At 43.8% G+C, this 144,179-nt stretch overlaps 2 protein-coding genes across 2 annotated transcripts; one reads left to right on the top strand and one right to left on the bottom strand.

Annotated features, from left to right (window-relative positions):
* Positions 1–1,762: 1,762 nt before the first annotated feature.
* SPZ1 (spermatogenic leucine zipper 1) lies at positions 1,763–10,542 on the bottom strand. Its single transcript, XM_037032399.1, is given in 2 exon segments — positions 1,763–2,821; positions 10,417–10,542. Coding segments are annotated over 2 exon segments (1,185 nt in total).
* A 20,629-nt stretch (positions 10,543–31,171) lies between these two features.
* Positions 31,172–117,862, top strand: SERINC5 (serine incorporator 5). Its single transcript, XM_037032422.1, has 12 exons — positions 31,172–31,353; positions 72,500–72,667; positions 88,101–88,279; positions 88,759–88,841; positions 90,275–90,368; positions 95,460–95,671; positions 97,524–97,619; positions 100,762–100,888; positions 108,090–108,156; positions 110,694–110,733; positions 111,413–111,557; positions 113,405–117,862. The coding sequence occupies exons 1-12, from the start codon at positions 31,327–31,329 to the stop codon at positions 113,550–113,552; spliced, it is 1,386 nt and encodes a 461-aa protein (XP_036888317.1). The 5' UTR covers positions 31,172–31,326; the 3' UTR covers positions 113,553–117,862.
* The last annotated feature ends 26,317 nt before the right edge of the window (positions 117,863–144,179 follow it).

Genomic DNA, 144,179 nt, shown 5'->3' with positions numbered 1-144,179 from the left:
GACTCTCCTCTGACATCACCGTTCTATTAACGCACACATCCAGTGAGTTTGTTTTACTTTTTTCCCATTCCACAATTTCCATTTGTTTCTTCTTCATATTTTCTGTATCTTTACAGCAACCTTCTCTCTTTTCATTTGTATCCAGTGTGTTTGTAATTGCTCAATAAAGTGTTTTTATGGCTTGGAAACCCTTGTCGGTAACTCCATCCGTGTCATGCCATTGCTGACACCTGTTATCTTTTCCCCATTCAAGTCAAGGTTTTCTTGGTATAGTGGGTAATTTTTTTTACGTATTCTGGTCATTTCGGCATTATGTTATGACACCCTGCATCTTAATTTAAATCCTCTGTTTTCCCAGGCTCCCTCTGATGCTGTGCCTGTGGGGGACGGGTACAGAAATCTAGGTCAGCCAGGTGGCCTTCATTGACATTCCACCCCACTGGGGTCAGGGGGTCAGGGGGTGTCTTGTTACAGTCAGGTGGTGGCAGAACTTCAGGACGCTGTTCTGCCTCCTCTGCACCTCCCCAGAAGAAAGAGGGTGGTGCCTCGTTACCTCCAGGCAATGGTCAAGTCCAGGCTCTCCACTAACTATTTGAAGATGGGGGTGAGGATGGAAGCATGGTGTTTTTCATGCAGTTTAGGTAGAGCAGGGCAGCTTTTGTTCAAAGGTTTGTCTCGCCCTGCTGTCCCTTTTCCTCATCTTTCAGCAAGAGAAAGCAAGTCTGTGGGGGTGGCATATTGTGTTTAAATGCATTGGCATTTCTGGGTGGTGGGCCCCTCCAGCACTCCGTTCAGGGTCTAAAAGAGACAAAAAGAGAACTCAGGGAACTCAACACCATACTGTTCCTTAAATACAGGGTTCCCGGTGAGCCCTCCTTCTCTTCATCTTTCGGAGTCTTGTGAATCATTTTATACACATGTTCAGGGTTTTTAGCTTGCTTAATGGGAGGAATCGGGAGAAATGTATCTGCTCCATCTTTTCTGGAGTCCAGAAGTCCAGCTTCCTTAACAGAAGATATTGCTTGCTGCCTTGGGTAATTCTATTGTCTCCACCTGGCGGAAGGGGACGACTTTCTCCAGCGCTGAACAACACCTAGACACACGTCTACTGTAAACAAGCCCCGGCGTCCTTCTCCAAGGGCTTCTGCTGCCTGGTGTGACCACCACTCACTAGCTGAGGGGCAAGAAAGTGATATTAAGGAAAAGGAGATTTAGGGGATGGAGAAGTTTCTAAGGGAAAAGCTGTGTAATGGTGATTTATCTGCTATTTACTTTTTACTCCAGCACTCCCACACTTCAGTGAATAACAAGTAAAAGGGAAATACACTTAGAAAGTGAGCTTCAGAGATTCATTATTAAGGTGCTACATTCTTTTTTCCGCAGAATCCCATACCCCTACTCCAGGTTATGATTTAGAAAAAACAAAGAAACAAAACTTTCTTTTGTTTGTTCTTGTTTTTATTTAAATCTTTATTGGACTTGTAAATAATTTTAGTTCAAGTGTCATAGGATCTCTACCTAATAACTACAAAAACAAGCAGCTTGTAAGTATGACAAGTTATGTACTGATGTTGACACTAATGATCATAAAAGACCAGACTTAGGTAACTACTGAGGTGGTAGATATGCTAATTTCCTTGCTCTGTAGCTCTTTCTTGGTCGGGTCAAAAGATCTACCCTAGATTTGGTGATTGATGATGCCTGGAGTTGGACGTTTAGAGTTTTTTGAAGAATTTCCTTTTTTTTGTACTTTTGGTATTTTCTATATTGGACTGCTGGCCACTTTTTTTCGCAGAAGCGCTCTTGCAAGACGAGTATTGAATCTGTTATTACGAGCTTTCTTATTACGACAAGAATCCAGGCTTCTATGGAACTTGACTCTGTTCTGAAATGTACCGTCCAGGTCTTGCGTTTTCTGCTTATACCTTTCTACCTTCTCTGCTTCTAATAGCTTCTGCTCTTTCCTGTCCTGTACACAGGTTACGCGCATTGGCTTCTCTTGCAGGGTTGCATCTTCCTGACGATAGAGTTCCTTGAGAAGCTCTACTCTCTGCTGTAAGATTTGGCATTCATTCTCCAGCAAAGCTGCAATCAAATGTAATGAATACGCGCCATGGTTCAGTTTCCTCACCTGTTCCTCCAGTTCATGATTAACTGACACCCTGTTATTCAGCTGAGTTTGGAAATGAACTCCTTTGCGTTCAAGGGCTGCTCTTATGTCATTCTGAGATTTCTGGTACAACTTTATTAGTTCACTAAGCTCAGCATGTTGCACACTCCAGTGTTCTGCTTCCTGTAGTAACTGCTCCATGTTGTTCCAAAATTTGATATTTTCTTCTTGAATGTGATGGAAACTGTACTCTGCTTTTCCCCTACTTAATTGAGTTTCATTAACAGCTCCTTTTACTTCTGAATGATTTACCAAATCTCTTGCCAGAGCTTGTACCGCGTCCTTTGAGTTCTGGTTTTCCGACACCATCTCCTGTTTCTTCTCATTCTGGTCTTTATCCGGGTCTGAACAGCCAAGCAGGCTTTTCAATAGTATTTCATTTATTTTATCAATATTTTCTTCAAGTTCTGATGCAGTCTTGGAGATATGTGTTTCCTCAGAAGATTCTCTTATTTCTGCAAACTTCTTTTCATAATTTGTCATATTTTTAAGAGTATCTTTCATTTATTTTAAGAGATTTTCAAACTTCTTTGCAGTCTGCTGTTGGATTTCTTGATGGCAGCTATTATTTGAGGAAGGGAGAAAACTCCAGGAGACAAAGAGAAGTGATCCACTTTCAGACAAAGCAGTGACAGTCTTGGGGTCCAAAGACTTGACTGAGATCAGGAGTAGGTTTAAGAGTTTCAGAGGGTGGGCACTTCCATCTCAGCTGAGTTAGTGGGGCCGGTAACCAGGTCACAAAGAAATCAGGAAACCTTAGAGATGCCAGGAAGGCGATGGTCCTCCGTGCAAATGGGTGAAAAATGTGGAACTAAGCAGAAGCTAGAAGCCAGAGTTAAAGTCTGATACCAGGCAGATGATATTTAGGTGGAAAGTGACATTTCAGACAACCTACTGGGGAAGGAAGGTGGGAAAGGGGACCAGGAGCTAAGGCCCCACCTGTCCTCCAGGCTCCTGGTATTTACTTCCTGACCCCGGCAACCAGGTCTTTATTCTGTCACTGATCCCTGTGGCCCCTCCAGCTTCTGTTTCCTTTGTGTCACAACGGAAACCCCTGCCCAGTGACTCATGCACCAGAATCAGCTCTGAGCTACTCCCACTCCTCACCCCAGAAGGATCTCCGGGTTTTTGTTAAGCTCATTCTAACTGTATGTAGTGACCTTCCCACCACCCACAACCACAACCTTAACTGCTGTACGTTTTTCTACCACCCAGGTGCAGGGCCGAGAGAAGTCCTGCCTGGTGAGTTTCCCTGACCTTTCATAATGGCTGGAGACCTTACAGCTTCCATTGGAGGAGAGATGCTACTGTAACAGGAAGTTATCCTTACAAAATAGAACCCCAAAAGGGCTGCATAATTTTTTGATTTTAGGAAATAATGTCAGATCGTTCCATTCAAAAATATTCTAAAGAAGAGAGTATTTGAATGGTTCTTAACAACACAATTACAAATGGAATTTTTCTTGACTTCAAATGCAGGCATCCTTCAAGACAGGCTTAGTGAGGTTGCTCCTGAGTCATTTACATTGGGTAATATAAAACTTTTTAATCATTGCTTTTCACAAGAACTCGTTAAAATGGCATAATTTGCCTAAAGCTTTTCAAACAGCTAAAACCCCGAAGTGGATTATTGAAAAGTAACTGAAGTTCCCTTGAGAGCCTTAAGTTCAAAGAACACATCCCTTATGTGAGACTTTTTCTTGGCCTTCAAAATCTTGCTAGTAAGCACTTTAGTAACTAGACATTTGCTTTCAATCTTAGGGGAAAATTTATACTCTACTAGTTTTGTTTTTCTTTTATTTCCTTGGGGAAACAAGCTTTTTTTTTTTTTTTTTCAGTTACCAACTCACTTTTGCTTAAGTGTCCCTGAGCTTCCTGCTCATCTTCCAGCCAGCTGGGCTCAGGGCCATCACCCGGTGACCATCCACGGACAAGCAGTGCTGGTCTGCTGTTTACGTAAAGAGGAAGTACCTCTTCTGCTGGACGTAATGACACCACAGACGCTAGCCATTGTTCTTACACTTTAATTCCATCTCAGAAGGTTTGATTCTGACTCAAGCCATCACTTAAGATATTTTTTAATCTCTAGGATGAGGAAACTTTTTAATTTTTCTGTTTTGGTAATTAATTTCTTGCTTTATTGCATTGTAATCAGAAAACATAATATTTCTACCCTCTGAAATTGATATTTTCTCTTTGGCCTAATAAATATAAACGTTCATATGCATTTCATAGATACTTGAAAAGAAAGTGTATTCTCTATTTTCTTCTTCTGCTTGAAGGTCTTTGATGCTTTTTGGACGCACATCTCATATTATCCTTGGCTTTAATTGGTATGAGACTGGTTTGAAGGTAGCTTAGTCAAGACAGCAAAAAAATTACTCTCCCTTCGTCAAAAGGGGATTTGAATATTTTCTTCCTCCTTATAAACATAATGAATTTTAAATTTCAATTTCAGTTCATTTGACTGAAATGAGAGTTGATTGTAGATGGTAAAAGACAATCAGAGAGGTCCTCTTTTCCTTATTGGCCTATATTCCTGGTGAATGACTGTGAAAGTTAAATACATTTGGATTATCTTACATTTGTTACCTATAATATGAAGTTTCACGGAGCTTAATGACTTTTAAAGAAAAAATGCAAAAAAAGAGAGGAAAAGTTGTTTCTAAAATCATTACAGAGAAAAGGAATCTCTGTTTGAGATTTTGTTAAGGCAAAACAGTTTGCCTTAACAAAAAGTATGTCCTATTAAAAAGTACATATTGTCAATTTATGTACTTTTTAATATACAATTTGTGTCTTATTTATGTACAATTTTATGTGCAATTTATTTCTTATTTATAGTGATATTAATTAGTGATACTAATATAGTGATATACTATCTTTCCTGTTGTACAGGAAAAGATATCTTTCCTTTATCTTTTGTGTTGTACAGGAAAGATAGTATAAAGTTATTATCTTTTCCTTTGTAATTAACAAACATGGGGGAGATAATGAATCTCTGAAATTATCTTGCTTCTCCTCAAAATTTTACCTACACCATCTAATTTTAGTATACAGAGACAGAACTTGCCTGTAACAATTGTTACAATGGTGATCTAATGGTGACTTTTAAAATTTCTCTCATTTTAAGAAAAAGATTTTATTTATTTTTAGAGAGAGGGTTAGAAAGGGAGAAAGAGAGGGAGAGAAATATCCTTGTGTGGTTGCCTCTCACACGCCCCCTACTGGGGACCTGGCCCACAACCCAGGCATGTGCCCTGACTGGGAATTGAAGCAGTGACCCTTCACTTCACAGTCCGGTGCTCGATCCACCGAGCCATGCCAGCCAGGACTAATTTCTATCATTTTTAAAATAATTATTTGTTGGAACTGTTTTGTAAAGAAGAGCTGTCTTTTTTCTTGTGTTTAGTTACTGATTCATTTATTTAACTATGTGTTTCCGTAGATATAGACTCACAGATATTTATTGTATTTTCGGAGTTATAATTGAACACTATCCTTTATTTTCTTGCCCAAATGTGTATGAATAATGCATAATTTTAATATAATAAAAATCTTTGGTACAGTGAGGTGTATTTTTATTTTATGTAATTGTTTTAATTGTCAAATATGACTTTCTGTTTTTACCAAAGCGTAATAGCTGATTAATGATGACTAATCAAGGGTTAGAGTTTTTATGTACGCAAGGGATTCCATGAAGGGTGGGTGTGATTTTAAACATAATGGTTGCTGTATGGTTGCTTTTATATATAGTATTGTACTTGTGTGTAGCCACTTTAGGGAGAAATGTGAAATTTTCTTGAAAATATGAATTTTTATTCAAATAAGCAAAATACAGGCGTAGCTGAACAGTCTATGAACGTTTTTTTTCCGAGCATGTCCTTTTCTCTTTGACCACCAGGTGGTGCTGTGGGCTTTAAAATTACTATACAAACTTTTTTCTTAAAAAAATACTAAACTCTAGAATGAGTGGAACCATGGAGATAGCTTTTTTTTTTTAGATTTTATTTATTTACTTTTAGACAGAGATGAAGGGTGGGAGAAAGAGAGGAAGAGAATCATCAGTATGTGGTTGCCTCTCACATGGCTCCCACTGGGGACCTGGCCTGCGACCCAGGCATGTGCCCTGACTGGGAATCAGACCAGCAACCATTTGGTTTGCAGGGTGGTGCTCAGTCCACTGAGCCACCCCAGCCAGGGCAGAACTGTGGGGATAGTCTCATCCACAGTCTTATTTTCTTCAGCATTTGAGAGTGCAGCTTCTAAGTGACTTGCCCAAAGTTATAGCTAGTTATGATGAGAACTGGGATTAGAGTCTAAGCCTCCTGCCTTAACTTGCTAAACGTGCAGGGCAAAGCAGGATCTGCAGATCAGGAGGCTGTGGAAGAAGTTTTAAGTATCTGCTAAGTATTGTACAGGAAAAAGGTTATGTGAAAGAGCGGGTTTTCAAAGGTGTGGAGCCCAGCTTGTTTACAAGGATGCTAGCAAACAAATCTATGTACACAAATGGCATTTTAACTGGCAAATCTGTGACCAGAGGTTCACAAAAATTTAACTTTGTATTTCCCTTAGACGCCATATTTCTGTCTTCCCTAATTCAATGTTGGCAGCAACTTTATAACGTAAGCACTGCAGATAACCAAAATCAGCTGTATGTAGGAAAAATTTAACCCAAAAATGCACTCTGCAAACTACAAAGTACTATAGAAAGAAATTAAAGATCTCAAAAATGGAAAAACATCTCACATTGATGTATTTGAAGACTTGATATTGTTAAGAGAGCAAAATTGCCCAAATTGATCAACAGATTCAGCACAATCTCTATCCAAACCCCAGCTACTGCTTTTGCAGAAATTGATAAAAAGATGTTAAAATTCTTATGCACACAAGGGATTCAAAGGATTCAAAATAGCCAGAACAATCTTAAAAAAGAAAAAAGGTAGGAAGAGTCACATGATATTGTTTCCAGTCTTAATTTAAAGATACAGCGATCAAGACTGCGGTGCCCTGACCGGTATGGCTCAGTTGTTTGGCAGTTGTTCTTCAAAGTGAAAATTTTGATTCCCGATTGGTGTTTCTCTCTCACATTGATGTTTCTCTCTTTCTTTCTTCCTCCTTAACCCTCTCTCTTAAAATAAATAGGCAGACTTCTGGCTAAGATGGAGGCATAGGTAGATATACTTTGCCTCCTCATACAACCAAAAGAAGGACAACACCAAATTAAAAAAAAAAACAACAAAAAACAGAGCTGCCAGAAAATCAAACTGTATAGAAGTTCAACAACCAAGGAGTTAAAGAAGAAATATTCATCCGGACTCGTAGGAGGGGCAAACATTGGCAGCTGGTGAGAAAAGGACTCGTGGCAAGGGGGTAGCTGGAGGAACAGAGCAGGTAGGGCAGTGGCTGGCTGACCAGATGGTCCCACATTTGCATGTGGATAAACCAGGAGGCATAACTGCAGAGGAAGACAGACCACACAACCCAGGGTTCTAATGCAGGGAAATAAAGCCTCAAAACTGACTGTAAACACCTGTGGCAGTTGAGGCAACAGGAGAAAATCCCCGTCTCACAGGAGAGTACACTGGAGAGACCCATAGGGTCCTAGAACGCACACAAAACCACCTGCCCTGGAATCAGCACAAAAAGGGCCTAATTGGGGAAGTAACTGAAAGCCAGCCAAGAGCTAAGCAAGCAGCATTGCTCCCTCTCAGACCCCTCCCCCACAGACAGTGCCATAACAACATGGGTTGCCCTGTCCTGGCAAATACCTAAGACTCTGCCCCTTACTACTAACAGGCTAGCTGAGACAAAAAATATGGCCCCAATGAAAGAACAGATCAAAGCTCCAGAAAAAAAGCTAAGCGACAAGGAGATAGCCAACCTGTTTGATGAAGAGTTTAAAACACTAGTAATCAGGATGCTCACAGAACTGATTGAACTTGGTCACAAAATGAGGATACAAATGGAGGCTACCCAAAGTGAAATAAAGCAAAATATTCAGGCAACCAACAGTGAAGGGAAGGAAAGTAGGACTCATATCAATAATTTGCAACAAAATGAAGAAATAAACATCCAATCAGAACAGAATGAAGAAATAAAAATTCAAAAAAATGAGAGGCTTAGGAACCTCTGGGACAACTTTAAATGCTCTAACATCAGACTCCCAGGGGTGCCAGAAGAGGAAGAACAAGAGCAAGAAATTGAAAACTTATTTGAAAAAATAAGGAAAACTTCCCTAGTTTGGTGAAAGAAATAGATTTCCAGGAAGTCCAGGAAGCCCAGATAATCCCAAAGAAATTGGACCCAAAAAGGAACACACCAAGGCACATCATCATTAAGTTACCCAAGATGAAAGATAAAGAGAGACTCTTAAAAGCAGCAAGAGAAAAGGAGACAGTTACCTACAAAGGAGTTCCCATAAGGCTATCAGCTGATTCCTCAAAAGAAAACTTACAGGCACGAAGGGGCTAGAAAGATGTATTTGAAGTCATGAAAGGCAAGGACCTACATCCAAGATGACTCTACTCAGCAAAGCTGTCATTTAGAATGGAAGGGCAGATAAAGTACTTCCCAGATAAGATCAAGTTCAAGGAGTTCATCATTACCAAGCCCTTATTATATGGAATGTTAACGGGACTTGTCTAAGAAAAAGAAGATAAAAATATGAACAGTAAATGACAATAAACACAACTATCAGCAGCTGAAACTAAAACAAAAACAAATACAAGTTAATCAAACAAAAGAACAGGAACAGAATCACAGAAATGGAGATCACATTGAGGGTTTCCAGTGGGGAGGGGGAGAGAGGAGAATGGGAAAAAAGCTATCGAGTGTAAGAAGCATAAATGGTAGGTATAAAATAGACAGGGGGAGGTTAAGAGTAGTATAGGAAATGTAGAAGCCAAAGAACTTATATGTATGACCATGGACATGAACTAAGGTGGGGGAATGCTGGTGGGGGAGGGGGTACAGAATAGAGGAGAGTAAAAGGGAGAGAAAAAATTGGACAATTGTAATAGCATAATCAATAAAATATGTTAAAAACAAATACATAAAATGTTTTTTAAAATTGTGGCATTGTTCAAAGGGTAGACACATAGATCAGTGGAACAAAATGGAGAGCTGGACAACAAACCCACGCAAATAAAGTCAACTGATTTTTATCAAAGATACAAAGGCAAGTCAACAAATGGGGCTGGATAAACTGGACATCCATGTGCAAAAAACAATAAGCCTGACACATACCTCACACCTTCCAAAAAAGATTTAACTCCAAATAGATCACATACTTAAAAGTAAAATTTCTAGAGGAAAACATGGAAAATCCGTGTGACCCTGGGCTTGGTGATGGACTTTTTGATACAATACTAGAAACCTATTAAAGAAAAATGTGATAAATTGGAATTTTGCAAATTAAAACCTTGCATTCGATAAAAGACTCTGTGAGGTGGATGAAATGACAAGCCACATATCATCACTCACATACTGGTCGTTTTGAGTGTGTGAGGAGTGTCCCTGCAGTCCACCCTCTCAGCATGTTCTCAGCGTTCAGTACAGTGTTATTAAGTATGGCCATCATGCGTGCATGTGGCATCTGAACTTATTCATCCTGGTTTCCAGTTGGAATTCACTGCTGGTCCACGCAGACCAAGCAGTGAGTTTCTGGCTCCTGCATACAGTGTCGGAGGGTCCCTAGGATGCTCTGAAGACACATCATCAAAATGACATGCTATAAACCAGACATCCTCATGCTTTTATGGCAATTAATAAGACTAATGATTATGTGAGTACATGAAAAGAATTGCAGAGGACTTCAGTGTTGTAAGTCATCAATCTTCCTTCACTATGAAGTTTCTTGGTCATTAATTCCGCCTTGTTTCTTAATTCTAACGACGAGTTTGTATCTCTAAAGCAAACCAGGCAAAGGAGGAAATCCATGCGAGAATGAGGTTAAGAAGACCCCAAGTAGCTTGTCTGTAGGTGTCAGATTTCAGTTCTCTTGCCTGTCAAAATTAGCATCACCTCCTTTTTCTTTCCTTCTTTATCTCCTCTGGGCCCAGAATGCCAGGCTTTTCCCCTTCTGAAAGACCAAGATTTTTACTGGCTACATCACAGTACCTACCCATGTTGAAATCTCAGGAATAAAAAAGAACCCCGCACCCTCACCCATCCTCCAGCTAAGGTCCCTCCTCTCTCTCTTAGCAAAGGGCCGCACAACACTGTTTCCATGTCTGCACTCCTACCCTCTCCTCAAACCACCAGAATCGGCCTTCTTGCCCCGACACTTCCAGAACTTCCTCAGACACCTCCTTGCTGAGAAATCCATCGGACAGCTTTGCATCTTCACTGCCCAGTCGCCTCAGCTGCATTTTACACTCTTGGCCATTGCACACATCCAGACCCAGAACAAACTTTGAAGTCAGGCAGCCTGAGTTCCAACTCCGACGGGACCACTTACTGGCCCTGCCACCTTGGCCAGTAGTTGCCTAATCTCACAGAGCCTAAATTGTGAGATTTTGTAAACTGTTTCCTAAACTGTTACATGAGGATCGTGCTTATGTTTATCCCTAACACAGGATACTGTAAGCACCAAGCAAAACATTGGACACTCACTAACCGTTCAACGAAGTGACTTACTTTTCCTCCCATAGCCCCAGCTTCCCTAATTCTGTGGCTCACTCATCACTCACTCAGTCCTTTCTGTATGCATGTTCTTAGGTTCCCTGGGAACATGGCTTAGCTTTTCAAAGACCCCTTTGAATACCTCTTTCCCCAGTTATTCCATTTTAGTGTTTTGGTTAGTCTTCCTTAGCCCCACTGGGTAGCCGCCTCAGGCAGCTGCAATGTTGAACGATTGCTCGTAGTTTTTGATAAATGTCTTGGTGACAGGGCTGTTCTCATGCGGTGAGCTCATCATAGTCTGATTAAATAGAGACCAGACTTGAGAACAGAGCTTTTCAGGGAGCTTCCAGGTAGGTCAGATAGTGGCAGTTCCCTCAGCTGGGGCTTTTGAAGAGCTCCAAACCCCTTCTACTCCCATGGTGGCTGCGAGGTTGCTGGTTTCCACAGCTTCTGGAACCGTGAGACTCGCAGAACTGGGGAAGGGAGCGGGAGAGTAGGGCGAGTGAAAACACCACAAAGCTCCATCATTTTCCAGAGATTAGTCATTTTTCTTCAGTAAATGATCTTTGGATTTTTGCAAGCCTTTGGTTAATTTCTAGAGTTCAGTAAAAGTTGGTTTTGACTTTTCCCCCCCGCAGTGATCTTACTGCTCATGTGGAGGAGCAGATTTTCAGAGGTCCTTATTCCATTATCCTTAACCCCAAACCACTCACCATCTTCCCCCTAAGCCCCAAACTGCCATCCTTACTTAGTTTCTTACCTTCTTAAATGGTACCTGCAGAGTTCAATTAAGCAGAGATCTGGCAATCATCTTTGACTTCTCTCTCTCTTTTCCTCTCTCATTCCTTCCCTGCTCCCTTGGGTCCAGTCAAACACCAAATCCCAACCATTCCACCTCCTAAGCCTCTCTCAAGCTCATCTCTTTCTTCTCAACCCCCCTCTCATTACCAGAGTCCCATCACCAGCATCTCTCCTGCTAACTCCTCCCACAAGTAGGTTCCCTTCCTTCCCCTCTATGTCCTTCATCACACTGAAGTCAGAAAGATCATCCAAAATTGCACAGTAGTGGAGGGTAAGAGTTCAGGCTTGGGACTCAAGTTGACGTGGAAGATCCTATGCCAACTTTGCTAATTACTTGCTCCGAGTCCTTGGACTCATCCCCTCTGTGACTCAGTTTCCTCTCCTATAAAACTGAAACAACATTGGTTCTGAGTTCATAGGAATATTTATGAAGATCAAAGGAGGAAACCCTAGTGAAGGATTTACGACAATGCTAACATGTGGTAAGGATTCAACATATGATAGGAATATACTATTGGACTAAAATTCCAACTCTGACCTGACTTGTAATGCACAATACCATTTGGCAGGGGGTTACCTTTCCAACGTCTTCTCTCATCACTTCCCCACCTGCCCTATCTTGGAGCCATTAGAAATTTCATTTCTCTGTATATGTGAGAACATAAGAGGTTATTTCTCAGTTCTCGCCTCTCAGCTCTCAGCTTCCAAACATGTTCTTCTCTCTGCCTGAAACACCTGCTGTTTCTCCAACACACCAAACTGCTTCTGGCTCAGGACCTTTGCACCGGCTGTTCCTTCTGCCTGGCAGGGCCTTTCCCAGACCTTCATGTAGCTCACCTCCCCCCACTCATATCTCTGCACAAGTGTTGCCCCTTAGAGCAGCCTCCCCTGACCACCGCACGTAAGGCGCACTCCTGGGACCCCTGTTACTCTGCTTAGTTGTCCTTTACAGCCCTTACCCCTGCCTGGCATTGCCAATTTTTATTACTCACCTGTTTTCTCTGTCAGAATGTAAACTCTACCAATTTAAGAATTTTGTCTTGTTCCTTGTCATATCTCTAACATTTATGAAATTCTTGACTCATGAAAGACTCTTAATAAATTGTTGTGGAATAAATGTGAAATCCTGATGAGTTTTCCTGTAAGATTCACCATATAAAACTATACCAGGATGCAGATAAAGAATAGGTATTATTTTAGACCATATATAGACCATATATAGACCATATATAGGACCATTGATGGACACAGGTTCCCTTTGACAGATCTATTCCATGAAGACAGAAGTAAGATACTCCAGGTGGAGACAATATCAGTAACAGTTATAGCCCTGGCTGGGTGCTCAGTTGGTTAGAGTATCGTTGACCAGATATGTCAATGTTTCAGGTTCAGGTTCGATCCTAGACAGGGCACATACAAGAATCAACCAATGAATGAATAAATAATTGGAACAATAAATCAGTATCTCTCTCTCAAATCAATAAATATTTTTTAAAAATATGAAAAATAACAATTGTAGGCTTTCACTAGTTTCAAAGGGTAGACCAAAATAGGGACCTTGGATTAATAAATCCCTCTGAAAGGTTTCTGTTGTTATGGTCTTCCTGGGGTTGGTTGGACATCCCTGGCTTTTGAGAAGGTATTATCCTTTGATACACACATATTAATATCTGTCTTGGGCTAGTGCTGGCACCTTCTCCCTAGAGCTCATCTGCAGTGCATGTGATCAGCCGGCTGTCATACCATGAAGAGAAACCTGGGTTCATAAGATCTTCACCTCCTGTACTTCTTCCTCCTCTTCTTGGATTTTCTGCTTAAGGAATATTACCTACTCTATCACTGATGTTTCTGCTCTCTGCTCCCAGTCTTACTCTTCCTGAAACAGCTTCTTTGGAAGAATGCTGCCTTTCTGCCTAAGAGTTCATTAAAGATATCGACTTTCTGATGCGAAGTTTTGTATTCGTTTTCCAGTAGAGCTCTGACTTAAAGCAGTGAGCCAGAGAATGCTCTGGCCTGTCTGTCCCTGCTGGGCTAGCAGCTCAGCGCTCGGTTCGATTGGAAATGACCTCTGTCTTTTTCAACTATCGTTAACAAAGGCTCCTTTTGTGAGCCATCCATCATCTGTTTTTTAACTTCTCAGTCTGGTCACCTGCCAGATATTTCAGCTGCACAATGCCATTGCTCAAAACTTGAACTTCATTTTTTTTAAGCAAAAGCACGAGCTGTCTCTTTGGGAAATTTCTGACAATGTTTGATCAGATCACTGAGCTCATTTCAGTTTTCTGCTTCCAGTTTTAAGCGTCCGACTCTCTTAAGTCCAGTGTATTCTTTTTTAACCCTTTGCAGTTCAGATTTTGTGTTTACTTAGATGAATTTCATTAAAGGCTCTTTTCACCTCTGAAGGACCAAAGTCCTTGTAAACGCCAGTAATATTTCCACTGAGGTTTTCATTTCAAGCCTTTTGATTGCATTTCTACTTCCTCAAAGAGATTTTTAGTCTTGTTTGTATCTTGGATTCCTCAAAAGATTTCTTTGTAGCTTCAATGATCTGTTGATAACCTGACAACTCTGTAAGAATTTCTTCCCCCACCACCCTAAAGAGGTATTTTTTTAAGTTCTCGCCCAAGGATATGCTTGAGAGAGAGAGGTAGGGAGAAAGAGAGAAACATCCATTTGAGAAACATTAATCAGTTGTCTCACTGCCACAAGGGATTGAACCCCCAACCTCGGTAAGTGCTGTGACCAGGAATCGAGCCCATAACCCAGCCAGGGCCCCCGAGAGGTTTTTAAATTTCTGCACCACGTGTTGTCAGTCACCTCATATCTTTTTCTCTTTACAGGCAGAAACATTCTCCCTGAAGAAATTGTCAAAGTAATTACTTCCCAGTAAGACAGTTGTGCTTATAGACTCCCAAGGCACTTAATGAAAATCAGGCTGTGGAGACTGCAGTGGGGAATGCTGATGTGGCAGAGAGCAGAGGGCTGAGGCAAGCAGGCACCAGAGATAGGAACTTAGGCCAGGAACAGACAGTGGGTGCTCCAGTGGAAGCTGACTCTTGGCCGAACCCTGTGAGAAGAGAAGTCCAGGAGAGAAGGAAGGGCTGGAAGTCAGGATCCACTGGTCCCCCGGGAATTCCTGCTGTACAGTGCCTGACCCTGGCACCCGGATTTTAATTCCGGAATCGAGCAGGGCTGCTCCACCCCAGATCTTATTCAAGCCCTGCTGTAGTCAGACCCTTTCCTCCTCAGTACAGGTAGCCGATGTACTTACCCAGTGGCTACCCAGTGGCCACCCATACTGGGTTAGAAACGGACACTCCTTCCAGCTTCCAGGATGTTTTCCTGCCATTTACTCCAAGATGGTTATAATAAATGCACTAATTTATAATGACTATGGTGTGACTGGCACCCTGTAAAGTCGTGCCATCCACAACCTGCATAATCAGACACAGTGGCCTGCCCTTCCTGGCTTCTGCAGCATGACCTTCCCCAGACCCCCTTGGGCTTCTCCAACTCAGTACCCTAGAATGATCCTAAAAATACGCATTACCTTTCTTCTGGGAAGGTCTCCCGTTCATTTAATCCCATCTGCCCTCTCCCTTTCTCCAGCCCCTCCAACTATTTAAAGGTAGAAAGTGAGTCCCTAAGATCATCAGTATCCATAGGAGCCCAAAATATTTAAAAGGAGATGATTAAGTTTAATCAAACTTCATAAGAAATTGAGAAGAATATTTTTGCACAGGAAAGGACTGGACACCACAAGGTCTGGGTCCTAGTTCCTGGCGTGCAAACCGCTGAGCTGGGTGATCTCTGTCATTTTATCATGGTCTTAGAGACGTCACTGTAAAGGAAGTGGACTGAGCTGGCTGATCGTGAGTGCTGCTTCTCCATTTGGCATTCCATGGCTGTCCGGTGGCCAGGGGTTAATGACAAGACTGAAGGAACAGCGAGAAACCTGGAAATGGGTTCACTTCTCTTTGGGAATGACATGACTTGGGAGAAATTGCTTACCTGGGAGGAACGAATGATGTCATACTCCCTAGACCTGGACAAGCATCCTGACACTTCACTGCTGTTTCTTTCCAATCAAAGTCAGGGTCACCTCTAGCTTCTACTTAGGCCGATTTTGACCACAGTATGAATGAGTGTTGAAGGTCTTAAGTGGAGTCCATTTATCAGTAAGGGAAATTTTCACCTATTTCTAGTCTGTCATGAAGGAGCATTTACTTTTATCAAATGTATTTTGTGCATCAATTAAAAGGATCATGTGGCTTTCTCTTTAAATCTGTTACACCTGACGAATTACATTGTTAGTTTCCTAAGAATAAACCACCCCTGGATTACTCTGGAAGCTTGTTCTTTTTACACTGCTGAAATGGATTTGTGTGTCTTTTATTTAGGACTTTTCCACCTATGTTTATAAACAGCGTTTTTAGCACAAAAGAGAGCTTATTAGTTTATTTAACTGAAACTTCTGGAGGTAATTCCAACTATGTTTATAAGTGAGAGAGATTTTAAATTTTTCTTTTGGGGTTGACATTGTATGGTTTGGGTGTCAAGGTTAAACAAGTCTTTTAAAATGAATTTTGTAACTTTCCTTTTTTTCTTCTCTCTGAAATAGTTTGTGTAAAATGAAGATTAGCTGTCCCTTGAAGTTTCATTAAACAAACCTCTAAAAATATCAGAGTGAACTTCTATTTGGGCAGGATGAAATGTGGATACCTTGGATGAACTTCCCAGTAAAGCAGCTACGCATGCTGGAGTAAATATTTTTTTAATCATGTAACTGTACTGCTGAGCTGGCAAAAAAAAAAATTGAGGAGAAAGGAAGGAAAGTAGGAATTCAGGGGAAGTAAGAAACCAGATTCTTCCCTCAGGGCATCTCCAAATCCTCTTAAACTTGAATTTCAGTTTTGAAGGTTGAATCTAATACAGGAGGAGAGGGGACAAAACTCATCTCTGAGTCCAACAGAAGACTTCTCTAAAGAGCTGGATTTGCAAAATCGTAAGCCTTTGTATCGGGTAAACTAGAAATAAACGCATATTACAGAAGAAGACAATAAGGAAAGTTGCTTATCTTGACACTGCTGCTGAGTGGAGGGAATGGGAAATGAGTTTCTTGAGAAGTTAAAACCAGTTTTTATCTGGGCACAGGGTGCCTGGAGTATAGATTATCTTTCTATGCAACTAGATGTGGTAATGTGACTGTACGTTCTTGTCAATGGACTATCAGTGGGAGTGATGTTTGTGTTTCACTCAGGACATTTCCACGTATGCTTGTAAGTGAGAGTGATTTTTAATGTTTTTTTTCTTGTGCTTAGGCAGATTGGTTTGAGAAGTCTTAGAAACTAGAGGGAAAAGTATTGGGTAAATCCAAGAAAGTGAAAAATCAGGAGGTGAATGAAACAGAGAAAGGGTTGTCACTGAAACAGATATTCTCATGAGCAAGAGGGATCCTTATTCTCTATTTAAAATGTTTTAATTTGATCGATTCCAGAGAGAGGGCAAGGGAGGGTGAGGAACATCAGTGGCTTGCCTCTTGCACACACCCTGACCGGGAATCGAACCTTTCCGTTTTCTGGATGATACCCAACCAACTGAGGCACATCAGCCAGGGCGAGGGATCTTATTCTTTAAAAATCCCAGCCTTAGGATCTTCCAAGTTTCAGCCATGAAAGCTGCCTTGAGAAGTGATAGCTGTAGTAATTAGTGATGGAATGTGAAGGGAGATGAAGTGAATTATTTTTGTCTTCATTCCAAAGCAATCTGGAGCATTTTGTGGGCTAGCAGTGGGGGGAGTTCGGGGTTGAGTTATTCAGAAAGGAGAAAAAAATGTGTGTTTGTGTATGTGTGTGTCTGAGAGAGGTCCAGTACAATTTGAATATTTCTTGCATGATCTCTTTTCCTGAATGTGCTTGTCAGGGCTCTTATTTCAAGGAGGCCAGAACTCAGCCTAAATCCAGTCTTCTGCATTCCTCAGTTACTCTTCTCCTCTGTCCTAAGCTGCCTTTCTGTGCCCCTCAAAGGAGTCATATAGAACCTGCAAATCAGTACCTCCCCTTTGACCGAGCTTCTCCCCTATTCGCATGTGTACAGCATTGGACTCAAGGCCACACACAGCGTGCCAATCCGAGTCAGAGTCAGAGTGGGTGGAGGAGTTCCATTATTTGGGAGGTAACTGCTGCCTTAGCACCATGCCCCTCCCAACAAAAAGTAAAGGATAGAATACTCCAAAACCCTTCCAATCCCATGAGCTCCACAGCTCCAGATACACGCCCCTTGTTCCTATCAATAGGTCGAATCTTCTGAACAATCTTCATGCTTGTCAAAGTTCTAGGTTAGCAATCTTCAAACCTTTTTGCTAGTATATGCCACATAAAAGTTTTTCAAAGTGTGTACTCCCTCATGCATTTCTATTTTGACAACTAGAATTTCTCATCAAATTTTACTTAGGTACATAGGATATAATTTCTGCATATTGAAAAAATTTTTAAAGATTTTATTTATTTATTTTTAGAGAGGGAGAGAGAAGGAGAGGGAGAGAAACATCAACGTGCGGTTGCCTCTCTCGCACTCCCTTCTGGGGCCTGACCTGCAATCCATGCATGTGCCCTGCCTGGGAATTGAACTGGCAACCTTTGATTCACCAGCCAGTGTTCAATCCACGGAGCCACACCAGCCAGGGCTGCATATTGAAATTGTGACATAAATTTAACTGTCATCATCATTCTTTCAAATGTATCCATTAATTCCAAATACTTTAGTGGCTTTCATAAGGACCACCATCCATATACAAAAATACACAATCTCCTCTTCAACAATGGGACATTTTATCATTTCTTTTTCTGCTTAAATTCGTATTTCCAATCCACTCCCCTCTCCCCCAGATTTTTATCCTAATGTAACACATAATTTATGTTTGAAAATAATAATTCTCTTAATTCTTTGCAAGAGAAAGTTAACTTTTGTTTAATTCCCTGTGAAGCATTATAATTATTAGTAATGTAACACTGAAATGTTATACTTATTAAAAACCTTTCAAAATTATTGACCTTGATTTATGTTTAACCTATAAAATAAATATTTTTAAACAGTCTGTCTTCAGTCTGGGAGGCTCATACCCATCACTCTTCCACTCAGAGTCAATGTCCTTTGTTTCCCTTACAATGTGTCTCGGGGCATCAGGAATATCGCTGAAGCAGCATTTCTTTAAAAAAAAAAAAACGGCTCCGCTCTGGTCTCAGGGGGTTTCTTCAGGTCACGGCATTTGTTCTTCATCATGAGGCTGGCACTTCTTTGTTTTTACCAGGAGGTGTCAGACAGAGACAACTATCACCTATCAGCTGTCGCCTGGTTGAAACAGATGGGAACCTGCATCGGATTTCAGAAATGCGAACATGCCAACGTGCCGGGAAAGGGGTGAGGAGAAGAGCACCTAAGGCTCCATGAGGCACAGAGGTCTGAACCTTATGAAGCCAGCACAGGGCACAAATGGATGTTAGGAATCTGGAAATAGACAAACAATCTGCATCTTTTGTACACCTTGGATAGAGCGCCCAGTTGGAAGATCATGCCCTTTTTAGGACAATTCCCACATTCAGGAGGACCCTTTGGTACCCTTTGGACTGTGGAAGACACCGAATGACATTTGTTTATGTGGGTTATATCTATTTACTCTCAAGAACTAAAACAGATCGTGATTTCATGGCCTTTGATGTATACCCAGAACTGGAATTGCTAGATCACATGGTAGTTCTATTTTAAAATTTTTGAGGAACCTACCTCCATGCTGTTTTTCATAGTGGCGGCACCAATCTACGTTCCCACCAGCAGTGCCCAGGGTTCCTTAGGAACAACCATCCGAATGTCAGAGTGCTTCCATTTTTAGTTCTTTAAATGGTACCTTCTTATCCCAAACCAATATCCCTATGTAGACATTCACTGATTTATTCAATGGGCTTTCCTTATTGATTTAAAGGAGAGAGAGAAAATATATATATATCTCTTTGCTGTTCCACTTGCCTATGCATTCCTTGGTTGACTTGTGTGTGCTCTGACAGGGGACTGAACCCACAATCTCGGCGTGTGGGAGCGATACTCTAACCAACTGAACTACCTGGCCAGGGCAATTTATTAGATGTTTTACATCATCCTTTTACTCCTGCTTTGGTACATAATCTCCCTAGCTCTCTGCCTCTTCTACCTCTTTCCTCCCAATAATCACTATTTTTATTTTATTTTCAAAGGGAATGTCTTTGGGCTATATTTTATCCACAGCTGTCTTTATTTGGCCTACACCATTTTTTAACATTGGATGGAATGCCTTCGGATGAGACAGGAGCGTGCGCTCGCTGGTTGGTTTGCAAAGGGCCCCGCCCCCGCTGTCCTACACCCTGCCCTCCTCACTCATCCCTGTCATACGCTTTCTACAGGCATTTACTTATGTAACTTTAGCTAATATATCTACACTTTTCTCCTTTGTTTCTTCAACTATAGAGAATATCTCTTGACAGATTACCAAGTTACAAATTTACTGCCTTAACACAAATGTATTATCCTGCATTTTGGGAGGTCGGAGTCTGGAATTGGTCTCACAGGGCTTAAACCAAGGTGTTGGCAGGGCTGTGTTTCTGGAGGCCCTAGAGGAGAATCCGTTTCCTTGCCCGTTGTAGGTTCTAGAGAATTCCTGTATTCCTTGACCATCTTCCTCAATCTTCAGTGTCAGCAACACTCTGCTGAGTTCTTCTCGGGCTGCCATCTTGCTGGTTCTCCCTCCCCTGGCCCTCTCTGCCAAGTACAAGGGGGCTTATGACCACACTGGGTTTACTTGAGTCCTATCCGGGGTAAACTCCCCATCTCAAAGTCAGCCGATTAGTAACCTTAATTCCATCTGCAACTTCACTCCCCTTTGTATGTAACCTAACATCTTGGAGGTTCCTGGGACTAGGATATGGGCCTCTTTGAAAGCCCTTTGTTCTGCCTACCACAGCTACTGATTTTTTAAGACCAAGGATATTAATGGCTCTACACTTTCTTTAATTGTCCTACTTCAAACCTCTCAGTCCCCCGACTCCTCTCATCTACATTATTTTGATTGATCGATTGATTTTAGAGAGAGAGAGGGGTGTGGAGAGAGAAACATCAATGTGTTGTTCCACTTATTTACGTATTCATTGTGTGATTGCTGTATGTGCCCTGAACGGGACTTGAACACACAACCTTGGCATATTGAGATGACACTCCAACCAACTGAGTACCTGGACAGTTCCATTTTGACATTGCCAAACTTTCTGTCATTTGTATACCATAATTAAATTGTGCTGTGTTTATGGATTCATTCTAAAAGCTGAAACGTCAGTAAATATGGTTTGCTTCATTGTGTTATATAATTCTAGGTCAAGAATTATTTCCCTTCAGATCTTTGAAGTTGTTGCTTCATTGTTTACTAACATCCAGTGTTGCAAAGTAAGGTGTGTGATGCCAGTCTGGTTTCATTTGGGGGAGTAGAGCCAGGAGGAACACTGTTCCCAAGTGTAGGGTAAAGACAGTGGTAGTGGGTTAAGGATAGTGGTGGGGGGGAATCTTACTGCTCTTTTTGGAATTTCTGTGTTACCAAACAGAAAGAGTTAATCTACCTGGTGCTGGGAGAGCCAAACACTGAACCCTGAGAACTGCGGTGGAAAAAAACCTGGCTAATTTCTTATGAATGGTGCCACCCAGGAGAGGGGCAGCTAATGCACAAGTACTGACTTACCTGCCTCCTTCTCCCTCCCATGACTACTCCCATTAGCATTAAGACCTCAGGACAGTGAGGTTCTGTTCAGCACCAGATATTCTGTTTACCACAGAGAGTTTTGGTCAAACCACAGGTAACAGTTGTGTTTTAGCTCCAGGTCCAGAAAAGCAGCAAAACTAGACAGAGACTCCATGGCTGGCATCTGGACCAGAGGCAACGACCAACAGCCTTCTACCCTAGTGTTAACCAATCAGTAGAGACCATGTCCCTCACCCTGTATGTTCATTTTGATGAATCAGCATATTAAAGGAAACATCTGGAAAACTGATCAATATTCTATGGAGATCCTTCCCTGAGACCTCCTCTAAAATTCCTGCCTTTAGAAAACAGATAAAAAGCATTTAGATGAAGGACCCATTGCTTTGCCAAAGTTCTAAGAGTCCCCTCAAGACTTGCAACCAGGAGAGCAGCAGGCAGGAACAGCTCGTCCCAGGCTATACCCCCTGACCCTGTCTCCAAGGACCCTTCTTTTGCCTCTGCAACTTGTTTCCCGAGTCCATATAGCCCAACTGGTTTGCTTCTTCTGTTTCTGGGACTTTCTTTCTAAAAGTAAAGACAGGTCTCTGGCATCCTGCTTGTTTCTTCTCTTTGAGTATACTTTTACTTTGTATGCTAAATAAACTTCCTCTTTAAAAAATTGTTTTTATTTATTGATTAGAGAGAGAGAGACTGGTTTGTCGATTTGTTGTTCTATCTATTTATGCATTCATTGCTTGCTTCTTGTATGTGCCCTGACTGGGGGTTGAACTAACCAACTGAGCTGCCCAGCCAGGGCTAAATAAACATCCTCTCGCTCTAGAATTCTTGGCTTTGAATTCTTTCTTTGTCAAACTCAAAAATCAAAAGCCAACATCGCCAGTAACAGCTTTAATTCTGCATGTACCACTAATTCATCCCAAGTCCCAGTAAAAACTTTTGGTGCCTGGTCCCTGCCTCAGTTTTCTGTGGCTCAAGTCACACACTCCGATCTTGGATTTTGTATTTTGAGGGGCTGGTGAGAAGCAATGTCCCCGAAGCTGTTTGTTTCCTCAGGAAATGTAGTCCAGTTATGGAAGAGAAGTCCCCCACTTTTAAACAACACAATAGAAGAAGAGTGTTTTATCTTGCTTTCAACTTGTAGAATCGTCATGGAAAAAAACACAAAAAGAAAATATGAGAAATTATTGATTACATGATGTCAGTCCAATAAAAGCATCCTTTTTTTTTTTAAAGCAGCTGTTTCTAACCATTTCATTTGGGTTTCAGTCATTAACTTTCTTCATTGGGTATATTCCTCTCCCTTTTGCATTTAAGAGGGAAACAAAAGTAGAATGGCCATTGAACATTTTCTTTTCATCTTTTCTCAGGCATTTAAAATTCCACTGTTGAATCTAAAACACTCTTCTATAACCAAAATCCTATTGTGAATGAATAAACTGGACTGTCTTCCTGAGAAACCTCAGGAAGCCCTTCCGCCTTTCGACTCCTCACAGAACAACGTAAACATCTCTCAAGTGAAACCCTCGGTGAAAGCTCTTGATTGATTTTCATGAATCCATGTGGTTTCACAGCTAACTGGCAGTGGTTCTTTTAAAACCAATCACCTTTAAAGAGAGCCTACTTCAAAGGATGCTCAAATAAAATGAATTTAAAAGAAACATACAGGGTCAACCCTGGTCAGGGCACATATCCACCAATGAAAGCATGAATAAGGGGAACAACAAATTGGTTTCCCTCTCTCCCTCCACCCTCTCCCTTTTTCTCTCTGCATAAAATCAATAAGTCAATCAATCAATCAATCAATCAGTAAAATAAATAAGAAATAAAAAACCCTACAGGGGTAGCCTCTTTACACACATATTAAAAATATAAGACAACACAAAGTGCTCTTATTTGAAGAAATGAGCTCACATCTTGTATTTCCCCTCAGGAAGTTCATTAAAATGGATTAACCAGGAAAACTGAAAAGGGTACCTGTTCTCTTTTGTATTTCTTTCCCCCTCTCTCAACCTCAAGCCTTTTCGAACATGTTTACTTGAAATCAGGATATGAAAAGGGTTTTTGGATCATATTTTAACACTGAAGTCAGAATAATTTTTCTTGGTATGTACAAGTACAGACATGAGCTGTTTTCAGAAATGTTTTTTAAAGTTTATAATAAAATTGAATAATAGATACTGTAATGGTTATTTGCTTGATTTACTCAAATATTTATTTCTAAGAGAAGAAAATAAAGACTTTCAACTATCTCCTCAAAGAATATTGAATATTTTAATTAAGTTTGAGAGGCAAAACCTTTCTAAACATTTCCACTAAGTTTTCTTAACAGAAAGATTAACTCAAAATATGAGTGGACATGATACAACTCAGGATGGAGGTGGAGGGGGGAAATATATATTTTAGTATCAACTTTATATATTCTTATGGAATATATATGTACATATATATGTATATAGATGATAGATAAATGTGTGTATATATATATGTACATATATATTTGCATTGATTCTAAGACTAGGCCTTTAATCCAAGAGGACTTAAAAATTAATTTGTTCCCAGAAGGGTTGACTATTGAAAAACCTGTTGAACAATCCTCTAGTCTCTTCATTAATTTGGAATTTGTGTTCCCTGGGGTGTTTTAAAGGAGTATTTTCCTTTGTATTGTAGGAGCTAAAAAAATGTTAATACTTTTCCTTCTCCCTTCTAAGTTTTTCTAGGCTGGACTAATAACCAAATTAATAGAAACGGATTAACAGGAGAAAAATCAAAGTTCAATACTGCCCATGGGGAATTCACATAGGTGTGATGAATTCCAGAAAAATTCCAAGGTCAGTGAGGCAACTTTGGATATATAAGAAAGGCAGAGAACAAGGTATTTAGATTTCACAAGTGAGAATGGGTTAGTTACAGGTAGTTGAATGTTGAATCTGTATGTTGAATGTTAGTTACAGGTAGTTGAATCTGGTACCTTCAGCATCGTCTGTATTCAAAGGACTTGACAAGCAAATTAACACTGTGAAATGAATTAAAGGGGGAATCTTTAAAATACAGAGGCCATATGCCTAAAGCACCATGTGAATGCTGAAGAATCATTAGCTTTTTATGCTTACAAAAGAACTGGTGATCATTACAAAACATTTCTCCAGTTTTCTAAAGAATATTTCCTAAAAAAATCTTAATTAGGTAATACATTATTAGCTCATTTGCAGTCATTATGGGACTTTGGAAAAATAAGAGTACATTTCTTTAAAAATCCCCCTCAATAGGAATTAGTAGAATAACATTTAAATTATTTTTTTGCCTTTGGATAAAGAGATAAAAAGAAAATCATTTTATGGAGGAGTTATTATTCCAGTCCAAAGTAAGAGGAGCAGGAGGGTGGGGGCAGCAGCTCCCCCACTGGCAGATAATAGGGGACCTGGAGGGACACCGGCCAACCAGAGAGGGTTCTGGAGAGTGAAGCACCAATATTTGTTTTCTAAGAAGTTTTAAGGTAAAGAAGGGGGGTGGGGGAAGGGTGATAGCTTAGTCAGAGAGATTTTCATTTGTTGCCTAATTTAGGAGAAATTTGACCATGTTTGTAGCTTGAGAATGATTTAATAGAAAGTGAGGGACCCTGGCCAGGTAGTTCAGTTGGTTAGAGTGTAGTCCCAATACCCCAAGGTTTTGGGTTCAATCCCCGGTCAGGGCACATACAAGAATCAACCAATGAATGCATAAATAAGTGCAATAACAAATCAGTTTCTCTCTCTCTCTCTCTTCCTTTCTCTTTCTCTTCTGTTCTCTCTCCCTCTAATAATAATAATAAAAAAAGAATTATATTGGAAAGTGAGGGGGAGCCAAGTTTTCCACCCCAAAACATGTTTCTTAAAAATATTATTTTAAGCTGGTTATTAAGAAACAAGAGACTCAAGAAACCTTTTACCCGCCCCCTGACCTGTTGAAAGGAATATAGAAAAGAAAACAGAACTGCTCCAGGAAGGCAGTGGTCACTCTAGCACAGTATGAACTAAGTGTGGCGGACAGGGTGAAACCAAACACGTTTGTTTTGTTAGACTTGACTCCATGTCCCATTGTTTCTGGGTGGCCCAGCAAGACTTTGTTCACCAAATGTTTATTCCTTTTCAGGTATCTATGAAATGAACCACTTCCCTCCGGCCCCCTCTTTTTTTTTTTTTTTAAGATTTTATTTATTTATTTAGTGAGAAGGGAAGGGAGAAAGGGAGAGAAACATCAATCAATTGGCTCTCACTTGCCCCCAACCAGGGACCTGGACTGCAACCCAGGCATGTGCCCTGACCAGGAATCAAACTGGGGACCCTTCAGTTCCCAGGCCAGTGCTCAGTCCACAGGGCCACACTGGCCAGTGGTACTTTCCCTCTAAGGGAAAACCACCACCACCCTTTCTTCTTAGCTGCAAGTGGCANGGCCCCCTTTTTTTTTTTTTTTTTAAGATTTTATTTATTTATTTAGTGAGAAGGGAAGGGAGAAAGGGAGAGAAACATCAATCAATTGGCTCTCACTTGCCCCCAACCAGGGACCTGGCCTGCAACCCAGGCATGTGCCCTGACCAGGAATCAAACTGGGGACCCTTCAGTTCGCAGGCCAGTGCTCAGTCCACAGGGCCACACTGGCCAGTGGTACTTTCCCTCTAAGGGAAAACCACCACCACCCTTTCTTCTTAGCTGCAAGTGGCATATAAGCCTCAACTGCCTCATTTGCCTTTGGGTCCCATATTCTTATGGAACCCCTATGTGTACACAATAAATTCCCCTGTTAATCTGTCTCATGTCGATTTGACTACTAGATCTGCCAGAAGAACTAAGAGGGGAAAATTTCCTCTCCCATTTAAAAGCAGAGATTGAAAATGTTTGGGAGACAGAAAACCAAGGCGACAGCAGGTGAGTAGAATTAGAACTAGGATGAGGCACAATGGAAGGATTTGTGTTAAATAGGAAGATGAGTAATTTGTAAGTTGGCATCTCAAGGAAGGTCACTACGGGGCTAAAAGCAGGGGTCCTAGAGTCTGGAAGCTGCTGCTGTGCTCACCAAAAGTAGGGAGTAAAGAGAGAAAGAGGACTCCAGAAATCCAGATGTCCAACAGAAGAGAGCAGCAAGGGGGTCTGCCAGGATGGCAGCAGTGCTGTGCTGTCTGCTGGGATCCAGGCTGGAGCCATCTGGAGGGCTTTGGCAGACAGGAAGGCCTCTTCGGAAACTGGAATCGATAGATTATGTGACCAGGCTGATTATGCAGGAAAAAGAATCAGGACAGGCAGAAAGGCAAATGGAGAAAATTCAAGATTAGGTACGCAGCTAACCATGCTATAAATACAATATAACACCCAAGACTTAACACATGTTAGGTGCTGTTCTAAGTGCTTTCAAATGTGTATAATTTATTAATCCCCCTCATTTTATAAAAGAGGAAATTGAAGGGCAGAGAGATGAAGTCAACATCCTCAAAATCACAGAGCTAGTAAGTGGCAAAGCAAGGATCTGATCCCAGGGTCTGATTCCAGAGACCTTACCACTAACCACTTGAATATACTGCCTCTCTAGGAAAGAGGGATGAGATTGAAAAATCAAAAGTTGTTAAGAAAGCAATGCTATCATTATGATGGGAAAACTCAAGTGTTGGGAAATTTTAGTTTTAAATTATGGTTAAGAAGCTTGGTGATGAATGCATGTAAAAAGCTATTGCTTCAGGAACTGACAGTATGAACCATCCTGACTCCAGGAGACCACAAACAATTCCACCTTTGTGCCCCAGGAGGACTGCAAGCAATCAAGATGGTATCTGAGCGCCCTGGCTGGTGTAGCCCAGTGGATTGAGCATGGGCCTGTAAACCAGACGATCGCGGTTCGATTCCCAGTCAGGGCATATGCTTGGGTTGCAGGCCAGTTTCCGGCAGGGGCCAGTTCTCTGCAGGGGATGCAGGACAAGCAACCATACATTGATGTTTCCTTCCTCTCTCCTTCCCTTCCCTTCTAAAGATAAATAAATAAAATATTTTTTAAAAAGATGGTATCTGAGCCACTGTGGCCCAGGGTGAAACACCATAGGACACAGGACACAGATAAAGAGAGTTGCTTAGGACACAGACAAAGAATCACTGGCTAAGAGTGAAAGGACACTAGGGAAATTGCTGGACTGTAGCTCTTATCTGATTAACATTTTTCCTGCATTCCAAACTCCTTCCCTTCACACTTTTTCCTCTTCTATAAAAAAGGCTGGCTTGAAAGAAAAGCTAAGACGGCTTTTAGGGCACATAACCCTCCATCTTCTCAGCTTGCCAGCATCTGAATAAAACATCCAGGAAGGTTCAATCCCTGTCTCTGCTTATTGGGCCGGTGGCGGCAAGCAGCACCAATGCCAACTTCTCTGGTTTTAATTACACGCTGTGTGGTTATGCAACAGATGAGTTTTACTAGCCATAATTACAAAAATGCTGACTGTTAATTTTATGAAAACTGTGATATAGATTGGCAAGATGGCAGATGGGAGAGCTCAGTGGGACAAGCTTTCAGCCCACATGGATTATAACATAAAAGATAATACACAGTAAATAGAGTCAACCGACCAGGAAAGAACCGTGTAAGAATACAATTTGAAAATATAAAAGAAAAACTGCAAAAATAATTGATAATGTTGCCTCTGGGGAGGGGACTGTAAGGTAGGTTGTGGAGAAGGGATATTTTTCATTTTACATTTTGTAAAGTTTTTTATATTAAAAACATTGTGTATATATTAATTAATAGAAATAAAGGAGAATTCAGTAACCAGCAGGAGTAAAGTAGGGACGCTATCAGGCTCTGATTTTTTTTTTGCCTGGGGCCCAAATTTATAGCTATTAGTTTCTAAATGAATACTTTGTTGTTTACTTGTAATTGAAATTAATTAAACTTCCACTACTAGATTGAGGTCTCTAGAGACTTATAAGTAAGCATTAGAGAAATTTCTTTTCTTATATTTAAAACTAACAGAACATATCACTAGGCTTTTTTCAAAGTTGAGATTTCAGGAAAGTAGTATAATTAATTCTATTTGCTCTTAAGCCATTCTTGAACTGGAAATTAAATTTGTAATGAAGTTTTCTAAATTCATTAAAGGTAAAAATAAAGTGGGTATCTATGGTTATGTTTTTTTCTTTAACAACATATGTATACCCCTGTTGTTTTTTGTTCAGGGTGTGGTGTTTTTAAATTCAACATTGAACTCTCCTTCCTGAAAAGGAAAAACCAAAAAACATCTTCAAATTCAGAAGGGGAAATAGCAAATTATAAGATAGTTATTTCTAATATATCATATATGCATATATAATTAAAAGGAACTAACTCAGTTAATTTAGGAAAACTTTTATGGGGGAAATATTTCACATGGTCTGCCAAAAGCTGTAGTCTTATTAAAATAGGTCTATTACTGCTTGTTCCTGAAAAATCCACATCAAAAGAGATGGACCAAGAAACTACCTACATGTTAAGAACACTATGTACAATAGTCTTACTTGAAAAAGTCTGTAGAATACTGGCCCCCAAAGCTCAGCTTCCATCACAATTTTCTTTTTTTAAAGATTTTATTTATTTACTTATTTTTAGAGAAAGGGAGGGAGAAAGAGGAGAGAAACATCAATGTGTAAAAACCTCTTGTGCACCCCCCACACTGGGGACCTGACCTGGCCTGCAACCTAGGAATATGCCCTGAATAGAAATCAAACCACGGATCCTTTGGTTCACAGGCCGGCGCTGTTCAATCCACTGAACCACATCAGCCAGGGCCCATTATTGCTTTTCTTATAACTTGGGGCACAGTCTACAAATCCCCAGGTTATTAAGACTTGTGTTCTCTTTCTCTACAAGGCTGACATTGATATACTCTCCCACATTTGACCTTGATTTGGCCAACCCACGATTCAGGATCAGCAGGCCTGAATCCTACTACCAGCTCTACCTCTAGCTCAGTGTTCCCTGCTGAGGTTCGCGGCACCTTCCTGAACCTCAGTTTCTGTCAAAGGCTAAGAGGCTTTAGAGTCCCAGCCTGCTCAAACACATTCGGATTCCATACCTTCCCTTCCTAGGAAGCTGCCTGGCTCTTCTCATGGGGTGGAAACTCTAGGTGCCCCGTTAGTCTCCTCAGCTGAGAAGTTAGGCCAAAGTGACTGCTGCAGCCAACAGTGGAGCTCACTGAAGTCCTGGGAAGATCTTTGGCTTTTCATGAGTCACAGGCTGCCATCATGCAGGTGGCTACACTGGCCTGATACTGTTTACGCCGTTTAAAAATTGTTATTGAATAAAAATTTTAGAGCCAACTCTCTTCACTACTCTCTATGGCTCCAACTAGAGCCTGCTCCATTATTTCTCTTCCTCTAATTAATTGTCTTTCCTTAGTCTCCACCTCCTAAACTGCCCAACCAGTTGCACCCTTGCCAAAAGCTTTGTGTGAAAGCTACTCAAGGTCAAGCCTTGAGCCAAGTGCCAGCAGGTCAAACAGGTGGATTCCACTCCCAGTTTTGCTCCTTCAGCTTTGCTGTGAAGCAATGGGCAAGTTATTCGACCTGACTGGGCTTCAGTTGCCTTATTTCTAAAATGGGTACAGTAATGCTGATTTTAAAAGTGTTGGAGAGAATAAGGATCCCATGGTCTGAGTGGTTCATTACTGAATGCTATTCTTGTTAAACGTTAAAATATAGCACAGTATTTTTGCAAAAGCAGCTGTAACAGGATGAGCTAGACAGGAACTCAACCCCGTAAGTGTAACCAACTGCAAAGGAGAAATCAACATGCAATTAACTAAATAGTGCATATAAGCAATGGCTGAGCCTCCCTTTGGGGAGACAAGAGCAGAGCTTTGGATTTTAATTCCCTGTCTCCTCTCCTTGCTGCAAATAAATAAAACTAGCTAAGCACAACCATGACTAGTTCTTGAAAAGAACACTCCAAGCAGAAAACTCAAGGGGTCCGGTAACAAAAGGGATTGGGGCAAAGTTCCTCTAATCGGAAACTCCTCTTCTTGGGGAAGTGGCTCTAAGATCATGTTTGTGTAGGGAGAAAAACTGCGGGCACCCTCTGTGCTTTCTGAGTGTGACGAGGAATTATTAGGGGCCCTATTTGTAGTGAGTTCGGGTGATAGAAAGCAGGGATGCAAACTGAGTCCCTGCGCTAGGACGCTCTCTCAGGTGGATAGGGCAGGAGAGGCTGGAAAATAGATTAACGTCGAGGGACAGGAGCAAAGAGCTCACCGGATCCCCCAAAGTGCCCTGGAAATCAGGGCAGGACAGGACAGGACAGCCCGGTGCCTGGGGATCCGAGGAAGCTTGGGCAGAGGGGACTTTCCCAAAAGTTGGTAAGTTTTCTTGGCAGCTGTGGAAGGAAAAGAGATGTGACAGGGATCCCGTGGATATCCCTGTAGGCACGAGGCAGAGCGCAGACCAGCATCTGGCGGTCCCCTCCGCGCCGGCTGAATAGAGGACACTGGAGAATCGATCCGCTCCAGGCTCTAAGATTTATTGGAGTCGACAACCAGCATTTTCGCCGGGGCTAGGAAAGGGGGCGCACAGCCAAGCCTGTGCGGGAACCTGGGAGAGTCGGGCGAGCCTCTCACTGCGGGGCCTTCGAAGCCCAGTGCCGCACCGGGAAGTGATCGCCGCTTGCAGTCGCCTGACGCCAGCGGAAGTACTCGCCTTGGGGAGCCTGCTCCGCCGCCCGGCGCGGGTGGAAGGGGCGAGCGTGGGGTGGGGCTGAGGGCGGGCGCGGCTGGTGGGGGCGGGGCCCGCGGCGGTGGGGCGGGCTTTGGACAGGGTTGTTTTTGCCCGGGCGGTAGTACCTGGCGCTCAGCTGGGGCTGCCTGTCTTGGAGATTTGAACTGGTGCAGGGAGGGGCGCTGGAGGCCTTGGGGAGCGAGGCGAGTCGGAGGGGAGCTGGGAGCAAGAGAGCGCGCCCGTAGTCCTCCGCCACCGCGATGTCAGCGCAGTGCTGTGCGGGCCAGGTGAGCGAGGCTGGGTGCCACGCGGGGAGCGACGGATAGGGCGACGGGTTCGGGAGCCCAGGCACCACTGGGGCTCCCCTGGGTGTGCTCCCCAGCTCCACGGTGGAAAGCGGTGCGGGTGGTGGGTCTTTCGGGGCAGATCCCGCGCGGTCTGCATTACTGCCTCGGGCCCTAGCGCGGGGCTGGGCAATTGGGGAAATCCAGTGCCGCAGGCGGACGGGAAGACCTCGGGGTAGCCCTTCGGGCGTCCCCGTGTCTGTTCCCGTCCGACCTTAAGGATTTCGCTGGGGCAGGGTGGGCAGGACTTGGGCGGAAGATCCTTAGAGCTTGTCATCTCCTCCCAGGGCACGAATTTTTTCCCTAGGGGTAGTGCAGAGCTCCGTAGCCCACCCGGCTCTGCATACCGAATGAACCGAGGAAGAGACGAGGGTTTAGGCTTTACCTACTTGAACAAAATTCGGATCTTGTGGCCCAAGCAGGTTGCGCTTGGTATCTCACAAGGCTAGAGCATTGGCTCTGTCTCTTCGGGAACGTGTCGAAGCGTTTCCAAATTACAGTGCTCAGGTCTGGGCGCAGGGAAGACAGCCCTACTTCCTGCGTTTCCCGTCCCGGCTCTGGCGCGGCAGAAACTCGACTGTCTGGGTAGTACGCGAGCCTCCGTACCCCAGGTTTAAACTGAACTTGCCCTAACCTGTTTTGCAACTCTCGCCTGTTAAAACTTGTGGTATCTTAAAACATACATGTACATCAGGAATAGGCGTCTCCTACCGGTGAGTAGTGCATCAAGACAGAATTAGCTTTTAACCCTTTAATGCTATTTTCTCAGGGTTAGAAAAAAAGCGAAATACTGTAGGTAAAGCCTTCCAGGCGTCCACCTTCCTCCCTGTTGTCCTAATTATCAGCATGGTGTGTTCTGACAAATTAATTTAACTCCGGGGGCATTCAGGATCAGAGATGTTCTTGCTTCCTAATACAGTCAACCTTTGACAACCGAGACCAGCTCCTAAATGATGTAGAGGGTAAATTGTTAGGGGGTTCTGAAACTTTGCGATTGTACTGGCCGGTAATCGGCAGATTATCCGACCTCCTTGGAGTGGCCACTTGGAGTTACCGCCTCGTGTTTGAGGTCTCATTCTGTACTTGGCAGGCGTTCAATCTGGCCTTTTCAGAGATGAGGAAATTGAGGTTTTCAACTTGAGATGTAATAACTCGCCCCGAGTCAGGCAAGAAGAGAGGATGCTCCCCACCTTTCCAGGGCTTGGAAGACCAGTAGGGACCTGGAAAAGTTATTTTCTGAATGTTCTGAATCTCAAGAAAGTTTTGCAAATATTTTATTGTTGTTTTGAGATACTTTTTAATTCGATGGAGCACTTTTCATTAATAGTAATTACAATACAGGTATTTTGGGTCATCTCCAATTCTTTGAAAATCCCTTGAGGTTTTCTGTCACTCCAAGAAACTAATTTAGGACTCTGAAAATTATCACCAGTACTCAAGTGGGTCTTGTAAAAGAATTATTGGTACAGCTGATATTTTGCTAGGATTTAATGACTTGTTTCTATCCCCCCCCCCCCCGACTTTGGAAAGAACCCAATCCTGGCTATTCATCACAGAAAATTTAACTTCTGCTTTTTGGAACTGCTTGAGACATCGTTGTGGCGGGTCTCAAGGCAATGAGTGGGTGATGACACTGACTTGATATGGAAGGGCCCATAAGCTTGCATTAAAAAAAGTCAAGAGACTAGCAGAAGCTATCTGAGTCTTTCTTGTTTGCTATGAGCACCTACAAACTGTTCTTTACTCACAGCACTTCTGATATCACATATATGAGCTACCAGCCCCGCACCCCAACCAACCAATTACCCAACTCTGGACACCAACTGGATGTCCAGTAATTCATTTCAGTTTTGACACCAACCACCTGGAGTTAGGAATAGTATTCCTCAGTTTAAGGACTAGTCCCACAGGACTGGACTCTTCCACTCCCTTGCTCCCATTTCAGCTGCCATTCACAAGTCCTGTTCCCCCCATATGGGGGATGAAGATCGGATATAATTTCTTTTTATATCACAATAGGACAGCACCAACTACGTGCCAGGAGCTGGATATATGGCAGTGAGCCAGATAAGCATTTCTCCCCTCAGCGGTCATTCCAGTTGCAGGGTGTGGGAATGAAATTCTGTTTTTGGCCTGAGCTACTGGATAGGTGATGGTGCCATTTATGGAGGTGATGTAGGAGACTGGTGGGGAAGAGGACATTTGGCAAGGAAAACCCTTAGTTTTCTTTTGGCTCTGCTACATTTGAGATGATGATTAAAAATTAAATATCCAAGTCACTAGTTGGATATTTAAATTGGGAGAAGTTTGAGTTTGGAGATAGAAATTTGGGGGACTTTGCGGACCATCGAGAACAGTGTGTAATTCAGAAGAGAGCCTGGACTTGGGACCCACAGACGTGGTTTGATGTGGGAAATCTGGACAAGGGTTGGTGTAACTGCACATGTTACTCTCTGTTAACCTCAGTTTTTCTCAGCTGTAGAACGGGTGTGATAACACTTTCTATGGTTATGAAGATTGCACGTGATAACAGACAATCTCTAGTACAGGGTTTGGCACAGAGTAAGGAACTCTCCAGATCTTAGTGGCCACTATCCATCTGTACCTGGATAGTCTTCAGGTCATCTTACTTAATTTATTTTTTCGTCTTATTTTATTTTTGCACTGACTGATACACACGTAGGTTTTGATCAGGCTTTTGGCTGATGGATGCTAATGGAAGCAAAACTGAAAGGAGAGAGGTCAGTCAACACCTTCTGGGTACCCAGCACCATGGGAGGGCTCGGGGAACTGGGTGTTGAACAAAGACCTTCCTTGCTCTTTTGGAACCTCAGGAGCAATTGGGGCATGGAAGTGTGGGGAAAGCTAGCAACAAAAAATGACAGTACATACTTTCAGAGGGGAAATTAGAGGTATGATGAAATCTAGACAGTCCTTCTGAGGCAATTCAAAAGTATGGCTTGGCAGGTTTTGCTCCAGGCAAGTGTAAGCAGTAACAATAATAAGAATAATGGCTTAAGCTTATTTCATGCCTGCATGTGCTGTTTTTATCTCCATTGTATCATTCATTCTTCACTACAACCCTGTGGGGTGGGTAATGTTCTTTTTCTTAAAATTGATTTTTAGAGAGGAAGGGAGAAAGAGAAATATCCAATTTGTTGTTCCACTTAGGTATGCATTCGTTGTTGACTCTTGTATGCGACTCGACTGGGGATCAAAACTGCAACCTTGGCAGATCAGAATGGTGCTCTAACCAACTCAGCCAGGACTCTGGGGTGTGTAGTGTTCAAACTGGCTTCCTTTTGCAGGTGAGGCCACTGAAGTACAGGCAGATAAATGAACTGATTTTTGGTGGGAGAGCTAAGCCTTGAACACTGGTCCACTGGCTCTTGACTACCACCCTGATTATTCTTTTTACAGTATGAGTAAATGATAATAACACTTGCCCGCTATTGTTGCTTATAATGGATCTAAGTCATTTTTTAAAATGTTTTTTGAACCCTCACCTGAGAATATGCTTACTGGTTTTAGAGCAAGGGGGGGAGGAGAGAGAGAGAGAGAAACATCAATGTGAAAAACATTGATCTATTGCCTCCCTAACATGCCTTCTTGACCAGAGATCAAACCCGTGACCTAGGTATGTGCTGTGACTGGAGATTGAACTGTCAACCTTTTGGTATACAGGACAGTGATCCAACCAGCTGAGTTGCCTGGCCAGGGCTGGACCTAAGTCAGTTTTGAATACACATTATTATACTGTTTTGTTAGATATTGGTGGTTGTCAGTAGTTATGGATGGGTAAAGTTTAGCTTCTTCCTCATCACCTGCTCCAGGTTATAAAGAAAGCAAGTCTCAGACCAAATTCTGCCACACATGCAGACATACTTGGCAGGCAGCAGTTTGATCTGAGACTTCATTAAGTTCCAGCTCTTTGCCCCTCTTGGTGCGCAGACACACAACTTGCAAGTTTACCTGATGCAGATGGATCAACATTCTATTAGTTGGTAGAACTTGACTGAGACTGCCAGACCAGCGGGGCCACATAGATGGATTGAGTCAATAGTGAAGAGTGAAGACTTGCTCTGCCCTTATAGCCAGCTCATGTAAGGGTAGGAATGTCCAGGCCAAGGTGTTTTGTGCTGGTTCATATTACTGGATCACTGAGATTTTCCCCAATGAAAGTCTACTTCTAATGTCTGTTATGTTAATTACCAAAGCTACGAATGCCACTTGGGACTATCCACTGTCAAAGTTAAATAAAGCCAGGCATTAGTTGAAGCACTGAAGACAGATTTTGCTCAGTAGCCACTGACAGTAGGGGGAAAAGCCTAGCTCCATTTCTGATTGCATGATGGTGACTGAGAGTTTTAAAGAGAGAAGGAGGTAGTAGAGAATGAGGGAGGGCAAGCCAGTGGGGGCCCAAGTAGCATTTGGAAGTGCGAAATTACAAAGCGTAGTTCAGTGTGCATGTTGCTAGGTCAGCTGTGTCTGCTGGCTGGCAAGTTAGGATTCTCCCCTTCCACAGATTGGGAGACAGGTCCTATCCTCTTGATTACATTTCAAAGGAATGGCTTTTGGGTCCTTGAGAAAGACACTCCTGCATTGTAGGAAATAGATTTAGTGTCTGTCAAAGAGACGGGGACAGACTCACAATTGCAAGCCCCTTTGGATAAATGCTCAGAGAAATGGAGGCCCACCTCATGCGTTGACTAGAACAAACAGTAAATTTCTTGTGACAGCCCTGAACTTTTCCAGACAGGAACCCGAAAGGCAAAAGATGGCTGGGTTATCATCCCAAGGATGCAGCTTTGGGCTGCTGGAGGCTGTGTCAAAGCCTGGTCAAGTCTCTTTTTGCAGGGGTTTAGGCAGAGTTGCTATGTGCCAAGAGTTCTTGCAGTTCTCATGGTTAGCAAAACCTAGGGTCATCCAAGTTAGAGGTACCTGAAGCCCACGCAGGAGATGACTTTGAGGGCAGCCTCTGAGTTAATGTTAAATGTTAGCTGGAAAGGGTTTTCCTCATCAAGGTAACTGACCACCTCTGGACTGTAGTGTAAAATAGACACATATGCATGTGCATGCGCACGCACACAGTCCACGAAGTCTTAGATTAAAAATGACACGCCCCTGTAAGAATGATATCCCTGAGATGGCTTTCCTCCTCAATAAAACCCAAATCTCTAGGTCATCCTCAAGAAGCATTTCTTCAGTATTGGTCTTGCCTTTGCTTTGAAAGTGCTCTTGGAACTTGCACTCGGCCCTATCCACACCGCCCAGCACTTGTCACCTGAAGCACTGGCATTGTTTCCTGGTCACTGCATTTGTGTGTTTCCTCTCTCTCAGACGGAGTATGAGGTATGGCCTAGTGGAAGCCCCTGTCCAGTGCTCTTAGTTACAAAGCACTTTTCCCCTACAGATCTTTGTTTCTAGTGATTGGTAATAATGGGTCCTCAGCATATACATGTCGCTTCCATTCTTGGAAGGAGTCCAGGGTGGGCACCACAAGTTCACTCTTTTCACGACTGATGCTTTTTTGAACAATTTAGGGAATTTCTGAAGTACATAGGAAAAAAAATCGCACCTCACCCAGAGAACCATATTTTGATATTTTATAATACAGTCATATATTTTTTAAATCTTTTTTCTCAGAGACGAATATTTGTTTTATTGATTGATTGATCTAGAGAGACACAGCGAGAAAGACATCATGTTCCACTTCTTTATGCATTCATTGGTGGCTTCTTGTATGGGCCCTGGTCGGGGAACAAGCCCTGCAGCCTTGGCCTATAGGGACTGTGTTGTAACTAACAGCTACCTGGCTGGGGCAATCATATTTGATATATAAGATCACACTTTCCAAAGTTGGGATTATGTTGTAGATGCTATCTTCGATCCTACTCTTTTTGCTGAATTTTTATGGGGTGATCAAGGAAGTTTTTAACATGCACTAGCCTGTCCTTTGCACCCATTAGTGTTTTCCGGGCTTGCGTTCAGGGAGTCCCTCTGTCTTCGACCATGACCCGTTTCTCCAGAGGTGTTAAATAAACTGGAATGTGTGAAAGTCAGTTTATAGGTTTATGTGTTAATAGGTTTGTCTGTTTTGTTTCCCAAAAGGCTAAAAGTAATGAAGAAAATTCCTAATTATAACCACTTTTAAAAAAATGAAGACTTTATTTTTATAGTGGTTTTAGATTTACAGAAAATTGAGTGTAGAAGCACCACAGAGCTCCCCTATAGCCCCTGTCCCCCAGCGCACAGTTTCCCTGTTATCCTCCTGCTTCAGCGTGGTGTGTTTGCTACAGCTGGTAAAGCTGTATTGATATATTCTTATTAACTACATAGAGTCCATAGTTTACGTTAGGGATACTCCTTTTCATTTAAACTTTTTTGGTCCATTACAAGTTGACATTCAGTATTATTTTTTGTTAGTTCAGGTGTGCAGCATAGTGGTTAGACATTTATATAATTTATTTTACCCCTTTTAGTTGCCATCATTGACAATATAGTTCAACCATTTCAAAAAATTTTACCTCTTTTTTATATTTTTAAAATATTTTACTTATTTTTAGAGAGAGAGGAACATCAATGTGCAGTTGCCTCTTGTGCACCCCTCTATTGGTGACCTGGCTCACAACCCAGGCATGTGCCCTGACTGGGAATTGAACTGGCAAACCTCACAGGCCCACACTCAATCCACTGAGTCTCACCAGCCGAGGCTGATCTTTTTCTTTTTTTAAAAAAGATTTATGTATCTTTTAGAGAAAGGAGAATAGAGGGAGAAAGAGAGAGAAAGAAACATTGACTTGTGAGGGAAACATCAATCAGTTGCCTCTTGTATGCCCCCAACTGGGGACCTGGCCCACAACCCAGCCTTTGTGCCCTGACCCAAATCAAACTGGTGACCCTTTAGTTTGCAGGACAACACTGAACCCACTGAGCCACACCAGACAGGGCTGACCTTTTCCTTTATGGTTACTTAGACAGTATCTGTCTGGATGGTATTTGAGTCACTGTTTTCCTTCCGTAGGAAAGTGCCCATCTCTGTTTCAGTTGCATTGAGTGTGAGTTCTGTGCTTTGTGTCACTAGTATTGGCACTTCTATTTTTTTGTTCATTTTTATAAAACAGTCAAAATGCAGTGAAATATGCACATAATTGCTTCACCTGTGGCGATGTCGATCCGGCTGGTGTTGTGCTGTTGAACTGGTGAGATAGTGAAGAGCGGTTCGCAGGTGTTTTCGTGTAGTTAGTCAACTTCCAGTTGTTGGAAAGGTGAGTTTCTCACCTTGAACAGGAGAGTGAGAGTTGCACTGTCAGGCAGAGAGTTCGCATGGAGGGTGCACTTTCAGGTTTGTTTGTTTTGGCTGCTTTATAGCTGCCCTGGGGGAGCTGACAAATAGCTTTGGGCTGCAGCAAGTCTGAGCCGGGTGACTTTGCTGGCAGGGCCCCCGTAGGTTCAACCTATAGGGAATGGAAGGCAGCCCCTGACTCATCTCTCTGCTAATGAGTCAGAAGGCAAAACCCCCTTCCCCACTGTTTGCTTCCATCCTTTTTCTGTGCAAATATGACCTGCAGATTTCCCACAGATAGGGAGTATCTAGGAGTGAGTGCATCCTGAGACATGGAAGCGTTTTAGTTTCCCAGGTGTTTTCATGGAAATCCCATTTAGAAGCCTCAGCTTGTATAGAGCTGTAATGATGACATCATCTACTTATATTTCAGAGTAGCCCTTGGCCAAATAATCTATGATAATTTGGTGTTAAAAAGGAAGCCTTCATATAAGCAGAACTAGCTGTTGGATGCAATTCCATTTTATCCTTTGACTAAGCTGTTTTCAGTGTTTTAAATTGTAATTATAAAGATCCTAAGTTCTCTTAGTGTCCTGAGCGGACTTGTTAGTACATTTTCATTACATATTGCTGTTGTCAGTTAAATTTAGGGTTGGGATTGGATATTGAGAGCAGTATCGATCAAGTTACTGGTCTAAATCACAGGTTGTTCCCCACGATCAGCTTTTCCAAGTAGTCCAAAGTAAACCTTTGTGACCTTTGTTAAAATGTATTAAAATATTTCCAGTGGGGATATCCTTTTATCTTCCAGCCTGTGTGTTAATGATATTTAAAAAAAAAATTTTGAACATAATCTGAGAGTCAGTGGTGTAGTGCATGTGTAGGAAATTCAAATACTGGATTGGTTCAATTACATAAAACATCTGTTTGAATTCTAAAGGAAACAGGATTTTACTTTTGGTTTTTCTTATGTACTTTGCCTTGTGAGATTAAAGTTGAGCTAATGTTTAAGGAAAGCAGCTGTTGTGAAAAAACTTACAGTAGGTTTTTATCTCAGAATAAATTTCAAAACAATTTGTGGGTTTGAGGTCTGTTTACACTATACAGTGATTAGACAGCATGCCCCGCCCCCTTCCATGCAAACTTGTCTGGTCAAAATGAAAGGAGGAAAACTACGTACACAAATCTTATTTGTGCAAAGATAGCTAGGAGAGATGGAAAATCAGATTTCTGTGTATCGCTTTTAAATAAACTGGCCAACTTCACTTCGAAACAAAGCCCACAAGATTTTTGTGGGATTTATTTTCCGTTTTTTTGTTTTCATTGTATTGCAGTAATTTTACAGAGGGCTGAGTCTCTTAATGCCCTGATTCTTGGCGTGTGTGGCTCACCAAAATGGGAGAAGAATTCAGCCTTTTGTTCCAATGCCATGCCCATTGAACTCTTCCAGTAACGGTCTCGGAAACAATGGGAGGGTTTTGTAACCATAGTAATGAAACTGTTTTCTGCAATAGCATTCTCTAACAATATGAATTTTTTTTGGTTTGGTAGCATTATTCATAAGGATCCTAAGACATTGTTGACTTATTTCATTTGCTGTTTGGGGAAAAAAATCATCAAACTGCCCCCAAAATGATAATGTCAGTTGATAAATATTCATTGGATACCTAGCATGATAGAATCCAAAGGCTGACTTTGATGCTTGAGAGCAATTAGTGAATTGATGCTGGATTTCCGTAGTATAAGATTTTTCCTGGGGCAGAGCTTCTTGGCAGACTCCACTGAGTTTTATTACTTCAGCTTTGAACCTTTTATGCCTGGGAAAGGGATGGGAGCAGAGTCTCTCGGGGACATTCTCCCGGGAGTAAATGAACCTACCCAGAGGGGCACGTGGAGAGCTGGCTCCCCAGGAATGGGCTCTAGGGGTTCCACGCAGCCCTGCAGTTACACACACGGTTGTGTCTGGGTGTATTCTGAACACCTTTCTCTGGAAGACGGTCCTTAACATTTTTCAGCTTCTCAAAGAAATCCTATGACCACAGAAAAAACCCCCAAAGTAAAGCAAAACAAAACAAACCCCAATATGGAATGAAAAGGGGACAAACAGTGGAGACACAGTCATATGAAAGGCAGACAGTACTCCTTGCAAAAGAAAGAAAAAGAAAATTGAGTGAAGGTACAGCTTGCCAGGAGAGAGAGAGCCTGGGGTGGGGGTGGGGGAGGGGTGCTGGCCTTGTGTACAAGGAGAAGTTAGTAAGCGGGAGACTGAAGAATTCTGGGGGTTTGAGCGGGGTGGTGGGGTTGAGTTGGGGTGGTGGTGGTTTGGCAGCCTTGGTTTCCAGGGCACAGAAGCTACAATGCTGTGGGTTGGGGGTACCGGGGAGCTGAGGAACTGAGGCCAGGGAATGTAGGTTATTATCTTTTAAGACTATGGCAATGGAGGGAAGACCATTAACTAGCAGGAGATGGAGGATTTTTGTGGAATGTGGTTTGGAGTTGATTTTAGGGAGGGATCTGTACAGGCTGCCAAAGTGAAGGGGGAGCAGGTTACAGCCTGAGCAAGTTTGGGGCTGGCCCTTGTTGGGTTTTGGAGAATGGGCTTGAACACTTATTTTTTTAGTAATTTTCATTAATCATTTATTTTTTTAGAGAGAGGGAAAGAGGGAGGAAGAGACAGAGACAGAGAGAAACATCAGTGTGTAGTTGAGTCTAGCACTTCCACCACCGGGGACCGGGCCTGCAACCCAGGCATGTGCCCTGACTGGGAATCAAACCGGTGACCCTTTGGTTTACAGCTGGCACTCAATCCACTGAGCCACACTAGTCAGGGCCGTTTTAAGTTTGTTGAAGCCACTGGGATTTTATTTTTCTTTGAAAAATTCTGGAAAGGCATAACTAGTTCTGGAGAGATCCAGGTTTTGCTATTTGTGTGGAAATTGTTGAGGCAGATTGTGGAATCAGAGAAACTTCTGGAAGAAACTTTGAAAAGCATCCCTTTTAACTCCCCATCTGAAGTTTAGATGTCTTTTTTTTTAATATCCCTCCTAAGTGTGCATCAGGTGTGTTAGAACCTCTCTAGGGTTGGGGAGCCCGCGACTGTTCCCAGTCATAAGTTTTCTGAGCTTTGGTTTCTTTGTTCATTGAAAAGGGAAGATTGTGTCTTTGCCTCCCTTATATGGTTATTGAAAGGGGCAATCCTGTATTTCGACTATTGTTACCTATAAAGTGGGGTTAACAGAAGAGAAGCTGTAATAAAGAACGAAAGCATTTACTTGAGCAAAGGAGTTGTTGCATCCTGAGAGGGACAGCTTCAGGTAGCAACCTAAATTGTGCTCTTAGAGAACAAAGAGAAACAAGGTTTAGAAGGGCAAAACACAACTGCCCTTCATCCATGCAAACGAAGGATTGCTGGCTAGATCGACAGGCATTGGTTAGTTCCAACATACACGTGAGAGAGGTGAAAACTGCGAGGAAGGAAGTGAAGTCCATTTATGTCCATGCAGCAGTCGTTCCAGGATGTTCATGGCTCAGCCTTGAGCTGAGTTTAACAGCAGGCTAGCAACTTAATAGCAGCCCTGAGAACTGAAGCACAAGATGTTTCCAGGCTCCACTTAATAGCCTCTCAGCTCTATCTTAACTGTCTTAGTAATGCGTATTCCATTTTGTTTTCTCCATTATCAGTGGTGATGCAGGTGTGTGAGGGTTCCAGTGCAGGAGACTGAGACCACTCTAGGTGTTTTCAGCAAGAGGGAATTTAATATAGGGAATTAGCTGTTTCCTGGAGGTAGACACCACAGCAGGAGGGTGGTTCTCATCTTTGGTTTCTCCTACCAAATATTGTGAGTGTCGCAAGTTGTCAGAACCCTAAGCTAAGAGTCTGGGAAATGTGGTTCCACTTTCCAGAGTCTTCAGTACTGGAAGACTCAAAGAAGGTAGGGATGGAGGTAGAGTGAGACAGTTGCCCATGTGGACTGCAAGCTGTGAGAACTAGTATGGTAAACTCTACCTTCGTGAATACTGTACTTCTGGCCCATCGTGTCTTGACCAAAGGGAAAGCGACAGCCTCAGAAGTAAGGCGGGCGTGTTGAGGGTTGACTTAGAGGCAGGAAGATGGAAATGTGCATCTTACCGGTCTTCCTCCCTCTGGTCCCTTCACTGCGTGATCGTTTTTCCACGCCACCAGCAGGTCGATCGTTTTGCTAAAGGGTTGTTCAGTCGTGTCATCCTCTGCCTGATTTTTCAACCCCAATTGGGGTTAATGAATGGATTTTCTAAATGTAAGTCCTTTGTGGGAATCTATTGGGGCTTTTGTATAAAGATGACACATTCTAAATAACAGTGTATGTAATACATGTCCCCTAGTCAGACCTGATATTCGTAATCTGTGTTCTTTTTTTAATTGACTGTAGCTAGGAGTTTATCAATTTTATTCACTTTGTGAAAGAAACAATTTTTAATTGTTAGTTTCTCTCCTATTCTTTATTCCCTCTTTTTACTTTCGTTGAGTTTAATCATTCCTATTGACTTTTTAAGGCAGAAGCCGAGACCGTTATTTTAAATCTTTCTTTTTAAAATAAGTATTTAAAGCTACATTTTACATCCCACACATTTTGATATGTTGTATTTTTATTATTTGGTTCAAAATGTTTTCTGATTTTCCTTGTGATTTCTTTGACTTACGGGTTATTTAGAATAACCCAGTATGGGCCCTGAGTAACCCATACTGTTATTTTCCAAATCTTTGAGGATTTTCCAGGAGTATTTTTGTTGTTAATTTCTAATTTACTTTTGTGGTGATCATAGAACATATTCTGTATATATTTGTTTCTTTAAAATCTATTTTTATAAATATAGATTTATATTGAATATTGAATCACTCATCGAATATTTTTCAGCATTCTATCTTCTCTGTTTCCTTTTTATTTCGTCCAATGCCGTAAGGATTATAGTTTGTAGCATCTCAGAGAAGGGATGAGCATCAGAATTTCACCATTAGTGATGGGAGCCCGTGATAAGTAACATTACATGAAAACCAATTTTAAAAGTGTATTCTGCTTTATAAAAATAATTTATAGTTGCAGAAAATTTGGAAAATACAGAAAAGTATTTTAAAAATGTCATTTGTAATCCTAGAGAAAACCCTATTAGCACTGTTTTATTGCATTTCACTCATGTTAAAAATAAATTAGACCATACTCTATGTACTGTTTTATATCCTAACTTATTTTCATGTAACAATATGAACAGTTTTCCATATAAGAATTCTTAAAAGCAAGCATTTTATTGATTATATTACATTTAATTGATCATAACATTTATTTCATTGTTTTTCTTTTATTAGAAATTTAGTGTATTTCTTTTTTAAAAAAATTATAAGTAACTCTTATGTAACCTTTCTCTATGTACATGCCTCTTACTTTAGGCAGGAATCTTGGAAATAGCCCTGCTATGTAACATAGCATGAATATGTCTCCTAAAAATCAAACTATGTAAAATCACCCAGTAGAAACCCCAGGCATTATGGGAAACGTGGGGTTGGAGCACAGCTTTTAAAAACTTTGTCAGTGACTTTTTTTTAACAGGAACCTAGTGAACATAGTATTACAGTTTTACATAAAACATTGGCACTTGACCTTGGAAGAGACCTGAAATTTGTTTGTGGGCGTGGACGTTGGGAGGTTTGCAGCTTATGAGGTGAGAAGTAGGGAAGGACGGTCTCTGAGGCTGGGTGGACAGTTGTGACACCAGGTGCACGTCAGTGTGACCCATACAGAACGTGCATGTTGAGCTGAGGTTTGTGAATTCAAACATTCCTACACAGCTCCGTTCAGCTGGGCGCAGTCTTCCGCCATCAGTGACTGTTTCTCACAGACAAAACTGCACATCCTGTTATGCTCGAATTGTCCCCTGACGTGGTAGGGGGAGGAGAAAGTTGTCCTTGACCCTCTTAGGGTCTCTGGCTGGGTTTGAAAATTAAATTGACAGAGACAAATCAACAGGAGAAAAGCATACACATTTATTTAGTGTATGAGTTTTGTGCGCCTTTGGCACTCTCATAAGGAAATGAAGATTCAAAAGAAATGGGGAAACCTCCTTGCTCTTACATTAGGTCGAACAAAGAAGCAATTGTGGAAAAGTAACTAAACTATGTGGGGAGGTGAAAAGAGAAGATAAGTATTATTTTAGCAAGGTCTGTTTGTGTAGTAGTCTCTCAGTGTCAACTTTTGTCCTTGATTATGTCTTTCTTTCTGGTACAGGGAGGGTTCCTTTCACATGGGAGTTTTATCTTCTGCTTTCAGGAAGAAAAAGGGAGGTCAAAGTGCCCCTCTTGCACCTGCTGTTTCTCAAGTGCCTTTAAGTCAAAATAATCAATTTGCCAAAGTGGCACATTTTGGGGTGAGATGTACTGAGCTCCTTCAATGTCAGTCCCTTTGAAACAAAGTTACCTGTATGTTTTCAGAGCAAGTCCTGTATAGCAAAGCCAACTATAGAATGAATAGCTCAGAAGCCTTGGGCATTGCAGACCTCCTTCAGAAAGGCTGACCATTGCACACTCCTGTTAGCTGTGAGGGAGGCGCTGTCCCCTAGCCCCGCTTTGGACCAACTCCCAGAAAGTTGTTGCCAGAAGTGACTGGAAGGGTCTTCTGCCCCTGCTACTCAGTTGTGATCAGATTTCTTGAACCATAAGAAGTGAACAACTCCAGAGACGAGAACTCCCTATCTTCAAAATCAGCTCTAAGCCCTACTTAGGCTTTTCTGCCCATGTCTTGGGGAGGGATGCCATAGTTTGGTGTGGTAGTTAGAAGAGGCAGGCAGCCTCCCAGGTGGCTGGGGGCTGTGGCACCCGGGCCATCGAGGACCACCGTTGGTTTGATGCTGCTGCTGCTGGTTGTGGGGATCGCTAGCATCTACCTAAACTGTACACTGAAAAATGAGACATGCTGACAGAGAAACATTGTGCCTCTGGGATGCGAGAGGTCAGTTGGAAGCCCAAGTCTTAGAAGTTTCAGCACACGCAAATTGTCAGACTGAAATGAAACCACCTTGGGAAGTTCTTGGTTGGGAGCAAGCCAGAGAAAGTCTCACTGCTGACTATGAGGTTTCTGACAGGAGTGATACCTCGCTCCTGGTTGTGGGTACCGTGATGGCTCACGTGAGAGTCTGCAAACTCACACAGTGGTCTTCTGGAGCTAGAAGGATCCTCAAGGGAGCAGAATACCCACCTTCTGTTACTGGCAAGGAGACAGGCCCCCAGAGTCAGGGCCTCTTCCAAGGCCACACAGCTAATCAGCCTCCAGCAGGGGTTGCCACCCTGCTCCCTGGCCTGTGTGGTATGCCCCAGTGCCCAGTACACGGTTGACTCCTGATAAATGTCAGGAGGGTGAACGGGTAGATATTGGGGTTTTTTTTTTGAAAGATATCGGCTATCTTTGCAGAGCAGTTCAACAAAAGAGCTCATGACTGCAGATTTTAAACCTCATCTTATGATAGAAATCTCATTGTTTCTTTCTTTTTTTTTTACACTGTATTTTGCTGTCATATTCTGTTTCTGTAAACTCCCAAGCAATTGTTTAAAAAAGTTTTCCCCAGAAAGTTCTGCTCTGCCTGTGGATCATACGATTTAACCAAAAGCAGTTTTAAAGAATGTGTTTTCTTACCAAGTGAAGTAGTTTGTGAAAGTTGCAGGTTGCTGAGTAAGGGGTATTAGGCCATTTAGAACAAGCTGGTTAACCAATGAGCTGATCTATGCAAATTGTCATGCCCAGCATTGGCTTGTGGCTGCAGGCTTTGGGAAGCACGAAGCAGTAAATTATTTCCTTATGATGGGGGGAGAGGAGGGATGAGGGTTGTCCTGGGATTGCATTTTCTTGGAAACAAGAGGTTCAGCAGAACCGAGTCTCTGCCTTTTTCTTGCTATGGTGTGGCAGAGAGAAAGCCCTGGTTGTTCAGAGTGCTGGAGAAGGCTGATGCCTTCATTCCTTTTGCCCCTCGTTATGGGGAGTCTGAGGGTACTCCTTGGTTTTTTAGGGAGATGCCCCTTCCTCTCTTCTACTCAACATTGCCCTTCCAGGTGTTTGTAAGACTTTGAGAGTAATAAAAATTGGGTACTGTAAACAAAGCCCAGAGCTTCTGATCCAAAAGTAAAGCCACAAGCTTGTTCAGCATGGCACTTGGGAGGCAGGGGTCCCAGGGGCAGTGCTGTTGGTGTTTTGAGTGGGGCAGCTCCTTCTCTTGAGGGAGTCCTGGGAGACCCGATATTTAGCATGCTGGATAACCTCTAGATGTCACCAGCCTTTGTGCAAACACTGCCCCCACCTTTGTGACCAGTTGTCCACAAGGTTCCAGGGGACAGGCTGCCACTGCCCAGACTGGAACCGCTGAGTGCTGTGGGATTGATAAAATGCTTTCATTCAGTTTAAAACTCCTGTGCGATGGGCCGAATCCTGCGTCTAGTAGTGCATAGCCGGAGAGATGAGAAAGGACACAAATAAGCAAAGTAGACGGCCACCACAGCACCACCTTGACATGTATAACATGCTTCCAAGACTTGACACGGTGACGTTGGCTGTGCTTTTCACGTAGTTTACTTGAAATGTTGTTCACAAGTATCATTAAGATTTTAGTACTTACTAAGCCAAAGTTCTGTTTGAAAGGAAAGGAAAAAACATGCTTCATAGAGAATTCATGTAGACATAGTTCTGATACGCATTTTTAGGCTTTTTTTTTGGTTGTTATTGATAGTGTTGATGTAAGAACTATCCAAACCTGTAGAGAATTATTATAAGAGTTTATTTGAGCCAAATTGATGACCTCACTGGAGAGCGAGATCTCAAATGCTTAGAGAATTATAGTTTTGCAGCTTTTTGCATTTGAAATTAAGGAAGCAACAAGGAAGATTAGATGGAGGGGGGAGAAAGCAAGGTGGGGATTGGGTTACAACCTTATGTGCTCTCTTGAGGGTTAACACCCTCTTCTAGGGATATTACTTCTGGTCTCTCAAAGGTGTGTTTATCTAGGTGCCCAAGAACAATGGACAAGGCTGGCTTAAAATTTTTTACTAAAGAAGTCATGGCCTTGAGGGGTGACCCTCCGCCATGCCCTGCCCAGCCCAGCTAGGGATTTGTGATCAATCACCTGGTGAGGTTACTTTCCATAGAAGCCCCTTTTCCCATCCACTATTGTATAGAGGCAGGGTAGTTGACAATCATCTCTTAAGAGCTGATTCTGGTGACGGGCAGCTAGAGCAGCCTCTGCCCTGTACCAGTGGTGTGCCTTCAATCTGTCTTTCAGTTTTCTCCTCTGTAAAATGGGGTAACTGCTAACATCTTCATAGGATTTTGTACTTGGAACAGTAGCTGGCCCAGAATATGGAGGCATTCATGTTAGTTTTTATGGAAGGGGCTGGTACGGTCCCTTGGTTTAGCAGTGCCCACAGTGTAAGTTGTGAATAAACTTTTTTTGAGGTTTGATCCAGGCCCTGTACTTTAAAGTAATGTGTAGCTCTAATATTTAACAGCATTAAAATGGGTTAAAAGTGGTCCATAAAAAGGATTATTGAGCTGGCCAAAGAGTCTGTTTAATTTTTTCCATAAAATAAAAGACACATTTTTTATTTGCACCAATAACTTTATTGATTTGAATATTTTGAGTATGTTGGCTCTTTCCCGCTATTGGCTTCTAATGGGTAGAGGCCATCAGAAGATGCTGCTAATCATTTTTCCAACGCATAAAACAGCCCCACAGAAAAGAATTATTTGGCCAAAATGTCAACGATGCCAAGAAACTTCGCAAACCACTTTTGACATGTTCCATCAGTCACAGAACCTTCTCCATATACTGCGCAAATCTTTCTTTGCATTTTTACCTTTTTTGAAATTGTTAAAGCATGATATGCCGAAAATATTACCTGTTTTCTTCCATGCTCAATAGTAAAAGGGCTGCACAAAAATTCACCAGTTTTGGTAAGTTTTAAAAAAATGTTTACTGATATGACAGCTGTCACAATTTAATCTAACAAAATTGTTCAACTGAAGTTAAAGACAGGTAAGCACTACTAGAGCCATCATCATATGGAAAGAATGTAGTGAGTTTAAGAGAAGGTATGAGTGAAGATTTTAAATAATAATCTGGCAGTAGCCAAGGTTTTTCTAATTGTGATGGAAGATACATAAGCAAGTTAATAAATTTGAGTATGTTAAAATTAGAAATGTGTCCATAGGAAAATATAAACAAAGTCAAAACACAAAGGATACACAGTGATTAATAGCACAGAACTATTTTTCTTAATTTACAAAAAGTGTTCTTATAAATCAACAGAAAAGACACACAATAAAAAAATGGACCAATGTCATGGATGGATAGTTTAGAGGGGAAAATGCAAATGGCCAATAAACACATGAGAGGATGTTTATTTAGTCTTACTCATAATTTAAAAATACAGTTCAAAATGAGATGTTTTTCATTGATCAGATCGGCAAAGTTAAAAAGTATAAAACCTACAGTTGACAAAGTGATAGGAAAATCTTCCTGTGTGGATTCATGTTTTGTTACCATTGGAGGAATATTTAATTTAGCATAATCTCTTTGAATCATAATTAAATATGTTTGTGTTCTTGGATTTAGCAGTCTTACTATTTTTTGTGTTAGAAGTAAATGCAAAATATCTTTATTGATTATTGATAATGGAGACTGTTTAAAATAAATTACTAGCCTTCTATACAGTGGAATACTATGTCATCATTAAAAAGAATGAAGAAAATTTGTGTGTGCGGAGGAGAGATTCCAATATACCATATGGTGTTGAGTAGGGATTAAAGAACAGTGTTCCTTCCTTTCAGAAGGAATAGCCACACGTTGTTTATGAAGATGCTTGTGTATGCACAGATATTTGAAAGTTTTTCAGATATACTAGAAACTGTTAACAGTGGTTGCTGTAGTGGAGTAAGAACAGGAGACGGGGGGCGATGATGATGGCATTTGCTTTTCATTTGAAACCTTGCTGTGCTGTTTGAATTTATTATGAGCATGTGTTGGCTACTTCTTTTAAAAATTTCAAGCTTGTTTTAGTGTGCTTTAGGTTTTAACAAACCTGAATGTGTGAACTATAATGTTACATAATTGCATTTTCTGGCACTGTGTTCATTTTGATATTACCCCTGACAGTGGGGGAGGAGGGGCCGGGGAGTGGTGGTGGTGGTGGTGGTGGTGGTGGTGGTGTGTGTGTTTCGTGTTTAGGAAGTCGGTTTAGAGATAACAGATTTAACCCATTTTTGCATTAAGACAGGAAACTGAGGTTATCAGTTTGCACAGCTGATATGTATTTGTGGTGTAATTTATTTTTATCTTTGTTATCCATAATTTACATATGTAAATGAAATTTTTTTTAGCTCAAGTGTACTGAGCTGACTAGAACTAGGAACAGGAGTATGCCGCCCATAAAAGTGAGGGCTAAGATGGTAAGTCTTTGTCAGAAGACTCCAGCTGGCTGTAGATGGGTATTAGGAGCTGTTAGATGGGCTGCTTTGGTACAAGACAAGAACATTGTTAGAGAAATGGCAGCCCTAGTACAAGATTCACCCATTTCAATGTATTGTCTCTTAAGAAAACTAAGCATTGAAAGATCCATGAAATATTTTATATAAACTTTACAAAGCATTTTATAGCTGACCAATAATTTAAGAAACACGTGAAACAATTTCAGCTCTGGGAATTTGCCCTTGGGGACGCATTGTTCCTGTTTAAATTAACAGGTGTTCAAAAACCTCATAGTTCGTTATTCTTAAACTGGTACTGGAGAAATGCCCACAGTTTTATTTCTCTCTTGAACAGAAGTGTCCAACCTTTTAAAATTATTGTTTGAGGTTTTATTTTTTGACACTTGATTTTATTTTTATTTTTGACACTTATCTGTCTGAAAAGGACTATATTAGGTTGTTTTTTAATTAAAGAAATTCTTTATAAAATTAGTTTAGCATATAATTTACATACTATTACAGCTCACACCTGTGACGTATACAATGCAGCAGTCTTTAGTGTATTTACAGAGTTGTGCAGCTATCTCTGCAGTCTGATTTTAGGGCATTTTCGTCACCTCTGTGGCCACTAGCAGTCATTCCCCCCCAGACTTCCTCAGAGCCCTGGCTTCCAACTGCTCATCTGCTTGCTGGCTGTATGGATCGGCCTATTCTGGAAATTTCATATAAATGGAACCATACAGTATGTGATCTAGGACTGGCTTCTTTCACTTTTTTTTTCATGCTTTTCAAGTTCATCCATGTTGTAGCATGGGTTGGTACTTCATTTCTTTTTTTTATCAATATACACATTTTACTCATCTATTTTTTAGTTGATAGTTGTTGGGTTGTTGCCACTTTTGGGCTGTTATAAATAATGCTGTTCTCAACATTTACTACAAGTTTGTAAGTGGACATGTTTTCATTTCTCTTGGGGAGTGAAATTGCTGGGTTGTATGGTAACGGTAACTATATTTAATCTTTGAGGACCTGCCAGGTAATTTTCCAAAGAGGCTGCTGCATCTTGCATTCTCACCAGCAGGGTATGAGGGTTTTCATTCCTCCACATCCTCCCCAACATTTACAATCGTCTGTTATTTATTTATTTATTTATTTATTTATCTTTAGAGGGGAAGGAGAGGGAGAGAAACATCAATGTATGGTTGCCTTTCGTGCGTCCCCTGCTGGGAGTTGGCCTGCAGGGAACCTGCCTGCAACCCAGGCAATGTGCCCTGACTGGGAATCGAACCGCGATCATCTGGTTCGCAGGCCCGTGCTCAATCCACTGAGCTACACCAGCCAGGGCTTCAATTGTCTGTTTTTTTAAAATTCAGCCATTCTATTGGATTTGAAGTGGTAACTCATTTTGGTTTTGATTTGCATTTTCCTAATGAGCAATGATGTTAAACATTTTTTCAGGTGCTTATTGTCCCTTCATATGCCTTGGAGAAAATGTCTGTTCAGATCCTTTGCCCATTTTTTAATTGTTTTTTTAAATTATTAAATTTTAAGAAGTGTTTATATATTCTAGACACCGTTTTCTTATATGATAGGTACAAATATTTTTATCTCATCCTGAGTGATTTTTTTACTTTGATAGTATCATTTATAATGTAAAAGTTGTAAATTTTGATGTAGTCCAATTTATTTTTTCTTTTGCTGCTTGTATTTTTTTTCACTTACACTTTACATTCAATATTATTTTCTATTAGTTTCAGGTGTAAATGTGCTTTTGGTCTTACATCCAACAACACTTTGCCTAACCTATGGTCATTAAGATTTAGTCCTGTGTTTTCCTCTAAAAGTTTCATAGTTTCAGTTCACACATTTAGGTCTAATCCATTTTGAATTAATTTTTGTGTATGGTATAAGGAAAGGGGTTCAGTTTCATACTTTTGCATTTGGATATCCAATTCCAGGACCACATTTTTAAAAATATATTTTATTGGTGATGCCATTACAGTTGTTCTGTTCCCCCCTTCATTCCCCTCCTCCCTGCACACCCCCTCCCCCACCATTCCCCCCTTTAGTTCATGTCCACGTGTCTCAGGTTCTTTAGATTCTATATTTCTCATACTATTCTTGCCTTCTCCCTATTTTCTACCTACTGTCTATGCCATTTATTCTCTGTACCTTTTCCCTCCTTCTCCTCCTCTCACCCCCCTGTTTCTAACCCTCCATGTGATCTTCAGTTCTATGGTTCCACTCCTGATCTAGCTGTTCCAGGACCACATTTTGAAAATACTGTTTTTCTCCTTTGAATTATCTTGGCCCACTTGTCAAAAGTTAATTGACCATAAACACTAGGGTTTATGTCTAGGCTCTCAATTGTATTAATTTTTTAATTGACTGTACATTGGAGGAATTATTCATCTGGGATTTAGACACAGTGGGACTGTTATAGAAGTAACTCAGTTCTTCTTGCTGTAAGGAATTATAGATCAGCAAGTCTGTTAGCATGCAAGCAGGGTTTGTTAATGATACCTTAGAAATGCAGGTGGGTCTTTCTGAAGTGGGAAAGAAAGGCCAGAGCATCAGGTTCTCTTTCTTGAGGACTTACGTAGCCTGCAGGATGAGGTGAAGAAGTTACATACTGATTGACTGGTAAAGGTGGTGCCAGCTTCCCCCAGGGACATGTGACTACCCAAACGAAGGTATGTGTGGGGGTCTCTTAGCTTGGAATCCTTATCTTGCTTTAAGACCACATTTGGTCATCTTGTTGTAAAACAGATACGTGACAGGAGGTAGTTAATTAAAGTTGAGGCAGTTACCCAAAGTTACTTATGGGCTGTTTGTATAAGCACTGGGGACTCCCTGGTCAAACAGATAGTGACCAGAGGTAGGCAATTAACCAGAGGTGTTTTATGGGCTTTTTCTTTGAGCACTGTGGACCCTCTCCTTTCCCCTTCCTAGATCTTGGGATGAATACATAGTTTCAAAGGCTTTCTTTCCCAGGTAGTGGAAATGATGCACGGAATTTCAAGGTATTAGCATGGTGTTTCTTGTGATGTTGGAACAGCTGGCAATCATATTGGACCAGGCTCAGAACTGCTGAATTAGTGGGTGAGACATGTCTCCCTCCCCCTCCCTCCCTGCCTTGGTTTACTGTTTATCCTGCTTGGCAGGATTGTCAGTCAGTGGGCTAGAGAGTACGTTTTGGGGATTGCCGATTGGTCATTCTTAGTCATTCTTAGATGGTTGACTCATCTCTCTGTGATCATAAGATTAAGCAGGTTTAATCGAAAGCTACACAGAGTAGTAGTAGGTGTTAGAGGCCTACTACTACTGAGAGATGATTTAGTTTATACAAATCACAAAATAGAAACCCTGGCAGTAGGAACTGGAGCCATCCATAGATCATTTAAACTGCTCCTGAGTAATGGGGTTGGTGGGACCAAAGTGTACTTCCTTGTTGTATGGAGTGGGAGCTGGTTCTTTATTTAATATTTTTGCTTATTAAGCAATAACTTATTTGAGAAATAATTTTGATTTGGTTTTTCAAAGTAGTTATTGTTTTAATGAAATGCTATTCCTTTTTTTCCTGTTCTACACTCAGTTTGGTGAGGCAGTTAAGAAAGCTGGCTTTGAAATCATACCTGAGTTTGGGTCGTGTCCTCACCTCTAATAAGCTATGAAATAAGTAAGTCTGAGTGACTTACTTTCCTTGTGCCCAAGTTTTCCTTGCCACAGTGGGGAGAATGGTAGAAGTAATTGCCGCCACTGTGTATGTATAATAAAGTTTTGAAGTGATAATTTTAGGGAATGGAAATTTTCTGGATTGGTCAATAAATTTGCTTGAAGCCTAAGTATGTCTGTTTTCTGCTTTTGCTTTGTATCTTGCTGTGATATCACTAGTTAACTTGGGAGAGTTTTGTGTATCTAGAACGAGTAGGAGGTATTCTAATACAAACAGCGGAACAGATGTGAATTGTGGGACGTTTTTCAAGGGACAGATTTTATGCCTGCTATCAGTGCTGAACTAACTTGAGTGCAAAATAATTGCTAGAAACATCTAAACATCATCCCTTTCTGTACAAAATAATTTTATTTCTTGCGTGTGGGTCAGCAGCTCTCAATGGTGGTTCCAGTTTACAGATGGCGATATAGAATCTGGGTGAGAGTTTTAGGGCCCAGGAGGCTGAGCTTATATCTCAGAACCTTAGGGAAGTTACTTCACTTCTTTCCACCTTAGCTTCCTCATTTGTGAAAAAATGCAATTGAAATTCTTTTTTCCTTTTTTCTCTTCTCTTCTATGTCTTTCTCTGCCTCTTATTTTGTCCTTTCATCTCTTCTTAAGTCAGCATAGCTTATTACATTTTTTCTGATTATAAAAGTAGTATATTTTCATGCCAAAAAATTAATACTTTTTTCATTTGTCAAAAAAATTGCAAAAATACCAATAAAAATGATAAATGAATATTTATCTCGTGGAATTGTGAGGAGGACATAAATCTTTGCTAAGAACTTAGGACCCTACCTAATACCCAGAAAGTACAGTTGTGTGTTCTCTGGACATTCTCACAGCAGGCCTTTGGGATGGTCTCTGAGGGCAGGTGAGGAAGACGTGGGTCCGGTGAGCTCTTCTAACTGCATCCGGCCGCCCCTGCATGTGCCTGCTTATGTTTCTGTACGGGGGCCAAGGGAGGAGCTTCAGAACAGTGTGTCCCAGTCTCCTGGAGATGTAGTCATGTAACAACAGTTTTTGGAATTCTGATGAGCTGTGCACTCAGAAAATCAGGTTTCATCATCTGTAAAATGGGGACTGTGATACTTACATCAGTAAGGGCCGCGGGGCCCTTTAGAAGATTAAATGAAGAATGTTTTGGAAGCACCTTGGTGTAGTGCTTTGATACAGAGGAAGTATTTGAGAAATGGTAGGTAACCATTATTTATAATGACTACTGGGTTGTAGGGCCTTCCTGGTTGCCTAAGACACTCCCATGTTTAATTTTTGGTGCTTTAATGGCGATACAGCATATAATTTACTGCCCTCTTAAATTGTGGGACTCTGCACAGCTTGACACTTTGAAGTAGGGTTGGGGCCCTGGGGCTTTGCTCTGTCTCTTGGAGCTTTGTTTGCTCTTCTTGGGTGCACATGCATGTGCATGCATGTATACACATGTGCATGCGTGTACACACATGCATGTGCAAGTGCATAGGACACTTGCATACAGCATAACTCTGTGTTTTCAAAGCAGTGTCAAGGTAGCAAACCTACTGTCCTTTTAAAAAATTAATTATTTTTTATCCTCACCTAAGGATGTGCTCATTGCAAGGGGAAAGGAGGGAGTGAGGGAGAGAAACATCAGTGTGAGAAACAGTGAGCGGTTGCTTGCACCCCAATTGGGAACCAAGCCTGCAACCCTTTCTGAGGCATGTGCCCTGCCTGGGAATCGGACCCACAGCTTTCAGTTTATGGCATGTTGCTCCAACCAACTGAACCACACTGGCCAGGGCTGTCCTTGTCTTTTCTAGTGTTACCAGTCTCCTTTCTCTTTGTACTGTCAAGGTTTTGTTCTCATTACTCATACCCTTGCAGGGTGCTATGTCAGAAAGAACAAGTTCCAAAAATAAAGTAACTTATCCAGGTTTCACATTCATCTCTACGATGGAAGGAGTAATGCTGCTCTTCCTGCCTGTCATGAAGGGTGGTTATCCCGTTAGACTGGCAGGAGGTTTGTGAAGGCATGATGGAGGTGTTACACTTTGGTGGGAGTGCGAGAATGGAAGAGTGCAGTCTCCTGAGGGAAGTGCAAGCCTCAGCAGAGTTCTAGTCGCGTGTAAAATGAGCTTACAGGCCTCCGGAACTTGGAACTCACACAGTTTCACCAATCCCATAATGGGCATACCTGCCATTATAATCTTTAAAATGCAAAGAGAAAAACCAAGAAACAAATGCCTCCTCTTAGATGGTGCAAGTGATTTTATATTTGCCTTTGGTCTGTGCACACATTGGACTCTAATAAAAAAACAAACCACCAAAAAGAAACAAAACACCACTTCTTTCATGAGCATGCCCAGATGACCTCAGCTAGAAGTCACATCTCCCTCGTTGGGCTGCACCATGCACCATTGATTTAGCTCTGTGCCCGTCCATCCCCTGCCACAGTTATTTCAATAAGAGCCCTATCTTTCCTGGTAGACAATGAGCCCCTCAGTTGGGTAACATATATTTGTGAGCGCCTGCTTTGTTGCAGGTACCAGGCTAGGCACCAGGGGCATAGCCTAAAAGAAGATGGACAGTCTTTGCCTTGATGGACTATAGAGTCTAACACAGGGGACAGATTTTAAGTAAATCATTCCCAAAATACCTAATTCAAATTGTGATGACTTTGATAGAGTTGAGACAGTTTATAAAAGGAACTTAATTCAGGCAGGAGAATAAAGCAGGCCGGGAGGCAGTGTGGGGGGAAGCACTAGTGCTGAGACTGCCTCACAAGTTGCACAGGAAGTAGGTTGCACAGGAAGTAGGTTGCACAGTTCCTGTGCCACACAGAGGTAACCAGCTGAGGGGGTGGGCAGAGTGGAAATCCAGGTCCTAGGCCCTGACTCAAGCTGAGGCTTTTTCTAATTTGCAGGAAGGCTTGTGGAGACTAGTAGGGGCAGTGTTTAGTTCCTGCCCTGCCCCCCCTTCAAAAAAAGCATTGCACTGATCAGTAAACATTATAAAGTTAGGGGAAAGTGGACTTAAGAGGCATCTGACTGAGGCAGAAATCCCAGTTCCTCTGTGTACTTGGTGTGTCTTTGATATTTGATCACCTTTTTAAAAAAATTTATAGCAGAGGTTAGTGGTAACGACATAGGGTTATGATGAACATCAAATTCTATAATGTATTTAAAGAATCTAATAGGTTGAAAAAATAGGTGCTCAATACATTGTGTTTCGACGAGCTTGTTCATGTTGTTGCTTTGGGTACCATTGTTTCACTTTCTGATTTTGGCCCATCTTTCTACATGTTTCCCTGCTTACCCTCACCTCTTCCTTGCCTTCTTTGGGAAGACGGCGTTGGCTGCCATCAGGCCCACCTTACTTTCTAGTTGGTGAAGGGGGTGTGTTGCATCATCATTCGGCCTTAGTGCTTTTGGGGTTTTGTTTTCTTGCTCTAGAATTTTAAATAATAACTTTATTTCAAGGTTTTCTGCATACCTAAGAGTACAAGGAATTTAGTCTGGGAACTTAATTTGATTGGAACATTGGCTCTCAAACTTGTTCCCTTTGTGAAGCGTGGTGTTTCTGACTCAGTACCATGAGAAAGTTAGTGATATAAACTAGACATGATTTTATGGCAGAATATGATTATTACCTGTGTCCTGTAAAATTCCAAGCGTATTTGTTCGAGAGAAAGCAAGCTAAACACCATCTTCTAATTCCTAGTTTTCCATTAATATTGTGATGTGTTCTTTCTGTTTGCTGTCTGCCTCTACATAATTGGGAGCAGGTGGTGGAGGCATGAGGCAAACGTATGGGATTAAAAAATAAAACTGGAGAAAATGAAGTTATTTTGGCAGTATGTTTTAAAATGTAGTTTTTATTATCACCCAGATATGGCAAAGCCAACCAACAGATCAGGGGACAACTGCCATTTGACAATTGCCAAATAGTTTGTTACTCAGTTCCCAAGACAAAAGGCCATGCAGGGGAAGCACCCAGGCCATGCAGGGGAAGCACCAGGACTAGTGAGGAGTCAGAGGAGCCAGGGGAAAGCATGGGCAGGAGCCCTTAGAGTGGTTTCCTTGGGGAAGGCAGGGCAAGGCAAGGCAAGGCAAGGCAAGGCAAGGCAAGGCAAGGCAAGGCAGGCAAGCTTTAGGAGTGGCTAGCGTGAATAATTTCGGTGGGCCCTGAGGTATGGTGATGGTTTCTGGCTGTCTGGTATCTGGTCCTGAGAATTTTTACCTCCCGGAGTTTCAGAGCCAGACAGAAGAGGCAGCCCAGAGTGTAGGCCCTGGGTTGGTTGGTTTGCACGTGAAAGGTAGACTCACAGGAGAGTAATTTGCTATCTTTAGGAACTGGCTAGTCCTGGGAGGGGCAGTCCTTACTGAGTCAGCCAAGCTCAGATGCCAGAGCCTCAAAAATATAGAATGTAACTACATTAGATTTTGTTCCTATAAAGTAGGAGAAATTGACCATGATTTAATTTCAGAGATGGACCCTTTGGTCCAGCATGTGACATGAGAGTGATAAAACAGAAGAGTGTGAGAACTGCTGGGTGGGAGCAGATGAGGCCACAGATTGGGGTCTTGTTCCCTGGTGGCCCAGTTTTGTTCTTCCAGAGTGAAATCTCCATCCAGGGCCCACTGTATCGTAAATCATCAAGTCTCCTTGTAGACACCGAACTTGCTAGTATTGATGAAAGGTAATGGCGAGAGACAGTGGGTCCCCGAAACGTTGCCTGGCCCCTGAGAAGTCACCTGAAAAAGGCCCATGGTGGCTGGGTCCATGATTCTTCTTCCTGGAGACGGCACAGTAGGGTGTCCCCAGGGGGTCTCACCCCAGAGAACGAGGCTGGGACCGCTTTCATTGAAGCTGCCCTGGAAGCTCAACTTACAGTGTTTCTTCTCTTCTGATATACCCTTTGATTTTGCCAAGGTTGCCTTGCTATTTATTGTACCCCAATAAAGTGAATTTTATAAATAAAATAGCAAGTCATAACGCATGTGGAGGGTAGCAAATTAAATGGGCTTTTTGCTGTTTTCAGGATCAGATTTCTACTCTTGGATTTTCACCTATTAAAATTTTCTCTTAATTTAGAAGATTTACGAAATTCACACTGATGTTGAAAATTTGGAAAAACCAGGACATGATAAAGAAAATAAAGAGATCATATAACTTCGCAACTCTGGTTGATGTTTTAGTGTATGTATCTTTCCCTAAGGAAATTTCTTTTAGCATTTTTCCATATTAAATTATTTAAATACATCTTTTTCATTCTGTCATTCCCGAATCTGCTGTCATTAAAGCAGTGTTTGATCCCACAGGAAACTTGCTTTTATTATTTGCCATCCTGAAGGGTCTGGAACGAGGAGCTGGAATGTCAGTTTTAAACACAGGATTGTTTAAAAGTGCGATCTGAACCTGCACCTGCCATGGATTTGTTTGAGGTGCTGGATACTCAGAACAGAAGGCCCTGCCACTGCAGAAGGAAAACACTCACCATGGCCCCTGAGCTTGGGTGGAGCATTGAACCAGCCACAGATCACCTGGAGAGCTTATTAAAATACAGGTTCCAATTCTGAGTCAGTAGGTCCTGGGTGGGGCCTGACTGGCTCCCAGTCGTGCCCACGAGGCTGGCCCAGGAATCACACTTGAAGGTTCTTTAGTCTCTGCCCTGTACTTTCTGCTTTTGCTCTGAAGCAATTTCTGCTTTGGTTCTGCTCTGGGCTGGTCTTTTGGGGGCTTGGCTCCACCTTCTTTTTCCATCATCTCTTCCAGGCTGCTCCAGACTCCAGCTTTTTCTGGGCTCACACCCACATTCCTGCCAAACCTGTTCCACTCACCCCGGCAAGCTCTAAAGTTTTTCCCCAGGCCCCTCCTCCTCCTGCCACCACGTCAGGGGCCAGAAAGATTTTTCAGTTACTTCCTACTTGATTGCCCTCCTTGTGTCCCCCAGCTTCCTGTCTGGGAGGCCCGGCCTAGTGCTGTGATTTTTTTTTTCTCCATGGAGGTGGATGCTGCCATTTCAGAAGCCCCATCTGCCTGTCAGCTCTGCCCTGGTCTCAACCTGCTTCCTGCCCCTCGGGGCTCTGGGGAAGGAAAGAGGGGCAAGACAAATACAGAGTCATCAAAGGCGCCCTCTGCTCAGTTCAACATCCACTCCACCAAGCTGACTGAGAAATGCTAGGTTTGACTGAACAAATAACTGTAATTATGGTCCATTTCCTGACACGTCTGCCCCTTGGGCCTGTTTACCAATAGCAGTTCATTCAGCATCAGCCTGGCTTTGTGGTCCACTGTGTGTTGGAGTTTGATGCTGGGGTACTGGTCTTCACGGTCCAGGGCAGAGTGAAGTATTTTCTTAAAAAGAATGTCGCAGGGGAAACCTTTCTGTAGACTTCCCTCTGCCCACCCATGTCGCTTGCATAGGCAAGTGCCCTGATGAATAAAAAAGGCAAAAGTTGAGGCGGGAGCCCTACATAAGAATATTTGCATTTCTGTTGGTATTTTGGTAGAAAAAAAATACAATTCATGGCTCCTTCGTATGGCCTTGGTTCCTTTTGCAAATGTATTTTAGGAACATTAACAGGAATGTTGGGGGGGGGGGAGTTGCATGTATATGAAGTTCCCTGCCACGGAGGCAACCTGTACCTGCATCAGAGCATCCTCACCGCTGCCAGCCAGCCTTGTTATGAGGACCTGGTTGGAGAAGGGTCAGGCGGGTGCTGGTAAATCCACTGGGCATCTGGCAGCGCTTCAGCTGAAAAGGCAATCGCAGGCAGACATTTGGTGGGGAGAAGCACACACCCATCCATCCTTTCCTCTTCAGGCCAGCAATGGGAAGACGAGATGGATTTCAAGGATGAAAGGAGAAGAGGGCCAGAAAGGCGGCTTCCTGCAGTTTGAGGGACTGATGAATGGCGGAATTAACTGTGAGAAAGTGTTTCCTCAGCTGTAGGAAAACAGTGCGGTTGTTACTTCAGCTCCAAGCAAAAGCTGTTAAACCAGGGCCTTTCATGTGGCCACCAGGCTTTCATGCAGAAGGACAGAGTATGTTAGAGGGAGGGCTGAGTGTCCCCAGGGGGAACAGGAGTTGAAGTGGGCCTTTCCCTCCAACCATGGTGTCCACACAGGGCCATGGGTTTCCCATCTCAGACCCATTGTCTGACATTTGTTTCCAATTATCTATTCATTTACATGAAAACAAGTTTGAAGTGTCTCCTTTTATTGGGCGTTTTGTACGCAATAAAGAATAGGATAACGTGAAATCCTCCGTGCTGGAAAAATCTAAGGTAGGATGTGTGTGCCAGTTTTTCCATGCATGGAACCACTGGAGTTAGTGTGTACACTTCAGAGAGGCACCCTGTCACCATGCACTGGGCCAGGAGTGTCCTCTGAGTACTGGCTCCTTTCTGTGGTGCAGAGAGGGAGAGTGGTCAGCAATTGACCTTGTATGTGGGGTCAGAGGAGGTATTTGGTTGCTCTTTGCTTTTTAGAAGGAGGTGGGGGGTAGTACATCAGGAAGCAGAGCATTTACCAACGTCCCCTGGACCTGCCCCAGAGCATTCGGTTTTATGGCCCCAGCCTCCCAGGTTAACTCCTCTGCAGCAGCCAGCCTTTCATTTTAACTGTGTTGAGGTGGAAACCTTTCAAAAGCCATGAGACACTTAGACATTTACTGCCTTCTTCCTAGGGTCAACAGAGCACTGTTTAAACCTATATGTGGTGACTTCATTTACTTGTTATGGTTGTCTGTTACTTTGTTGCACTATAGATAATAGAAGTGTGAGACCAGAAGCTGAGTTGTCAGTTAGCTTATCCTTCCTCCAGATTGCTGAGCTGTTTAACGAAACTGGTGTATCTGTTGCTGGCCCACTGATGCCCACCCCTGGATTGTCCTTGAGCCACGTCAGCTAACCATTTGAGCCTCAGATTTCACATCAGGAAAGTGAGAGGACTGGACTGGATCAGAGACTTTCAGCCGAAATGCTCTGACATTTTCTAGTTTTGGTAGAATTTTGGGATGCTGAGTTTTATGATATAAATTCACTAAATGTAAGTCTTATGAGGACAGGGACTGTACTACTATCTCCTAGAACAGTGCCTGGTCACCAGAAGACATTCAATACATGGTTGTTCTGTGAATATATACGTGTATTTATATTATTATAGTGCCACCCGTATGTTTTCTGCATTGGAGCTGCACGTAGAATTTCACTGGGCCTTAGTGTGCTGCTAACCCCTTGAAGTTCTGGCCAACTGAGCCCTGAGATTCTCCCTGTGCTAACTGCCCTAGCTGGAGAGACAGCTCACATCCATTCTCTGAAGGGGTTCAGAACAGGCCTCCCTAAGATGTGCTACTTTGGCATGTGGACTCTTTTGAGCCAAAGACAATTAAGGGCCTGTGGTCCCAAAATCAACTTTTACCTCTCCCTTAAAGATTTAAAATGGTGGGATGGGGGGGCTAGCCCATAACAATTATTACCAGAAAATAACTTTTTATGACCTATCTGGAGGGCAGGGCAAACTTCTGAGTACTGAACATCCGCTCCTCCTATCTTCCTGTGAATAACCTTCCTTCCCTCTGAAACTTCAAGGCACCTTACCTTGCCCTGGCCTCAGAATGCCTTATATGCCCTGTTTTAACTTTCGGTCCCTGAACCTCTCATGTGGGTGTGCACTAAATTGGGTTGTTTTTTCTTGTTGATCTCATCTGTCTCATGTCACTTTAATTATTAGACCAGCCGACAGAACCCGGGAGGGTAGAGGACAGTTCCTTCCTCCCCCAGGTCCCCGTCCCAGAGCACACTTGGATCCAGCTGGTGGCTGGCTCCGTCACTGGGCTGCAAAGCGTGCTGTGGCTTGCCAGGGTTTGGGTGGCCGACTGGCAGAAAGCACCGCCTGGAAGGGGCTTGGCAGATTTCTCCAGTGTCACATAATCTCCATGACACAGAGCAAATTTGGGGGTTTGTGTTTCATGAACTGCTTGTTCATAAGCGCCTATAAAGTTACACAAACAAGATTGTTTTCTTCCTTATTTTGATGAGGAGATTTAAAAGTTACTTTTAAAAATGACTTAAACCTCATAAGCACTTCTCTTCCCACATTCCACACTTTTCCATTTTGAGTTTCAAGGTTTCATTTTCTTGCACCATTTTTTTTCCTTCTCTACAACTTGCTCAACTCCCTCATTTCTCAGCCCTGTCCTGCGGCAGGTCTATGTGGCGTTCGTGGGCGCAAGCGAGTGTTCCAGCTGCCTTGTTTGCCCTTTGGTGGAAGTGAAGATGGCTTTGGCTTTTGGGTGTGTAGCAAGTCTGGACTCATGAATAGCCATTCCCCAAGTGGCTAGGATGCTCTCTTGGGTTCAGATCTTAGGAGTTTTATTTCAAAAGTATTTTCCTTCAACATAATTCATTTATCATCCACATTAGAGCAGAAAAGGGAAAAATTGTTATAAATCAGGTATTAATGGTTTGATTTCTCCCCCTCCCATCTTTACTTCTTTCTCTGTTGGTCTGGTGGACTGAAGAGAACAGGCATCTCTGGGAAGGAGGGGAGATGGTGATGATGGTGCAGATGGCAACAGCTGGCTTTTGGGTGGGGGGAGGGTATGCCTGTGTCAGGCTCTATGCTAAGAACTTTGCCCAAATTGTCTCATTTAATCCTCCTATCAGCCTGGTGAAGTAAGCATTTTTATTCCCATTTTACAATGAGGTAACTGAGACCTAGGAGTTGGTCCAAGGCTGTCTCATCAGACCATATTTGAGTTTGGGTGTGAATTCAGACAGCCTGACTCCATAGCTCTTGCTCTTAACCCCTAAATCAATGGTTCTTAACAGGCAGGGGGAGGGCAACGGTCTGAGACATTTCTGACCGTCACCACTTGGGAGGCGGGAGGCATCCTGTGGGTAGAGGCCAAGGGTGCTGCTAAACATCCTACAGTGCACAGGGTAGCCCCCAACAAAGAATTCTAGGGTCCCTGATGTCGTGGGGCTGAGATTGACAACCTGCTGTAAGTGATCTGCCTCCCAGGAATGTTTGTTTTCTGTTGAACTGCCAGAAAGTGGAGTTAGTTTACCTTTTAACCTCAAACCTACTGAAACATATCACATGTGGAGGGTGGTGTGAGGGAATAATTCAAAGAATCCAGCTGCTGTCTGAGAACAGAGAACTTGATCAACACCCTTTGGTGCCGGAAGTAACCCTAACCTCTTGAGAAGGGGACTCCCCACCAGGAGGAGGGTTTCATCCCCGACCCAGGGTCAAACGGTGTCAAACATCCAGTGTGTCCACAGTCTGTCTTCTCCCATTTCCGATCTGGACCTTGTGCACGCTGAGTGTCCTTTAAGGAAGGACACTAACCCTTGCCTTTGCTGGTCATGGAAATGCCGGTGACTGTGGCGTGTGACGTGTATCAGTGTTGGAACCGGAGTGAGAAACCACCCAGGAGGAACTCCTTTCTGACAACCCCCGGAACCCTGCTGCCACCCTTATGGGAAGGACTGTGGGAACCTTGGTGTTTTAAGGGATTCTTTAAACTCAAGAAAAAAAATATAAGAAACTGAGATGAAGAAAATATGTAGAAGAGCTAGTTTCTGGACAGGGCAAATATATAGCTTATTTAACTCCTTGAACTGACACATAACTCTTTAATTTTTCTCATTTTTGTTTCAAATTCTACCAAGTAAATGTTTATCTCTGTAAATAAAACTCTAAAAAATATTACAAGGTTAAAGAATTTTTATTTTTATTGTGGTAAGAAAAAAACACAGAACATTTCACATCTTAACCTTTTTTAAAGGTACATACCATAACAATATTCTTGTTGTATGCCTTAATTGCAGTGATGGTTCCCTCTGGCTGTTTTCTACCAATCACAACTGAAGTGGATTTCATTTACTCGCCGATTTATCGGACAAATATTTGAGTGCTTACCAAATATATAGAACAAGAATGTGGCCTTGTTTTGTTACCAAACAGAAACTTTTAATGTTTTTCTAATTATTAGTGCTTGTTCAGAAAATACAGTAAAGTGTAGTCACTCGTGACCCTCCAACTGTGTTAACTACTGTTGACTTCCTGTACAGCCTTCCAGATTGTTTTTTTTTGTTGTTGCTGATCTCTGTCTCGTTATATTTGTACCCCAAATGCTAGCCTTCACTAGGCTCTTGTGTTATTAACAAGATTTTCACTTAAGGGAGCGTGGACATCTTCTAAGGCAGTGAATGTTTCTGTGTGATCTGCCGTGTTTCCGTAGGTTCGTTGTATTCAGTGATCATTACTCTGTCCTTGAACATCCAGGTTCCCTTTCTGTCTTCTATTCAACACAGATGGTCATTCCCATGTACATCTTTGTATTCTTGTGTAGTGAGGGAGAAATGAGGCCTGTTACGGCTGCATTCCCAGGAGTTAACACTGCATGCAGTTATGTGATAGAATAATAGTTGAGTGAATGAATGGTCTGGTTGTTTTCCCAGGATTAGGAGTGGGGCTTTTAATATGGGGTAGAACTTGATGGTGAGGTAGGGAGCTTGGTGATGGGGTGGCTCAGCTGCTTGGGGCAGGGTTCCCCCAGAGGTCACCCAGGTCCACTGAGGCCGCAGGCTGCCTGGGCAGGAGAAGGATGGGGCCCAGCAAGGGAGATGCCTTCTCCAGATAGTTGTTAACTACTTGCCGTATGCCTAAGAACAGTAGAGAAAAACGGCTTTCTCTCTTGCCTCCTCCTCCCCACAGAGCTAGTTTCCCTTCTGCAGGAAACCAAGGTTTCAGGTGAGTGTCGTCTGCCCTGGTCGCCCTCTTTATGCCACTTGCCAGCTGTCCTCTGACCTGAAGTTGCCTAACCTCTCTGATCGAGCCTCTGACTCAGCTCTGTAGAGTGGTGGCGATGTAATAGCTAATGATAATGCTTGTCGCGCCTTGTAGAGAGTAAGAGATTACTGTGTTAGTTGTTAGCTACTATTGTGGATTAAGTGAGCTTTAATAGGTGGCTCTATATTCTTTCATAGGGAGAAATCCACTGTAAACTCAAACAAACCAACTTACCCACACACTATATAATGTATTGAGTTTTATGAAACATAGTCATTTGATGAATTAGGGACTGCCTGCAACTCTGCTGGTGGTGTGGGAAGGTAATCTCTTATAGAGCAGAGGAATTGTGTGTTCTTGTTCTCCTGGCTTTCAAGTCCCATCAGTCCCTTGCACCTTGAATAGTCACCAGCGGAGGACAGTACCTGGCACCATGGGGGCGGGGGTGGCAAGAGTGACTGCCTTTCCGTTGTGGTGGGAACAAAAGCCCACGTAAGTCAACGGGGGGCTGTTTCTGGGCTTGGAGTGAGGAGAATGAGCTGCAAAATGTTGGCTGTCGAATCAGGAACTTAAATGAACATTGCCATCGAAGTAGACCCGATTTTGTTGCCTGCCTGCCAGCCACACGTGGTTCATTAGCAATCCGAAAGCCTCAAGAGCAACAGGAGCGTGGGCTGTGTCATTGAAAGGCATGGAAATCTAAATACCATTAAAGTAAAGAGAGCACCATTGAACGAAAAGGTTTGAATCCAGTTTTGTGTCTTTAATGTCTCTGTTCTATTTCCTTGATGGCATAACTGCCCAGCACGCCCAGGGACACCAGGGTTCTGCTCAGACAGCTTCAGCAGCTTTCGTTTTTCAAGGACCTTCCTTACTGCTGCGCCTCCCCTTGCAACAGTGAGCGACAGTGCTGAAATTGGTGTGGTTAAAAAAATACCTTTGTCTTTCCTCAGTTGTGCCAGTGATCCTGTTTTTCCAAGCCAGGAAAAGGGACTGAGTGAGGGGCGGTGTGAGACCGGAAGGTTCTTTCCTTTTGCAGCTGGGACTTGGTTTAGACACACTAATGCCAGCCTGGCTCTCTGCCGCCCTCGAAGAGTGAGTTATTCAGGAGTGTCCTCCACACTGCTGAGGGATTTACACACCCAAAATGAAAACATCGAAACTAAAAAATGCGATCCACGTTTGGGATGATTCTTGTGACAGAAGTGTCCTGTGCACTTTGCCACCTCTGTAAATGGAACCCAGGGGATATGACTTCATGGGTGCCTGGGCTGTCATCACAGATGAGTCTCTCATGGCGGGGGGAGCTGTGCCTCGCAGAACACAGACCATGAAGCAGTTAGAGTGATGTTCACGTTACCTGTGAGGCTCCTGGAGGGCTTTGGACGTCTTTCTTGCTTTGGGGTTAACTCAGTGCGTTTGCCTCTCACAGTTGGTTTTTAACATCTAAGAATTTATGGATGGTAGGGATGTCAGATTGTCTCTTGCAGGAATGACAGGAGTGAAGCGTAGTTGCCACCGTGTCTCTGGCAGATGGCACTTGCTGAGACCTTCAGCTATAGAGCCCCCTCAGCACAGCATGCCGGGAGGTCATGGCTACACGGAGTTGAATGTGAAATGAAACCTCTGTACTTACCATCTATCATCTGTCACCCGGGCTTCTTCAGTTTGCAAGTGAGGGAAACCAAGACCCAGAGAGGAAAGGTGACTTACCCAGAGCCACAGAGCTAGAATCCAGGTCCTAGGGTTCTCAGACCTTTGTTCTTCCCATCTGTTAGTCCCTCCTAGTCCCTGTGGGCTTAACTACCTGCTGTCCACTCCTCTTGGCACTGTGAAAATAAGACTCGGTGGAGACAGGGGGCTCTTATGAATAAGATAACATGGGGTGTGCCTGTAATGTATGCGTGTGTACTCACACTGATTATGAGATTGGGCTTTACTTTCATCCTGGTTCTTTGCTATTTCCCGTGGGTGATGTTGGCAGCCGGGGATTCTAGGTAATGGAGGAATTGTGCTTTTTAGTTTGGCAGAACAGAAACCTGGACATTACTGCCAGCCCTAGCTCATGTTCCTGTGATTATGGCTTCACATGCCTGGCATTGGTCCTTAGAGCTGCCTATGTCCACGGCCGGTGGGGGGGACAGAGAAGGAGACTGGTATTTATGTATTTACTGTGGGGTGTGTGTGAGCAAGGGTGAGAGTGTGTTGTGGGGGCCCGTAGGTAGGAAGAGAAAAGTAACACTTGGGAGTGAGGCTCAGCTCCAGGTGGCAGCAGGCAGCGGGTGTCCCTTCATTTGGACTCTGCCCTTGCAAGAACAAAGCGCCTTGTATTCAGAAAAGCCTTTGCTACTCATGCCGTTGCTGTTTCAAAGGAAGTTGGCTGGGCCAGGGTATGAAGGGCTCTTTGAGATTTTTCTTTTTCACTGTGTTTGGGGAGGGGAAGGTTCTTCAGGAGGAAAAAAGGTCACATGAGTCAGTGCCACACTTGCAAATGCTTTCCTATTAATATCTTCAAATTTTGTTGCTTTTCTTAGTCACTGTTCCTTTTTTATTAACAAAAATTACAACGGTGATCCACACACATAGTAAAACCACAAACAGAGGGCAGAGTATGGAGAAGTAGGCGTCTCCTTTTCCTCCCCACACCGAGGCCCACTCTGCAGGTAATTGACGTGGGCAGCCGTGGCCCCCCCCCCCCCGCACGTGAAGATATGCATGTGTGTATGAAACATCAGAGCATAACAACCGTGTTAGTTTGCCAGGGCTGCCGTAGCAAAGTGCTGTAGGCTGGGTGGCTTATACAAATTTAATCTCTCACAGTTCTATAGGCTTAAAGTCTGAAATAAAGGAGTCAAAGAGTTGGTCTCTTTTGAGGCCTCTCTCCTTGGCTCGCAGATGGCCATCTTTTGCCTGTGTCTACATTCTATGTATCTGTGTCCTCATCTTATCTTCCAAGGACAGCAGTCACACTGGATTAGGGCTCACTCCAGTGACCTTGTTTAACCTTCATTATGTTATTAAGGACCCTGTATCCAAATATTCTGAGATACTGGGCATTAGGACTTCAACATGTGGATACTTCAGGCGTGGAGTAGGAAGGATAATTCAGTCCAGCTCATAACACTGACTTGCTCTTTTTAACTACTTTGTGTTATATAGCTAGCCCATGACTCATTTATCCAGCCCTTGTGTGTCTGGAGAATAAGACTGTCCACACCCGTAGTGAACAACCTCATACCCGAGTCTCTGTGCTGCTGTGGGAGTGAGTGTATGTGCACCATGAGCTTCTAGAGGAATTTCAAGCATTGCCCTCCAAAGAAATTGTCTTGGGTCCTTCTTGAGCATATAAAAATTTCTTCTAGAAAAGAAGAGTGTGCAGTCTGTGCAAGTTAAAGCCCCAATACTTTGCGGCACAATGCTGGGGAGAGAGATTCAGGATGTGGCGCATGACTTGTGCCCGTGGCCCTGTGGCGTGGGCTGCCAGCCCCTTGGAGGGATGTTGCCACTATGACTTGACTACACATCATTCATTTCTCTGTTGTTTTTAATTTACTGTTTATTTTATGTTTAGTTATTATTTTTATCCTCACTGGAGGACATGTTTATTGACTTTAGAGAGGGGGAAAGGAAGGGAAAAAGAGAGGGAGAGAAACACAGGTGTGAGAGAGAAGCATCAGTTGGTTGCTCCTTGTACACGCCCCAACCAAGGACCAAACCCACAACCCAGACATGTGCCCTGACCAGGAATCAAACCATGACCTTTCGGTCTGTGGGACGATGCCACACCAGCCAGGTCAGTGTGCTACTTTTTAGAATAGTTCTAGGTTCACAGTAAGATTGAGAGGAAGGTACAGAGATTTCCCATTCACCCTCCACCCCACACTGGTAGATACACCCCTCACCAGAGTGGTACGTTTGTTTCAATTGATGAACCTATGGTGACTCCGTATTATTATCCAAAGCCCACACCTTACAATAGGGCTCACCCCTGGTGTGCCCCGTTCCCTAACTTACTCAGTGAAAGGTTTTGGCCTTTTACTGAAGCCAGGGGTTACAAGACACTGGCACTCCTCTTCAAGCTTGGGACAGCCCTGGAAGTCAGGCTGGCCAAGAATTATTCTAGTTTCAAAGGTGGGAATCAGGGCAGTGGCATACTCAGAATAATGAAGCTGTGGGTGTCAGGGGCTGGGTGTGAACCTGTTTCGTTCTAACTTTTGCTTTTCCATAAAGAAGTGGTAAGTCAGCAGGGCTGTGAGATTTTCCTGGGTGCTAATATAATAATTTCTTTTATGGATGCTCTTTTGAATTTCTACCTGTTGTTTAGGTCAGTGTTTATTTAGCTAAAGATAATGCACTGCACCCTTGGTTGTTGGCATAGTTTGCTTTGATAAATAGAACTTTTAGGCTGCTAGGCTACTAGGAAAACGGTATGGGATTTTATAGGCATGCGTGTGTATATATATGTCTATCTATGTGTCTGTCTGTCTGTCTTCTCTATCAATCTTAGCGTAATACACGGGGGAAGTGGAAGTACAAAAGCTTTGAAAAGTCAGATCCTTGGACTGCAATGTGACTTTAATAATAGAAAGCATGAAACCAGTATGATTTCTTTTTCACAGTTTTCGTAATCACATCTCTGTCACTGTTCGTGTCTTTAAATGACGTTAGGCCCACATTATGTGTGTGTCAGTTCATTTTTCCCTTCTGTGGAGGTAATATGTTTAAGTGTTGATTCTACTGTGGGAAGGGCCTCCCATGGGAAGCATTAACTGCTTTAAAAATACTTATTTTCTCAAATAGGATATTTGAATTTTAAATATAGTAAGACTGGTTATCTAAGACCATAGAACTAAAGAGTTAGCCCCCAGTGAAGGAGGCAGTCGGAAAGGAATATGGAAGGCAAGAAGAGGGAGGCAGGGCCCAGACAGGGAGTGGAATGTGAGTGGGAAGCAGTTAGTGAAATCGGGGGTAGAAAATCTGAGTGAATGAGTTGTACAGGAAGGGGGCCCATAAGAACACCACACGGGCAGTAGTGATAGGGTCCCGCTTGTGTGAGCTGTTAGCTCAGCCCAAGTGGAATAACTAATCTTACTAAACAGTAGGTAACCTTATGAAGCAAGAGGAGTCTTTTGGTGATGATGGCTTGGAAAACTCAGTGAAAAAGCAGAGAGACTACATTGGCATAAATTTAAAGTAATGAAACAGTACAGAATGACCAAGGCCTCAAGCAATGGCAGCTTCATGAAGTTGATGCAATAGCTTGGGAAATGACTACATTCCCAAGATCCGTCATAACTTCCTTGTGGTTATAGCCAGTCTTACATGTGTTTACCTAGAATATTTTCTCATCGTAAGTGATGTTTATAGGGTGGCATTCTAATTAATGCTTGATTTGTAGTTATGCAAGGTCTTGAACTTCCTTCCAAATCATTATCAAGAGACTGAATTGTGAGGTTGTAGGTTGAAATAGACTAGTATAATACATGTAGGTTTAGTCGTTATTTGCAGTGTATGATGATCTTGTAGAAACCCCTCCCTAACTCGAGGTGTGTCTGATTAGGTCCAAGAGACCATAGCGTAATCATCAATACTGATACTGCTCCCAAAGTCTTAAAAGGGATAGTAACTCGCTCATGGTTCGTAGCTCGTAGGTGGCAGACCCAGTCCCCAAAGTCAGGCAGGGTGACTTTGAGCTTGAGCTTATACCACAACACTCTATTGCCCTGTGCTTTGATGAAGATCTAGTTTATTATAGGACAGTGGAAGTACACTATATGATATTATAATGATGGATATATGTCAGTATGTATTTGTCCAAACCCATGACATACGCAAGGAACCCTTAGATGAACCATGGTCTTTGGGTGATCGTGATATACCAATGTAGGTTCATCCATGATTTAAAAAAAGAAAAGTATATTCTTGTGAGTAACACTGATAAATGGAAGAGCCTATACACGTGGGAGTAGGAGTGCATGGGAAATCTCTGCTGCCTTCTCAATTTTATTATAAACCTAAAACTACTCTACAAAATACTGTTTTAAAAGAAAAAAATGAACACCCAACCCACACCTGGAAACCTAATTGCTGTTTATTTAATATCCCCAGATTGTGTCTGATTGCATTGACCAATAAAACCCAGTCAAAGATTTAAAAAAAAAAAAAGCTGCTTTCCCCAAATAAAAGGCGTGGGGGCCAGCAGAGGCATAGCAGGGGCTCCGTGTTCCTCTGCGTCCGGGCCCCACTCATTAGCCGAAAAGCCTACCATTAGGGGCACGAAGCTGTAGGAAACAATGCCAGGGAAGAGGCATCTGTTCCTTCCGAGATGCCAGTGGGACGCTCCCACTGTTTCCCGTGAAGGAGGATGGTGCCAGCGTACCTGCCTGCCCCCAGGTGTTCGTACAGTTTATTCTTTTGCTCATGGGTATTGACCGTTCCTTTGCTTGGGCCTGATCCTCTGTTTTACATGTTCTCCTCACCTCCCTTTGGCCTTTTCTAGTTCCTGGCTTCTCTAGCTTTTAGCTGATCCCAGAAATCTTTTATTTTGCCTAAAGTAATGATGATAATACTTCAGGTGAATTGTACCTTTCGTGTTTAATTAATTACTGGGCTTCTCCCAAGCCTTAAGGCTTATTGTTAAAGACAACATTAGACCAATTCAGCCGAAAGCTTTGCTCACATGCTGAATTGTTCCAGCATGCTCCATGGGCAGGGTGGCTCAGAAAAATGGTCGCCTGGAAGATCAGTCTGCAGATCTGCAGTCTGCTGGGGCCGGGTTAGCAGGTGTGTAAAGCAGCGCCTTTAAGAGGATGTTGTGTGTTCCTTTTCTAGCTGGCCTGCTGCTGCGGGTCTGCTGGCTGCTCCCTCTGCTGTGGCTGCTGCCCCAAGATCCGACAGTCCCGGAGTACCCGCTTCATGTATGCCCTCTACTTCATTCTCATCGTCGTCCTCTGCTGCGTCATGATGTCGCCAACGGTGGCTAGCAAGATGAAAGAGCACGTAAGTCTGCCCATTTCAACTCTCCTCATTTCTGGTGGCCGATGAGGGTGTGTGGGAAACGTCCGTTTCAGTGGTTAGATGCACTCACCCCAGTGCGGCTTTGGCTACACTCACTCTCTCTGAACCTCCAGGGAAGCCTGTTCAGTGCTTTCCTGCCAAGCAGGTGAGCCATTCAGCGTCCTGGTCTCCAGTAGTATTGTGGAAGCAATCGATGCTTTTGGTGGAGAGAGCTGTGTGTTTTCTCTTAGCCGTCTTCATAGCTGTCTCTGATTGGATGTATAGGTTTTTCTTGTATCTTTCCCTTGTTGTAAGGATGGTTGCCAATATCTCAGGAAGCAGCTGTTATAAACATGTCATTTGTCGTATACGATAAAGCCTATGATAATTCCATAGATAATCAGGGCGATTTTTACTTTTCTAGGTACGTTACTTGTAGGGTGACCTGTAGGGTGTCTGCTGAGGTGAGGATGAATTTCCAGCCATTTCTCAGAAACTGTCTATAGAGGTGGGCCTGGTATGTGATGCTGGTGGAGACACATAGAGAACCTTCTGGAATTGCCCTATAGTAGGCCTCTTAATCAACCAGGTTAAAGCGGGTGGGGACATGTTGGAGTTTTTGAGGGAATCCAAAAAATAACACCATCTTCCCCCTCCCAGGCTCTAAACAAATTGACAAAAAGACTACAGGTGTCAGCAGGTACACGCCAAACATCACCTCCATCCCTCACACAGTTGATATGAGACAGTGTGGCTTATATCTGCAAGAAAGGGGGTTTCCTACCACTGATCCCCGAAATGAGTCAGACTTATCCACCCGGAGAGTGCACCTGGGTCAGGGCAGGCTTCATCTGCAGCCGCAGAGCTTGCTAGGAAGAGGAACAGCCTGCTTGCTTCTTGGCACCTCCCTTGTAAGGGGAAGGGAGAGAGGAGAGGGGAGCTTCTCTGTTTGCTGTGCCAGCTAAGTGCTCTGTGCTCTTGGAACCCCACCCCGAAGGGAGATGGCATTCCCAGGAGCAACCTCCAGGAAGTGTTTGTTCTCCCCAACCTTATTCTGAAACTACAGACCATTCTAAATACAATCGAGTGTGTCAAAACAACCATTTTCCTAAACGCACTTGACATATTCTTGTCCATTAGGTAAAGTAGGCCCTCCGAAGCTTTCTGTTGGAAAATGCAGGAATTTGAGTGTTAAAGTCAGTCATTTGACTGTGGACTAATGGCAAATGGGAAGCCACTATAGATTCTTGAGTCAGGAGGCTGACATCAGAGGGACATTGGGGGGCAGTGAGCCCAGCAGTGGTGCGTGTGCAGGGCAGCTTGGGATTGGAGCAGGAGGCTGAAGGGAGGGGAGAGAGAAGGGGTTCCTATAAATGGGAACCTCATAGAGGCTCTTTAGAAATGTTGCTTTGCCTGTCCCCTGAATGTACTTATTTAAAAATGGTTTGGCTAAGCTTCCTGCATAGAGAATGAGGTCCCTGTGGGCGAAATCAATCCTTTTCCATCTTTAGGGCCTCACAAGAGGACCGGCCAGCTGGTCACAAAGTCAGCTTGTTTTGTGGCCTATAGAATAGAGTCTGATCTCATCCTCAGGCCGTGCTTGAGGGTGGGTGTTGAAAGGTCCCCTTAGCGGGAGGCACACTGGGCTTTGCTGCAGTCCTCGCCCCCTCATTGTTGGCCTGTGGAAATGTTTGGGGTTGTGATGGGAAGAGGAGAGAGTGTGTGTCCTTGTAACAGGCCGGACGGGAGTGTGCAACCGACTCCCACCCCGCATTCCTGTGCAGTGGCCAGGGCTCTGTCCGGAGCCCCATGGGCCTTAGCTAGTGGGCAAGAACCCGAGGGAAGCAGCCCTTTCACTTATTTTCAGTTTTTGCCTTGGTTTCAGAATGTGCCCTGTGTTTACATTTGAAGGAGAGGGAACTGCAGGGAGCGGCTGGGCCAAAGTTCGCCCTGCTTCTTTTCACTGGGGACACTCCTCTTTCCCACGAGAGCTTGGGCTCAGAGAAAGCTCTGCTGTGCTGCTTGAACAGGGCGTGACTTCTGTCTTCTGGAGCATTTTCCCACCTCAAAATGTGGAGGAGCCATTTCACTGCAAGTCGTTGTGCCTGTAACCAACTCAGTCTTGAGATATTTGATGCCTGGAGGATAAAAATTCATTTTAGATGTAGAATGCTAAAAAAAAAAAAAGAAAAGGGAAAATGGATGAGAGATTTAGGCCTCCTGCCCTGTACCACTAAATCAAGATGTGACTTCTAGGTTTGGAGGCAGCTGATGCTTTGAGTTTCGGGCACCCTGGGAAACTTCAGGGTCATTTGAGGAGGGAGGAGAAAGGGCTTCTTGTTTGGTGTGGAAGAGAGACCTCTAAAACCAAGCCTGCTTTGGAAAAGGGAGGACAGGTGACCTAGGTGGCCCTCAGGCCTCTTTGCTACGAGCTCAGTATGCTAGGCCAAGGTGGGAAGAGCCTCATATGTTCCTAACATGAAGGACTTGGGTCCATTTTCATCGTTCATGTTCCACTCGGTTCCTGGGCTGCTCTGATTCATCGAGATGGGTAGTGGGTGGTGTCTGAGATGGCTGAATCTTCTTCACACTTTAATTTTTTCAGAACCAAAATGCATCTTCCTCAATTTGGAAGATTTTTTTGTGTGTATTGTATGTTTGTTCTAAATTTAAATTTTGAAAAACGATCCCTCATATTAGGAAAAGAGGCCATTAAGATGTTTATTTGGATAACTGTCTCCTTGTTCCCTCATTTGTTTTAGAAAGCATTATGTTTTGTTGCTAAGCTCACTTGATCTCTTTAGGAAACGTCTCATTTGACACTGTTTTCTGGCCGAGCCTGAGTCGGTTTTCCTTTGAGCGAATAATAATGCAGAAACTGCCCTCCTGTGATGGTTATTCTCTCCCTGGATGAAAGAGCTTTCTGGTTCTTTTCAGCCAGGGTACTAATGTTTCGGAGTGGAGTGGGCTTCAAAGGAACACTGGACAAGACCTAACAGGATCCGGACAGGAGGGGACTGACTCATGGCTGCAGTTTCCTCTGTGTCATGAAAGCAGCTCCTGAATTCCATTCTCTCCCTAGACTTGATGAAAGTGGTCTGATGTTTAGAGTCCTGGCCCCCAGCCCCACCCCTTAGCTGTTGCCACACCGGAACTCTCCTAGTCTAGGAGCTATAAATTGGCCCACAGGCTTTTGTCTGGGTGACTATAAAGAAACAAACAAACAAATAAACAAACAAATAAATAAATAAATTTGGCTGCCTTTAGAAGGGCCTTCATGCTCTAGTTCACCAGAGGCCCCATTCCTGGATGCTTACTCCTTTCCTCTTATTCCTTCAACCCTTCCCCAATGCATCTGGATTTGCAACCCCCAACATAGTTTAAATCCTTGGAGTCCACAAGTTTCTGAAAGGGCTGTAAATGTCAGAATGGGCGGAGGGCTCTCTTACCTCACTCATTCTGGTGGACAGTGTGGAAGCCGCCAAGTGTGCTGGGGCGGTGTGTGTGGCTCTACATGCAGAGCCCAGGCTGAGACCTCAGCACCCCTTGTCCTGTAATTAGTCTGCCCCTTTGCATTCTGGAATCTGGCATTTTTATCCACGTAACCATTTAGGAATTGTCCTGATCGCTGTGGTCCACTAAGCTCTCTGGACCACTCAGTCTCAGGACTCATGTAGGGTGGAGGTGGGACGTCTAAGCGAAGCTAATCCTTTCCCAGGTTAAACCCATCACCTACCCCTCTTCCCTTTAAAATGTTAAGTAAATATTCTAATCTACATGTATCAAAAGTCCGAAATTTTCCAGGAAGTGGAAAAAGAGTTGAAGTAGAGCTTCTGATTGAATTTAGGCCCTTTGAACAAAGGTAGCAGATGGGCTTAAAGGATTTTTCTCTATTTATTCAGAAAATCCTGTCTGTCACAACAGGTTCCCTAGAGGTGATATATCAACTTTCCTTTGGTCTCTATTTCTCTGTCATCTTCACTGTTTGTTCACTGTCTTCATCCGAAGGAGGAAGGAGGAGATGTTTTAATGGGAAACTCACGTATATTAGCAGTATGGGTGTAAGATTATGTGAAAGTCAATGAAAGTGAAACAGTCAAAAGACTATTTGTAGCCCGTCTAATTCCAAAGCCATGTCCACATCTTGGTGCCCATCACTCAGAAGGTCACGGTCATCTCTGTGCCTGAGCCTTAGACACCCCCCCCCCCCGCCTTTCTCGTGCTCGTGTTTTCTGCAGGGCAGCTCCTTGTTTCTTGCTGTGGCTGCTCGACACGTCCGCCTGTCTGCATCAGAGCAAGTATTGTTGGGAGGAAGGCCCTCCCTGTGCTAGTCAAGGAGGGTTAAAAAATGGAACAGCGTTACCACAGGATCTAGCTAAAAGATAAGAAATGTGAAAAAAGGATGCAGCTCATGTTTATGCTGAGTGCATTGCCCTGTGAGAGGATAGCGAGTATCATGCAGTATCAAGCAAAGAAAATAATGATCTCTTTTAGAGTACAATTTGAATAGAACATTAGAATTTTTTTTTAAGTGGGAGAATTCTTAAGTCATAATCTGAACCAAACCTCTTGTTTGACAGGTAAGGGGAAGTGGCTTGGCCAAAGGTACAAGTGCCACTACTGGGTGGCGGTGGCACAGTGGCACTAGAACCGGGACTGCTGGCTGCCGGGTGGGTGCTCTCGCCACCTCTGTGACCAGGTTGGGTTGTGCAGACGTCTACAGAAGTAACAGGAACAGGCTTAGTGAGCTTATCCTGCCGCCCGATTGCTACTCTTTCTTCTGGAGTTTGTGGTGTGGGAGAAGCATGGCTCCTGGAAACAGCACCGCCTGGCGCCCTTGGCAGCTTCCTTAGCTTATCTTTCCCACCTGCCTCCTTGTAGCGAAGGCCAGACTCTCACTGCCTCCTGGTAGTGAGAGTCTGGTAAAAAAAAATAGGGGCAACCACAAATCTGGAGTTCATTTATTCGGTGGCGTTGCATATAAAGCAGAACCTGCCTTCAAGTTGTGTTTGGTACAACCACCTTTTTACTTTAAAAGTGAAACATTCCACTTTGATCTGAAACCCTGTGTAGTTTGTCCCAGCATAGAATGGCAGGTATTTAGGCTGACGCTGGCAAGCTGGGCTCTTGTTTTGATTTTGGTGTTTGCTAGTTGAATGTTAAGAGAACTATCTAGCATCAGGTGTTGCTGTGAAGTGTTGAACTATTAGAGTAGAACTCTCCAGTCTTAGCTGGTGTTCTGTGTTCTCGTGTTACAGCAAGTGTCAAATTAACAAATATATATATATTGCTGAGTCAGTTCTTTGATTCTGGAGCATCGTTTTAAAATTCAGCTGAGAGAGAGTGCTTTTCAAAAGTTCTCTCTCTGAACAGCATCTGAGTTCATTGCACTGTTGTGCCTTACCTGTGCCAGGTTTACCAGTGAGTACGTTTCTCAGATTAAAGATGGGTTCGGGCAGTCAAACTTGAAGGCTTTTGTAGAACTCCAGGGAAAGTTCTCACTGTGGCCTAATCAGAGTTTCCCCATGGGGAGGTTCTGCCTCTTCAATCCTCCTGGGTTTCCACACAGCTTTATCTTTGGTGAAGAGCACCACGTGGGAGGAAACGGAGTTCCTGCAATCCTCCTCTCTGGGGCTGTTCTCGTTGCTGGGCCTCACCCTCCACCCAAGGGAATGCTGGAAGATAATGGTGGGAAATAGTTTTGTACGACAGGCAGGGATTTGAACTAGATGGATATCCCGCTGAGAGTCTTTTTTTGAGTCTGAACCAAAGACAAAGAGGTTTGATCCTCGTCCAGCAATAATGAGCTTTCCAGGAGCCAGAAAGCAAGAAACAATAGTTATTGTCCTTGGTCTGCAGGATCCATTACCCAGAAGCTTTTGGGGGTGGGGTGGGGCACCAGACACTGACAGGACCTCTGATTCAGGATGGACCTGGCTGGGGGGGGAGAAAGATAAGATGTGAGAACGTAAGTTTTCCTAACCCTTTTTTTTTCTGTCATCATCAAAAGCATCTGTTCGGCAACTGTCTGCAGACAGGGCCTGGGAGTGCTCTGCAGATAAACAGGACAGACGGGGAGCTTACCGTTAGAAACGAACGATTCTGTCGTTATCGACTCAGGGCCAGAGGGAACGGCCAAGCGGCACGACACAGAATGAACCCAGAGACAGCAGCCTCAGAAAGTTTGGTAGCAGGAGACATAAATATTGTGAATAGTCGAATCATGATTCTTTACACAGAGTTTAAAAGTAGGTGATAGTGTTACTTGGGTATACTGTAATCCGAGTTCATGTTTTAAAAAATCTTCTAAGTAATGTAATTCATTCCTCCCTCCTTCCCTTCATTCCTTGGCCGGTGCCAAGCACCCTGTGAGGTGCTGGAAATGGAACTGATAGCAAATTATAAAAATTACTCGAATTTAACTTTTAGTTAAAGATGCTAAATTAGCTCTCTAAAGAGTCGTAGCTCCACTGTAAAGAGGGAAGCCGCTTTCGCCACTCCCAAAATAGGCCTTTCAGGATATTGGTTTCAAGCTGTTTGATTGCTGGGAAATAAAAGACTCAGAAAAAAACCTTTCACTTCCCCCCTTTACAGCCTAGAAGGAGTTCAGATGGAGGGTCTCTTCCAAGAGGGCCAGAGGTCAGCAAACATTTGCTCACCAAAGATTTGCTTTCCCATCTCCATGGGTATGCCTTTCCTGCCCTTTGAAGTCTCTTCACTACCTAGCTGTCTTCTCAGCTTGGAAATGGCATATAAATCTCAGCTGCCTCTGTGGGTCACTATTCTTATGGCCCCCCAAAAGATATTCATGTAATAGACTCTGTACACTTTCTCTTGGAAATCTGCCTCTGTTGATTTGATTATTAGCCCAGCTAGAACAACTTAACACATGAGAGGAAAAATACCTTTGCCCCCACAGCTGGCTGTCACGATTTCTGTTTACAGATTGTGAAAGAATACAGCCACGTCCAGGAACCTAGAGATGTGCCTGTGAAGCAGGTTTCAGGCAATATATTGCTTGACATAAGGAAAGGATGTGGCCTTTTAAACCCACGAGGGATAGATCTGTTTTTTTGGCTCCGAAGGTAACATAACTGACTTACAATCTCAAGATGGGTTGCAGAACTCTGGTTTGTTTGGAAATGGGAAGACCTCTTGACCCCTGCAGTGATGAAGACCCCAAACAGGATGACAGGATGATACCAGGGGAGAAATAAATCAGATTAGGAAAACCATGAAAATTTGCATCATAACCCACCAATCAGCACAGTCAGGGCCCCAAATCCCTTACTGGTGACTTTTACCTGTAAAAGACCCCATTTGTAAATTATCGGGGAGTTTGGGTCTTTGAGCATCAGCTGCCCATTCCCCTTCCATCGGTACCTTTGAAACATATGCCGTCTTTCCTTTTACTACAACCTGCCGTCAGCTTATTTGGCTGCGTCAGTGCTAGGCCAGTGGATCCCACTTCTGGGTGGACCAGGGGGAATGTGGTGTGAGTAGCATTGAGTCTTTGTTCTTAGAGGACTGGACCTCAGGTAGGGGCAAATGAGAACAGTATGGCAAGTATAGGGTGGGGCAGAAGTAGATTACAGTTTGTATGGAAAATAATCCAGTAATTAGTAAATAACAGTACAAGAAAAAACTCTGTGTTTTACTTACAACTGTAAAACTATTTTTGCCCCATCTTATATATACAGAAAGAGCCCCCCAACACGAGATGGGGTGTGTACGCAGGTGTGTTTGAAAACTAAAAATACGAGAACTTCATTAGCGACTGTAGGAGATGGTGGTGTCAGCTCTAGTGACCGTTGGGTCATGCTAGACCTCAAGGGGCGTTCTTCCCTTCCTGGTCTGGAGACAGGGGGCTGCGGTGAGGTGGGAAATCTGAGAAAGAGAATTAGAGTGTGTTACAATCCCTCTAAAGCAGGTCTGAACTTAATCACAAGGGTGTTGGTTATTTTGGGGGTGTGGTTTTTAAATTTCAGTGAGGCTATTTCTAGGGTCTTAAAATAAGTCTAAAATTATCTTTTGACAAGCTGGCTTTCATCACTATGGGTTTTATTTTTGGTTCCACGGGCTGTTTGCATAATAACAGATGTGAGGATTTTTTCTGTTAGAGCCATTGAGGGCTCCGACCCACAGGAACACGCATCGGCATGCGCAGGCATGCCCATCCCCCACTCCCTCCACTGCTCCTCCAAGAAAACTTACTGGTGGGCAGGTAAATTAAAATACCTAGTTTGCTGCACTCGCAGTGACAGGGGAGATGTACACTTGGATTCGTTGAGAGCACAAATTCCATTTGGGGAAAACCTTGACTCCTGTGGAGAAGGGAAAGAGTCTGAGACAGGCGAGAAGGTTGGACAAAGTGCTGGGACCCTCAGAAGCCGTCCACACGAGCTGCTGTGCTCTCTGCTGGTCCTTTGGCCTTTGATCTGCAGAGTAAGTTATCACCAGTTGTCATTTGCCTTTGAGATGCTAATGTATGCTTCAGCAGCTCTGCACAACTCCTCAGCTATTCTTCCTGGTGGTCCAGGGGTGGGCGAACTGGTCCTGTGAAGAGCCAGCTAAGAAAACATTTTTGGCTTTGAGGGCCATGTGGTCTCTAGCAACTGCTCAACTCTGCCATTGTAGCACATAAACAGCCCAAACAATATGCCAACAAATGAGCATGGCTGTGTTCCAATAAAACTTTATTTACATAAGCAGAAGCTAGCTGGATTGAAATCTAACACAGCATCTAACACAGGCTGTCACTTGCTGACTCCTGTGTTAGAACTTTGTGGCTCTGTGCATGTCATATGCCGTTAAATTCTCCTCTTCTCTCTAAAGGGGGAAACTTCAGTGGCCTAGACTTTGTGCCAAGGACACCAACGTACTTGCTTCCATGGCAGATCACTGGGCCATGTGAACCGCATACTGAGTTGACTGGAGAGGAATAAATTGAGTATATGTTTAACAGTATATATGCCTTGTTCTGTGTAGCCCTTTGAGATCGTTCTCAGGTAAAGATAATGAGTATTCAATTTATGTAGCCAAACCAAGCATTTTGGTGATTGGGAAGAAACAGGAATGGAGAAAATAAATACGTGTGTACCCTAGTTTTCTTGTTGCTGGCAGTCCCCACATTCAGGTTCAATAAATGGTAAAATGGGAAAGACAGTGGGCTGGAAACCTAAATGTCTGACGTGTCCTGGTCCTCAGCATTAGTATTGGGGAACAAGTAAGTAGAGGCCGGCAGAACATGATACTGTAGGTATAGTGGAGTCCAGTCTTTGGGGGATGTTAGATTCTTGTGTGCCACCTCAGGTAAAAAATCACAAATAAGCGACATTAACCATGCAAATGCTTGAAATGTCCATGAAGTAGAGCACATAGTTTTGTGGATATGGTATTTCACCAGAAAGTTAGCTCCTTGTTAGTGTGGATTTTTCCTAACCTGTTTTATTCACCTGGAACAGTTCCGGTACATAGTAGGTATAGTGAATGAGTGAGCAAAGTTCAGAGTGAGCAATGTTTAGAAAATTCAAGGACAAGTTAGGAATATCAGGAAGGGGAGAGGCAGACTGAGAAAGACTCTCAGTACAGAAAGTCATTTTCAAGTATGGGTTATTAAATAGTACATGCTGATCTAGTTTTCTGGTGTTCATGACATCACTCATGCTGTGCTACAGTGTATGTTTACGTGTATCATGTAATGTGTAGTGTGAAATGAGTACACATGCAAACTAATCTCACTGGGTTTTAAAAGTTATTTATAGAATATAGTCATGCACACAGTTGAATTTGCATATGACACATCACCACTGCATGCCAGGTTTAGGCTTTCAGGAAGAAAGCTGATTTGGGGCTCACTGTCTTCTGCCTGATTAAGTGGTCCAGATCGACAGCTTTGCCTGTGTAGACTTTTAGTCCTCTTGTTATAGAAACCACAACATCCCTGTGTTTAAGGGTGTCCTTCAGTCAGCCTTCTTCCTTTCAGGGCAGGACAAAGTCCTCTGTCAGACCCTATGTTCTGGGGGTACGGGGAGGGGTAGAAAAACCGTATTTTCTGGCTGAAACAAAGTCCGTACCTCAATAGATCACATCACATCAGCGGGCAGGATGTATCCATTCCATGGCCCCTAACCCCCACTGCTATTGCCTCGTTGAAAAGTTCCACAAGTTTTCACTGCCAGATCGTTAAGTGGTGCGTGCTTCTCAAGTTTGTACTTTCTGCCCTGGATGCCACCTGATTCTCTAAACAGATTGGCATGAGCTGATCCCTGCTCCCCTTCTGTGGAAGAGCCCTTCATACTGTCGTAATGATGACTCCTCCGTGAGTCGTCTTCAGAATGAAAGCCTGTTGCTTAGTTTGATTAGAATTGTTTTCTGATTGTCGAATCGTATCTGCAGCTGTTGGATCCTGATGAAATGCACGTAGTGGAGGAGCTGCGACTATGCATCCGAGGTTGTGAGGACGGTTCGGGGCAAGGCATTGCGTTCCTGATTTCAGAGGTGGCAGGGTCAAATGAAACCAGCCTGAGGAATTTTTGTTCCTCTTGTGGCTTTTAATAATGACACAATGTAGACTTTTCTCTTAAAAATGTTTAGAAACCCAAACAAAAGAGAAGCAATTACTGGTTGTTTCCCACAAAGGGCCTCAAAAATAGTAACTTACTGAGAAGTGAGCCTTGGTTGCCTAGAGGCTGTCCGTGGAGTGTGGGAGCTGATTTTAGTAATCGCATTTCTCAGCTTCTGTCCATTGGTGGGTACCAGGCAGGCGTCACTGTCATGACCCGCAGATAAAAATGAATTGTTTAGAAAGTTTGAAGACAAGTTAGAATATCAGGAAGGGGAGAGGCAGACTGAGAAAGACTCTCAGTACAGAAAGTCATTTTCAAGTGAGGGTTATTAAATAGTACATGCTGATCTAGTTCTTCTGGTTTTCATGACATCACTCATGCAGAGCTGCCCAAAGCTTTCTTTGCATCTTAGTTTCATTTCCTGCCCTAGAAATTTGATGTAATGGAATGTAAAATCATTAGTTTTGTTAATATGCCATGTTCTCATTTCTCCCAAATAATCCTTTGATATTATAGAAACATGACTCTCATCATCCTCTCCTCCATTTCCATAAGAATCACTCCCAAAGTCTGTACCTGATTTCTAAGTTCACAGCATCTGGGCTCCTGGCCAACTAGGTCTGTAGGTCTTTCTGTAGCTCTGTATATTTATTGTTTCTATGTATTTATTCGCCTCAGATGGAAGTTGTTTGGGGGCATAACTAGCATTTCTCCTCCGTAGACAGAATTATGTAGATTTTTCTCTTAGGCCCCATCTTTTTGAATTTAATACTTGTGTTGATGTTTTGAACATCTCTTCCATGATTTGGGAGTTCAGATATATTCTTTTGGGTGGTGACGAGGTCTTCGAAAGCCAAGTAAGTGTACACCATATCTTTCCAGTGATTCCTTTGGTGAGGTGAGCAGAGCATCTCTGCATCCTGAGGTGCCCATTTCCCACCATGTTTAAATCAGAAGGCATCAACCAGTCAGTGGTTCGTGTCCTAGGCCGACTCCCTTCCCCAAACGTTCTTAAAAAAAGATGATAGCTGAGAATTAAGGAAGTTTACTTAATGGATATTATGGATTAGGAATGGTGCCAAGTACTTTACAAGGATTAACTTACTTAATTCTCAGAACAACTTCATGAGGTGGAAGGCTGTATTTAAATTTTTTTTTAATTTTTAAAAATACAGTTGATATTCAGTATTATTTTATATTAGTTTCAGGTGTACAGGGTGGCAGTATTATTTCATTGTACATGAAGGGACATTGAGGCTCAGGGAGGGTGCGTAATTTGCCCACTTTAGTGTTGGAGTCAGGGTTGGGAGTGAGCTGTTTGTTCTTACTGATAATTTGTGACTTTCAGTTAGATGGCCTAGGGGGGTGGGAGGAAGCCTCTGGCCCTAGGTCTGCACAGAACCAACACAGATGCAGTGTCCCTGGGGGCCCAGAGCCAGGTTTTAGAGGCAACACCCTTAGCAGGCCAGTCCCCTTCACCCCACAGTGTGGAATCTGTGTGTGTTATGTTTTCTTTTTCCAAAACTGGGATGGAGTTTGGAACAACAAATATTTAATCAGAGCAAATTCCCTTTGCTAAATCCTGCCAGCTTGTTCAACTCGAGGTTCTTTGCCTAAAAATACTCACTCCTTACTGAAAGCCATTGATAAATGACTAAGTCACCCGCAGCGCATGAAGCAGGCCTTAGTATTGGAAGCAGGGGGTTGTTTGCCTACTTTTATTTTGGGTGAAATATGCCATGCCGCATACTCACCCTTTGATCAGTCTAAGGGCCTCTGGGAGGCTGGGAGTCAAGAATGGGGGACATTTGTAGGGGATGATTGCATAGGAGCTCAGGCCTAGCTGGCATTGTTAGCATTCTTCTTCACATGGGTTTTAGAAGGAGGAGGAGCGTGGGTTTGGGGCAGGAGGCAGAGAAGAGCCTGAAGGTGAAATCTGCGCTGGGGTTGGGGCGTATGTGTGAGAAATGAGCTTTGCTGATGCGCAGAAGACAGAAGAAAGGGTGTGAATGAATATTATAGAGCAGCTAATCTCCTATCAATAAAACAGCCTGTTAAAGGGAGGTGGAGTGAATGTAGCTGTCACAGATTGAAAGCAATATTATTTCCTTGTTACTGGCACCACTCATGGCCGTAGCTTTTTTTTTTTTCCGTTGGAGGCTCTGAAACTTTCCCTTTGTGTGCGTTCCAGCATACTTCAATATCTGAAAATGTTTAACCCTGTGAAAAATTTAGACTCCTTCAGGAGGCACTGGCTGACTTCTCTTGGTACCTGCCTGGGGTCACTTCCTGTTATCCGTGTGTTTGGTCCTAATTGCTGTTCTGAAGCAGTTTCCGGACCAGGCGTCCTCACCGGGGAGATCCAGGATGCCCTGAACTCTGTCTGTTAAACACAAACTGCTGATCTCTTCTTCCAGGTCCACTCTTTGCCTTCTGCCGGCCCTCTTCCCCCGCCCCGACAAACAGCAAAAAATTAAAGCAGACGAGAACCCTCCCCCAATCCTTGACTTCATTCTTGTTTATAAGGTCCAACCAACTATGACTTCTACCTACAGAATTTTTATGATCCCTGGTTTTATTTTTATTTTTATTTTTATTATCCACTGGTTTACCTTCTCCACGCATTACCTGGGCAGTGAACCAGCTGCCCTGTAACTTACCCCTGCCTCAGACCTGTCCCCTTTCCAGTGTCCTCCACTTTGCAGCCAAAGACATTCCAGTTTAAAAAAACAAAACATGAAAAAAAAAATAAAGAAGAAAAAAGAAAAGAAAAAGAAAACGAACAAAGCTATTCCAGCTTAAATAGTTGTTCCCCTTTGCCCACGGGACAGGGCCCGAGTTCTTAGCATGACAGACACCTGACCCCCACTCTTCTGAGCGTCGTCTCTTGTGAAGGAATGCACTTTCCGTGTAGGTATGTCCCCTGCAGTACTTAGTCTGAGTGTGCTCCAAATACTGCATGGGACATACTTATTCTAAGAAAATCAGTCATTGTTTGTCTGGAATTTAAATTTAACTAGACATTCTGTATTTTAGCTGGCAACCCTACATGTGTGTTAATTTGTTTGGTAGCCTGGTCGAAAGTACAGTAGTGTCTTTATGCATTTACATCTTGCCCTGATCTAAAAAAAAACCACCAAAACTGCCCTTGCAGAATGTGCTGACTACAAAACATTTGACATTTCTTTGTGAACTCTTTCGTGTCTGTTTATGAAACAGTTATGTTAATAGGGCCTTGGTGACAATGCATTTTTGCCTGAGGCAGTAGTTTTGAAAAGCATGTTTTGTTTAGGAAAACCGTGTTTGAGATTCAGGTGTAGTAATGACTGCAGACCTTTTCTGAAGAGAAGGAATCCACATTCAGGAAGATGAACTCCGGTTAAGTTTAGCCTTCCTTTTGTTTAGGGAAATCTTAATAGTCTCAGTTATTATTGTTACTTTAATATCTGTCCTGGAGAAGAAACTAAATTATCATGCTTCATTTTTCTCTCCATTGTGTCATTTCCCCCCTCTGTGTTATCTTTTCTTTATCTTGTGAATTACAGCTACAATGTGATTTTCTGCTCTGAAGAATGTTCAGCTTTGATGTGGATGAGCAAGTTTTTAAATCACTAAATCCTTGTTTTCCGTGTTCATAGAAATGTACTGCCTGTTCTCATTGTGTACAATTTTAATTATGCAGATAATACAGGTGTTACATTGAAACCTTCTATTTGGACTAGAATAACCATTATCAACATTTATCAGAAGATTAAGATACATGAATAAAGACCTCCAGTGGATCAAGAAAAAAAGTTAATAGCCAATTCACAAAGAAAAATATAGATAGCCATAAATTTAAGAAAAGAAGAGAACCTTACTAGTAATGAGGAAGACGGACATTGAAACAAAATAGTGTGTTTTTATCTTTACGTTGGGTGTTCAGGTTAGGACCATGAGCAGTCTCAGAAATTATGGTGAGATAAAATGGGGCAGCCTTTGACAGTGTGATTTGATTTTATCTCTTGAAATTTTAAAATGTAGATGCTACCTGACTCAGTGATTCCATTTCCAGGTCCGGAGTCTGCTCCACATAGATATTGGCATCGGTGCAACGAGGCATGCACAACAGTGTTATTGTGTCCGTGTTTGTAATAGCAAGAACTAAATGCATGAGACAAAACACCTCCCCAAGAACATCAGTGTGGGAGTGCTTATCGATTCCAATCTAGTCCACTCTAAAATATGTAATGGTTAAAAAGAGTGGGGTGGGATTTTATGTATTAATAGGGAAGGATATCTACAGTTTATTGTTAATTGGAGAAAAATATTACAGAACAATATACATACTCTTTTACATAATAAAGCTGTGTGTATGCAATGTATATGGTACTATACAAGTGCATGTACATGTGTGTTGTATATAAGCATGGGGCTGTGTATACATACTTATACACACATTGATACGTGTAAACTAATAAAAATACTCACCAAACTGTTAACTCTCCTGAAGAGAGGTCAGTGGGCATTTTGGGGTAGAGGTGAAGGAAGTCTCTCACTTTTTATTCTATACATTTGTGCATTTCAAGAAGAAAAATATAGCCATGAATAGCAAGTGTAATTTTAAAAAATTCTGATACTGGATTTCCGAATTCATTTGGGGTAAGTGTAGGCTGAGTGGTACATTCTGAGCACCGTAACTGTACAAAAGAGTCAGAGGAAATTGAGAAACAGCCTTTGGAAGAGGGCCTCTCTTCTCAGTGCTTCTCCTCTCTCCTCTGTATGCGTGGTGCATTTCCACATGGGGCTGTGACTTGCAGGCTGAAGGAGCACTGCCCACGGCCCCTCTTCACCCACTTGTGATGTGACTCTTTCCACTTTTTCCTCAGATTCCTTTTTACGAAGACATTTGTAAAGGCATTAAAGCTGGTGACACGTGTGAGCAGCTGGTGGGGTACTCTGCGGTGTACAGAGTCTGTTTTGGAATGGCCTGTTTCTTTTTCATCTTCTGCCTCCTGACCCTCAATGTCAGCAACAGCAAAAGCTGCAGAGCCTACATTCACAATGGGTGAGTCCTCAGGCTTCCTTTCCCCTTGCCTTGTGTTCAGAACAGCCACCCAGGACCACTTCCGATTGTCAGACCCTCTCACTGCTCTCCCTCCAGTTGAAATTGATGACACTGATTTCAGGAAGGTGAGACTTAATACTTGTCACCACACAGTGGCTGAAGAATTAGAAGCATCATCCTTGTAACCCTGGTGCCACAACAAGAAACGCAGTGAAGACAAGAGTTAATTTCTTGTACCAAGACCTTTCCCCAGGTCATTTCCAGTCCTGCAACAAAATGGTGTTTTGCACAATCGGAGGCTACGCTGAGTCTGTCTAATTATGGGAAAAGGCAGTCTCTAGTCACTTAATTACTTCCCCTCGATTTGGAGAGAACAGTACCAATGGCAGAATCATGGAGTGACATGCTTCCCTTCTAAGAGGTCTTTTGTCCTTCCTTGAATATCATTTAAATACATTTCCTTTTTTTTTCCTTTCCAGCTTTTGGTTCTTCAAGCTTCTGCTGTTGGGGGCCATGTGCTCGGGAGCTTTCTTCATTCCCGACCAGGAGACCTTCCTGAATGGTACGTATGGGTTCTCATGGATTTTGTTTTTGCCCAGTTTGTAAAATGATTCAAAAGCGTAGTCCACAGTGCCTTTGATATTTTGAATTACTGACTTTCTTGTGGCTTAAAAGAAATTCCTGGCCTGCCCATACTTTATCCACTGTCTCTGCTCCCCACCCCCTCCGTTCCCCTCCTCCGTTTCCTTTCCCCACTCCCTCCCTGCCTGGCAGGCTGTGGGAGGGCCTTTACTTCCTCAACAGGCTGAAGAGGTAAAATAATTTTAAGGTTATTGGCCTGAAGGGAAAATGAAGCCCTTAAAATTTGTTTGAAAATCAGTTTAGCATGTCAGCCTGACACCACCAGCCCGTCTGAAGAGGCCCCCGAGACCTCGTTCTCTCTGAGTACCGCACGGGGCAGGGCTTCTCAGCAGCTTGAAATCTGCAGCCGTAACCCGGCAACAGAGGCATCCTCCAGGCTACTTCTAAACTTGCCTTACGTGAAACTGCGTGACACCGAGTTCTGTTCCTTATTGATAGAACCTACCGGAGTTAATTTAATATGAAGCTTTTCATCATAGCTGAACCTGGGGGCCCTTCTTCCCATGAGCTAAGGAGAAAAAAAATGTCCAAATTTCAGTGATTCAAAACACTGTTCCACCCAAATGAGTTCACTATCCTAAATACGATAGTAGAAGTATTCACATTATGTCAGTCCATATGGAACAGACGTAGACCCTAATAGTCCCATAGAAAGGTCCAGCTAGTTTTTCAAGATCACACTAATTTTATACACTCTTTAAGGGAGTTATATCCATGTCTCGTTTTTACCTAAAGTGCTGTTAACTGGTTTTCTGTTCCCCCAAAGACCTACTTTTATGCATTGGCATAATACCTTTAGAACGGGAAGTGGCCTAGCAGTCCTCTAGTCTAGCTCAGTCGTTTTTGTGGACAAGCCGAAGCTCAGGGGTGTGACACGGCTCATCTAGTGTTAGGGCTTCTTTGTGACTGAGCCAGAGGGAGGATCTGAGTCCTTGGCCCCCGAGTCTAAACCTCATTTTCTTACTAGACACTAGTGGCTCCCTAGCCAATTAAATTGCAGCCCTTGATTTTTCTGGCAATGTGTGTTTTTACTTTTAATTTGTGGGCCGTGTTGACTTTATGAATTACTACATCTGCTAGCATAGCTGGCGATGATAGCATAGAGGTTAAGCTTGGATGTTCCAGAGCCAGACTGTCTGTGTTTACACCCCAGCTACACCCAGTACTGAGTAAGGCACTGTGTCAACTTACGTAGACTCAGTTTTTGTCATCTGTAAAGTGGGTCCAGTCGTAGTATAGTTGTGTGGAAATCAAATGTGTTGCAGGTATAGAGAGCATGCAGTAAAAATGGGCTGTAGTCATTACACTTTGGAACAGTCACATCATCTCCTTTCGGGCGGTCTTCTTTTGCAGCCTGGCGCTATGTGGGAGCCGTCGGAGCCTTCCTCTTCATAGGCATCCAGCTCATCCTGCTCGTGGAGTTTGCACATAAATGGAACAAGAACTGGTATGAGCCTTTATGGAAAGCTTCCGAGCGAACTCACCCAGTGACTCGGGGACACTGCCCACAGTACAGGATTATTGCTAAAGGCTCTCCGCTGCCGGTGGGATGGGCAGCCCGTCTACAACAACGGTTTTTGCCGGCATTCTCTCTTCTCCCTTGCTCTTTGGACCTCTTCATGTGCTTGTCCCCCAAACTATTTTTTTATTCTTTTTACCTTTCCTTCCGTCACTGCATTTCTTTTCACCTTTTGGCTCTCTTTTTCCCTGCTCTCTCTCATTTGGTCTTTGAGTCAGCCAATGGTGTGGCGTGGCCATACTCTTTCTAAGTGCCTTGAAAGTAGAATTTCATGCTGCAGGATAAGTGGGAACTGCCCAGCTGTTAATGGCTAGTCTTTATTCTTGCTGATCTACATTGAGGAGATGACAGCCAGACAAGGGTCCAGCCCCTTGAGTCCCGAGGCCAGGCTGACTCTCTGTGACTCTAGACAAAGCACTTAGCTGCTCTCTGTCTTACTTTACCTGTAAAATATCAATGAAAATTGCTGCCTTTTATACCCAGTAAGGCTTTTGTTCTTTTATAGGTTAGAATTTCTAGTCATCATGTTATTTTATACATTTTTTTTCTTTATTGGTGGAGGGGATTAGAAAGTTTTTGTGAATGTGAATTTTATTTTTTATTTTGGAAAAAACAAAATATGCTGTTTAAATTCTCTCAAAATATCTTTCATTTTGATTGTATTTCTCAGCTTGGTAGTAGTCAATGCTATTTTATTTTGGTATTATTTTTTAAAGGTCAAACCATGAGATGCATGAGTGTAAAGATAGTGTGTTTTTTTTAAGATTTTATTTATTTATCTTCAGAGGAGAAGGGAAGGAGAGAGGGAGAGAAATATCAATGTATGGTTGCATCTCATGCGTCCCTTGCTGGGAACTGGCCTGCAACCCAGGCATGTGCCCTGACTGGGAATCGAACCGTGATCCTGTGGTTCACAGGCCCGAGCTCAATCCACTGAGCTACACCAGCCAGGGCAAGATAGTGTTAATTGTTTGATTATTTGGTAAATATTGGAGTAAGCACCCACATGCTTATTATGGCTAGTTTCTGAAGTGTTCACAGCACATTGACTAGCCATATAAGCAGCACTACAGATATGTTTTGGTATTATTTCAAGTCAATCTCTACGATAATATGGATTTCTAGGTATGAGAAGTGTTCATATGTAGGTCCGTGCATGCTGTCCTGGTGTTTTGAGTCATCCCTGAAACCTGGTTATTTATGTTCTCCACGGTGTCTTCTTTTAAGGCAGCAAAGTTTTCCTAAAGATAACTTAAATGGGCAACTCTTGTTTTATGTGACCCTATTTTTTCAGTTGTGCACAATAAATTGGAGGTGCATTTTAATGTAAATTATATATCACTCTTTCCATGGTGATTGTTACTATACTTTCACTCTGAATTTTTTTTTGAGATTGTATTTGTTTATCTTTAGAGAGAGAGGAAGGGAGGGTGAGAGAAGGGAGAGAAACACTGATGTGAGAGATACATTGACTGGTTGCCTCTCACACACCCCTCAACTGGGGACCTGGCCTGAAACCCAGGTGTGTGCCCTGACTGGGAATCGAACTGACCAGCTGTTGATTCACAGGCCAGCACTTAGTCTGCTGAGCCACACCAGCCAGGGCTCACTCTGAAATTTTTATTAGACAAAGTAAGTACGTCATCCTACATTTTCCCTAAAACGTTCACAAATATACTCAGATAAGAAATTTCCTGGTAAAATATTAACCTCTTCAATACTGAGTGCCTGATCTGTCCATTAAATCGTGTGTTCTCTTGAGAATACTTGTGCTTCTTCACTCTGACTTGAATGTTTTCATTGATTCTGAAGCCATTTTCTGGGACTAATCATTGATGCCAACTTTCAACAGGCCTTTTGGAAGAGTTTGGTTGCTTTAAAAACTTCCCAGAAGCCAGTCAATAAGAATGGCTTAAGAGCTTTGCAGCAGATAATGTTGCTATTGTCCTGGCTTTGAGGCCAATATCCCAACAAAATCCCTTTTGTCAACATATTTATAGTTGGTTGGTTGGTTTGTCTAAAATTAGGATTAAGCTAGGAAGCTCACTAATATTGTTATTGTTATTTTTTTAAATCCTCATTGAGGATGTGTTTACTGATTTTAGAGAGAGAGGAAAAGAGGGAGGGAGGAAGGAAGAGAGAGAGAGAGAAACAGAGAGACACATTGATGTGAGAGAGAAATGTTTATTGGTTACATTCCATATGCTCCCAGAACAGGGATTGAACCTGCAACCTAGGTGTGTGCCCTGGCTAGGGATAGAACCCACAATGTTTTGGTGTACGGGACAATGCTCCAACCAACTGAGCCACCTGGCCAAGACCCTAATATTGTTGTTTTTATGTAAATTAATATAATCTAGAGTTTTTGCTGTGTTTTTTAACAGTCTCTTGCTTACAAGGTTAGTGTAGAAAATGTAATACTTAAAACACTCTTCATGGAACAACCAAACTACTTTTCCTCCCCCCCCATTTTGTAAAGATCTTGAGAAGCAGATCCCAAAGGCAGTGGGACAGAAAGATCAAGGGCCAGGAGGGTGCGCATTTTAATGCCCCTTACTCTCTAGCTTTCTGTTCACTTTAGGGACATCACTTGGCCTCTCTGGCCTCCATTTTCACACCTGTAAAATGCTGTTTGGACTAGATGTTTAATGGGGTTTTTTAAACACAAATCGAGGCATGTTAAAATTTTCTAGAGCTTACTTGAGCAAAAAGTCAATTCGAATTGGGCAGCATCCAATGTAGCAGATAGAAAGGAGCTCCAAGGAACTGTACAAAACGAGGCTTTCATAGGCAGAAGAGAGCCGGGACAATGAGGTTACCCTAGGGGGAAAGTGGGCTGGTTATTGTAGGGTTACTGTCCTTTAGGGGATGGCGGGGGTCTATCAGGCAGATTCCCTACTAGTGTTAATCAGAGGATTCCTGATTGACTGGTTTAAGATTCTATTTCTGGACTAAGGGAGGGGAATGCTGGTGGGAGGTGGGGTACACGGTGGGGTGCATGGTGGACAGCACTGGGCCACGTCAGGTAGGGCTTCCGGGGCCATTGTGCGGAACAGGAGGGCACTAGAGGGATATAATATAGTGCTGCAGTCCCCAACTTTTTTGGTACCAAGGACAGATTTCATGGGGGGTGGTGGGATGGGGGGTGGAAAGGAGGCAGAGCTTAAATGAGTTTTGCTGGCTAGCCCACTGTGAATGGATTGTCAGGGGCAAGTGGGTAGAACTGCAATGAGGGGCTTGAGGATCCCTATGGAGAAAAGATTAGAAGGAGTTGGGGGCACCAGCAAGGAGGCCAGTAGGAGATAATCCAGTGAGAGATGAGGTCACTTGAAGCCAGATGTTAGCAGCAGTCAGATTCAGCTATATTCCAACCCTGAAACTATCCGGATTTGCTGCTGGTGATGGCAGGGCAGGAGGGAGGGGAGAGAAAGACAACAGCCAAGAGCTAGTGGGGCGGTTCTTCCCTTTATTCCTCCACCCTCCTCCCCTGCCCCCACCCCCAGGGGTAGAATGGAATTGTCACTTTCTGAGGATGGGAAGAACAAAGAAGAGCAGGTTTAGCGATGGAGGTTTGAATGTTGGGAAGTTACTCTGGACTTGTTAAATTGGGCATGCTGATTAGACCTGCAAGTGAGGATAAGGAGCAGTTGGATATTACGAGTTTGGAGTGGAACTGAGCAGTTAGGGTTGAAGGTTTAACTTTGGGAGTATGCTCGTAAATGAACTGTAAGGAAGCTCTTTACATGGTAATAAGATAATCCAAAAGACCAGTGCAGAAATACCTGGCCCCCGCCCACACACACTGGTCAGCAGTTGTTCAGCTTTTTCTACGTAATTCATTCTCTCTGTGTCATAAATTACTCTTTGGCTCTTAGATTCCCCCCTCTTTCTTAGTCTCATTTTTGTCTTCGCTTCCTCTGTGTGCCTTCTATGTTAGAATAATTCTGTGGCTGTTGGAGAGCCTGGCTCCATTTCAAGAATATAATGGTCATTGTCATTTTGGCCTTGCCCTCCCTATTTTCTTTGTTTCTAGCTACAGTAAGTTTTTCATCGTTAAAACGTTTTAGCTGGGTTTCTTGAACACTTTCCAGTTCTGCAAAAACATCAAGCAAGATGCTTTTTCTGAAGGTTTGTGAGAATGTGCTTACCAAGGGCAGTGTAATCAGAAGGCAGATGACAGTGATTCAAGCCATTCTTCCTGTTGTCCTGCCCTCTTCATTTCGCATTTAGAAGCACTCTTTTCTTTGTTCTGAACAATTTCCATAGATTGTTAAAAGGCCACTTATGTCTCCCATCCCTTTGTTAATAGTTATATAAACTAGAAAGCACATTAATCTCTTCTTTTACGTCCTTCACTGTAAACCCCCTTAAAATGTTTACTTTTTCCCCGGCTGATTTTATCCTCCCCTTTTATTGAATGTCATAATTTCCCTTCATCACGCTTGGCCTTGTTGTGGAGAAGCAGAACTGTTGCGGATGCGCCCTTCCAGTGCCGGGATGGGAAGAGCTGAGGCTGCCCACCTTTCCCTGCGGGGAGTTAGTTTGCTTCTCTCTCTAAAGACAACATGAGCTTCAGCGGGAGCTGCTGGCAGCACTGGGAGTAACGACTGTGGCACCTCCAAGTCTCTGTATAGGGACGCCTTGAAGTGAGCTCCAGCAAAGAGCCACTTTTTATTACTCTGGAAACCTATTCCCGGCTAATTCACCCTCAGAGAGGGGAAGCAGCAGCCTGTGGGTTTTCATTATAGGTGAAAGGATGAGGGATAGATACACTGGAGTCAAAAGCAGTTCTTTCAGTATTTAGGAAGAATTCTAAGTTTGGACCTGTTTCTTTTTTTCACATTGACCAGTGCCTTCTAGCTTTGACGGAGCATAAGCGCTGGTAAAGTGATGTCCCCGGACGACTGGGTTATGATGGGCCCGTGGCTTGACAGCGTTAGTGAATGCCGGAGACAGTGAATGTCAGAACCCGTCGTGGCCGCCACTGACTTGTCTTCTCTCCTTTCCCTGTGAAAACAGGATGGCCGGCACAGCTCACAACAAGCTGTGGTACGCTGCCCTGGCCCTGGTGACCCTCACCATGTACTCCATTGCTGCCGGAGGCCTGATTTTGATGGCAATATTTTACACACAGAAAGATGGATGCACGGAAAACAAAATCCTTCTGGGGGTAAACGGAGGCCTGTGTCTGCTGATTTCACTGGTAGCCATCTCGCCCTGTGTCCAAAATCGTAAGCACAGTTTTTTTGTTGTTGTTCTGCCTTATTTATAGTACACGTGTCTTTGAGCAAACCTAATTTAAAAAAATCAGGGTCATTTCTTAACACATTGGGGATGAGTCAGCATTAGGAAAGGGGGGACTCCAGTCTCTGCTTTGTATCCCACACTTGGGCTGAATGTGACCGTCAAGCATGTCTCATGTCAAGAAAGATCTGAACATAAGGAAGTCAAGAAAATAAGGAGATAGATTTTGCCATAATTACATAATATACCACAAGGGCCCTTTTAATGGAAGTGCCTTTAGTGTATATTGAGCTCTAACCTATAATCTCTGTGTAAAACTCGAAGAGAAGCCTCCGGAAGGAGCTCTTTCTGGGCTCATCTCTCACTCACGGCCCCTGGACCAGAAATCAGGGACAGTGTGGTCTAGCAGTTAGAAAGCAGGAAATCCGATCTCCGCTCAGCCGGCAGCTGGCCCCTGAGCCACCTTCCCCAGACCCAAGTCCTTCCTCAGCAAAGCCAGCAGGAACCTGTGAGCCTGTCCTTGCTCTGGTTGTTTTGAAGCTGTAAGGAAGAGATAGGGGATTTGACAGTGCTTTAGAAAGTATAGGCATGAATTGTCTTTTGTAAATGGCAGTTTTCTAATATCTTAGGCCAGTACGCTCTCTTTGATTATAGAGAGAATTGTCCCTGGATTCATGTTTCTTGTAGGTACTTTACTGTACAGGTGATGATAAAAAAGTACACGGCATTCAGGTTTCTAGATGGGAAAAGGAAAACCTGTCAAGTAAATTTATAGCCCCTTGAATCATTTCTAAAGTGATGCTTTAAAAAAGAGCTGGTATTGAATAATTTAAAAGTTTTCCTGTATTAAAAATTTCAAGTTCATTATTGATATCGAGAGTATCATTCTTCTGTTTTCTTTAATTGGTCAGTTAAGAATTTCATAAAATATTACTGGTATTCAGATGAAAACATCTTTGAAATAGTTACAGTATTTTGAAATACTTAGTTTAATGTTGTTAGTTGTTAAGTTCAATCATATTCCTATACCAAAAGAGCAACATTGTAAAAGGGCCTATTTCTATACCTTTATTGGTCATTGTAATTTAATAGATATAATTCTGGACACAAATTTAACCAGAGAGAAAAATGAGTGAAACTAATTCCTTTCATGCCAGCAGGTAGTTGAAAATTTTACCCCCCAAATATGAATCTCTTTTATTATATACTCTGGTTACTCTTAGTGATCTAAACACTGAGTTTATAAATGCCAAAACATTATAGCCCATCTCCCAGTGAATGGTGAGCCCCATAGTCTTCCACTTGGGCTGGGACCAGCTCCGGTATTGTGAAGAGTTTTTGCTCATTCATTGACAGATAGGAGCTCTTTTCCACTGTCACAGACTATAAGTGTCTGCTGGCCTAGTAGAATCAGGGGTCTGTCCATGGTCTGTCTATTGTTTACTCTGCTGAGCCACATGATCCCACAAATAATGATGGTAAGTGCTCCACTGAGATCTTGTGATTTAAGAACTAATGTTATGAACCTCAAGGGAAGCAGGCAGCATGTTTTAAGTACAGCTGTAGTTATTCTCAGAATAAGGTGTTGGTAGAGAACTTGGCAGAACTTGGCATCTCTAAAACAGCAGTTAGGCTAACTGTCTAACTCCCCCTACTGCCAAATCTTTTTTAGTGTTATCTGAGAAACACAGCAGGTACCTCTTCTTTCCTTTAAAGGCGGGAGTCTGAGTTTGAGGAATATCATTTGGGGGATGCAGAGTCCTGTTATTTTTAAGCACGTGCTTTATTGTTGTTGGCGTGTAAACACTGTCTGAAAATCCGCCTCTTGCCATTTTCCAGGACAGCCACACTCCGGGTTGTTGCAGTCGGGCCTCATCAGCTGCTATGTCACGTATCTGACTTTCTCAGCTCTGTCCAGCAAACCTGAAGAAGTAGGTAAGCTGGCCTTGTTAGGGAGCACATGTTTGTGGTATGAATATTTTTATTGGTGGAGGAAGAAATATTTCTGTGAGCTATTGTGTAAGTACCAGGGATCAGGGCTGCAGTAAATCAGGCTGAGCCTGTGTTTCTTCAGGCGTGCTGTTGAAGGCTGAGTTGCAGATGGAGGTGCTGGGAGTTGAACCCAGGGTCTCACGCATGCCAAGCACGTGCTCTTCCACCGAGCTGCACCCCCTTGCTTGAAATAAATCAAATTAGAGAGATGATTTAGACTTTTCATTAAATAAAGTCCTTAAGGTGGGATATAAACAGGAAAGTTCCTTCTCCCTGGTCTTCCTACTGTGCAGGAAAGGCATGAACAAAGAGGACTGATGAGTTCGCTTGGAGGCCTACTCTGCGTCTTCCCCACTCCGTTTTCAGGGGACCTTTCTCTGTTTTGCTTTGTTCTTTTAGTCGGGTATTAATGTACTTTTCTTCAGGTGGTCATTTCTCTGAAACAGAGAGAGTGGAAAAAACATGGGAGTGGGAAACAAGAAGAGATTTGAGCCCAGCCGCACCCTTTGCTGGCTGTGTGGCCTTGGTCTTAACACTTACTGAGAGAGACAACACACCGGGCATGAGCACTGGACTCGGCCTGCCTGGGGAGCCTGGTTTGGGCACTTAAGTAACTTGTACAAAGTTAACTACCTTTCTCTGCCTAGACCTCTTGACTTTAAAATCAAAATTTTAATTCGTAATTTAACAAGATAATTAAATAAGGTTACTACTTTCTAAGGTGGCTTTTAAGAATTCACAATTCCTCACACACATTGAGTGCTGTATGAGGGTGAGCTATTACTATTATAGAGTGATCGCAGTGATCATGTGAGAACTGCGAAAGCACTGCATTGTGGGGTGTTGTATGAGCCCCTGAGCCTTGCCAGTAAAAGACCGGATTTTCTTACTTTGATTTCCAAATGTGTTATAATTTATTATCTTGATCATTTGTGCTATATAAAAGTATATATAAATTATATATGTTTTGATAATTTGGTTTTGTAAGTCATTAAATAAATGTACTTTTTTTTCAAGAATAAAAAATTGAAGTTGTTTAAAAAATACTTACATGTCTACCATGGCTGGTGTGGCTCAGTGGATTGCGCACCAGCCTGAGAACCAAAGGGCCTCTGGTTGAGTTCCCAGTCAGGGCACATGCCTGGGTTGCAGGCCAGGTTCCTAGCAGGGGGTGCTGCAGAAGCAACCACACATTGTTTCCCTCCCTCTCTCCCTTTCCCTCTCTAAAAATAAAATGAATAAAATTTTTTAAAAATAAAAATAAATACATTTCTAAAAACTAGTACGTGAGAGCTATTTTCACCTAGATATTCCTAGAATTTCTCTTAAGCCATGGGGTTTATTAATACTTTGCAGAATGAATATGTGACCTAATTTTTACAACTCATTTATATATGAGACTCTATTCATACATTTTAAGTATGCATTACAGTTATTGCAGTATCATTAACCTTATTCAACTGCAAAAATATTTGAAATTGTTTTTCTATTTTTTAAAGTTAGGGATCAAAGATGATTTGAAAGGCTTAACATGCACACATACTATATATGGGTCTCATTTTTATAGCTATTTATAGTGCAAAGTGATATAATTGTTGGCATTATATAAAGTATAGTCTATCCTGGATATAATTTTTTTAAGATTTTTATTCATTTTCAGAGGGAAAGGGAAAGGGAGGGAGAAATGGAGAGGAACATCAATGTGTGGTTGCCTCTCACACGCCCCCTACTGGGGACCTGGGCCTCAGCTCAGGCATATGCCCCGACTGGGAATCGAACCAGCGACCCTTTGGTTTGCAGACCAGCATTCAATCCACTTAGCCACACCAGCCAGGGCTAGATATAATTATTTGTTTAAAACAAGCTCTATCTTGACTCTAAGTTTACTTAAATCTAGTCTTTTTAAGACTTTATGTATTAATCTCTGGTTTTAACTTAGTGTGGGTTTTGATTAATAGTAATTTTCTTTTTAATTATAGGTATCACTTAGAAACAAAAAAACCCTTTTATTTTATTTTAGGTGTTTCTACTTACATAGCAAAGTTCATATTTGTTCAGTTTTTTAAAAAACATTTTTCATTGACCTAAGAATAAAGATTGCGTTAACCACAGCCCACACAGTTCTGTTTACTGTTTAAAGTGCAAGTACCAGAGATAATTTTAGTTGAACTTCAAACACTGAGTACACACGTTTTGTAAAATGATTTCTTTTCTTTGTGTCCCTTATTTTTGGGCAGAGTTGGCAATCAGACTTAGCTTCATGGTTCAAAATGGAAAACTCTGTGTTAGATAAAAAATAAACTGCCACCGGGCCCTGACTGTTTAGAGCGTCCACTTGGTACACCCAGGCTGCAGGTCCGATCTCTGGTCAGGGCACATGCAAGAAGCAACCAATGAAAGCGTGAATAAGATGAACACAAATGGCTGTTTCTTTCTCTCAAATCAATAAATTAAAACATAACAACAAAACTACCACTGATGATAATGCTACAGAAATCTTTGTTAATGTAGCCACTCAAAGTGTTTCAAAAATCCAGCCACCTCAGGCTGTTTCCAGGTTACAGCCTGAAAGATGTCACAGCCATCTGTGACATTTTTTTACTGCCTATCACCGGCAGTAAAATGACTCTCCTCTGGGTGGGGGCTGTGGGCAGGTGGCTGTTCCCCTGCTGGCACACAGTGGGGGGTTGGGGGCTCTTATCACTCCTCCAGAGAGTGTGGGCATGGAGGGGGCCACTCCACTGTCTGCGGCACTGTCTCTGTTCAAAGGCTGCCAAATCAGCTGGAAAATGAATCTAAGCTTGCTTTTTACTATTTGAATAGTACTAAAAAAGAGCAAGACTTTTCTAAGGTCCTGAACTGAAAGACCCTTTAGCACTGAGCTAGAATTTGAGGGTCTTGTTCTCGGAGGGTGCTGAGGTAGGAGAGGGTTGCTTTGAAATAGCAACAGGCTAGTCTGAGTTGAGTAGGACTGTAGGGCGTAAGTTCCCAGTGGTAAGTCTTCACTCTTCTGAGCTACCTGAATTTTCCCAGAATGAATTACAACAGGTTTTTCCCATTTAACTATGGTTGCTTTGTTTTTTAGTGCTGGATAAACACGGGAAGAACATCACGATCTGTGCTCCTGACTTGGGTCAGGGCCTGTACAGAGACGAAAACTTGGTTACTGGACTGGGTACCAGTCTCTTGTTTGCATGCATCTTATACTCGTGGTAAGTTTCAGGAGTTCCTGTGGCCTTCTCTGCAGACTTGAAATGTGCAGGAGAAGAATTTCAGTAAGTTTGAGCAACCGTGAGACAGCAAAACAAACACCTTCTGAGGAAGGACAATAGAAATAATAGGTGTTTGGACTTTATTTGCCTCTCTTGTATTTATATGAGGTAAATAAGTATAGGATGTTTATCACCCTTTAAAAGACTATTACTTGCTAAAGCTTCGTTGGAAGGCAAGGGAACACAAAGTGAGGAAGGGATGGTTTGTGCCAGGATGTTTGGGAAACTTTCTAATCCAAGGGATATAATACTCATTCTTCTGCTGGTGCAAAGTTCAAAGCACTACATACACAGTCATTTCATTCTGTACCTGGTCCAGGAAAGACAGGAAACTCCCCTCTTCTTTTCATGCTACAACCCACAGTGCTGTTAAGGAGGCCAGATAGTCTCCCAAATGTAGGTGTGATGTATGAGCAGGCTGTGTTTCAGATGCTTATGGTGGGGTTTGTTTCACCGTTAAAATGTTTAAAAGATTGCCAGACAGACCGAAGTAAAGGATGGAAATGGTTTGTTTCCTCCTTTGGGTAGTTATTTCACTGATAATTAAGTTTCACCTTGACGGTAACGTTGTCATGTTTAGGCTTTAATTCTGTGTTTTAGGTTTTATTTGTTGTGCTTCAGTATATAGAAATTTCAACTTGTCCTAAGCACATTATAATCTTCCTCTGGCTGAAACGGCACAATGCTGATGGTGATCCCTTGTATGAATAAAGTGTCTTTCTGAGCAAGTTGGCATTTTCTCTTACAGCTTCTCAAACCCACTAATGCTAGAGGGCGGCCAAGTGCTTGTTCCGAATCGCGCATCTAGCCATAAAATGCTTTCTTGTGTTGCAAGTGAGTGTTATGATGATGGATGTGTGACATTGATGCTCACCCTGGTTTCGACATAGTGACAGAATCTCCTTGTCGCACCATCAGGGACTGTGGTGTTAGTACCCAAAGACCCAGGGAAAAGCCCCGCTATTGAAAGTCTACCTCCACAAATGGAGGGCAGGGCAAGAGGAAAGAAAGAGGCTGGCTACTCCAGTCTGGTAATTAGTAGAGTTTTTAAGGGAAACTCACATGTGAGGCAGGTGTTGGGTGGTTATAAGACAGAATGGATCCTTGTGTCTCTTGGCAGGTGCCAAAGAATTGTGTAGGGTAAAGGAGGGATAGTGCATGAATGCCACAGGCATGGAAATAATTTTACATGCATGACCAGGTCAGGAGAACAACCTGTTCCAGGGACCAGCACATAGCAGGAAGCAAAGGAGGGCTCGCATTTATGTCAGAACGAAGATTAATTATAATCAGACAATCTCTAAGGGGGGTTTGCACAAAGCAAACTTCATTCTGGCCTGGGTCCCGCGTGCGGAACAGACAGTGGCCACGTCCAGAACAGTGTCTCCTCCACACACGGTGGCCGCTTTCTGCCCTTTGGTTCTTACTGATTCTATAATGGCTTACCGAGTGCCTACAACATAAAAAGAAATAGATTGGATTTGGACCCAAGTCCGTGAATTTTTTCAAGGAAAACATAAAGGCACCCACATTTTAAATCCTAACTCTCAGCTCTTCCTTTTTTGAGCAAGCTTTTCCTTCCCGAGTCTGTTATTGTGGGGTTTAGGGGGAAATGGCAGCAACATGGTGAATTTAATTTCTCACTCAGTTTTTTCTCTGAACTGGCATACATTTGTAAGTCAAGTGAGGATAAAGTAAACTACTAAACTGTAAATGTAGAGTATTCCATTAAAAAATAAAATATAGTTGCGCCCTGGCTGGTATAGCTCAGTGGATTGAGTGCGGGCCTGCGAACCACACGATCGTGGTTCGATTCCCAGTCAGGGCACATGCCTGGGTTGCAGGCCAGTTCCCGGCAGGGGACACACCAGAGGCAACCATACATTGATATTTCTCTCCTTCTCTCCTTCCCTTCCGCTCTAAAGATAAATAAATAAAATCTTTGAAAAAAAAGAATTTAAAAAATAAAAATAAAAAAATAAAATATAGTTGTTTTTACATATATAGAAAAAGTCTTGGAAGGAAAATAAACAAAACTTACAATAGTGGTAAGGTAATTTTTTTCTTATTCTTCTGCTTTCTTTAAATAAATAAATAAATAAATATATATATATATATATATATTACAGTGATCTAGCATTTTATTATTATCATTATAATAATAATTATTATTATTAGAAAAGAACTGCCCTGGCTGGATAGTTCAGCTGGTTAGGGCTTTGTCCCAATATGCCAAGGTTGCCGGTTCAGTCCCTAGTCAGGACACGTACAGGAATCAAACAATGAATATGTAAGTAAGTGGAACAACAAATCCATGTTTCTCTCTCTCATTGAAGTGAATTTTTTTAAAAAGGAAAAAACTGGAAGGATATTTAAAAGTAAAATCATGTGTTTCGTGGGTTGCTAGATGACTAAAAGGAATGTCTGCCCCTCAGATAAAACCAGGCTTGGATTTGCTGTGACCTACCAATGGAAAGTTGGCAAAAAAAATTCTACTTCGTGTGCTGATAGAGTTGCTGCAAATGGCGTTATTTTGCAGCACAGAATTTTTACCGTGTTGGATTTCCACCACCACCCTTGAGTGAGTGATGATAAGTAAAACATGCCCGCTCCCGGGCCTTAGAGGCACCATAGGGGAGCTTGGTACGGTCTAGGTTCATATCCCCAAAAGATAACAATTTTCAAAGCTGACAGCTGCTACTTACGATCTGTATAAATGCCAGTAGTAAACATGACCGAGGGCTAGTAACTGAACTGCAAAACCACAGTGCCCAGTGGAGGAGGAGATGGGGAACAGCAGCCGTGCACCGAGTGGGGAAGCCGAGTACCCCGGTGGTGCCCGAGTGTTTGTGCGACACACTCTCGGTGTGAAGCACCACACCAGGGCAGGGCGGTGATGGATGTCTGCTGCAATTATCCACTGCAGCTCGAGGGGAGTCAGTTCCTTGGGAAGTGAGTTCAGGCCAAGGGAGGCCTTGATCAAAGGGAATTCTGCCAGGGGTGGGAGGCAGTCTGATCAGGAGGTTTTCAAATCTTGGCTTCTGGAGTTTATGTTTTCCTCCCAGACTGCGAGGAATGAAAGTTTGGAAGACATTACAAAAAGAGGCTGCATAGAAACTGTCATTTGAACACAATTGCAAGAATTTCTAGAATTCTTGATAGAAATTGTAGAAAGCCAAAAGACTGGGTAGTGTGTACATTAACCGGAGGAGAAATCACCCATTTTCAATGAAAGCCCAGATTGCTGGGAAAGACTTTTCTGTGAGGCCATAGAAGGCTCACTGGACAGGCTTCTCCCCTGTACGTGTACAGGAGCCCCCCCTAAGCATGACATGCCCCTCCCCCCATACCACTCTAAGGGTTCTCATGATCACCTCCAGCCTCAGTTTCTGTTCCAAGTCCTGCTTCTGACACACTTACTGGGAATCTATTTTTACTTTTTTGTTGTCTCAGCTTAGAAGAAGAAGGGTTCAGCCAAAACTCACTCCCTGGCTTCCTGCCTGAGGCCGCTCTTTCTCCAGAACCCCCTTCTGCTGCGCCCAGGCATCGTGGTGGTGAAGAAGTGTCGCACGCAGCCTGGACCCCGTGCAGAAGTTCCCGAGTGGCTCATTCTGCAGGCTGGTCCCCCACCCCCTCCCAGGCCTGGATTCTTGCTGTGACAGGCCCCTTGTTCTCCCAGCAGTTCTTTAATTCCCTCCTTGGTCTCTGGATTTTGAAATTATTGTTCTGTTTGTTTCAAGTTCAAGCTGTCAGACTGGATAGGATCCTGGAGTCTATCAGATTCAATCACCTCATCGTACATAAAAGGAAACTGAGGCATGGAGCCTATTCCTGTAGCCTTCTACCCCCAATTTTCAGACACTTTTCCTTGAGTTTCTTGCTGGGGTATTTGGAGAGACAGGTCACTTTTCCCCCCTGTATTGGCTTGGAATAATAGGTCTGTTCTTCACTGAGGTAGAAAGATAAACTAGATGGCTAGCATAATTACATTATCAGGAGGCACTTGTGCTATGAAACATTCCCTGGCTACTTCAAGTTCCTAGACAGCTTACATAACAAATGATTCTATTTTTTCTTAAGCATAACTAAATACAAAATTAGAAAAGTTAAGAATCTTTATAAAATATCAAACTCACAACTTCAAAATAGGTCATTCACAGCAATGTGATCCATACAAGATAGGAAAGTTGGCATTAGCAAGAGATTGGCTTAAAAAGAAAAAAGTTGGTAAATCAAGGTGGGTATCTATTCTTGGGGTGAGTTCTAGGCCCGATGCTCTAATTTAAGGGAAGAAAGGGGGCTGGCTATTGTATCTTTATTTTGGGAACCCTGGCACTTTCTAGCCTATCAGCTAGGAATTTTTTTCTCTGCATCGGGCGTGTCGGGCCTGCCCCCAGTTCACACGGGACTCTGGTCTCCTCTGGGAGCTCTGAGTCACCAGTTCTGCAGTGTAGCGGGAATGTAACTGAACTTCATCACACAGAGGCCAGGAAATAGTATGGGATCTCTCAAAGGTCTGCCCTGTGAGTTTGCCAGGGAAGCAGAATCTATGGTCTTCAACAAGAAAGTCTGGACTTAGTTTTTAGAAATTTTCTGTGACCTAGGGGCGTTCGGCCAGTTCCAAAAGCTACTGAAGTGGGTGCGGAAGGCACCTGTGCCTGGAAGCCCTCCTCCAGTGTGGAAGAGGTAGTGGGCATGGCAGCAGCTCCTGGGCAGGAGGAGAACGGGAGGTGTCTTATTTTTGTGGGTGTCACACTGACTGTAAGCCACTGCTGGCTTTTGGTGACCAGGGGCTAGATAAAGCAGCAATGCCATGGTGTATTGGACATTCTCTGTAGGTCAGGCATTGTCCCAACAACTCTCTTAGTCTCTTTCACACCCCCCAGGAAGGCCTGGTTAACATCTTTCCTACTGTAAGTCTAGGAGACAGGAGGTTATGGATAATCCAGGAATTACTGTACAACAGCTTGTCTTGTGCTGCTGGGTCAGTTAAGGCCAGAGTGCAGACAGTAAGAATTTCCTATGCTTTTTTTAGGAGCTTGTAAAAACAATATTTTCTTGATAATTCCAATAATAGTGTTTTACAGGGAAAGGTCATGACTGAATAAAGACCTTATTTTACAGTAATACAGACGTTACATGTCACTAATGGACTGACCATAGGTATTTTTAGAAGTAAGGGTAAATGTTCCCCTGTGTAGTACTCTCCGATGGTGGCAATGAAGTGTGCAAGTGCCAGAGTCAAAAGCTTTATTTTTCTGAAACCATTTATTACAAAGAATTTATGAAACGAAATGTTTATCCTACCCCCTTTGAAGTATGAATATCTTTCAGATGAAAATTTCATGCAGTGGTCTCTTTCTAAAATTGAAAGTTTTATTTTCCCCCATGGAAAATGTGTACTGTATTACATCGTAATTCACAGGCACAAAATATACCACACTCTTACAAGTATATACAGGTTTTTTTTTTCTCTCTTTTTTATCTTCTTTTCTTTTCAGAGAGAGGGTAAGGGAGGGAGAAAGAGAGGGAGAGAAACATTAGTCAGTTGCCTCTTGCGCATGCCCCAACTGGGCGCTGAACCCCTAATCCAGGCATGTGTTCTGACCTGGAATCGAACTGGTGAGCTTTCACTTTGCAGGATGACATTCAACTAACAGAGCCACACCAGTCAAGGCAAAATGTAGCACGCTCTTAGATTCAGGAGCAAGGTGTATGTGTTTTATGGGTGTATGGCCATTGAAATGTATTTGTCATTCCTCTGACCAAGCTCAGAGTCAGGAAGTGGGAGTGGAGTGGGCCTCAATGAACATCCATCTGTTCAGAGCAGAAATGAAAGTGATGTTATTCGTCCTGGCTGGTGTGGCTCAGTGGATTGAGTGCCAGCCCTCGAACTGAGAGGTCACTGGTTTGATTCCCAGTCAGGACACATTCCTTAGGCTCCCAGGACTGGGCCAGGTCCTCGGTGGGAGCCTGTGAGAGGTAACCATGTAAGAGACAACTGATTGATGTATCTGTTGCATGTTTCTCTCCCTATCTCATTCCCTTCCCCTCGCTGTAAAAGTAAATAAATAAAATCTTAAAAAAGAAAAGAAACTGATGTTATTGGACTTGAATGGACCACAAAAGAAGCAATATGCTGAAATCCCAGAGGATCTTTTCATGACTGCGTCTTTTTATTGTTTATTTGCATCTCATTGATCTCCCCTTGGGAAAGAGGTTGAGAGTGAAAAGAGAAGGTAGTGTTTCCTCATATGGTTTATTTGGTTGAAAAGAGCCTGTCAGTTCCTGCCTCCCCACTAGCCAACACCCCCCAACACACACACAAACAGACACGCACCTGCCTACGTGCTAGCACGGAAGCTGTGTGAGGACCGGGGTTGTCTTTTGCACCGAGTATTCAGTGCTTAGAACAGGGCCTGACACATGGCAGACCTTCCGTAAATATTAGCTCAGTGAACGTATACAGTTGGATGGAACCCTAAGTGTTGCATATATTTCTGTTTGCTTAAAATGTTCCCTCCTTTTTCCCAGGAAAAATAAATACCCTTTTTACCCCTGCAAGTCAGATTTTATAACATTTTACCTCTCAAGCTCTAAGAAAAGTAACTGGATAAATTTTTTTAACTCACAACTACTCTATATTAAATTTCTAAACAGAAAACCTTGTTCTGCTCTAGGTGGATTATCTCAGTAAGTAACTGTGCCCTATGCTTTTCACACCCTTGCTTTTTATTGCCATCTCAGCGTTTTTTATTGCTCTAGGTCCTTTCTAAGCGAGACTCATCAAAGGGAAGGAAACAGTAAAAGTGAAATCAGAAATTTTTTTTGGCATTTAAGGGAGAAAAGGTGAAAACCAAGAGGGAAAACCAAGATTGTGGGGCCAGAAGACATCTTATTTCTTTACAAACTTTGCTTTGCCTAAAGTGGTCCAACACAATTCATGTAAAATGACATGGGCTGTAGAATCGGTCAGCCAGTATGGGACTAAAGTGGACATTGAAGTAGACTACATTTGTCCAAGCAGTGGGAACTGGAGGGTTAGTGAGCCATCCCGGCGCACTGGCCAGGCGGCCCTGCCCTCCTTCGATGCGGTACAGCATGGTAATGTGCTCTGCGGACCTCTGTGTTTGTCTCCTAGTCTGACATCGACGACAAGATCGAGTTCTGACGCTCTGCAGGGGCGATATGCAGCTCCTGAACTGGAAGTAAGTCCATTTCCTTTTCTTGTCCTGCTTTGTCTCAGAAGACCCATTTTTCCAGAAAGGCTTTTTATGTTTATTTTGCATTTTTATTTATCTGCATTCCATAATCCCAAGAATACAAATTTTATACAAAAAGTGTCCTGTATAGACTGTGGAATGAAAATGCTTGGTTTTCCCCCAACAAAATGGGCCTCTTGTGTGGCCTCCTGCCACTCACCTCCCATCAGAGTCCTGAGTGGCTTTGTTCTTTTCATAAATGGAATGTGTGTGTGTGTGTGTGTGTGTGTTTAACTACTAGTCCCTCTCTCTGTCTTATACCTGTCTGTGCCCTCCATGTGTAGCACGGCCAAGAGGTTACCTAACAGCTGTTCCTAGCTGGGAGAGAACGCTGCAGAGGGGCGGGGACCAGCATCTGCTGTGTGCCCCTCGGCTGAGCGGTGTCTGTACATTAGCTTATTTAAGCGCATCAGCTCCATCAGGTGGACATTTTATTGGTATTGTGAATAGGTGTCCAAAGAATCATGCTGGTTGGCAGATATCAGTCACTCAGCAGTGTCTTATTTTATTACTTGTGCAAAAAGCTTTCTGAGGCCCTTAATGGGATATCCATCAGGGTCTAAAAAGGCCCAACCAGATGGAGGCAGCCAGGAGAAGACTCAGCCCAGACCCCAAGAATGGGAAGAATGGGAAGTTCCAGTGATGACTAAGACTTGTGGCATTTGCTGTATTCCAGGCACTGTTCTACGTGCTTCGCATGCCATTTCATTTAATCCTCATAGAAAACCAATAAGGGTTTTATCTCTATTTTACAAAGTCATTTAAACTGTTGATTTGCCCGCATGTAAACTGTGCACTCTGGCAGTTGCTAACCACTGGCCTCCTGGCCTGTGTCCCGCCCTGGCTGCATCCTAATGGCTTTTCCTGAGTCTAAGAGCCCTGGTATATCTGATGGGCGCTTTCTTCTGCAGCTGCGCCTCTGGGGATGGTCTTTCCCACACCTGACCTGGAGAGAGTGAACCATTATGAAGTGTTGTCAGTCTGCCAGTCGTCCCCCAGCTCTTTCTGTCACTTAAAAACAAAGGAGAAAATTGTGCTAAGTCTGAATAGCTCACTGCCTATCATACAGAAGAGACTGGTCTCTAGGAGGCGGGTGTTTTTTCTCTCCACTGACTGGGTGACCACCTGCAGAGGCAGTACCTCGTGGTTTCAATATCCCTGTTGTGCACAGAGTTAAATAAAGTGCAAAGAACAGTACATCTCTAAGTAAGATTTAAGAGAGGATGTTTTTCTTATTCCAAGGAAAAAGTCCCAGTGTTTTCTTCCGAAATGGAGAGCATGCAGAATGGAAGTTGGTTTGCTCTTCTTGTATCACGTTTCACAGGGTACACCTTTGGAAGAAAGTTAGTTTCTTGTGGTTACTTAAGCTTCAAAAGAACTAGGACCTCAGCATGTCATCTGTTGGGTACCCTGAAGGAATTAGTGTGTCTGTGTCCCTTCATCCAAGATTCCATCAAGGCTAATCCCTCTATCACCAATTCCCTTTAGGAGGGAAACAAGGATGTGGTCTTGAGGTGTGTAAATGGGACAAAGGCTCAAGCTCCCGGGTCCTTGTCCCTGGCCTCGTGTTCTTTGAAGTAAAGATATTATCAGCCAGAAAGTGCTAAGACCCAGCCTTTCCCAGACTGTCTTGGTACATGTAGCATTTCTTATTTGTTTACTAGGGTCCTTCTGGAATTGTGTGGTTATTTTCTGTACCCTGATATTGGTTAAATTATGTGTATTATTTTGAGCAGATTAGACATATGGTACAACATTTGAAAGATAGCAAAGACTCTTCAGAGGAAAGCATCCCACCCATTCCTGTCCCCGGCCAGAGAGGCCGCCAGTGGAGCAGCCTGGTTTTCACAGGGACCGTGGGTGGGCCCCCTGCTCCAGATACCCTAGCTTCACCATTTCTGATGCTGTCGGCTCCACCATCTCCTAGATCTCACGTGCTACCTGCTGCCTCTTGTGAATCGTGGACCTTGTGGTTCCCATCTTGCATTCATGTCCCAGCTCCACCACTAAGCTAGTGGCATAACTTAAGGCCAATTATTTAACCTCCCTGACCGCAGTTTCCTCAACTGTAAATGGATAACACAGGGGCCAGAGGCTGTCCCCTTACACGCCTGTTGTGAGCACTCACTCCTGTGGGTTGCCCAGGAAGGGCTTGCCCCCTGGCAGGGTAACTCTGCCCCTGAGCAAAGCCTGGGAGCTGCTGTCTAGAGACTGTCGGCTCACAGCAGTCGTAGTAACTGCGAGGACACCTTTGAGGGGGATCTTTACCTCCGTGTCCTTTGTATTTCCTATCACCTGCACCCAAAGCATCTGAGTAGAACAGGTGCTTAGACAAAACCTTCCGAAGGGTTAAAGTGTACAGTCAGGGCCTGGGATATAACTCAGATGGGAAAGCTTGGCATGCAGTGGCCTTTAGTGCCTTACTAATGTGGAGAGAGAAAAGCAGAAAACAAGCCACCTGACTGTCAGTTTTGCTCTCCCAGGTGGCTCGGTGTTGCTTCTGCTTCGGTCCCTATGGAGAAGGTGAGTAGAGAACCTTCCCCTGCGTATCTGTGTGGCCCTCCACACCTGTAGCTCTAGTCCATCCCATTTGGGATTCAGGTACAAATAACTGAATGGTGAGGGGAAACTTTTCTTCCAAAGCTGGTTTCCTGTGTGTGTACTTTCCACATTCTTCTCAAAGGGTTGCTGGGCTTTGCTTGTTTATGTTGGTATTCTGGCAGGTGAGAAATCAGCCTAATATTTTGGCTCATGTTTAAGGTGTACAGTGAGATTTAGAAGCAGAAAGTATATTTTTTTAAAGGAATGAAAGTTTGGAAAATACCAAGAGGTCCTGACACCTTGTTTGGACCATCTCTTTCCCTCACCGTAACTTTTCTTCTTGGACTGGAGCACCCAGGGGCTGGGAATTCCTGGTCTGCACTCTCTCAATTTCTTCTGACCTTACATAACAAGTTTTGTGTTTTTAATGGCTGTCTTCTGCTCTATTAAAATAAGGGGAGTGTTAGGTAAATAATCCTGTTTAGGAAGGTCCTGGGGTGGGCTGGGGATGTGTGCTGGGGGCACAGATGAGAATTGCCTGAGGGTACACGTGGCTCCTGACACCTTTTCTACTGAACCGCTCTAGGATGGAATGAGCGTGTCTTTTGGCTTGCACATGTTCATTCGCTCATTGAGCTTGCGCTGGTTTTATGGTTCACAGACACTGAAGAGCAGCGGAACATGAAAGAAGGACCGGGCGTCATTTATGATGAAAAGAAAAGCACCGTCTATAGCTATTCCTATTTCCACTGTGTGTTCTTTCTGGCTTCCCTCTACGTGATGATGACTGTCACCAACTGGTTCAAGTGAGTGGCCCATTTTCTTAGATGTTTCAGAAGGGACGGTCTGAAAAAGCAGTATAAGTCCTATTTTTTTAAAATTATTTTATTTAGTTAGTTTTAGAGAGAGGGGAAGGGAGGGAGAAAGGGAGAGACACATCAATGTGTGGTTGCCTCTCACACGCCCCCTACTGGGGACCTGGCCTATAACCCAGGCATGTGCCCTGACTGGGAATCGAACAGGCGACCCTTTGTTTTGTAGGCCTGCACTCAATCCATAAGCCACACTAGCTAGGGTGGAGTCCTATTCTTTAAGATGCTGAGACATAGATCAGATCTCCTGGAGTCATCTAAACTGTTTTTCAAGTCAAGCTGTCCTCACCTTTACAGAAATAGTTCAAGTTCCTAATAATCTAGCAGCATGCTTTACTCTGGAACTTGCCAGAGTTACTGCAAGTTAAAAAAAAGGAAGATTCACTCCTTAGTTTTAATAATAGTAATGAAGGAAACACTTAAAATTCTCAAGTAATCATCTGCTTTTTAAAAATGTTATTACATGTATTGGGGTGACATTGGTTAATAAGATTATACAGGTTATATATTATATGATACCTCTGACTTTCCCTGTCACAGTACAGATTTCTTCTGGATTATTCTCTGACTAATCCAGAGTTTCTGCTGGGTCATAGTCTGTTATAAATTGGGATGTACGTGGGGTAGACATTTAGGCTCATCATGCTTCCTTTTATTCATTCATTCAACAAATACTGGGCGGCTCCTATGTGCCACACTGCTCTAGGTAGCAGGGCTTACATTCTATTGGGGGAGACCTGGTCCTAAGGAGACACAGCGTGTCAGATAGTGGTGAGTGCGGGGGAGAAAATGAAATGAGGAAGAGGAGTAAGGAGTACCTTGTTGGGCTGGGCATGGTGTGGTTGGTGGTTTCAAACAGAGGGATGGGGGATTCTTCCCAGCTGTTCTCTTGGGGGAGGAAATAAGGAGGGAGCTTCTGATGCTTCTCAGCGATACTTTGAGAATTCCTGGAAAATTTTGGCTTGAGAAGCTTCGAAAAAATGGAGGGAGCTGTACTCAATCAGGCAGACGCTAACACATGTTGTTGAAGATGTGGAGAATTTGGAACCTTCTTACATTCCTGGTAGGATTGTAAAGTGGTACAGCTGCTTTGGAAAACAGTCTGGCAGTTCCTCAAAATGTTAAACACAGAGTTACGATATGATCTGGCAACTCTGTTCCTAAGTGTATACCCAAGTGAAGAAAAAGCGCGTTTGTGTCCACACAGAAACTTTACACAAAGTGCACAGCAGCATCACTGATGGAAAGTGGAAACAACACAAATGTCCGTCAGCTGATGATGGATGAATGAAATGTGCTGTATCCAGGCAGTGGAATATTACTCAGCAATAAAAAGGAATAAAATGCTGACAAGTGCTACAGTGTGGAAAAACCTTGAAAAAATTATTCTGGGTGGAAAGAGCCAGTTCCAAGAGGCCCATGATTCCTTATGAAAAGGAAAACATTTCAAATAGGCACCTCCATAAAGACCAAAAGTAGAGGAGTGAATGCGGGGGGCTGGGGCGAGGGGAGGAAACGGGAGGGAGGCCGAAGGTGCAGGGTTTCCTTTTGGGCGATGAGAATGTTCCAAAGTGGATGTGGGGTGGTGGCTACTCAAGTCTATGGTGTAATAAAAGCCACTGTGTTTTACAGTTTAAACGGGAGTGAATTGTATATGAAGTCAGTGGTTAGGAAAAAGAAAAGACTAGAGTGGCAGAAGCAGGGAGCTGCCTGGTAGAAGAAACCTTCTCCCTACTTGTTCTCTTCGGCTCTGACCACGGATGGCCCTCTTATTTCCACAGCTATGAAAGCGCCAACATCGAAACTTTCTTCAGTGGGAGCTGGTCCATCTTCTGGGTCAAGATGGCCTCCTGCTGGATGTGTGTCCTCTTGTACCTGTGGACGCTGGTCGCTCCCCTCTGCTGTCCTACTCGGCAGTTCTACGTGTGAGGAGCTGAGCTGTCACCTTGGTTCGGCGGGCCTGCAGGCTGGAAGTGACGTCCTTTGAACAAGTGGCCCAGGGGTCTGAGCAGTAGCTGGCACTCTTTGAAAAGCTGGCATCCCCTGGCTGGAGTGTGCTCGAAAAGGCTTTACCAAAAAAAAAAAAAAAAGTCACCTGATTAGCTTTTTAATTCTAAAATTCAAAAAGGAAACTACAGGATTACCCACAAAAGAATTGAAAGTTTCAACTAGGCTGCTCCTGAGTGATCATATATTTTGTTTGTGTCTTGCCCCTAAAACCTGGAATAGTCGTTAGGGTAGTATTTTTCTCCTGCATGTTTTTACCAAAACAGAGTTGGGAGTACATCTTCTCACAAGGACAGACATTTCCCTCGTGTGGCCTCTCATTCTTACCCTTGGAACAGAAACTGTGGCCAAATCTTGAGCCCTCAGCCCCTGGCCGAGTGCAGACCCCTCCCTGCACCTCGGCCGCTGGTAAGTATAGGGCGCAAGAGGGAGCCCCTGAAGTTGTGATGCTGGGAATCACTTCTGCCCCAGTCCTTCCCTAGCCCCTCCCAGAGGTCTCCTCATCCTTTCTGGGTTCAGCATCTTTGTTCTAATGTGAAAAAGCACAATTTCCTATCACCACCTGTGTCATCCCCCACCGTGTTATCACCACCTGATCCAGGTTACTACAGTAGTTATGACTGTTGTTTGTGGAATTATTCACATGACTGTGGAACAATATTCATGTTGTTTTCTTTGTCTAAACGATGGAGAGCTATAGTTCTTACTTGTTTGTGCTGTTAATAGTAATAATACCATAGGACCTTACCTGAGAAGTTGCTTCCAGGCTGAAGCCTGCTGCGCCCTCCTTCAGTTGTTAAGGTCAGCCCCCTGGGTTTCTCTTCCACCTTGAGGCCTTTGGAGTGGCAGGGGCAGAGGGCTTTTGATGTCCGGATCTGTAACAGGACCACACCGTTAATGTCCACGACAGTCATCGGAGTAGATGCGTTGAGGTGAGGACAACAGGATCGCAGGCAGCACCTCAGCCAGGGCCAGCCAGATGAGGCCCGTTGTACAAGTTGTAGACCTGACCAGACATACTTGGAAGGAAGGCTGGGTTGCAGGGGTATTTAATTAAGTCGTAAATAACGTCCACAGAAATTTTTTAAATGCATACCGATAAAGTAATACTCATGAGATGTTAGACTTTGGGCAGCTGCCCAAGAAGACGTGCGTTTTCGGTGCTGATGCTCTGAGTCCAGTGGGAGTTGACTTCGTGGAAAGTCCATCAGAGACTCCAGTGGAACTCACGGGGACGCCCCCATCGGTGGTTTTTTGTGGAATGGACAGACTCCTCAACTCTCCTGCCAGAGGGTCTGAGACCGAGGCTGCCCTGCCCCCTGCAGTACGTTTAAGTTGGGCACCATTGGGTTCCCTGTAAGCTGAGCTTCCATGTGCCAAAAGGCTGGGTTTGGAAATTAGTCAATTTTTTTGTTTCCCCTTTTTTGCCTACTCCTGTAAAAACAAGGGAGGAAAACAAATGCAATTGCTGAATCCTCTAGGAACTTGCCTTAATGACAGTGTCTTGAGATTCAGTTATTAAAAGCACTTGTGAGAAAAAGAGCCCTTTTTTTAGTCCAGGAGTTCTTTGCACTGAGCGGTTGAAGGATGACCTGGAGCCACACAGTGAATGGCTGAGGTGGGCATGCAGCTAACCAGTGGGAGTGAGCTCGTGGGTGGGGACCGGCTGAGAGGGCGGGGCTGTCTGTGCAGCAGCAGCTCCCTGGCAGAGCCCCCTGCAGTGGCCACCAGGTGCAGTGACAAAGGGCTCCAAGGAGGTGAGATTGGCTTTAGGGAAGACCACCAGGAGAGGCAGATCAAAACTGGCGTTGTATCAGCAACTACTTTTGTTATGTTTTCTTCCTGTTAGTGAGGTCTGGCAGCCAGCTGTGTGACTTCAGTACTGGTCCTTAGAGCAGGTCACAGTCAAGCTGACAAAGCCCTGTGTTCTTTGGCTGGTCTTTGTTGATCCCCCCCTCCCCCTGCAGAAAGAAGCTCAGGGAGACACAGAAGAAAAGACATTGCCAGAGGCAGGGCCCTGGGAGCTCCCCTCCTTAGCCTGTCCAGCCCGCCCACCCTTTCCAGATGCTTAAGACTTGGTTTGTGGTCTGAAGTTCCTGTCTTGGTCCAACACAAGAAGACGAGTTATAGTCGCCTGGTTTCTGTTCTCACGCAAGATTATCTGAGTCATCAGGATAGATGTGGATATACTCTGAAGACCGTGGGCTTATAAGTTGACTTTAGTGATTAATTGTAATAAACAGTACTCAGGTGATGAGTCAACATTCAAATGCAGGTTTAAAGAACCTGCATTTTTGTGCTATTATGGCTTAAGAAACTGGAAAAATTGTGCCAATTGCTTTGAGTTGCGAAAATGATGCTGTTATTTGATAAATTCTTTTTTTAAATAATAGACTTTGGCTTCCTACAACTTTTTGTACATGATTTTTTTTTTTTTAAAGGCGTTCCTAGAAGCTTCTGGTCAGATTCCTTTAGTGATAAAAACTGAAAGAGTTTTTAAAATTCTGTATGTTTCCTCTGTGCTATTCATCTGACGTGGAAAAAATTTCCCTTTTCATGTCCGTGAGTAAAAAGACCAAGTAGGGGAAGGGGCTCTTTTGGGGAGTGTTGCTGAAGACCTAGACACGCCACCTGACTGAAGGCAGAGACTTTTCTAGCAAAGCTTTCTGACGCCCTGCTTTGTCCTACTGGGTTTTGCTTTTGTCGGTTTTGGTTTTGTCCTCACAGTCTCTTGGGAAATGGCCTGAAGGCGCTGGTCACCAGAAGCTCTTCTGCAGTGTGAGGAACTGTGTCTGTGGGAGCCGTGGGTGGGTGGGGTTCCTGGGACTTAGGGTTCCGGTGCCCATCAGCAATGGCCAGCAGGAGTCTCCCACACCGAATCGTTCATTTCCAGCTGCTCAGAGGCTCCTTCATTATGGAAGACCTCCATGCAGTGCTAATTCCACTGACCCCAGTGGTCACCCTCTGCCTTTTAAAATAATGTGCTTCATTTTGGCCAGAAGTTTACTACCATTGGTGCTTCATTTATCTGCAAAAAAGGGACTTCCAGAGCCTGTATTTAAGATGCCTGGGTTTTTTGCTCCCTTGACTGCCTTTCTAAATAGCCTCTCATTTTGGTGCACATTCGTGTTCTACCCCTCTTCAAAATGAAAGAGGGTTTCTTCTATGACTGAGAAGGGTGTGACTTTGGGCTGAGACTCTGTATGCCCAGAGAGAACACTGTGCTTTCTTTAACCAGAGAAAGTAGAGTAGCCACTTGGGTCATGGAATTCTCTGTGGGACATTTTTCTTAATTGCCAAGAGCACTAACTCCCTATGGCCTTGTTCTTAAGGCCTCCATGTTTCCTGCCATCTTTAATGTAACTAAAGACTCGGGCGTTTTAATACAGTGTTGTATTTCAGGCAGAGGTGGACTCTCTCATATTAGACCTACTTCACAGGACTAGAAAGCTATTTATTTACACAGATCTTCTGAACTAAGGCTAGACATTCTCAAGATCTTTCTCTCCTTTCTTCCTTAGTAAGTCATTTGCAGAGGTGTTCATTGGAAATATGTGACTTTTACCAAAGAGGTTTCTTTCTTTTTTTTTGTTTTGTTTTAAGTAAAATCTTTTCAGCAAAAACTTAATTGGGGAAGGGTAGATTAAGAACGCATATGTCTAAATTCACTTCTATAGGAGTTTACTCATATTTATGTGAGTAGAATGATGGAAGAATTCTTGAAGGTAATCCTTTGGTGTGAAGGATCCTGGGAAATTCAGATAAAGAAAGCTTGTAGCAGATCTGTAATATATGTCTTGAGAGCTATTTATAAGAAATTTAAGAGGATTGTCTGTTTTCCTTAATTAAAGATTTAAGGATTCTTTTTTACTTTACAAAAAAATCTTTACAAAAATTTTATAGTCATAACTTTGTTAATTTTTTAAACTTTCCTGAAACAGTTAGCTATAGCCAAATTATGTGGGTATGTTTTGCAATATTAGAATTTTGAAAATGTAATATATGTGGTAAATCTACTGTTTGAAATTTATAATAGTGTCAGATGTGGTTAGAGTTTGGGTAACTTTTTAAGTAGTGTTTTCCCCGTTAGTCACAGAAGCAACTATGGATTTGTATTTGTTTTGTGAATGCTAATTTTTCTATGAAGTGTCTGAGTTGACCAGTCTTTTTCTGTGTAGAGTACTCAAAACTTGTTAACTCTGTACTGTAATAAAACTTTCCATGGAAACCCATGTTGTTTCTTCTAATTTCTCTTGGATACATTTGTGATTAGAGTCCTTTAGGTAGTGTTTTCCAAGATGTTGCCTTCAGATGTTAATCAGTTGTCTCTGAAGTTTTTAGAGTCTTCTTGTGGTTCTTTGAGAACAAAAATGCAAAAGGAAAACACAAGCTTTTTAGCTTCTCCCTGGCTGAAAGCTCCCTTGTCCTGCTTCCTTTTCAATATTCTTATGCTATCGACGAGCTGTCCTAAATATGAGAATTAGAGTAAATATTTGTTTATATAGAAAGAGTTCTTGTTTAAGATTTTTATTTATTTAGAGAGAGAAGGAAAGGGAGGATGAAAGAGAGAGAGAGAAACATCGATCAATCCATTGCTCAAAAAGCCCCTGACTGGGGACCCGTGCTCAGCCCTCTGAAGGGGTCCCCAGAGGGCTTCAGAGGTTTTAACCTCTGAAGTCACATTTTACTTTTGGCATCTTAGCAATGATAAGTAGTTAATAAAAATGGTGAAAAATACTTCATTGCCTATTTTAGATGTATTGTTAAACAAATCATTTAGAAAACTATTGTGATCCAAATCCTGTGTATATGAACTATTAAAGTTATTCTGACAGCTTTTATAACGGTAAGACTTTATGCGAGACTATTGCAATAGGAGTTTTGCAGTAGGGCAGAGAGCTCAGGTTCAACTCGGAATACAAGGGCAAGTGGGGATTTATAGCGAAAGAGCAGAGGGAGGGAGTCCAGTGGATGGAAAATTGAAGGAGGAGACAGCAGGATAAGGGAATTCTTGCTAAAGGGAGGCCAAGTATTTTTACATCAAAGGAGGGGGATGAGGAACTTGATCAGATTTTTAGGGTGGAGGGGGGTGGGAATCTTGCTAAGACCAGGCCGTGCGGGTGCATGGGAAATGCAAGGGGAAAGCCAGTGCCCTTTGCTATCGTGGCACCATTTGCCAAGCAGGCCTGTGACCTTGCTGAACACGACTGCCAGTTTACTCTTCTGAGTTGTCCCCAGGACTTGAAAATACCAGAAGCAAGAACAGAACTAACCACTCCCTGCAGCCACAGGCAGAAGGTAACACTGGAACAAACTGCAGCCTCTGTTACAATGCCCCAACAGCCCAGGGGCCACACAACAGCAACCCCCCCCCATCCTTTTTTAATCCAAGTATAATCCAATAGAAGTTCAAAGCCCTCACCCCTTAAGGGTGGTGTATCTCTGCATACCATGCCCCTCTCCTCTCTTGGAGAGTGAACAAAAACTTTACACTTTGTGAATTTGGGAATTCTTTCCAAAGAATTCTACGTCACCAGCCACCTTAACAGTAAAGACAGGATGGACATGGAAGAGCCAAGGTCAAGGTCTAGTTAAAATGAATACTCCGAGGAGCCTGACTAAAGTTTGGTCAAGGTGAGGGTCTTGGTGAGAATGCACAACACTTGCCCTCTCAGAGAAAATGTACCGAAGGGTTCGCCTACTCTACTACCTGCACAGCAGCACCCCTGTCCTGCCCTTCTCCCTCCATACTTTGGGGATTGTTCTGGTTATAGCAGGAACAGCTATGTTCTTTCTCCCCAATTGTCACAGCTACAGTAATTGATCCAGGAATGGACTTTTCTATCAAAGCTGGGCATTCAGCTTCTCTGGAACTTTGGACTTGGGACTAAAAGAAAGGACAGCTGTAGACTGGCTGTTGTCTCAAACTAAGGATTTGGGAAACTTAAAAGATGATGTTAGTGACTGCTTTAGGTTTTATGGACATGGGAAAGGCTAATCTGCAGGAAGATAGAGGATTAAAGCAGTTGTGAAAGCGAAAGGGGGGGCAGAGAGAGAGAGAGAGAACCAGTTTCTGAAGGTGTTCCAGTCCCCAGTTCTATTCCATTTCAGAGGCCCAGCTTAAACAATGATGATAGTCAACGTTTATTGAGCACTTGATGTGTATGGGGCATAATTCTCACAGGTGACCTTACAGACCAGGGGTCCCCAACCTCTGGGCTGCGGACTGGACTGGTTAGGGGCTGGGTAGGGGCCAGGCCGCACAGTAGGAGGTGAGCTCGACTGTAATGTGCTTGACTCATCCCTAAACCATCCCCCCAACCCCAGTCTGAGGAAAAATTGTCTTACAGGAAACCAGTCCCTGGTGCCAAAATGTTTGGGGATCGTTGCTATAGACATTACTGTTCTAATTCTCATTTTTACATGAGAGAGAAAAGTAAACTTCTTAAAACCCTTACTTACATGCAATTGTTCTCAGAGTTTGCCAGGTCCCACCACTCTCTCTACCTCTTTCCCATCTCCTTTCTTTACCGCCCCTTTAGTTCAATAATTCTTTTTCCTTTGTAGAGCTTTCTATTCGCTTCTCTATTTGGATAACGATTTATATCAGTGAGGAATTGCATTTGAGTAACAGAGATTGGACCTCAGTAACTTAAGCACTCTGGTTCTCCGGGATGTGAACCAAAGTTTATTGTGTTGCTGGCTTTTCTTCTGGGGCCTCCAGCGGCTGCTCTGCAGACCCGTCTGATTTCCATTCCGGGCAGAAGACCCGGGAAGGGCGGAGGGCTCCCTGCAGAGAAGCATGTTGCATTTCAAGGCAGGACATATGAGGGTCTGGAACATCTTGTTATTGTCAGAAAATAAGAATACTTTCAAAGCCCCTTTGATGACAAGCTGTTATTTCTAGTGATGAATTTTTATCTAGAAATAAGGTTTGTGATTATTATAGTGTTTTGTGTATGTTTTTCTGCCTTTTTAAGGTGAGTGAAGAGACTGATGAATATGACACAATATTAATAAAAATTCAGACGTTAAGGTAATTAAATTTGAAACCATTGTTCAAATGTTTAAGTTATAATCTATTACATTTATAAGGTTAAACTTTAGATTTAGTGTGTTTTAACTGTTTAGAAAGATTTTGTCTACAGAATTTTGTTGGGCGTTTGAGGGGCTTGAGAAAATCAAAAGTATATATTAGATTGCATTTTAAATTTTCCAAAATTTATTATTTAAAAATATTTTATTGTTTGTGCCATTACCGTTCTCCCAATTTTTCCCCCTTTGCTCCCTCACTCAGGGACCCCCCTTTCCCACAGTCAATCCCCACACCATTGTCCCTGTCCCCATGTAACTGGGTTCTATTCCACTGATAATAGAACCCCTCATAACCCTGTCTACAGCAGGACTGGAGGCAGGGAGAGTGGACGGTACAGCGTTTAAGATATTGCATAGCAAAGGCAAGTTAATAGCCGTGCCTTTCCGAAAAGAAGATTTCGGAAGCTGCAGAATTATATACTGACTGTGAGAATGCACAGTGACTTGTGAGATAGCCAGTGGGGAAGATGCCCTCACTGAATGCTTGTGCGTCCCTGGGAACTTTTACCCTGACTAAAGATGGCAGCAGGAAGAGGGTCAAAGATGTAGGCAATCTGATAAAAATGGCGGACACTAATGCACCATTGGAAGGGCCAGATATGAGGTCACATAGGAAGTTCCCCGCTGAGCATTAAATTAGGGCGGGCTGAAGGTCAGGAGAGTTACGAGGTCAGGAGGTCTGCTGGAAGTCAGCCTGGAAAGGATGGTTGCAGAGCGGGCAGTGCTGCTTGGACCTGCCTGGCCACCCAGACTGGTGAGAGGTGCTTGGAGCTGCACTGTGACAGGGGATGCTGAGCTGCAGACTCCTGCTTCTCTGAGAAACCATACCTCTGAATGGCACATTCTGAAATTGGCCTGGTTTGACAGAGGGAAGCCAGGACTATGTGTTTTGGGGTGTATTTAAAGGGAGTGGGACTTGCCCTGGCTGGTGTGGTCCCCAGTAGGGGGTGTGCAAGAGACGACCACATATTGATGTTTCCCTCTTTCTCCGTCCCTTCCCATCTTTTAATAAATAAATAAAATATAAGTTGGAACAATTTATTTCAGTGCGTAAAAGTGCTCTTCAAACATAAGGAAAATTCAGATGACACGGGTGTATCAGTCAGTGTACACTAAGCTACAGTTATACTACATTACAAGCAACTCTAAAAGCCTCAGTGGTTTACAGTGACAAAAGTTCAGTTCTTGCTCGTGTCACATGTCTATGGTAGTCTGTCTGTAGCTCTGCTCTGAGTTTTCGTCACTCAGAGCCAGACTGATGCTGATAAAGTGTTGCAATACAGGCCGCTTTGACAGAGGGATTATTCTGAACTGAAGGCAATTGAGAAGAAGCAGATAATGAAAAGGTCTCTGCTTTCCCTCTATTTTGCCTAAAAGCAAAAAGAACGTAAGTTTACAAAGGTGGCCCCTCCTCTTCTCTCTGTGGGAAGGGCAGAAGTTGATGACTGGAGGCAGCTTTAAACTTATCAATGGAGAAGGCGCTACCTCAAATCTGAATAACAAACCTTGCTTTTGTTGACCTTACTTTCCCTGGTTACCTCCCCGTAACTGGCCACCCCACCACGTTTGTCTTTGGCTAAAGATGATATATAAGCCTGAGTCCTAAACCACACCGAAGAGTTACTATTTTTCCCTGGGTACCTCCCATGTGTACATGAGGTGCACATGTTAATAAACTTGTTTGTTTTTCTTTTTGTCTTAATTTTTTATTTGTCTCTTAGAGAGAGGGGTTGGGAGAGAGAGAGAGGGAAAGAAACACTGATTGGTTGCCTCTCACACACTCCCTACGGGGAACCTGGCCCACAACCCAGGCATGTACCCTGACTGGAAATAAAACCAGTGACCTTTCAGTTCATAGGCCATTGCTCAATCCACTGAGCCTTTGTTTTTCTTTTGTTAAAGTCTTTTATTATAGGAGTCTTGGCTAAAAACTCAGAAAGGTAGTGTTAGTGGCAAGATGACAAGATCTCGGTTCTTGTCTTCTTGAAGGAAGAAGGATTTCAGTGAAGAGACCAAGTTCATTGAGTGTGGGCCTGTGAACCAGAGGATCGCTGTTCGATTCCCAGTCAGGGCACATGCCTGGGTTGCAGGCCGGTTCCCTGCAGGCCAACTCCCAGCAGGGGATGCACAAAAGGCAACCATACATTGATGTTCCAGATGTTCTCCGCTTCCCTTCTAAAAGATAAATAAATAAATAAAATCTTTAAAAAAAAGAACTGTCTTATTTAAAAAAAAAAAAAAGAGAGAGAGAGACCAAGTTCAGTAAAGCAAGAATTTACTGGCTACAGCAAGAGCACACTCAGGACAGTGAAGCAAGGAAAAACAGCATAGAAGAGACAACAGGAGAGCCCAAGCTGGACTGCTTTACCTCGTTGGGAAGTCAGAGAAAAGGGAGGCCTTGGAGATAGGTTCAGGGATTAGCCTGGGATGAGCTGCCACTGCCCATTGCTTTCCCAATTGCCAGTCTCATGGGGCCCCTTAGAGGTTAGGAGATACACACCTGTGAGGGAAGAGGGGGAAGGCAGAGGCCCAGGCAGGCTCCCCAGTAGCAGAGTGTGCACTGGATCCCTTGTCCTTCACGTTTTATCTCTCTCTCACAGGTGAGACTCTTAAGGGAGGTCTCAGGAGAAGGTTTAATGAGCCGATGCCTCAGCTTCCCAGGTGTGTCCTTTCAGGGTCTTGGTCTCCACTGATTGGTTAGTGTCAGGCACCGGTGTTAGTCAATGCAGCTGGTCCTAAGGCAGCCTTGGTGTCGTTTGTCTGGTTTGGCTGCTTTCTGTCCCCCAAGCTAAAACACACTGAGGCCTCGATGTTATCTCTAGATCATGGGGTCTGAACTCCGGGGAACAGTGATCTGAAAGGTCAGGAAATTCAAACCACAGGATCAGCCATGTGCTGGGGGAGGAAAATTTACCCTGGGGCGAGGTCCTTGCTTCCCCAGTTTTGCCCCTTGGTAGGCACCTGGGGCTTTCCACCCTGGTGACCTCCTGTACTTGGCCCATCCTCCTTGTCTGTCATGTCTAGGAAGCTACCACAGGAGAGGAAAATCACCTTTCCTCCCCCACAGCAGTCCAATATGTTTTTGTGTGTTCTGTTTTTCTCTTCTCAATCTTTTTTGTTGGGCAGGTCCCAGCCTAGAACTTAGAAGGATGAAGGAAACTTATTTTTCTCTCCTACACTGTTATCATGGAAGAGGGGAAGGGAGCGTGGCTGAACCGCATGGTGACTCCTGAAGCTTCAGCTTAAGAGCAGCGCACATCACTTCTGTTATCAACACAGAGATTAAAGCAAGCGTCATGGACGATCTTGAGGTCAAAAGGGGGGAGATAGGCATCCTCCCAGAGGGAGTTTGACGAAATCACACAACCAAGGCTGATGCCAGGAGGCCAGAAGGTGCCGCCCTCCCTCAGGGCAGGGCAGCAATCGTTCTGAGCAATAACGCACTTGACCGTAGTGGGAGTTGAATTGTTTTAAATTCTAGCAATTTACTTTTTTCCCTGTCACATGCATTGTCAATGTGGCCTACCACACAGAAGTGATTGTTTTTGGATGTTGGAAATGTGATGATTTCAGTTTCATTCTTTCAAAATTTCTATAATGCATATACCAATATATTTCTTTTGTAGCTAGATTAAAATTTATAAATTTCATTTGGACAAAAAAGTCAATGAACAACTGTTTTTTTTAAAAGAAGATTATATTTATTTATTTATTTTTAGAGAGAGGGGAAGAGAGGGAGAAAGAGGGAAACATCAATGTGTGGTTGCCTCTCATGCGCCCCCACCAGAGACCTGGCCCAGGCATGTGCCCTGACTGGGAATTGAACCAGTGACCCTTTGGTTCACAGGCTGGACCTCAATCCACTGAGCCATACCAGGCAACGCTAAAACACTGTTTTAGAAAGGTATAGCTCATAACATTGAAGGAAAATAATATACATTGGAGAGCTTGTGTTTTATTTTATTTTTAATATTTTATGTATTTATTTTTTTAAAGAGAGAGGAAGAAAGGGAGAAAGAGAGGGTGAGAAACCTTTATGTGAGAGAGGCATCAATTGGCTGCATCCTGCCTGGACTGGCTTGGGCTGGGAATTGAACCCAAAACCTAAGCATGTGCCCTGACCAGGAATTGAACCAGTGATCTTTTGCTTTGTGGGATGACACCCAACCAACTGAGCCACACCGCTGAGCTTGTATTTTAGGTATATCTCTATTCAACCTGTCTGCTAAAAAAAAGTGTGGCTATGAAGTGGAATGTGTTTGTTAAATCAGTAAATGATGAATGTTGGTCAGTTGACTGGGGAGAGCACAGTCTCACAATAGCTTAGAGACAGCCTGTATTACAAGATGCATTCTTTTGTGGTTATCTGGCTGATGTCATGAAATTCTGACTTTTACCAGTAGGGAAGATTGTATTTCTCCTTGGCAGGAAACTTCCTATTTAATACATTTGGATCTCATTGCATATTGTTACAGCAAAACTTTTGTGCTTAATTGACTCTTCATTTGCTTCTGATTTTATAGTCAGTACTGATCTTACTGATGAACTAGCTTTTTATAATCCAAACTGGATCTCTGCCTAGTTTTTCTGTCCCAGTATTACTTGGTGGTCAAGATTAACTCAGGTTTTCAGTTCTCTCCCCACCCCCACCATTTTGGCTTTTCAGTGCATTCAACTGAATTCTAGTAATAATGAGCTGAAAGCATTATTTTCTTCCTCTTTGAAAAATGTGGATGGTGGAAGGAAATGAAGACTATCTAAACGAGAACAATGAAGGCTATCCAGGGGCTCAGCTGCAATGCCTTGCGCTTGGCAGGCTCAGTCAGGGAGCGGCATGGAAAAGCTGTATAGTAGGAAAGAAGGGGGACTCCAGTTACATTCCGATTGGGTGTTGGTGGCACAGGGGAGCTGTAGGCGGGTTAAAAAGCAGTGGAGCGCCCCACATGATTGGTTAGAATGTATATTTGGCTTTATCCAGTGAGTCCTAAGTTGAAACTGGGGGCAAAAATTAGGGAAGCTCTCACTTAGTAATCAAGTCCTGGCTATTTTGGGTTGATGGCTACAAAGGTTATTACTTGGCTTTCTGGACTTGTTACTATAGGTTGTGGATCAAAGTTCTATTTTTGTGTGTAGGCTGGCCACTGTCCATTTGTATATTGATATCTCATAGTGATACCTGTATCTCCCTCCCTTATTGGGGGCTTTTGAAAAACTTAAATTCATCTGGTTAAGGAAGGGGGATCAGTTGGCCCTCTGCAATGACCAGTTAGTAACTTCTCCTTTCTCTTGTTTGTGTCAGACTTACATCATCATCACTATTATCATCATCATCATCATTTCTTACATTGCTGAGCACCTACTACGCGCTAGGTGCCAGGCTCAGTGCTTTACTTGCACCACCTCAGTGAGGCCTCCCACCACTTCTCTGAGGTAGGCACAGTCACACCTTGGTTCTCAAACGTCTCCCCTCTTAAACAGTTTGGTTCTCCAACAACCTTCCAGAACAAATTAAGTTTGAGGGCTGAGATTCCATGCACTGGTATTATTAGCCTATTTTACAAATGACCTGAGGCTCAGAGGTGATTTCCCACAGTGTTTGTACAGTGAGCGAGTGACAGAGTGAGAACTAGAACTCGGGTTGAGGCGGGATAAAAGGAAGAGAAGGAAAACCCCAGGTATGTGCGCTGACCAGGAACTGAACCGGCGACCCTTCACTTGTAGGAGGACACTCAACCACACCAGTCAGGGCCCACAAAGATTGTTAAAACACTCAATACCTGGGATTACATCTTTTTTCCCTTAGATTTTTAAATTAAAAAAAAAAATGACAACAGCCAACAAAGCAATAGCAGTCTGGTGTAAATAAATTCAAATCATACCCAACTTTTTGTCAGATTGGCAAAAAATGTATTTTTAGTGTGCTGCAGAATCTTAGTAATTAGCTTATGTGTACCAGGAGATGAAAATTGCTGTTCTAGCAGAGGGAACTCCTCCCCCCTCCCTGCCAGGCCAGAGGAGGCCTGGCTCTGTGATGTTTGTTAATGAGTGAGTGAATGTCTGGGATGGGATGCCAGCTGAGCCCTGGCTGCTTCGGGGCCACCGGAGGAGTGTGTGACATCCTCCTGGAGGTGCGCCACCAGTTTGAGTTCTGTGGCTAAGCTGCCTACAGTGTCGGAGAAAGCAGGTGAGTACTGTCTTGCACTCCCTGCCTCATCCACAGGGCGTGGAGATATGGCATGGAAGTCTCAGAAACAGACGTGAGGAAAGTGGACTGGAGTTTCCTATGACATTTGTAGTGATCTGGACTGGCTGGGCCTGTTTACTCCCCATTCCATTAGTGGCGGGGTACGCAGGGCTGGGTAATCCATTTCTATCCTTTCCCAGAAACTATCACTGTTACAGATGGAAGGCCTAGAGAAAATAACCTCATCACCAGAGGGAATGGAAGGTCTCTGGCCCTCACTCTGACAAGAAAGCCTGATTCCAAAGTTTGTAAAGGTGGTGGCATTGAATTTGCTTTGTCCAAGAAGGAGAGAGAGTGCAAAGGCAAGGGGCCTTGCTGCAGCAAAGAGGAGGCTTTCTGCCCTGCCCCAAGCCCTCTGACCCCGCAAGCCCCAGTCTTCCCCAGCACGGGTTTTCCAGCTGAAGCCAGATCAATTACTATTGCACTGGTGTGGAATGGACCTCTTCTATCCCTTCCAGTGTTGAATTAACATTGTGACCATCCCAGTAAGCACCCTAATCAAGGATTTCCTCTTTTTCAGAAGAATTTTGCCCATTTGTCAGCAGGGGCAGGCGTCCCTCTGAAGGTTTTAAAGAGCCATCGAAGGGTTCCAGATGGCTTTGCTTGCAGGGAGTAACTGCACCTGACCTCTCTACTGATATTTTTTGTGATACCCATGCCAAACCTGCAGAGATTCAACTGGGATTGAAATTATATGTATCAAATTTCAGCACACTGATACATTAAAAGAAGTAAATGTAAAACAGCAAAAATTGTAGTCTTTTATGAACCAAATAGTAAACTTAGGAAATTTTCACTTCAAAAAATTTGTTGGGCATCTACTATTTGTTAAATTCTAGAAACATAAAAATTATTAAGTCTGCTCTCAACTTGCTCACAGTCTATTTGGGAACACTGTTATGCTTTCAGAGAATTCGGGGAGCCCAGTGTGGAACTGTATACCAGTTGAACTCAGCGCAAGAGAGATCGAAAGAATATTTTTCAAAATGTTAAAAAAAGATTACTTCTGAGTTGTAGAATTGCAGGATCATTTCCTTCTTTAGACTTTTCAACATTTTCTTAATTTTCTAAAGTGAATTGCACAACTTGGATAACTGGGGGGCAGGGAAAGATATCATTAAGAACTGATTGCACCCGATTAGCTGCAGCCTGGTGCTCTCTGTTGCCTGCTGATCCTCTCTGCCTTGGGCAAAAGATGAGTTTCATGAGCCTGAAGGCCCTGCCAGGAAAAGTGCAATTAACCAGAATGAATCCTTCCTGGGACTCGGCCAGCCAGGGCTGGAGGGAAGGAAGGTGCAGAGAAGCCCATCTGGAGGGGGCTGCGTTGTTTTTCAGGGACACTCCAAATCAAGCTGTACACACTCCGGAGTTCCCAGGGCCCTGACTTAAAGGTTAATTGCTGGTGCTGGACTGAGAGCCTGCTAACCGGTGCCACGACTCTGGGGCTCTGTGCCCGCTTTGAAATGTGAGGAAACATGGCTGGCCAGACAGAGCCCGGGGGGACCTGCATCCCCATCTAAGCCCCCAGGAAGAGTACCACACTTCCCTTCAAAACAACCATCACGCTGCTTGCTTGGGAGTCCAGGGTTCTGCCAAAGCGTATTTGAGACAAAGTTCCCTCCTGCTGTGTGTCTAGCGCCTTTCCACTCTGACCAGTAGTATTTGCATCACCGGGGGAAACGCAGAAGCCCAGGATGCTGGCCCAGATTGGCTGAATCACAGTCTGCATGCTAGCAAATCCCCAGGTGATTCAGGAGCTCGCTGAGTCTGCATTGTACTGCCAACTCACCTCTCAGGTGAGTGAACCTCAGGCTGCGGCAGTTGCAGTAGCAGCTCACCTTCAGTTGGGAGGGCTGGAAGTAGAAATAGCTCCTGAGGCCAGGCCAGGGCAGCCGCAGAGAGCGCTAATTGACTTGTCTTGCTTCTTCTATGTAGGGCACATGAGGCCCAACCATAGCCTATTCCAGGGCAACCGTCTCTAGGAATGTGGGGGGCTTAGTTGGTAATCTCTCCCTGTTCCTCACAGGGTCCCTGGAGCTTGGTAGGATGCAGAGGGTATTATTTTCATTTTCCAGATGGTTTTAGGGGGGTTGGGAAGAGGAAAACTGGGATGTTGCCAGCCTAATGAGAACACTCGGAGCCTTCTTTGTCTAATGGTGCCAGCTGGCTCTTCGGCCGAGCCGAAGGCTGTGACTCCAGCTCTCTGAGGACTGCCAGTTGGGCTGCTGGAGTTTCTCATGACCAAGACCCTTCGTTGGGACTGCTCACAGGTACAGAGACACCCTGGCCATTTTCTGAGGAATGTCTCAGAAAATGAGACACCCCTCATTTTAATCATTTCCCAGTAGATTAAAAATGCAGAAATGCTAAAACAGGCTGAAATGTTGTAGTCTATGTAAAATACCCGCATTAAAAGTTAATGTTGATATGAAAGGATGCTCAGTATCACTAGCCATCAGAGGGATGCCAGTTAAAACCACAGTGAGATACCGTCACAACAGTCAGAATGGCCGTCATTAAGAAATCAACAAACAAGTGCTGGCAAGCATGTGGGATAAAGGAGAACCCTAGTGCACTGTTGGTGGGAGCACAGACTGGTGCAGCCACTGTGGAAAGCAGTATGGAGATACCCTCAAAAAACTAAAGATGGAACCGCCTTTTGATCCAGTGATCCCAGTGCTGGGATTATACCCTAAGAATCCTGAATCACCAACTCAAAAGAACCTATGCACCCCAATGATCATAGCAGCACAATTTACAATAGCCCCGTGCTGGAAACAGCCTAAGTGCCCATCAGTTAATGAATGGATTAAAAAACTATGGTACATTTACACAATGGAATTCTATGTGGCAAAAAGAAAAAAGGAGCTACTACCCTTTGCGACAGCATGGATGGAACTGGAGAGCATTATGCTAAGTGAAATAAGACAGGCAGTGAAATACAAATACTATATGATCTCACCTTTAAGTGGAACCTAATTAACAAAACAAGTGAGCAAAATATAACCAAAGACATGGAAATAAAGAACAATCTGACAGTAACCAGAGGGGTGAGGTAGGGGGTGATGGGGGAAAGAAGGGGAATGTTAGGGTGGGTGGGGATAGGAGGAAGCTCCGGCTCAACTTTGCCAAGACGGACATCCTCACAGTAACCTGAGTCCCAGGAAGAGACCACCAATGCTGTACTGCTTCTTTGTTCAGAGGGCACCAATGCCCAGCTCCCACGGGGAGCCAACGAAAATAAAACCCCACTACATTCCCTGCTCGGGCGTGACCCACAGCCTCATTCTGCAGACTGTGGAATCCCCCCCGGGTGCACAAACCCCAATAAAGCTCTTTATTGCCTATTTTATGGCTGATTGGCAGTTCTTTCTTGGCAGAGCCTAAGAAAACCTCTCAGAGAAGGGTCTTCAAGGAGCATGTATAATGGACCCATGGACAAGGACAATGGGGTGGGGGGGAGGATCGAATGTTCAAGGTGGAGGTAAGTAGGGCAGGGGAGAGTAATGGGGGGATGGGGACAAATGTACTTGAACAACAACAAGAATAATGTTTCAAACCACATTCAATGTGGGTATATAAATTTAACATTGTATTAGTTTGCTTGGGTGGCCAAAACAGAGCACCACAGACTTGGAAGAGAGTGAAGGGAAAGAGAAGCCGCCTAGAGAGGCAACCTCTGAGTTAGGCTTGGGAGAGGGAACAGAAGAGACGGACGAGTTGGGCGCAGGCCTCAGAGCTGCACACATCTGGCCCTTCAGGGTAAAGCCTGGGCAGGGAGTTGCCAGCTCTGGCTTAGTCACCAAAGGCAGAAGCCAGGATGGATTAAATGCCAAGGACATTTTAAAGACTAGGCCAGGTCAGGAGAGGGGCAGGAAAATATGTTTGAAATATTAACTCAAAACTTCCCTGCTTTTGCCTCCCACCCCCAACCCTTGAACCTTAAAGCAGCTGACCCCCAGGGACTTTGCCTCAGGTGAGGAATGTGACTGTGAGGGAAGCACCTGGCCTCTGATGCGAAAAGCCTAATACCTCCCCCCCTCCCCCCACCCACCCTGCCCCGAGGGTCAGGACTCTGGATTGAGCCAAAGTATTTGGACAGGTGGGGTTAGATCAGACAGTGATTTCCTCTGGACACAAAAATGATTCTGCTGGGGTGAGGGACGGGAGGAAGAAGGAAAAGCCAAGACAGCACAGAAACGCTGGTTCCTAGGGTGACAGGGGCAAGTATACTACACCCTGAGATTGGGCAGAGCCCGGGAGAGCCCAGGAGGAAATGGTTTGTGTGGTATGTTTGGGCAGAGGTGACCCCTGGACCTCTAGTGGTTCTCATCCAAGTGTGATTCCAGAGACAGCCGCAGTTGGGGCAGCCAAGCTCCTCCTTTAAGAAGACCATGACCTTGAAGGTGATTGATGTCTCCCTGGTGTGGGAGGCAGTTGTGCTTTACCCTCAGGGGAGTATTCATAGCGGGGTCTATGGGTTAGTAACCCATGCACCGGCCTGCAGTGCCTGCGGCATCATGGATGAGACATGAGACGAATTCACACGGACTACCGAGTCCTATGGAGGAAAAGGGACCGCACGGCTGCTCCCTCAAGCAGGGGAGGGCTTCAGAACGGCCTGGCCACTCTCTCAAGGGGAGAGTGCACTGGCCCTTGCCTGGACAGGCTTTTATTGGGTTTAATTTGCTCAGGAATACAGGTACAGATCATTAATCATTGTCAGGCAGTAAGGATCAAATGATAGATAGCATACAAAGAACTATTAGGGCTTCTTCTGCATCAGGGTCTATCAGCTGAAAGGCTGCAAAACTTTGGGAAACAAACTCATTTCTTGCTTGGGCCTTTATCATTTAACTAAGAGCATTCTTAGCAAAGCAGCTTTCACAGGATTTTACATATCCTTTCTCAGGCCTGATCACCTGGGGAGCCCGCCCTTTCCAGTACAGGGCTGCACTGCCCTCAATCATTTTTAGGCTTAAGTCAGGCAGAGGAGGCAGATAGCCAAGGAATTTTTGGAGACCTCACGAACTCAGGGGAGTCAGACTTCGTCAAAGCCAAGGAATGAGGGTCCATCACCCCCTTTCTCCACAGCCTCCCAAGTCCTTCCCTGGGGCCTCCATGTGATCATGCCTGTCTTAGGTCATTCCCCCTTAGGGAATCTTATCCATCATTGGCTAACTGATCAAGCATTGGGGGCCAGTTATGAAAAAAGGAGCAGAAACAGCACTCCTGCCAGGGAGATAAGCTTTGTCTCCTTGGTGGCTTATGGTCCAAAGGTTGCTCACTCAGCCTTAGCCAAGGGATGGGCTGGTTCCCAACAGGGTAGGCTGAATTTCAAAATCCCTTCTATTCCCTTCCCTGCACCATTCACCTGTCCTCCATTTATTCAATGAACGCCAATTTAGCACAGCTGGGAAGGGACTTTGCAGGTAGAATTAAGGCGGCTAATCAGCTGACTTAAAATAGGGACATCAGCCTGACTATGCAGGTGGGCCCGATGGAACCAGCAGATGAGAGAGGCAGAAGGAGCAGTCAGAGGTCTTCTAAGTGGGGGAAGGTTTTGCTGCCTCATTGCTGGTGCTGAGAGGCCCTTTTGTGTGCAAGGCCCAGAGAGAGAGAGAGAGCTCCAGCAGCCAAGGGTGACCTGGGATGACAGCCAGCAAGGGACTGGGGACCTCAGTCCCTGAGCTACAAGGAACTGAACTGAGTTGGACAAAAAGTCTGAATGCTCTTGGAAGACGAGAGAAATCCTGTTGGGCCAGCACCTGGTTTTCGTCCTGTGCAACCCACGCTGGACCTGGGGCCTACAGAAACCGTGAGCTGGTTCATTCATGTTGTTTTAAGCAGCTGAGTTTGTGGTAATTTATTACAGCAGCAGTAGCAGTTTTGGGTGGTGCATCTGAGGTTGTAGTGGGCAAAAAGTGACAGTGGTGACATCCTCCAGACACCAGGGCAATCAGGAGACACTGAAGACCCCGCCGTCCCTCAAGGCCTGGGAGGCGGCGGTTCAGGGGGTGGGTAAATTCCAAACAGATTGCGTTTCTGTTGAGTCAGTGGTACAGGGGTCAAAACAAATTAAAGTCAGTGATAGAAAAAGTTTGTTTTCTGAGCACCTGAATTTGTGACCTGAAATTGGAACCCACTTCAGGAACCTTTATAGAGATCTCACATTCAGTGGAGTTAGAATGAATGTTTCCTAAGGGTTGAAAACTTCTCTGTCCAGGTCAGCGTTTTTTTAAAAAAGAGAAGAGAAAGAGACAGAAAAGGCAGAGGAGGGCACTTCATGGCATGGGCCAAGCACAGCCTGAGCCCATGGAACCTTCCAGCGGCCCAGCTACTCTTTGTATTGGGTTGACCAAAAAGTTCGTTTATATTTTCTATAAAATAAAAGACATATGTTTCATTTTTACCCATAACTTTATTGATTTGGATATTTTGAGTATGTCGTCTATCTCCTGCTGTCGGCTTCTAGTGGGTAGAGGCCGGGGGTGCTGCTAAACATCTTCCAATGCATAAGACAGCCCCACAGCACAGACTTATTTGGCCAAACTGTAAATAGTACCAAGAAACTTTGCAAACCACTTTTGACACATTCAATCAGTCACAGCACCTTTTCCATACACTATGAAAATCTTTTTTTTTTTTTGCACTTCGGTTGCATTTTCACCTTTCTTAAAATAATAAAGCATAGGACTTCTGGCCAAGATGGAGGCATAGGTAGACACACTGTGTCTCCTTGCACAACCAAAATTAAGGACAAAAAAATTTAGAAACAAAAAAACAACCAGAACTGACAGAAAACTGAACTGTACGGAAGTCCGACAACCATCCATCCAGACTGGTAAAAGGGGTGCAGTTGGCAGCTGGAGGAGAGGGGTCGCAGCAAGAAAAAGCAGTGGCTGGCAGACGCCGGGCACAGGGAGGCAACAAGCAGACCCAGTGAGGTACTCAAGGCAGCTGGCTGACCACATTCACACAACTGCGTGCAGATGAACCAGGTGAAAATGGGGAACAAGATAGACTGTGGAACCCAGGGCCCCAGCACCAGGAAATAAAGCCTAAAAGCACTGATTGAAAACACTTGTGGAAGTTGAGGTACTGGGAGAGATTTCCAGCCTCACAGGAGAGTTCATTGAAGAGACCCACAGGGTACTAGAATATACACAAGCTCGCCCACTAGGAACCAGCACCAAAAGGGCCCAAATTGCTTGTAGGAAGCAGCAGAAGGGACTGAAATCTGAGAGAGAGTGGAGCAAGCACCATTGTTCCCTCTCTGACCCCACCCTCACACACAGCATCACAACCCAGACACTGGGTTGCCCTGTCCTAAGTCCCCACCCCTCATACATAACAGGCAAGAACAGACCCAAAAAAGGCTCAAACAGAGGAACAGATCAAAGCCCCAGAGCCAATACTTTTAAGTGACCAAGAGATAGCCAACCTATCAGATGCACAGTTCAAAACACTGGTGATCAGGATGCGCACAGAACTGGTTGATTTTGGTCACAAATTAGATGAAAAAATGAAGGCTACACAAAGGGAAATTAAGGGAAATGCACAGGAAACCAATAGTGATGGAAAGGAAACTGGGACTCAGATCAATGGAGTGGACCAGAAGGAAGAACGAAACATCCAACCAGAAAAGAATGAAGAAACAAGAATTCAAAAAAAATGAAGAGAGGCTTAGGAACCTCCAGGACATTTTTAAATGTTCCAACATCTGAATTATAGGGGTACCAGAAGGAGAAGAGAAACGGCCAGGAGTGGAAAACTCATTTGAACAAATAATAAAGGAGAACTTCCCCAGTCTGGCAAAGGAAATAGATTTCCAGGAAGTCCAGGGAGCTCTGAGAGTCCCAAAGAAGGTGGACCCAAGGAGGAACACACCAAGCCACATCATAATTATATTACCCAAGATTAAAATGAGGGAGAGAATCTTAGAAGCAGCAAGAGATAAGGGGACAGTCACCTACAAAGGAGTACCCATCAGACTGTCAGCGGATTTCCCAAAAGAGACCTTACAGACAAGAAGGAGCTGGAAAGAAGTATTCCAAGTCATGAAAGGCAAGGACCTACATCCAAGATTGCTCTATCTAGCAAAGCTTTCATTTAGAATGGAAGGGCAGATAAAGTGCTTCTCAGATAAGGTCAAGTTCAAGGAGTTCATCATCACCAAGCCCTTATTATATGAAATGTTAAAGGGACTTATCTAAGAAAAAGAAGACAAAAAACATGTACAGTAAATGACAGCAAACTCACAATTATTAACAACCACACCTAAAACAAAAACAAACTAAGCAAACAACTAGAACAGGAACAGAACCACAGAAATGGAGATCACATGGAGGGTTAGCAACAGGGGAGTGGGAGGAGGAGAGGGGGGAAAAGGTACAGAAAATTAGTAGCATAGACAGTAGGTAGAAAATAGACAGGGGGAGGGTAAGACTAGTATGGGAAATGTAGAAGCTAAAGAACTTATGACACATGGACATGAACCAAAGTGGGGGGAATGTTGGGGAAGAGGGTGGGAAGGGTGGAGGGGAATGAAGGGGGGAAAATGGGATGACCGTAATAGCATAATCAATAAAATAATATTTAAAAATAATGAAGCATAATGCACTGAAAATGTATTTTTCTTCCATCTTCAATATTAAAATGGCTGCACAAAAATTCACCAATTTTGAAAAGTTTTTAAAAATGCACACTGATATGACAGCTATCACAATACAATCTAGCAGAATTGTTTCAGGTGCAGACAGGTAAGTACTAGTAGAGCCATCATATAGAAGAAACAGAACAGACTCTTTGGCCAACCCAATATACCTGTTCTCATGTGGGAATGCACCAGGGTCCTGTCTGTTGCTGCTTCCCATGAAGTATCAGTTGTATAGGGCTCTTAAAACCGCATGAGCTTCTGATTTATCTGGCTTCCCAGTGGGGAGAGTGGTTCCTCTTCCACAGCCGGAGCAGACCTGCCGGCAGCCCCTGGGTGCCAGGCGAGAAGAGAAGGAGGGGCGAGACTGGTGGTCGCCAGAGGTGGGGGTTGAGCAAGGAAGGTGCACAAAATTGGTGAAGGGGGTCAGAACAAACTTCCCTGCTATAGGTCACGGGTAGCATGATGACTCTAGTTAACAATACAGTATCGCATGTTTGAAAGTTGCTAAGTGAGTAGTAAATCTTAAAATGTCTCACCATGAAAACACTTGTAAACCACATATAGTGACAGATGGAAACTAGACTGATTATGGTGATCACTTAAGAACATATACAAATGTTGAATCTTGGTTTATACCTGAAATTAATATAATCTTATATGTCAAATAAAAATTTGGCCCTGGCTGGTGTGGCTCAGTGGATTGAGTGTCGGTCTATGAACCTAAGTGTCGCTGGTTTGGTTCCCAGGCAGGGCACATGCCTGGGTTGTGGGCCAGGTCCCCAGTAGGGGGGCGCATGAGAGGCAACCACACATCGATGTTTCCCTCCTCTTTCTCCCTCCCTTCCCCTCTCTCTAAAAGTACATAAATAAAATCTTTTAAAAAATGATGACAGGATGCTGATGGCCCTCCTGTGGGTGACCAGGCATGCCAGGGGCCTGAGGCCAGGTGCTGAGCTATGTGCTCCTGGCAACAGCTCTGCTTAGGCTCTCATGGCCATTTAATGACCCACCTTGGGTCTTCTTTAGGGTGCCCAGTCTGGTGGGGCCCCTGGGCCTCCGGGAGCCCTGGGAAGTCCCCAGGGAGGAGCACGTGAAGTCCTGTGGTGTAGGTACCAGTTGGAGGCAAGCTCCACAGGCAGATGAACTTGTGCAAATCCTAGCTTTCCTCCTTATTAGTTGGGTGAACTTGCTTCTTAACCTGTCTGTGGGGTAGTTTCCTCATTTGTAAAATGGGGGTAGTAAGAGTATTTCCTTTTTTGTTCTGTTGTAAGGGTTTAAGGAGGCAACCCATGTGAAGCAACTGGCATGCAGGATGTCAGTAAGAAATGTTCTCTATGACGATGCACAGAAGGTCTAGAGAGTGAGGTTTTACATCTAAGGTGTTCTATCAGTAGGTAGGGGAGATGTCTGTTGACCAGGAGTCATGTCTATTCCTTATGCCGATATTTGCAGTTTGGGGCTGTTCATCATCTAACCCTCACTTCTCAACACCTGTCACTTTCCCTTTTGGGGACCACACTCCCAGGTGTGGTCACATTGGAGGTAGGGCCCTTACCCTATAGAACCCAAACGGGCCAAACCCTCCCCTCCTTACCCACATGTCAGGCAGGCCTTTAAACTCTCTGCCCTGGAAAGTGTCTGGGGCAGGACCTCTCTTTCTGGACTCCTGTTAGGTAGATACTGAGCCTTCTAGTTGGCCATTTTTTTGCCCCCTGTTTTCTATCTATTTTGTTTCCTTCACTGGATTGGATCCTCAATCTTGCAGAATTTTTGGTAAATTTATTATTTTAGTTATCATACTTCTAACTCCCAAACATTCTTTTCTGTTTTCTGTTTTCTTTCTCTCCCTAAATACAACATTTCATTCTTGTTTCATGGATGTGTATTATCTTAGTCTCTCCTGGCGGCTGTAACAAAACACCATAGACTGGGTGGCTTTTATCAAGGTGTCTGTGTAGCTGCCTTCTGGTGAGCACCCTCCCCTTGGTTCAGAGCAGGTGCCTCCTCTGTGTGTCCGCCCTCACTCAGTAGAAGAGGCAGGGGCTCTCTCTGGGGCCATTTTATTTATTTATTTATTTATTTACTCACTCACAAGGCACAAATCCCATTGATGGGGGCTCCACTCTTATGACCTAAGAACTTCCCATGTTCTAGGACCACCTCACACTGGGGGGGTGGGTTCAAATTTCAACATGAATTAGGGGAGAGGTACAAGTGTTCAGACTATAGCCCACATCTTCCTGTATTTTGTAGGGGGTATTACTTATTTTTTTTTTCTTTTGAGTATTCCTCTGATCCCTTTATGGACTCTCTCCCCTCTGAGCTGCTTTTGTTCTGATTGGTCGCTCGCCTCTTAGACCGAGGCACTAAAAAGCGAACTGAAGTGCCCCGGGCACTCCTACCTTATCACCCATCAGTAACAACAGTTGTGAGGCTGCTTTCTCTGTCCCAGTGTTTCTCTGAATATTACTGTCACACTTTCCACTGTTTGATGTGTTCCGTTATCTTAATGACTATGCTTACTTTTGACATCCCCATTGTTTTGCTGGGCATTAAGGTTTTTTCCTTTTTTCCCTTAGAGGTAAGTTTGCCGTAGAATCTTTCCCCATATGGTTTTTATTTCCATCCATCCATTGACTTGGAATCTGGGAATGGAATTATCGGGTCGAAAGCTTGTGGGCATTTTCGTCAGTCTTCCCTGTGTGTTGCCAAACTGCTCGCTGAAGTCAGCGATGCGGGTCCGACGTCAGCAGCAGCAAGTGAGAGGGCGTCCTTCCAGCAGGCGATGTTTGAGTCTTCGTGGTTGCTAGCTTCGAAGTACAAAACAGCGCTCATTGTTTGAATCACACTAGTGTTTAATTTTCTTTTTCTTGTGTTGCTAGTGAGGTCGAATGTTCTTTCCGGTGGAACTGCAACATGTCACCTGGAGAAACGTGAGGATATAGAGAGGGACTGCCGAGTACATGCAAAAGCAACATTGCCTGGGTCGGTGTGAGGCAGCGCTTCGCACGCAGCCTGTGTGTCATCTGCTGCAGTCGGCTGACTCCCTGAAACTCTGTGCAAAATGTTGTCCATGTGCACATTAGTAAGGATGAAATGGGGTACAGAGCGTGTTCCCCCACAGCTCATGGTTGGGGGTAGGAGAGAAGCTGATGTTATGGCTTCAGATACTTTTCATAACAGTGGCAAGTGGATAGTGTGTCTTCCCTGAGGGGGAGTGGAGGCAGGAGACAGCACAGGAAGAACTCCGAGGCTGCAACACTGTTACTGGCCAGCATCTAGCACCCTGGTTGCCAGGAAACGCCTTTTACCAGCTAGGTAGGTTACATAGTAAACCCAGGCAGGGAGGAGGAAGGAGACGAGTCTCACATGCTAACTCAATAGTCCTGAGCCTGGTCTGATAATATTGCCAGGTGCTCCAACATCACAAGAAACACTATATTAGCAAGAAAGAAGGGAAGTCCTTGAAATTCTATGTAGCTTTTCCACTATCTGGGAGAGAAAGCCTTGAAACTGTGCTTTCATCCCAAGACCTGAACGTGGGAGCGGGTCCCCGGTGCCCCCCAAAAGAGCCCATAAAACAACTTGGGTTAATTGCCTACCTCTGGTCACTACCTGTTTTATGAGGGAGTCCCTGATGCTTACAGAAAGAACCCATGAATAACTTTGGAAACTGCCCCAATTTTAATTAACTGCTCCCTGTCACATATTTGTTTTACAACAAGATGAACAAATGGAGTCTGGAGCAAGATAAGAATTTGGGCTAACAGACCCCCACACATACCTAAGTTTGGGTTATCACATTCCCCAGGAAAGCTGGCACTGCATTTACCCATTAATCAATATGCAACTTTTTTCTCCTATCCCATCAGCTACATAAGTCCTCAGAACAAAGGACTGTCTCTGTCTTTCTCTCTCTCGGGGACTCAGGGCACTCTGGACGCTCCTGGCTCCGGGGCCACTGGCCCTCTGGCCTCAGGCTGCCCAGGGACCTACCCTCCTGGTCTTCAGCCGCTCTTACTTTTGTCGCCCTGCTTTGCCCTGAGACTTTGCCTTTCACCCCCTACTCTCCCCAGCCCTGTTCTCTTCCATGGGACTAGGCCACTGATAAACTGATTACATGCTAATACATTTGCTGATCTGTAATTCTTTACATGCATCAGCAAGAAGAACCAGGTCTCTCCTGCCAACAGAGCTGTGCTACTGCCCCAGATAAAAGGTGCAAGAAGCATGTATGACATTAAGGGTGTATCCTGACTGGTGACATAGCCAGGGCAGGTGGGTTCCCCCTGGATCAGAGTCCCTCTTGCCCTGACTGGGGAGGGCAGCCATGAGGAGATTCAACCATGCGGCTTGGAAGGGAGTAGAAGAGTCATGAGGGAGATATGATGTAGTAGCCTGGTGAGGGGGAGAAGCAAGCAAGCACCTCTGCAGTTTATAGTCAGCATCTGACCCTGCCGCCAGGTGTAGTGAGAAAGCAGGCGTGCTGCTCTGGTTGTGCCTGCTCGAGCTGACCCCAGAGCCGCTGAGGACTTTGCCTTGCAAGATGCTGACCTGCTGCCCTGAAAACCCAGACTCTATCTGGCCCCTTGAGACTTGTGCCCTTCCTGGACTCCGCCATGATCCAGTGCACCGTGGCTCGTGCTTTCCTGGGCTATTACATGCACGTCGGCAACAACGTACCCCAGGTCGTGAAAGGGAGAGCAGCTGGGAGACTGTGCGCAGCCTGCTTAAGATACAAATGGGGAACTGTTGGGTTTGCTTTCAGCTCACAGCCTTCTGGGGAGCAAGGGAAGTGCTGGGTCTCGTGGAAAAGGAGGGCCCCGAGCAGAAGGGCTCCGAGCAGCCCCCCAAGGTTGCAATATTGACCTGTTCCTTCCAGCGTTAATTGTTGGGTCATTCACCAAGGCGCCACGTGGACGGGCCCATCTGCTTGGTTACAAGGGGAGGGTCCTTGGCTTTCTGCACCATCTCACAAGAATCTGGACCTAAAAAGGCTAAGTTGTGTGGTGGGAGATTTCGGCCCTCAATAAGCAAAGGGCAATATAAGGAGACTCCAGAGTGAGACTGCCTTTGTTCAAAGTCTCTTTCTGCCACTTGTCAGCTCTGATCTTGGGCAAGCTATTCACAGCTCTGTGCTGGCCATGACAATAGCAGCTGTCTCATGGGGTTGGTGTGCAGATTAAATTCATCCACGCAGCTATAGGACTATAGTGCCCGGCACATAGCAAATGTTTAATAAATGCCTATTATTAAAAAACTATTAATGATTAGAACCCTCTGAAATAGGGTTGGCTACCTCATGTAGTAGTGAGTTCCCTGTCACTTATTCAGGAAATGTATGCCAACTGTCAGGGAGACACCTGAGAGGAACCCTGAATTGGGAGGGAGTTTCTGTGAGTTAAATTTTCCCATTGGGCAAGTGGCAGGGGCGAGACCAGCTGCCCTTAATAAGCCAGCAGGCCACCAGCGGGAGTGACTGCGGCACTTGCTAAATGGAGCTGTATTCATAAACGAGCCGGCTGTTTCAAGAGCGCATTCCTGGCCCACTGTCCTGAAGATGCAGAAAAATAGTTGGAGGAAATAAAGTGCAGTTTCTGCACAGCTATTCGTGGAGACAGTAGGGGTCGGGAAGTCACCTTTGGTGACCAGAGAGACAGTGTAAGGGGCTGGGGTTGGGGCGCTGTGGAGCAGAGGCTGCCTGCTCTTCTGCACTTGATCTAAGCCAAAATTACCAGATATTTAGCCCAGTAATTAACAGATTATATATAATTAATTGTGTGTGTGTAATAATTTAGCTGAGATTAACAGATATTTGATGAGTACCTGCCAAGCTCCATGGGCTTTTCTACCACTATTTCCTCATTGTTCTCGTTTCCTTTTTACTTGTTGGACTTCTGGGCTCTTCGTGGAGAGGCAATAAAGCCTAGCTAAGACACGCACAGGGAGTCCATTCAAACCGCAGATTCCCGAACTCTGGGGAAGCTAAAGTCTGGGCGTGCTAGTGCTGAGGGAGGTTGACTTCTGCTTGGCCTTTGCCCAGAAGGAGACTCTGAGACAAGGATTCGTGTGTAAGTTGTTTATTTGGAAGGAACCCTCAGTAGGTAGGGGTATGGGGAGTAAGGCAGGATGGGGGGCGGGTAATGACCACTGAGGCNTTATAAACAAGCCGGCTGTTTCAAGAGCGCATTCCTGGCCCACTGTCCTGAAGATGCAGAAAAATAGTTGGAGGAAATAAAGTGCAGTTTCTGCACAGCTATTCGTGGAGACAGTAGGGGTCGGGAAGTCACCTTTGGTGACCAGAGAGACAGTGTAAGGGGCTGGGGTTGGGGCGCTGTGGAGCAGAGGCTGCCTGCTCTTCTGCACTTGATCTAAGCCAAAATTACCAGATATTTAGCCCAGTAATTAACAGATTATATATAATTAATTGTGTGTGTGTAATAATTTAGCTGAGATTAACAGATATTTGATGAGTACCTGCCAAGCTCCATGGGCTTTTCTACCACTATTTCCTCATTGTTCTCGTTTCCTTTTTACTTGTTGGACTTCTGGGCTCTTCGTGGAGAGGCAATAAAGCCTAGCTAAGACACGCACAGGGAGTCCATTCAAACCGCAGGTTCCCGAACTCTGGGGAAGCTAAAGTCTGGGCGTGCTAGTGCTGAGGGAGGTTGACTTCTGCTTGGCCTTTACCCAGAAGGAGACTCTGAGACAAGGATTCATGTATAACTTGTTTATTTGGAAGGAACCCTCAGTAGGTAGGGGTATGGGGAGTAAGGCAGGATGGGGGGGGGGTAATGACCACTGAGGCCATCGGGCTGGGGCAATGTACAGTACATGGCTCAGGGGACCCCCCAACAGGCGAGGGGCCCACTGGGGACATTCCTGAGGGCTTTCATTCCCCTGCACTTGCAGCTGGCTGCTGGGGCAGAAGAAGTGGCGTCAGTACCAGAGAGCACTCTGAAACAACTGCAGGAGCTGGCAGTTTGACAGCAGTGGGTGACCAGTGGTAAGAGAAAAGGACAGGCCACCAAAAGCACCTGTCAGTGTTTTTCAGTGGAAACAAAAGTCTCCTTGATGTGAGTAAGGCCACACTGGGGACCAAGATGGAGCCCCGTGAGCTCTCTTCCGGCCTCAGGTTAACAGCGGCCTCTGTGCAAAGCTGTGGGCTCTGGGAGCTTCATCGAGACAGCTGGCCCAGGGGGCCCTGTGAGAGCTCGCAGTCTCAGGCCTGCCTTGTTGACGCTTTCTGGCACAATTGATGAATATTGTCTATGACTGGAGGGTAATTTCAGAGCTAGTGACACGGGTTTGAGTCTTCTCTCCACAATTGTAAAGTAGGTGTTATTTGGCAAGTCCCTCACTTTCTGTGCCTCAGTTTCTTCGGTTACAAACCGGGGATCCTCTCTCTCTTCCCTCCTTCCCCCTCCCACTCTCTACCCCTTTCCCTACCCTTAGAGCAGGGGTGTCAAATTCACTCTCACTGGGGCTACATCAGCCTCCTGGCTGCCTTTAAAGGGCCGAATGTCACTTTAGGACTGTGTAAATGTAACGACTCCTTAACAGTTAAGCGAGAGACCGCGCTGCCGCTGGGTAGAAAGAAGGTGCCAGGCCGGATAAAACAAGGTGGAGGGATGGATTCAGCCCATGGGCCTTGTGTTTGCTACCTGTGCCTTACAGGATTGTTGTCAGGATTAGTGTAATGTGGACAAAGTGTCTGGGACATTATTTTTGTTAGTCTTTTTCCTCCCTGTCTTTGTTGACAATGTAATGTGTTTTTTTGTTTGTTTGTTTTGCCTGGTACCCGAGGCAGAGAGCCAGGTGGTAGAGCCTAAGTAAGATCCTGGTGGCCTAATTAAGGTGCCGTGGTTCTCCCCTTTGTCCTGGGGAGGAAGCGCCCGCTCCTCACCTGCCTCCACTGTGCGTTCTGTCGGGTTGGAGGGGCTGGCACGAAGGTTCTGTATCAGTGGATTCCCTTGCACCAGGCCGTGGTTGAGTGTGACTGAGGGGGGCAGAGAGGTTTGAGGTGGGCTTCTAGTCCACAGGGTTTTGCAGGGTGGCTGTGTGCCTCTGCCCGGGGCCACAGCTCTACGGGCTGGCCCTCACTGCACCCCTGCCCTCTCAGGAATAGTGACGCTCTTTCCACTCGCTCAGTCAAGGGTGGTGGGGAGGCAGGGTGGGGACAGCTTCACTGCTGTGCTCCGAAACCTGCCCCCACCTTCTTAATAGCTTCTTTGTTAAGCTCTTCTCAGTTACCCAATTTGAGCTCACCATCTCTGTTGTGTGGGGTTAGGACAGCTGCCTTAGAGCCCCAGGCCCTGCGGTTCACTGGCTGAGGGACCTGGGAGGAGTTACCTAGCAGGCTGTGAGCCAGAGGGCTGCTCCCAAAGAGTGCCTTGGGCATCTGGAGAAGAGGGTCTCAGACTCAGTCACCTAGAGGGGCCGGGCAGGAGCTTAGTGAGTGTGGAAGGTTGAGAGGGGACTTGGGCACATAAATGACACAGCTCTCTCCGGGGACCCTGTGTGGGAGTGCAGACAGTGTGGCCAGAGCTTT

Source organism: Sturnira hondurensis, unplaced genomic scaffold, assembly GCF_014824575.4.
Source record: "Sturnira hondurensis isolate 20B ecotype Veracruz unplaced genomic scaffold, ASM1482457v3 Scaffold0021354, whole genome shotgun sequence".
NCBI classification, from domain to species: domain Eukaryota; kingdom Metazoa; phylum Chordata; class Mammalia; order Chiroptera; family Phyllostomidae; genus Sturnira; species Sturnira hondurensis.
This window is presented reverse-complemented; position numbering and strand designations above follow the sequence as displayed.

Coding starts and splice junctions, on each gene's coding strand:
- SERINC5 (XM_037032422.1), top strand. CDS start 31,327: ATGTCAGCGCAGTGCTGTGCGGGCCAG. Junction 88,280..88,758: donor AGAGCCTACATTCACAATGG/GTGAGTCCTCAG, acceptor TTTCCTTTCCAG/CTTTTGGTTCTTCAAGCTTC. Junction 88,842..90,274: donor CCAGGAGACCTTCCTGAATG/GTACGTATGGGT, acceptor CTTCTTTTGCAG/CCTGGCGCTATGTGGGAGCC.